This window comes from Oncorhynchus mykiss, chromosome 4 (assembly GCF_013265735.2).
Source record: "Oncorhynchus mykiss isolate Arlee chromosome 4, USDA_OmykA_1.1, whole genome shotgun sequence".
Classification (NCBI taxonomy): domain Eukaryota; kingdom Metazoa; phylum Chordata; class Actinopteri; order Salmoniformes; family Salmonidae; genus Oncorhynchus; species Oncorhynchus mykiss.
In genome coordinates, this window is record NC_048568.1 from 13,564,507 (window position 1) to 13,708,685 (window position 144,179).

The window sequence follows — 144,179 nt, forward strand, 5'->3', positions numbered from 1 at the left end:
ATTGTGAGATATTAGTCATTGCAATCAGACAGTTTTTTTTTTTTACATGGACCATACATAGGAGATAATGTAAGACAAGTATTGGAAACAATAGAACGCTATGACATCTGGGAAGCCACGCCTGGTACTCATAGCTGACTTTAAAAGTACGACTGGAATTTATATATAAATGCCTGGACTATTTTTGATTTTGGAGAATCTCTTATAAAATGGGTTAAAGTTATGTATACTCACCCCAGGTGTAAATAGGGAATAATGGCTACTTCTCAGAAGGTATTATATTGTCAAGAGGAGTAAAAGAGGTTTGTCCGCTATTGGCATATCTATTTATTATGGCCATCGAAATGTTAGCTATTAAAATCAGATCCAACAATAATATCAAGGGGCTAGACATCCAGGGCTTAAAAACTGGTGTCATTATACACTGATGATTCATATTTTCTTTTAAATCCGCAATTTAAAATGTTTTACTTTTACATTACCTCGTAGTTTACTAATAAAAATGTTGACAGTGATGTGGACATACACTGTATTTAAATTCTGAAAAAAAATATTTCACTGCAATACATTTTAATAGAAAGTTAGCCAAATTAAATAAGATCTTGGTACCATGGAAAGGACAACACCGTCTATTTGTGGAAAAATGTTTTAGTCGTATCTCAATTTACCTATTTACTTATGGGCCTGGCTACACCTAACGACTTGTTTTTAAAAAAATTATATGAGCAAAAAAATATTCCACTTTACCTGAAATGGCAGGCCAGACACAATTAAACGGGTGTAAAATAACTATACTTAAATCCGAACTGGTTTTCTAGCAGACTAGTAACAATGGCTCACACCGTGTTCAAGAATGACCTTTTTCCCTTTATTCAGGATACAACCTCTCACTTTCGGTTATTATAAAAATCTCCAAAATATTGCTATTTTTAAAACAAGAAAGCTATATATTTTGGTTGCAATTTATGCTTAATCCACCAGAATAGACAGAACAAATATTACCAAAAATATTATGCTTAAACACAAATATACTAATTGATAATAAATAAAAAAATGTATATTTAAAAAAAAGTTTAAAAAAGGTATAATCTTTTAAAATCATATCATAAATAGGACTGGTGGAGTTATGTCACACATGCAGCAAAACAAATGACATGGATATGTCTGCTCTATCCAAAATGACAACCAACTGATTGCAGCATTACAACCAAAATGGAGGAGGTAAGTGGAAGGGGAGGAGGTAAGAAACCTGTCTGTTGGCCCTGCATTAAAGACCAATCTTGGCTAAGGAAAATTGTGATGAATACAAAAGTATACCCGTTTCATTTAAAACTTGACAGCTGTGCCATACAGGTTGCAAAATAGCACAGTAGAAACATTCATGGCAGCTATAAATCAACTGGATGGTCTTCAGAGATAGATGAGGGGGGTTGAGGGAAGCTGAAGGCAAAAAAAAAGAAGAAAAAAGATAACTAATGTAAAATATACTGTGTCCGTAAGCTATAATTAGAAGCATACGTGTTGTTGTCCATTATTTTACTCAAATTAGGTGAGGGGCGGTAGGGTTGGTAGAAAATAATGAAGAAGCAAAATATATTTTAAAAATATATATTAAAAATAATATATACATATTTACCAAAATATATATATATTGGGATTGGAAATGATGCAGACAACTACGTTGATAGAAGACACAATCTATCAGCAATATTGAATCTGATCTACTCCCTAATTTTTTATTTATTTATAAATAAATACATTTATATTTTGGCTGCATTAAAACCCCCACAAACAAATACATTTGCATGCTCAATGTCATCATTATTTAGTATTAACACACTCATCAACGTCGTCACCTTGGGATCAGACATTATAAATAGTCCTGTGCCCAGTCAATTACATTCCCAGATTTCCTTTGATGTAGTGTCCCCCAGCAACATGTACCTTTTCTTTGTTTGGGGATTTTATTAATGTGTGCAAATGACATATCTGGCCTTGTCTTTTTCATTCTGACAAGTCCACGAGCTCCAGTATACATATTTCAACCAGAAGTGGGTTATATGAGGCATTAAGCAGCAAGGAAGGCACGTTTTCTAGTTAGGCACCTAGTTAGGCACCTACTACACACCTGACTAACATCGTATACTACATAGAAGAAAACATAAGAATATTGGATGGTGAGCACTTCCGTTATAGACTTTATTGTATCAGAATGGAGTGTCGTTTTAGACTTTGCTGTACCCGTATGGAGTGTAGTTTTAGACTTGATCGTACTAGGATGGAGTGAAGTTTGTTTCTTGAGTGTACAAGGATGGCATTGTATGCATGCATTCAGTCTGGAATATCAGAGCAAGGAGGGCTGCAGTAAATGAATGATGAGCAGGTGGATGAGTATTTGCATTGTGTCCGAGAGCCCAGGATGACCCTACCCTGTCCTCTCTGTCCATTCTACAGTTGATGGGAACAGGAGGTTGGTGACCCACACTGCAGGTGCCAGCCCACACAGGCCTGTGGCCCAGCCAGATGAGACTGAGGAACACTCCATGGCCAACCTAAGAAGACCGTGGAGGAGGCCAGACTACCTCCACCACACGTTTCTCAAGGTCTTCAAGGTCTGCAAGCCCCAACAGCTCCTTAAACTCCACAAGCTCCACAGAGCCCACAGTCTCGTGACAGGAGCAAGGCAGTGCCCCCAGTCCTGCCACAGCCAAGTCACAGTGAACAGGAGAGCCCTGTCAGTCATTGTGTAAATATTACTTAGCTATGTACATCCTAGCTTTGACTCTGGGCTCACGAGTGGGGCAGCGGTCTAAGGCACTGCATCTCAGTGCAAGAGGCATCACTGTTTCGAATCCAGGCTGCATCACATACGGCTGTGATTGGGAGCCCATAGGGCGGCGCACAATTGGTCAAGTGTCGTCCGAGGTAGGCCATCATTGTAAATAAGAATTTGCTCTTAACTGACTTACCTAGTAAAAAAAAAAAGTACCTTTATTTAACTAGGCAAGTCAGTTAAGAGCAAATTATTATTTACAATGATGGCCTAGGAACAGTGGGTTTGCTGCCTTGTCCAGGGCCAGAACAACAGATTTTTACCTTGTCAGCTCAGGGATTCAATCCACCAACTTTTCAGTTACTGGCCAGTTTCAGTTACTGTCACCAGGTAGCCTAAATAAAGGTTAAATACATATGTAGATATTTTAAACCCAGTAGGCAATTTAATGCACATGAATCAAAACACCATATGAACAGCTTTGGACAAAAACCTAAAAGTTCAACTCCCTGTTCACCCATGACTGCGCGGCCATGCACGCCTCCAACTCAATCATCAAGTTTGCGGACGACACAACAGTACTAGGCTTGATTACCAACAACGACGAGACAGCCTACAGGGAGGAGGTGAGAGCCCTCGGAGTGTGGTGTCAATTAAATAACTTCTCACTCAACGTCAGAAAAACAAAAGAGATGATCGTGGACTTCAGGAAACAGCAAAGGGAGCTCCACTCTATCCACTTTGATGGGACAGCAGTGGAGAAGGCGTAAAGTTTTTTTAAGTTCCTCGGCGTACACATCTCGGACAAACTGAAATGGTCCACCCACACAGATAGCATGGTGGATAAGGTGCAATAGCGCCTCTTCAACCTCAGGAGGCTGAAGAAATGTAGCTTGTCACCTTAAACCCTCACAAACCTTTACTGATGCACAATTGAGAGCATCCTGTTGGACTGTATCACAGCCTGGTACGGCAACTGCACCGCCCACATCCACAAGCCTCTCCAGAGGGTGGTGCAGTCTGCACAACGCATCCCCGGGGGCAAACTACCTGCCCTCCAGGACACCTACAGCACCCAATGTCACAGGAAGGCCAAAAAGATCATCAAGGACAACAACCATCCGAGCCACTGCCTGTTCACACCGCTACCATCCAGAAGGCGAGGCCAGTACAGGTGCATCAAAGCAAAAACAGCTTCTATCTCAAGGCCATCAGACTGTTAAACAGCCATCACTAACACAGAGAGGCTGCTGCCTACATACAGACTCAAATCATTGGCCACTTTAATAAATGGATCACTAGTCACTTTAAACAATGCCACTTTAATAATGTTTACATATCTGACATGACTCATCTCATATGTATATACTGTATATTAAACCATCTATTGCATCTTGCCTATGCCACTCTGTCATTGCTCATCCATATATTTATGTGTATATATTCTTATTCCAGTCCTTTACTTAGATTTGTGTGTATTAGATAGTTGTTGTGGAATTGTTAGATTACATGTTAGATATTGCTGCACTAGATATTGAAGCACCAGCATTTCGCTACACTCGGAATAACATCTGCTAACCATGTGTACGTGACCAATAAAATTAGATTTGATTTGATTATAGATTAAAGGTTTTGGTCAGCTGTGAAGACATTTCATCCATTTGGTATGACTGCATATTATTCTGGTTGCCAGGATTTTGTCTGTGCTAGCAGAGAGCAGAAAGCCTTTGTGTGTTAGCTAGTAAACGCAGAGAGAGACAGATTGAGCCACAGAGGAGTCTGATTATCTCATCAACGGCATGTACCTGTAGCAGCCCAGCAGGCACATGCACAGATCGGGCTGTACCTGTGCAGAGCCCAGTTATCTAAAAGGGTCATGATCTTTTAACCTGTGGCGGCATACTAGTATTTATCTAAGCCAAGTATATTCAAATATATTTTAAACATTCATCTCAAAATCAATGTTGACCTCAGTATTTGATGTGAATTGTATGAATAGTAGGAAACTAGTGCTTCAGATTATTAAAGAAATAAAGACATTTCTCCCCGTTAATCCTCTACTGGCAGTCTTTTAGTTTTTCTCCCTCCCTGCCTGACGGTTGAGTTTAGTGCGGTGTATCTGGGAGACATAAGCTTTTCCTATTCAGACATGGAGAGAAGGCTTTTATAAAGAAGATCACTATTGTAACACCTGAAAACTGACTGGAAATAAAAACCTCCCCTTTTCCAGCGAGCTTGCACTTTGCAGAGCTCCTTTTCTTTACTTGTTCTGTTGGAGTGTGCATGTTTTCAGCATGAATGCTATGTCCAATCAGCCTGCAACCACTCAGTGTCCCCATAGTTGTGAGAGAAAGAAAAACAACCTCTAGCAAAAATACCTTTAACATAAATCTGACAAACTAGGAGCCATGAGGCTGGAAGAACACTCTGTGTTCCTATTAAATCAGTCCAACTTTACTGTGTATATCAAAATACCTAAACATTTTCCCATCCCTGTTAGATGGCAGGGTGATAAGCAGGCTGCAGTGTACTGTAGGGATTAGTGGTGACAGAGGAGTAACCATGGATCCTCTCTTCCTCTCCCAAAAATGCATGGATGGGGGCCAAACTCCCCTGGAAACATACATTATGGATCTGTCTTAAATGGCACCCTATTTGCTATATAGCGCACTACTTTGACCAGAGACCTATGGGCACTGGTGAAAAGTAGTGCACTATGAAGGGAATAAGGTGCCATTTGGAACAGATATATGTTTTATGATTGAATTCCATCAGCCTCTGGGACGAGATGTTAAGATTCCACCAACTTAATAAAATAAATATTACAATAATGGGAGATATAATCTTTATAAATCCTTTAAGGTTCCTTTGTTTAGCCTAAGTCCCTCAGGATGGAGCTTAATTAGATTTTTTGTGCAAGGTTGGAGGGCTGGTAATGTCTTTTTAATGACACCATCCCTTGCTGTCTTTCTTCATATATACTTTACCCACCCATGTCATTCACACACATACACACATCACGCAAACACACACGCACAACATCACGCAAACACACACACACAATCACACACACACACACACCATCATGCAAACACGAAAAGGTCATGCATTCCATTTGTTTACATTCAATCAAAACAAGTTTGACCATATTCTTACTTTAACATTCAAAGAACACTGATTCATGATTTACAAAATGGTGCATGCTGATGGATATATGAAACGAGATCCTATGTAAAGACATGACACTAATGACGATGGAAAAGAGTCCAATGAGAGAGGATTTCTATAGAGATTGTATTATATTTCCAAAAATATATGTACAGTCTATTACAAAGGTTACGAAGCAACAAAAAAAAAGAAACGTCTATTTAACAAGAAATCGTCTAAGTAATGATTTTACACTTCTGCTGTTTGGGGAAAATACTCTTGACCAATGAATACTCTCAATACTCTCATCACAGAAAAATAAATAATAAATTGACAATTCGCATTACTGTACATTAAACTAAAAGGCAAAAATAAAAACAAAATGCAATTCTAAATGGGAAACCTATCAGCTGTCTTTGGTCCTAAATGAGAAGGTATGTACAACTGTGAAATCTTCTGGGTGACAGTAATCATCTGCAAGTGAGATAGAAAAATATAGTGCATTTTCAATGTATTCAGAGCTCACTACAGAGTAATGTGTGTAAAAAAAAACAACAACAACAACAACAATATAAATAAAATGTACACGTTTTACAGTTAGAACATATACAAAGTTTCCCTCGGGATCTCTGATCTCTCTTGACACCATCAACAGTGCTGAACTCTTTGGAATTATCCACCATCTATGCAAAAGGCGCGTTCACAATTTCAGTTTGTCCAAAAGGTATGCAGAATATTAACCAGTCTACTTCAATATTTTTTGAAACGACTTCTCATTCTTGAATCCAATAAACCCGCCACACAAACTGCCTTAAAAACTTAGTTGAAACACAATAACACCCCCATATATTGAGTTAAACATCCTCAACTACAAAATGGGTTAAAAAAAAAGTAAAAGCGAACAGTAAAAGGTGACATTTCCTGTGAAGGTTACAGATTATTTGTATGGCGGATCGATTGTATCCACGTCTTAATCTCAATTTGGCTCAAATCGCTGTCTCTACGGGACCCCTGACTCAGAGGGAGAGAGGGAAGGGGGAGTGGGGGGCCTCCAGCACTGAGGTGTGAAGGCCCCCAGGGGCCCGCTGTTTGAGATCAGAGCAGGGGAGAGTAGACAGAGAGAGAACGGGAGAGGGGCAGAGAACGAGGACTGACTGCTGCCTGCCTTGTGAACTGGGGAGTTTTGTGCTGACTGAATGCCTTTGCGCTGGTATTCAATTCAAAGGGCTGGCATAGACCCAATTGCTGAGCTTTGCTGTATGGATAAAGAGTGGCTCTGTCTGTCTGTGACACGGGGCCCAGAGCAGGCTGGGCAAGGTCTGATTCCCAGGTATCCCCCTACCACAGGGGTGAGTCCCTTTGGACTGAGCACAATGGAAATGTATCTAGGAAAGAATAGACAAAATCGCTAATGGCTTTACAAATGCTAAGCTTGCAGCCAAAGTCTATGATGGTGTTTCAGGGTTGGCTTTCCGAAGACCATTTCATTCTCTACAGGCAAATTGAAGGGCATCTTAAATAATCATTGGGAAAGCTGCAGCTTTAAAAATCTGTATCTATGATGAGTCCACAGGAACAAAGACAGCATCAGCCACAGCCAAATACTCTAACATTGGGTACATATACGGTACCAGTCAAAAGTTTGGACACACCTACTCATTCCAGGGTTTTTCTTTATTTTTACTATTTTCTACACTGAAGAATAATAGTGAAGATATCAAAACTTTGAAATAACATACATGGAATCATGTAGTAACCAAAGAAGTTAAACAAATCCAAATATATTTTCTTCAAAGCAGCCATCCTTTGCCTTGATGACAGCTTTGCACATTCTTGGCATTCTCACAACCAGCTTCATGAGGTAGTCACCTGGAATGCATTTCAGTTAACAGGTGTGCCTTGTTAAAGTTCATTTGTGGAATTTCTTTCCTTTGCAATGTGTTTTAGCCAATCAGCTGTGTCGTGACAAGGTAGGGGTGGTATACAGAACATAGCCCCATTTGGTAAAAGACCCAAGTTCATATTATGGCAAGAACAGGTCAAATAAGAAAAGAGAAAAGACAGTCCATCATTACTTTAAGACATGAAGGTCAGTCAATATGGAAAAGTGCAGTTGCAAAAACGATCAATCGCTATGATGAAACTGGCTCTCACGAGGACCACCACAGGAAAGGAAGAACCAGAGAGACCCTCTGCTGCAGAGGATATGTTCATTAGAGTTACCAGCCTCAGCAATTGAGATGGTTTGGGATGAGTTGGACCGCAGAGGGAAGGAAAAGCAGCCAAGTGCTCAGCATATGTGGGAAATCCTTCAAAACTGTTAGAAAAGCATTCCAGGTGAAGCTGGTTGAGAGAATGCCTAGAGTCTGCAACGCTGTCAAAGGCAAAGGGTGGCTACTTTTAAGAATCTAAAATCTAAACTGTTGTTTAACGCTTCTTCGGTTACTACATGATTCCATATGTGTTTTTCCATAGTTTTGATGTCTTCACTATTATTCTACAATGTAGAAAATAGTAAAAATAAAGAAAAACCCTTGAATGACTAGGCGTGTCCAAACTTTTGACTGGTACTGTATGTTCAAAATACTGTGAAACCTCCCCCTATTTTTTTTTTTACACAACTGCAGTTGGAAATATCTATATTTTCCTTACTTTTAATGAGAAAGAAATGAGTGAACCAACCATTCGTCAGAGAATAATACAATGCTGAAGACATTTATGATAACATTCATTTTGTTGTAAAAGGTGAAGACTGATGGCACCATTAGGTTGGCTTTTTAGCACATCTTTGCAGAGCCCATTCCTAATCTCTGTGTCCTGATTAGCATACAAAGGGGCAGGGAAGTAAAAAAAAAGGGTGGGGTGGGGGGGCGGGGGGGGGGGGGCATGGAAACACTTTTATGCATGTTACATCACCCATACTGTTTGCCTGGCTCTCCTGAATGGCTAGGGCTGGGACGGTAAGTGATTTTCACAGTATGATCATCGTAATAAGGAGTATCAGGATTTTCTATATATCATGATATTGGGTTATTAGATGCTGTAAGTACCTCATGCCAAACTGAAGGCCTTCAAACTAAGTGCGGTGCAATGGTGGGGATGATGTCATGACTAATGCGTGTGCCTCTCTGCTGCTTGAATGTCATTTCACCCCACGGTCACAGCCATATGTTCCAAATATAGTCATACACTGTGACCTTGTTATTAAGTCATTAGCATATTCGGGGATACCATTTCGTAAGTGGCATTACTATTTCATGATTTGATAACTTAAGTATACCGGTATATTATCCCAGCACAACAGGCATTTCTGTAAAACCTAGCACCTTCAAATCTCTGAGTAGGACCATTTCTACCTGGACTAATTATTGCTTTGTTTGGTCAATCTTCTACCCTACATTGACTGTGTCAATCATCAATCGTGAAATTCAACATACGCAAGTGTGCATGATTTTCAAGTTCAGGATGAATGGAGCAGGTTGGCATTTACTTTCATGAGTCTTGCCTTGGAGGCAGCTCTGCAGGGTGGTCACTAGCTTGCACAACCACAAAGTCATAAAACCTGATTTTAAACCTAAACTCTAACCTTAACCCTAGCATTGAGGGGTTGGGTTAAATGCAGAAGACACATTCCAGTTGAAGGCATTCAGTTGTACAACTGACTAGGTATCCCCCTTTCCCTTTTCTTTCCTTTAACCACACTGCTAACCCTAATGTCTAACCCGTACCTTAATTTAAGACCAAAAAGCGAATGTTTGTTTTCATGAATTTTTACGATATAGTCAATTTGGATTTTGCAGCTGGCCCATCTAGCGGAAACTGCTCAGTTCTGCCTCCAGGGAAAGATTCGTAACAATAAACGTCAACCTGCATGAAATGTTACCACAAAGAAAATGGGGAACCTTTCCATTCAGACACAAGACCTGTCTCACTGAACTGCAAAAAAACATTGCCATTGAATAGCCTAAAAAGAATGTCAATACATTAGTCTAACACATTTTAAGGCATTATTACTTCTAGAAAGTGCGTACACAGCATTTCCTAGATTCACCCTCAACCACCGTATTCACTAAAATACGAAACAAATACCATTTGAAGGGGGGGGGGGGGGGGGGGGGGGGCATTTCAATGGCAACACCATTTGCAGTGGATCGAGTCATCTCATGAAGTTTCAATACAATCCTTCTGTAGAGCAATCTGTGGAAACGTTCAATTGATGAATTCAACAACGGAAATCAAAGTTCTGATTGAAAGCACATTGGACAATAGGATCAAATGATTCATGTGGTAAACATGAACATGTAAAGAATGTTGCCACTTTGATGCTTGATATTACATATAAAAGTTGTGATCAATCTCAAATCAACTTGAATGATTGGTGTCATACTGTTTCAAAATTTCAACATACAAATTTGAAATCTGATTTTCCATCACAAAATGGGAGCATCTGTGTTCAGGCAAATGCGTACAGCAAAGCACTCCTGTAAGCTTCAAACGACCGAGAGAACACTACTATCTCCGAAGTCACTTATCTGAGGTGCAGCATACCGTTGTTCACTTCAAAAACATCAGGAAGAAAAAAACACAACTCACTGCAAACAGTTAAAACAGCCAGTAGTGTCTCAAGACAAACTGGTCAAAGTACCTCGAAATCGTCTCCACCAAAATGTTCAGACACCATACTCATCCTTTTGGATGGGAGCGTTTACCCTGTTGTCAAGTCCAAAATAGAAAAAAAAGAAGAAAAAAATTGTAAGGGGAAAAAAAAAATGAAAGACTACTGTACGTACCACACCATATCACTGTGGCTCCTGACACTAACAAAATGAACAAACTAGTAAAGAAAATACTGAAAAAAACACCGCAAGGGGAATAAACAAATTGTTTGAAATCTTCTTTCTTTTTCCTTTTTAAAAAAAAGTGAAATCCATTTTCATGGTGCACAAATAAAATCATTCACGAGGTTAAAAGAACAAGTTAATACGTATCAAACTCGTTTTCCAAAGCTCCATCTCTATTTGATATGTTGTTGAGAGTTCCTCAGAGCGTTTGAAGTTCGGCATCATGTTCAGGTAGTATTCTGTCATTCTCTCCTTTAGTACCCGTTCTAAAGAGGGGTTCAAATCCTTCGCCAAGGATCACAGGAATTATTTCATTCCGAAACATCCGTGAAAAAAAATAGTCAGATAGGAGACGACGTCACGTCACGTCACATGATTTTCAATGATTATCCTGGGAGGTTTTGCCTTAGTGCTGCTCTAGATAGCCCGTCCACAGGGGGCACTGTAGTCTGTCATCACACCTGGATTCCTGTGCCATGGAGATGCAGCATCTGGGCTCTCATAGTCTGTATGCTGCTCATGATCTTCTTCTGATGGCCCACTAAACTGATCCCCAAGCTCATCACATCCCTGCAAGACAAGACGGCCAATGATAAATCACAGCAGTGGACAACAGAGAGGCTCAAAACATACCATGGCGTATAGCAGCACCAGGTATTTCATTAACGGAGAAATAGATCTGAAAACATGACAGGCTTGTTTATGAATCACAATGATGAAATAAAAATGCAGTACTGCCACGTCCAAGGATATTGACTGAGAAAAGAATGATATAACAACTCTCCAGAACTGGCAATTTTGGATTTGACCTCCACACGTGTTTTAAAGTTCAGGTTCCTTACTCGATTGACATCCTGGCCACAGAGTCCAGTGAGCTGTAGCCAGCGGCGGTGAAGTTGTCTCTGTATCTCTCCATCTTGATGGCCTCCAGCCACTCCCCAACCGAGCGGAAAGTAGTGAAGTCTGGTGTGCTCTGATCTAACAGGGGACTAATCGGTCTGTTGGATGAGCAAGAGGAAGCCATTAACGTCTCATGCGAAAACTGAAACATTCCCATAACAAACACAAACTGAGCCGGGAGCAAGACACAAAAGACAGCCAAAGACATCCCGTGGTAACAGTAAATTGCATGTGAAAAAGAAATTAACACATTTTGAAAATTTCAATCGATGTCAAATTCAAAAGTGCCAGTGCCATCTGATCCTCTTTTTCAAACAAATGTGTGTGCTAAGTAACTATCAAAAACCCTCAACATCATATGGATGGTAATTTTACTTCAAACCTCCACAAAATTGCCTTAAAAAATGGAAGCACTTTCTAACAGTTATTTTTTTTTGGGGGGGGGGGGGGGTTACACTGTCAATCTCACCCAGGGAGATTGTGTTCTGAATGTAAATAGAATTAATTTGACAAATGTCCCAGAGGGTTCCAGAGTTCCCACAGCACTTAAAAACCCCAGGAACTCATTACAGGGATTGATTTAAAAGCCCTGCTATTGACCATAAAGCCATGGAAGCTGCTTTGGCTTATTGATTCTCCGGGATTTATCTTTCATCTGTGAACTCCTGTGGATAAATCAACCCCTGGATGCTTTGGATTGTCCACTAATGTAGCTCCATAGTAAAGAAATATGAAGAAGCAATACATACTTCCATAGTCTTACAGCTACTTTGGTCAAATGTTCTAACTGAATATGCTAATTTATTCCATTGGAGTTGTGTAGTGCTCAGTTACAGGGTTTAATGAGACAAGCTTTCCTTACCTCGTGCAGGTTCCCACCGGGGTTTTCAAGGTATTGGGATTGCGAATCATCTTATCAAGGATGCCAACTATTTGATCAAATTTGGGACGATCGGCCCTGTCTTTCTGCCAGCAGTCCAGCATTAGCTGGTGCAGGCCTGGAGGGCAGTCCATGGGAGCAGGGAGGCGGTACCCCTCCTCTATGGCCTTTATCACCTGGGAAAACCAAAACACAGGCAAGTCTTTAAGGGCTATTACCACTACGATTACCACCACATTAACACAAGTCACCATTCACTACAGTTCATTTCCATTTCATTCTCTAATCAAGATGTTTGTAAACAGGAAGTGTCGGTACAAGTCTTGTGTGGTTCCCTATTTACAGAAGTGGTGCTTTGAGAAGGAACAGGCCTAACCAGATGTGATCACTCAGTCTCAGCTTGTTAAGATGATGGTGAGACCCAAGGACCCAGAGAAACAAGACCCAAATGAGGAGATATTGAGAGTAGCATCTAGTGGCCCTGTCTGGTACAGAGATGGGTCTCTAGAACACCTGCCCATGCCTGTCATACTATACAAATAGACCTGATTGTAATTAATTAAGCAAACAGTGGCTCTGTTTTCCCTTAGATGCATCCTTCATATTGTTTGTACTCTTTGTCTCATCAATAGACTGCATTTACACAGGTCTAATGAATAATGAAAATACACAAAGTTGCATATCTTCAAGCTACATCTATTCTCACTCTGTGTCAATAGCTAAAAACAAAGTCCATTGAAAGTCAATGGCGTGAGAACTTTAAACATTAGGGGCAATGGGCACCTTTGATTTGAGACTCAACCGTCTCTTCCTCTATTTCGGGGAATGTGAGTTTGTTTATTTTCTGCACATGTTCATCTGTTATTCCTGTCAGGGCTATTCAAACAAGACTGAGCTACGGAAGAAAACGTGTCAAAGGAGTGGTTTGCCAACATCTTGACAGAGGAACTGTAATCTCTGACATTGATGCCTGTCAAGCACGCTTCTTCCATAACCAATCATGTCTAGCATTTCTAACAGCTGATTGTTCAATCAGCAGGCTTCCCATTAGGAGGAGCTGAGCGTAATATAATCCTCTTTAGTCTTTCTGCTGAGGAGAAGACTGTTTGTCCTACTGGATTATGTCCTCTTTAACTTCGCCACGGGAGAAAACTACCACTGGAGCATCTTTCAGACAAGTACTTGCAAACAGCGGCAACTTAAACCCTTTTTTCCAACTTAAGTATCACCGTTACTGACTTTCAAATCGGCGACCAAACCCCTCTAAAGCCACTTTTACGATCAGCACGGTGAACAGATTTGCGATGTTCATCTGTTCCAATTTAGCCTGAAACAAAGCAACGGCCGCAGCTAAAACTGAAAGTTCTACATGACTAACTAGATAGCTCTGGCATTATTGAACTCTGACAAATAAGGTTCAATTATCATAACTCAGTATAAAGGTTAAAAGCAGTTTTGAAGTCCAAAAAGTATTTTGTATGCCAAGTATCCAGTCTGTTTCTTAATATTATCATATAAAAGCATTTGATGAATATCAATCTCGGATTAAAACAGAATGAATTAATACCTAGCAATCCTCCTCATTCAACTCTAAATAGTAATTGTGTCTCACGTTTAAATCAGTCCTAAGAATTCAGCTAATTCTGTTCATTCTGTAATACGATTGCCAGTCTCTGAGTAACATGCGAAACCTGACATGTAGTTGGTGAATGATTGACTTTGTGTAACAGAGCAACTCACGTCTTGATTGGACATGTCCCAGTAAGGCCGTTCCCCATAGGACATGACCTCCCACATGACAATGCCATAACTCCACACATCACTAGCGGAAGTGAATTTACGGTACTGGATGGCTTCCATTGCTGTCCATCGAACAGGTATTTTTCCACCCTGTTCAGTAAAATGCAGGTCAGTGGCTGGAGTAAAGATCAAATTCATTATATCCTGCATCTTCCCCTAAAACATCAATTAGAATAGAGTTACAACTTCGCACACAGGGTCAGCAAAACTTCCAAAAGTTCAAAGCTAAAACTTCACCAAAGAGACTGCAGGCCTTGCATATTGAATAACTAGGCCCAGACATGCATGGGCATGCATGCGTAGTTTATACTCCATTCCCATGCACTGGCTGTTGGCTTGATTTGAGTGTTCAGAGAGAGCTCAGGGAGTCTAGGCAGGGAAAGCAATACGGGGCTGGTTTAATTGACTCACCGTTGTTGTGTAGACAGCCTCGGGATCGTCATCGATCACTCTTGACAGGCCGAAGTCAGACACTTTACATACGAGATTGCTGTTGACAAGTACGTTTCGTGCAGCCAGATCTCGATGGACATACCCCATGTCGGAGAGATATCTCATCCCCGCTGCTATGCCCCGCAGCATCCCCACTAACTGGATCACTGTGAACTGACCATCGTGTTTCTGTACACAACAGAGGAAAACAGTCAGCTAAGCAAAATCTGCTCAGTTCACAAAGGCATTGCAGTGGTATTATTTATAGAATAAGGAACTCTTAATGCAAACATACTGTATTACACATAACTGGTAAGGGAGTTGGTAAGGGAGATTATTTTTTTTTTTACATTGAACCTTTTATTTAACTAGGCAGGTCAGTTAAGAACAGTGACAGGCTACTCCGGGCAAACCCGAATGACGGCCGGATGTGATACAGCCTGGATTCAAACCAGGGACAATAGTGACGCCTGTTGCACTGAGACGCAGTGCCGCTGCTCCACTCGGGAGCATTGAACACGTTGAAAGGTACTCACCCTGAGAAAAGCATCTAACGAGCAGTTTTCCATATATTCAATCACAATCATCACCGGTTTGCCTGAAAACAAGGGTGACACATCCATTATTTGACAACAACAACAACAAATGGTTTATTAACGGCTTGCTAAATTACATTTCAACCTTTAGTGTTATATTGAACCATTTCCTTCATTGGTTTGTAATTAAGTGTTAATATCTGTTCCTTATATTAGGCTGTCTAAATGAGACAATATAAACCAGGGAGCAAGCCTAACTTTATCAGAAACACTACATGTACAAAAGTTTGGGGTCACCCCTTCAAATTTGCGGATTTGGCTGTCTCATCCACACCCGTCGCCGGCAGCTGTAGAAAACTGAGCACGCAGCCATGCAATCTCCATAGACAAACATTGGCAGCAGAATGGCCTTACTGAAGAGCTCGGTGACTTTCAACGTGCCACTGTCATAGGATGCCACCTTTCCAACAAGTCGGTTCGTCTAGCAGGGCAGATTTCTGAGCTGCCCCGGTCAACTGTAAGTGTTATTATTGCGAAGTGGAAACATTTAGGAGCAACAACGGCTCAGCCGCAAAGTGGTAGGCCCACACAAGCTCACAGAACGGGACCGCCGAGTGCTGAATCGAGTAGCGTGTAAAACTTCCTTTGGAAGCAAAGACAGCACAATAACTTTTTGTTGGGAGCTTCATGAAATGGGTTTCCATGGCTAAGCACCCGCACACAAGCCTAAGTTCACCATGCGCAATGCCAAGCGTCAGCTGGAGGGGTGTAAAGGTCGCTGCTATTGGACTCTGGAGCAGTGGAAACATCTGAAGTGGTGTATCATGCTTCACCATCTGGCAGTCCAACGAACAAATCTAGGTTTGGTGGATGCCAGGAGAACACTACCTGCCTCTATGCGTAGTGCCTACTGTAAAGTTTGGTGGAGGAGGAATAATGGCCTTGGGCTGTTTTTCATGTTTTGGGCTAAGTCCCTTAGCTCCAGTGAAGGGACATTTTAATGCTACAGAATACAATGACATTCTAGACGATTCTGTGCTTGGTTTGGTGAAGGCCCTTTCCTCTTTCAGCATGACAATGCCCCCATGCACAAAGCAAGGTCCATACAGAAATGGTTTGTCGGGATTGGTGTGGAAGAACTTGACTGGCATGCACAGAGCCCTGACCTCATCAAACACCTTTAGGGTGAATTGGAATGCAGACTGTGAGCCGGGCCTAATCGGCCAAGATCAGTGCCTGACCTCACTAATGCGCTTGTGGCTGAATGGAAGCAAGTCCATTATTAATACTTTTGGTCTAGAAAAAAAAAAGTATGTGCACACCTGCTCGTTGAACATCCCATTCCAAGATCATGGGCATTAATATGGAGTAGGTCCCCCTTTGATGCTATAACAGCCTCCACTCTTCTGGGAAGGCTTTCCACTATATATTGCTGCGGAGACTTGCTTCCATTCAGCCACAAGAATTTGACAAATTTGACAAACTGACTTGTTGGAAAGGTAGCATCCTTTGATGGGTGCCATGTTGAAAGACACTGAGCTCTTCAATAAGGCCATTCTACTGCCAATGTTTGTCTATGGAGATTGCATGGCTGTGTATACATACACCTGTCAGCAATGGATGTGGCTGAACTAGCCCAATCCACTAATTTGAAAGGGAGTCCACATACTTTTGTATATATAGTGTATGTACATATTAAGAATGGTCTTTGAGTGCACTTGCTTTACTTTCTTGCTGCAGTTGTAGGTGTGTGTGTGTGTGTGTGTGTGTGTGTGTGTGTGTGTGTGTGTGTGTGTGTGTGTGTGTGTTTGAGAGAGAATGCAGTCCTTACCTCTGGTCACCACTCCCTCCAGATGGACAACATTGGGATGGTCAAACTGGCCCATAATGCTGGCCTCACACAGGAAGTCCCTCCTCTGTTTCTCTGAGTAGCCCACCTTCAGGGTTTTAATGGCCACTGACATGTCCCGTTTCCCTGGGAGCTTCATCCGTCCACTACACACCTCCCCAAACTCCCCTGTGAGACGGACAAAGAGACAAAACCACTCATGGGTCATGAACCTTCAGAAAAACTAGCAATAATGCTTTTTTACAAAGTGCTTAGTGTATGTTCAGAGAAGACAGCTGTGCTGCAGGAGATAATAAATTGGAGTAGAACATATTGTTCTGCTCAAGCTGTGGATATATAGATACTCTCATTGACTGCATCTCTAAAACTGATGTGGCAGCAATTCATCAGCCGTGAAGCATCTTTGCTATTGTCGTACCTTTTAAAAAGATGCAGGCCCACACATTAACTGCAATGAACTTTTCCCCCCCTTTTTGCAATTGCCCTATCAATATACAGCGAGGATAAACCGTGTCCCCATTCAAAGTGTAAATATGTGGCTGTCATTGTGATGTATGAGTGTACGGTATGACTAAACAGAGAGAGCTGGGAGACACCAGCCAGACTCACCTGCTCCAATAACTCGCTCAATCTTAATGCAGGACGCGTCCAGCTCCTTGGCAAATTGATGGACAGCCCTGTTCGGGTCCTCGTAGGTTTCAGGGTCAATGTATGTTTTGGTGCCTGGAAATTTAACTGTAGAAAGGTAAGGGGATTACTGTTACGATTAAATATGCATACAGCATGCCGGGCCGACCGGGCGCTTGTCAGACACACCATAACCAACGGCAACCATTCAGAAGGAATTGCTAAACTGCCAGCTGATGGAAAGCACCTGTGTCAAAAGCTCTTTCTGCAAACACCCTTATACCACACATTTATTATTTTTTCCCTTTTTTTTAATTTTTCCTCCGATAGAAATGAAAGCGTCATTATATTTTCTTCTCAACCTCCTCACAAAAGGACCAACAAAGATTTGAGCAGCCCAGAATGAGAGTTGCCCGCCAAGGTTGTCTGCTATACGGAACGGGGTTTGGAGCAAGCTCAGTCTATCAAGCTCTGCCAGCGAATGAAGAGCCAGTTAGACACGATACACAGTAAGTTATTTTCCTACGGTTGTTTCTGTTGCTTGATTAACCTCCTGAATCGTACGGCCTGGGTAATGGGGACTGCAGTTATATCACAGTTAGATCAGTACAACGAATACATGTTCCAAATCATGTATCGCCGTAAAATATGAAGTAACACAATGATACTGGAATGACTCCTACCTATTCGCGCACACGTAGGGCAAATGGGTAGTACAAAGAAACATAAGCATTTAGCTGACCGTGGTCTGAGAAAGAAATGTATATAACGCCACACTCATAAATTACACTGTTATGGTACATGAGTGTGTTCCCGCTGACCTAATTTGCTCATATCAAATCCACCCCTAATTACAACATAACCTGCCAACTACCATACCACAAGCTATTTAATGAGATGCATATAGCTGAAGACAATAACATGCAAGGAGAGAACAGACACACCAAAACACCATAATTAAATTACTAATCAGCTCCGGGCTCAATAACGACAAGCAGATGCAAAAAAATTCTGCAATATCCTCTGTTAGCGTCCCGGAAAGCCATATTGGCCCATCCACTAACAAACACTATGCATTGTTTTCCAGCTAGGAGCTCCAGCGATGGCAGCTGATATTTTCCTCCACTCGCTCCTATAATTGCTTCGTCCATCCAAGCTGTCACTGGATCTGATAGGGAGACGTCTTATCACGACTGCTCGCGCTACACCGCGGACAAATTAAGCCTACATGTTGAATTCACGCACTATCTGGCTTCTGTCGCCCTGGCAGCGTTTCCTCATTTAATATTGTAGAGCAAGTCCCTCTATTAGGCCCAACAACAGCGGAGCGCTCTTGTTTGTGTTTTCATCACCCAGTGTTTTTAGCAAGAGGGCCTGTGCCTTCCTGCAGCTTGATCTGTCAGATACTTAGCAGCCGAGGACCGTGGAACGCCAACACAGCCCTCTTTCTACCGCTGTGGCCATGCCGACACCCTGAACCTTTGTTTCCAAATCGTCAGTTTGCCTCCAGCAACAGATCATTACGGCTTCGCTTGGGCAGATGTCTGCGGCTGCATCTCCAGGGGCATCGTTAGGACAGGGTGGTGTGGTGTGTGTGTGTGTGTCGGTTAAAGGAGCGTGGAAGGAGAACCTTAGGATAGAGTGAATGTATCTCTATCTCTACTCCGAGGAACACCGGGAGACGAACAGTATACGCCGAGCATACGAAAGAGCCTGAAAAGTTTGGTGGTTTTTCATTTTTAATGAAGACTTATCACTTTGAGCTCAGCCCTGGCTCACGGCTCTCTCGCAAATCTCATACGCATGTATTTGCAGTTTGGAACTAGGCCTAATGTCCTCATCTCAACAGATTTGTCCATTAAATCCCAAACAGATGCTCGTGCGAGGGTTCCTGTCTTTCATTCGAATAAAAACCTATCAAATGAAAGGGATCCAACATTACGGCGCGGGGGGCCTTGTTGTTGGACCCATTTCCTGTGTCGCGGCGAGGCCGTGCTGTAGTTGAGGTGTTTCAATGTGTGCGTGTGAGCTGACGGGGAAAGAAGGGACTCACATTGGAAATACAGCTCCTCGTCTCCTTCCTGGTCCGCCTTGCTGTAGCCACAGTGTCTGACAGGGAGAGAGGTAGAGGGACACACAATCAACTGATTGGGCAGAGGCAGAAGGCAGAATGGTCTGTTTTGCTCGAATCTTAATGCAGCGAAGCCATGACGCTGTCTATACAGATACAGTACCAGCGGAGAGGTATGGGAACAATGTGTGGCTGCTGAAGTTGAACTAAAGTACCCTCGTGTGGTACTACTACATGCTGTTCTCTGCAAAAGACTGATCAGCATTCCTCGTAATATTAATTTGCAACACTGATGTATTGAATGCACCCTCAAGCAGGTAATTAATTGCACTATACAATAGTGTTTGCTGGCAAACTGAAAAATGGATGGATGGGAAACATCCAAGTAACACATGGTTGACATGCAGGTTAATATGTCAAATGTATATAGAGATTCCTTGTGTACAAGGCTCTACCCCCATGTAAGGCATGCTGTGATGAAATGCTATCCATAACAGTAATGAAGCATCATTGGAGGAGCGCACCAGGAAATGGCGGTAATGGGGACTGACACACAGGAGGGTTGCTCTGGTAGGAGATGGCAAGAAGCACTGACAGACAGTACTTCATCCTACCTGAGTGATTTACTGTATAACACCACAGATGTAACACATGCACACACATTCATACACAAACACATGGGTTAACGGACACACACGCACACGCACTCACCATCACCCTCTCACTCGCACGCACACAGAAATATGAGCAAAAACCTTTCATTTTAGAGTACACTTGTCTCTATAATGGATCCATTACAACAACAACAAAAAGACATGCAAAAAAAAATATACGGTCCGTTTTTCTTCACAGTGTGAGGACTGGGAAAATGATGCATCACAAACCATTAGCACAGCATGCCACAGATGATGGGTGCGTGTGGTGTGTGGTGGCCTGACTCCACGGCTATGGAGGCCAGTGAGTGACAGTAAGGCTAATTGACAAGCAGAGACTCACAGCAGCGGAGAGTCAATGGGGCCCGCGAGAGCGTACCTTCTCCCAATGATGAAGCCGAACACCATGAAGACCAGGATGATGGTCCCCGCCACGGCCACCACCGCAATGATGATGACGGGATTCTGCTCGCTGGAGACAATGGTGGCTGCTTGGAGAGGGACACACACACACACACACACACACACACACAAAGGGCACACAGTGTGAACTTTCAGCACATCAGACGTTGGAATCTACAGGGCATAATAGAACCAATGAGGAGTGAGCGGGGAGACTGATAACCCCCTTCTCGCCCTTTACCACAGAGACAAGGGTGTCTAGTTCTATTTCTAGCCTCCGCATGCACGGCTCCACTGTTTCAGAAAGTGGGCTTAATAGTCCCAGATGGTAATGCTGGTGCCCTTCTCCTGAAACAACGACACATTCAGGTTGGATTGTCTCCCATTCAGAGACACATTACACTGCTAGACTATTTGCATTGACAAACCACCAATTGCTCAAAAGAATGGGTGCAGTGGCACTTTCTGCTGTCAGTGCAAGCGGTGCATTACTGGGAGAATTCTTGCATTTTAAATCAAGTGAGTTCAGTTGCTATATAAACACCAGCGAGAGAGGACAGCAATGATTTCTGAGCCCTGCCACTTTAGTTGAGACCTACTGCTCCTTGTGGACGATCCTCAAGCATATTTCTAAAAGGGAAAATTGGAGCTATGAGATCAGTAACTCGGCGAAGGTCTGAACACACTAATCATCTCTATAGAGTGTGTGTGTGTGTGTGTGCTCATGCGTGTGTCCGTGCGTGCCTTTCGTGTGTGCACGCCCATGCATGTGTTCTGCTGGTACCTGAGGCCTCCTCCTTGGTGGTGACCTCCAGCCGGGGTCCATAGGTGCCGTAGCCGGCCGTTGTGAAGGCTCGGATCTGGAACACGTAGGCAGTGCTGGGCTTCAGGTTGTTCACTGTGGCTGACGTGGACCTGGACTTCACTGTGGAGTAGATGCGATCCTTCTGGTCCTTTAGAGAGGAACAGACATTGGCTTTGTGTTATGTTAAATTAGTCCTGTCAATCAAAGACACCAAGATACAGACATTTTTGTAACATACTTTTTTTTTGTTTTTGTTTTTTTGAATTTTACCCCTTTTTCTCCCCAATTTCGTGGTATCCAATTGTTTTAGTAGTTACTATCTTGTTTCATCGCTCGGGAGAGACGAAGGTTAAAAGTCATGCGTCCTCCAATACACAACCCAACCAGCCGCACTGCTTCTTAACACAGCGCGCATCCAACCCGGAAGCCAGCCGCACCAATGTGTCGGAGGAAACACTGTGCACCTGGCAACCTTGGTTAGCGCGCACTGCGCCCGACCCGCCACAGGAGTCGCTGGTGCGGGATGAGACAAGGATATCCCTACCGGCCAACCCCTCCCTAACCCGGAAGACGCTAGGCCAATTGTGCATCGCCCCACGGACCTACCGGTCGCGGCCGGTTACGACAGAGCCTGGGAGCGAACCCAGAGTACAGCGCCCTTAACCACTGCGCCACCCGGGAAGCCTTAACATAAATGTTTTGACAATGACAATTGAATCGCGACACAACATTTATTGTGTGTGTGTGTGTGTGTTTGTGTTTGAGGCCTATCAGTGGGAAAGCTGGAATGTTTCTTCAGTTTGATACGTTTATTGAAACTGGGGTGATGGTTGACAGGTCAACTCGGAGGACATGCTGGCTGTCCAGTCTGTTTCTGCTTTTAGTTTTCAGCATGGCCCTAGCAGAGAAGCCACTTTCACACAGATGGGTAGTGCTGAACGGCAGCATGATTCTAATTGCATGACAGGCGAGAGCAGGATACTCGTTTCCCGGGAGACGCATGCTCAGTCCGCAAACAATCGACAGCTCCACCAGCTGATCCTCTTCGTTGCGCGGCAACGTGACGCTTCCCATCTCCACTCGAAAGGGCTCCCGTATCCAGTCGTCTTGTCTCCTGTTCTCCTCCGGGAAGCAGTTGCAAAACTTTCCCTGCAACTTGACAAGACACTGTTCAATGTTTGTTTTTCTTCAGTGTGTCGCCGTGCGCTTTGTTGACCAGATTCGGAATCTCTACACCGGCATTGGGAAACACGTCGATCCTTCCGTTAGAAACGTGACTTGCCCAAACGGTGAGCTTCACCTTGAAGGCATCTACTTTGTCCCTCTGTTCACATCGATTGTGCCCCCTCCCCAGCATTGACACACTGAGCGAATTCAGATGATCAAAAATATCTGGCAGGTAGGCTACCTGCACTAGCCATTCCTCACAATCAAAATGTTCAGCCAGAGGTGACTTGTTTTCCCGAAAGAAACTCAGTAATCTCCGACTCGAAGCTCATAAAAACGACCCGAAAATGACCCAACACTTTAGCCCTGGAAAGCCAGCGGACCTCTGCATGATAAAGCACCTGCTGCTGCTTTCCCGTAATGGCAGCTGCCCCATCAGTGGTCACACCGACACACCAATCTCACGGAGCCCAGGAGCATATCCATTGTGTTAAAGATATCCTCTGCAGTGGTGGTGGTGGTGGGCAAATCAGCACTAAAAAGAAACTGCTCCTCGAAGTTATTACCCAAGACGTGTCTGACATAGCCCATTAGAATTGCATGGTTGGCCACATCTGTGGATTCATCAAGCTGCAGTGCGTAATGGCCATTTGCACTGATGCGCTGTGATGTCTGGTGCATTGCGTCGTCAGACATGTCCTGGATTCTCCTCCTCGTGGTGTCATTGGATAGGGGTGTTGTTTTAAGTTTGTTGGCGGCTGACTCTCCCACGATTTCAGTGCACATATCAACCACAGCAGGGAGTATGAGATCCTCTGTGCTGGTGTGGGCTTTTCTGCACTTAGCAATGTGCTGGGCCACAAGGCGTGCCCAGAGTGAAGTGCTTTTTCTTGTACCTTGCATACGTTCTTCAATGAATCTTGTGAGGCCTCCAGATATTGACATTTTCCTTTTTAAAAAGTCAGATGTCTTATCTTTGTAGCTTGGATGCTTGGTGTCCAGATGCTTTTTCATTTTGGAGGGTTTCATGCTATCACATTAGCTAACCTTTTTGGGATAGGGGGCAGCATTTTCACTTTTGGATGAATAGCGTGCCCAGAGTGAACTGCCTCCTACCCTGTCCCAGGTGCTAATATATGCATATTATTATTAGTATTGGATAGAAAACACTCTGAAGTTTCTAAAACGGTTTGAATGATGTCTGTGAGTATAACAGGACTCATATTGCAGGCGAAAACCTGAGAAAAATCCAACCAGGAAGTGGGAAATCTGAGGTTTGTAGTTTTTCAAAGCTTGGCCTACCGAATACACAGTGTCTATGGAGTCAAATTGTACTTCCTACGGCTTCCACTAGATGTCAACCGTCTTTAGAAACTTGTTTCAGGCTTCTACTATAAAGGAAGAGCTCGTGAGACCTGTTTGAGTCAGTGGTCTGGCAGAGTGTCTCAGGCTCATGACGCGCGCTCCCAACAGAGTTAGCTCTCGCTCCAGTGCTTTTCGTCAGACATAGGAATTCTCAGGTTGGAACATCATTGATGTTTTATGTTAAAAACATCCTAAAGATTGATTCCATACATTGTTGACTTGTTTCTACGACCTGTAACTGAACTTACAGGCCTCATGAAGATGGATTACTGGGCTGAACACGCTAACAACAAGTGGCTATTTGCACATAAATGATGGACTTTATGGAACTTTATGGAACAAATCAGTCATTTATAGTCGAACTGGGATTCCTGGGAGTGCCTTCTGACGAAGATAATCAAAGGTAAGTGAATATTTAGTGTTATTTCTCATTTCGGTTGACTCCAACATGGCGGATATTTCTCTGGCTGGATTGGGCTCTGAGCGCCGTTCTCAGATTATGCTTTTTCGTTAAAAAAAATTGAAATCTGACACAGCAGTTGCATTAAGGAGAAGTCTATCTTTAATTCTGTGAATAACACTTGTATCTTTTATCAATGTTTATTATGAGTATTAATGCAAAATCACCGGATGTTTTGGAATCAAAACATTACTGCACGTAATGCGCCAATGTAAACTGAGATTTTTGGATATAAATATGCACATTATCGAACAAAACATACATGTATTGTCCTATGAGTGTCATCTGATGAAGATCATCAAAGGATAGGGATTAATTTGATCTATATTTCTGCTTTTTGTGACTCCTATCTTTGGCTGGAAAAATGGCTGTGTGTTTTTTTTGACTTGGCTATGACCTAACATAATCATATGTTGTGCTTTCGCTGTAAAGCATTTTTGAAATCGGACATGATGGGTAGATTAACAAGATGTTTATCTTTCATTTGCTGTATTGGACTTGTTAATGTGTGAAAGTTGAATTTCGGTTGCCTTTTCAACGGAATGTTGTCGAGGGGTTCCGCTAGCGGAACACCTGCGCTAGAAAGGCTAACAGCTCATTGCATAGGACGCACTGCGGTCTACACTCACCCTGCCTGTCTTCTATATACAGTACCAGTCAAAAGCTGTCATCAAGGCAAAGTGTGGCTACTTTGAAGAATCTCAAATATAAAATATATTTTGATTTGTTTAACACTTTTTTGGTTACTACATGATTCCATATTATTCTACAAAATATTATTCTAGAAAATAGTAAAACTAAAGAAAACCATGGAATGAGTAGGTTGTTGGAAGCAGCAGAAGATGAAGTGGGAGCTGCATGTTTTAAAAAGTTGTCCATGATTTTACTCTGACAGCTAGCCTACATGAGTTAAGTGACAGCTAACTATCAACATGTGCAATGCCTGCAGTACACATCTGCATAGTTAGCTGTCAATCAAGCTAGCTGTCTGAAGAAAATCTGTATTATCTGATTGGACGTGTCACATTTAAAACAAAACAATGTGGCAGAATGACATTTTTATTGGATCAGTGTGTGTGTGTGGGGCGAGGACATTATTGTATTGGTCAGTGAGTGTGTGCAGCGCGAAACCCTGCGAGTCAGAGTGTAGCTAGCCTTTTCACCACTGCGGACGCGCTGCACGTGTACAGTCTGCACCAATAAGCGGTGCGGCGGTATCCTTTCAAAATAAATGTTTTGGTGCAGCGTTTACCTAGCAAAGTAATGTTTTTTTGTGTTTTATTATTCTATCTTTTATGTAGATATATATATATTCTTGCACAAGTCCCGCAACCCCTTAAAATAATCCTGTGACCAGCAGTTGAGAGTCACTGCTGTAAACGCTTTCTATCAAAGCCAATAGGCAGAAAAGAAGCTCTGCGATGTCAGGCTCGGAATCCGTCTGGAATCTACAGACTGCGTGTACTGTGTATTTTGTTGTTGATCTGTAAATTATTTTGTCGGCAAAAACACCAAATGGAATGCCAAAGACTATAAGGAGAGAAGTCATGCTTGTTTCCAATTTTACAGCTGGGCAGACTACAGCCACAGTACGTGACACAGGAGACTGATTCCTGGCAGCCTGAGAGGTCGTGCTCAACAGGGTCTGGAACCTCAGGAGCCATGGAATCTAGCCCTTTGATTTGTTGTGTTAAACCCACTCTCCTCAACCTCATCAACCTCCTCACTCATCTGTTCGGAGTTAAAGTACACGGGAGCTCTATTATATATGAGGGGGCGAGGGAAGATACAGTAAGAGATTGTTAATGCTGGCAAGGTAGTGCAATGAAGTGTGTGCTGCCTGGCATGCGTGTGTGGGTGGCTGTGAAGGACCAGGGACTGATTAAAATCTTATGAGCATCTCATTCAATTTTGAGACAAAGGACGCACTCGCAGAATCCTGCTGATTCCACTCGCAGCGTCTTGCAGATATAATGCAAAATGAAGAGTAGGCTAAATGAAACTAAGAAGAACAGGAGAGAGATAGGGGGAGAGGGTTGAGGAGAGCCAGAGTTGTCTGTGTTCAAAGCTGCCACACACAATCACAGACAGACAGACAGACAGACTCTCTCTCTCTCTCAAACATTAATGGATTCAGCGGGGCATCACACACTCACTTTTTCGTAGTACTTGATCTCATATTCGGTGATGACCCCATTGGGCTGCTCAGGCTCCTGCCAGGAGAGCTGGATGCTGCGCTGCTGCACTCTCTCCTTGATGACTTCACTGACTTGGGAGGGAGCTGTTGGAAAAAGACGTGTGTCAATACGTGATGGGCAAACATACTCACAACTCACATCGTGGCACCTGTGTGCTGGAGTCTTTCTCAACTAAGTATACTTCTTTTACTTTCTCAAACTCACATTGTCTCACACACACACACACACACACACACACACACACACACACACACACACACACACACACACACACACACCACACTCACGCACACACACACACGTCTTGCAAACTAACCTTGTAGGGACACACAATTCAGTCCCATTCAAAATCCTATATTCCCTAACCCCTAAACCTAAATCTAAACTTTACCCAAACCCTAAACCTAGAAATAGCACTCGACCTTGTGGGGACTAACAAAATGTCCTCATTTGGTCAAATTTTTGTTTGTTTACTATTCTTGTGGGGACTTCTGGTCCCCATAAGTATAGTTAAACATGTCCACACACACACACACACACACACACACACACACACACACACACTCCTCCACTAGCTGCTAAACAACAGTCTTTCTGTGGCCCTCGTGGCTTTGCCACCACTCTGATGAATATTCACATGGCCACTCTTAAATGTTTACACCTCATAATGGAAAATTCAATTACTGTCGAAACAGCGGAAGATAGCGTTATCTCAACCAGTGTAAAACTGCAACGTGGGTTATGAATGACAATTAAGTTCAATTAATTCTGTTGATACTCCGGATGGAACAGGCAGCACTTATTCTCCCACATGGCAGAGGCATTCAAAAAGCATTTCAGAGAAATGTACCTGTTACCTTGTGACACCTAGTTTATAGCTGAGTAATTATCTGTTGCACTGGGCATGAACTCTGAAAGTTGGTCTATTTTTATCTACGTCTACTGCACAGACAGTGTATTGTTGCTGCACCTGGTGTGACGAGCTATGAAGTTACGATTGTCATTGTACATTGTAGCAGCTCTGAATATTGAAATTCTCACACATTTAAAAAAAAAAAAAAAAAAAAAGTCCACAGTTAAGCAAGAGGAAGTAAACACATAGACACGTTTCTTTAAGCAAAGATAATAAACCCAAGACATTGAATTCCAATATTTGTGCAGATGGGGCATGCGTTGCTCATTGGTGGTGTGAGCTTGAAGACGGACAGATTGGCGGCTGATACCCTACTCCCATCTACAGTATCAACCACACAGTCGTGCCTCAAGGCCAGCTGGCTTCTGAATGAAATGTCGCTTTTATTTTCACAGAACCACAAATGATGACCGATGCAGTTCAACTCCGAAACCTCGACAGAAAATGGAAAATAGTCCTCGTTGAACGTTAAGTTATTGATATTGTAAGAATATGTCGGGAAATACACAACTCAGAGATGGAGGAAAAGAGGTCAAGAAGATGACAAGTCAATAGAGTTAACAATCAATGGAAATAGTGTTTTTTTCTGTAATGGGGAATTATTTATCAATGGGTCCGAGTCATGGGAGGAATTTGTCTATACAGTGAGCCTGAAATAGGGTACTTGTTATTTGGCCATTGGCCCAGTTGTACTGCAAGGACTTCTAATTGGTCAACCACAGGCTAGTGCTGGGTAATAAAACAAGATCCTGTCCCTTTGTTCTGGGGAGATAATCACAGGAGAGAATCACTGGAGAGAACCACTGGAGAGAATCACTGAGAGCATCACTAAGGACAGGAGAGCATGACCATCTACGTCCAAGCTTAAATTGCTAACAATATTGAGCTGCCATGCTCAACTGGCGGACCGCAGTTCGGATTCGGACCCAAAACGGGTTCAATATGGACCGAGAGTCCCGACAAAACACAAAAAATGACATTTTTAGGAACTCAATTGGACTTTTCACTTTCTGGTTCAAATTCTGGTTCAAATTCTAAATTAATTTGCTAGTGAACGGGCAGTTATCCTCTTGTTATGTTATTCACTGACATAACAAAAAGCTATTTTTAACCTGTCAGAAATGTCCAGATGATTAACTACTGGCCATGTTAGCGAGATCGGTAAGTTAGGCTAACCAGCTACAGTTGAAGTCGGAAGTTTACATACACCTTAGCCAAATACATTTAAACTCAGTTTTCACAATTCCTGACATTTAATCCTAGTAAAAAATCCCTGTCTTCGGTCACTTTATTTTAAGAATGTGAAATGGCAGAATAATAGGAGAGAATTTTTTATTTCAGCTTTTATTTCTTTCATCAACATTCCCAGTGGATCAAAAGTCTACATACACTCAATTAGTATTTGGTAGCATTGCCTTTAAATTGTTTAACTTGGGTCAAACGTTTTGTGTAGCCTTCCACAAGCTTCCCACAATAAGTTGGGTGAATTTTGGCCCATTCCTCCTGACAGAGCTGGTGTAACTGAGTCAGGTTTGTAGGCCTCCTTGCTCGCACACGCTTTTTCAGTTCTGTACATACATTTTCTATGGGATTGAGGTCAGGGCTTTGTGATGGCCACTCCAATACCTTGACTTTGTTGTACTTAAGCCATTTTGCCACAACTTTGGAAGTATGTTTGGGGTCACTGTCCATTTGGAAGACCCATTTGCAACCAAGCTGTAACTTCCTGACTGATGTCTTGAGATGTTGCTTCAATATATCCACCAAATGTTCCTGCCTCATGATGCCATCTATTTTGTGAAGTGCAGCAAAGCTTTTTGCAGCAAAGCACCCCCACAACATGATGCCTCCACTCCCGTGCTTCACGGTTTGGATGGTGTTCTTCGGCTTGCAAGCCCCCCGCTTTTTCCTTCAAACATAACAATGGTAATTATGGCCAAACAGTTCTTTTTTTGTTTCATCAGACCAGAGAACATTTCTCCAAAAAGTGAGATCTTTGTCCCCAGGTGCAGTTGCAAACTGTAGTCTGGCTTTTTAATGGCGGTTTTGGAGCAGTGGATTCTTCCTTGCTGGGCGCCCTTTCAGGTAATGTTGATATAGGACTTGTTTAACTGTGGATACAGATACTTTTGTACCCGTTTCCTCCAGAATTTTCACAAGGACCTTTGCTGTTGTTCTGGGATTGGTTTGCACTTTTTGCACCAAAGTACGTTCATCTCTAGAAGACAGAACGCGTCTCCTTCCTAAGCGGTATGACGGCTGCGTGGTCCCATGGTGTTTATACATGTATACTATTGTTTGTAAAGATGAACGTGGTATCTTCAGGCATTTGGAAACTGCTCCCAAGGATGAACCAGACTTGTGGGAGTCTACAATTTTTTCTCTGAGTTTTTGGCTGATTTCTTTTGATTTTCCCATGATGTCAAGCAACGAGCCACTGAGTTTGAAGGTAGGCCTTGAAATACATCCACAGGTACACCTTCAATTGACTCAAATTATGTCAATTAGCCTATCAGAAGCTTCTAAAGCCATGACATCATTTTGGGGAATTTTTCAAGCTGTTTAAAGGCACAGTCAACTTAGTGTAAGTAAACTTCTGACCCACTGGAATAGTGATACAGTGAATTATAAGTGAAATAATCTGTATGTAAACAATTGTTGGTAAAATTACTTGTGTCATGCACGAAGTAGAAATCCTAACCGACTTGCCAAATCTATAGTTAGGTTAACAAGAAATTAGTGGAGTGGTTGAAAAACTAGTTTTAATGACTCCAACCTAAGTGTATGTAAACTTCCGACTTCAACTGTATCTAAATATTGTAGTTTTCACAGCCAGATTATGTATCCAGTGACCTCGACCCCCAGGGGTCCCCATTGATTTCGTGGTATCAAAACACACAAGACATGGCAAAATGTGTAGAACTGACGTAAATTTGCTTTAAAACTGCAAAATGTTCTATCTGCCCCATGGCATGGTGTTGAATTGCCGGGAATGAGTTTAAAAATGGCAAATCTTCTCCAAGCCAACAAGAGGGGTGGGAACAGTTTGGGGTCACATGGGTCACGAGGTTGGGGTTTGTTACTACGCCGATAAACAACAATATTAATCCGAACCTTTGACATCTAAGAAAAATGTGTGAACGGACCTTCTAAAATAGTAGTTGAGTACCCCGGATATAAAGTATATCCTATATCCTATAAAATGAGATGGCAAAGGAATTCCCCATAGGAAGGAGGGGAGGAAAGAACCCTGATTGTGTGGGAAGGAAGGTTGGTGTTGGAGATAAAAGTGGATAAAGTGCTGATGTTTCTGTGTCATGCTGCTCAGTGACCCGGTGGGAGAGGAGCTCTCGGCGCTCTCTTGCCCTAACACGGCCTGACCCCAGATTTGTTTTAAGATGCCCTCCCCGCTAATGACTGCTGCTGGATTAAAACCTTGTTCGGGCTCATCTGCATTCCTGACAATAATGCACACGGTGGACAGTGGACACCAAAGACCCTGTCACAACCCCCTGTTTTGACATGTCACATATAATCCCATCAATCCAACCAAAACACGTGAACAATATATCCTTCTCACGATGGCCGGGCAGTTACAGGGACAATTAAGTTTTCCTTTCCGGAGTCACAACAAGCGGTTAGGGCAGCTTAACTTGGACCAGCTTTGATGCTTGTTCTCTGCACCCTGTCATGTGACTAGCCCTTTAATAAGTGCAGACAGCCTCCCTTCTCCTGATTGATGTAAGTCCTGGTTTGAGTTTAGAACTGCCTCAAGACACCTCTAGTGTGTGTTCCTCTCTGAGGTTCTGCTCTGGCATTTTGTTTTCATATAAACGTGTCAATTACCCTGGGAGGATTTCAGCAGCCATTGATGTGGGTAGATAGATAGATAGATGCAATCTAAAGTGACATTTGTACAGCTGAAAGCACTTGTAGCTCAGTAATTGGATCTTTTTACACTTTACTGTCGGTTACTTGCCTCCATCGACTATTAGTTTGGAGGTTGAACGAAGACGCTGGCTATTGTGTGTCATCTCTCTCTCGCTCTCTCCCTCTTTTCAGCTAAACTAGGACAGCAGCAGCAGCTTGCGTGAGCCACCGTTCCTCAAAGAAAACATGACAAAGCCAATCAAATAGATTGAGACGTTCAGTCTCTTGTCTGAGATCTGTAATTATACTGAGGTGTTTCTATGATGAGTTGTAACACTGTGACACACACAAGCAGACCTCATCATCAGCTTCACCTCATTTAGCCCCCTCTGGCCTTAGGCATTCTGCTGCTATGATTCAGTCAGTCACCCAGCAGCCCAAAAAATGTAACTCCTCCATCTCACCCCTCCCTCCCTCCCTCCCTCCCTCCCTCCCTCCCTCCCTCCCTCCCTCAGCCATGGGTGACATAGAGACAAACAATTTGCAGATCAGTTCCACAGGAGAGAAAACCCTAATTCCAGGATAGTAATTCCAAAAAGTAAAGGGTAGCATTGGCCTTTAAGAACCTGCTTCTCCCCTGTGGATTACTACTCAGGCAGCACCCTGTGACAGCCATTAACGACATACTTCAAATTATGGAGGCCAGAACCCAGTCAGCCACTCTGAGACTTTTAACATACCTGAGGGGCTTAGTGTACCAGAAAATGGTATAAGTGTTATGCCTGTCTCTAAGTGACTGTTTGGGGGAAAGCATTTGTGCAATCGCTCACTCTGCAATATTATAGATCTTATTAGTGACCCCCCCCCCAACACCTCCCCCTGTAAAGTTAACTGATCCAGAAACACACTCTCTCTCTCTCTCTCTCTCTCTCTCTCTCTCACGTGCCGCACTTGAAAACCTTCATGAATACATTATGCAGGGACATTTTAATATCCGCTTCTTTCACTCAGCCGGTTGGTTCTGAGTAAGTCTACAGTGGCAAAAGCCGTGTCAGAGGCAGAAAAAAAAATGTCAGCTCGTTAACGAAGCTTCTTTCTTTCTGCTCCTCTGCTCGGCTTGTGAACCAAATCTAGGCTATAAACTACTCGTCTTTTAATTACCAAACTACTGAAGTTACGCTTGAGTATCTTACGCCCACACTGTTGATTGATTATACTAGATGACTTACCGTATACCATCTTAAAAGCCACAGCTACTTGACAGCATTTAAATCCAATACAAGGGGTAGATTGCTGCATCTATCCTTCAACAGGCTCTGCGCAACAGACAGGACATCTTCTGACAACAGGGACATTTGAAATCAAAGGTTTTGGTCACGTGTGCCCGAATACAACAGGTGTAGACTTTGCAGTGAAATGCTTACTTACGAGCCCATTCCCAGCAGTGCAGAGTTAAAAAAGTAAGCCACATATATGATGAATTAAAAAAAGCAAAGAGCAACACAATAAACACAACAAATACAATAAATAACGAGGTCATATACAAGGAGTGTCAGTACCGAGTCAATGTGCAGGGGTATGAGGTCGTTGAGGTAACTGAGGTGATAAAATATGTACACGTTGGCAGGGGTAAAAGTGGCTAGGCAATCAGGACATAATAAACTGAGTAGCAGCAGCTTATGTAGAGTGTGTCTATGTGTGAGTGTGGCGTCAATATGCAGGTGTTTGTGTGTTTTGTGTGTGTGAGTGTATGTTGTGTGTGTGTGTGTGTGTGTGTGTGTGTGTGTGGTATGCGTGAGTGTGTGGGTTGAGTCTAGTGAGAGTGCATAGAGCCAGCGCAAGAGGGTCAGTGCAAAACAATTCAGATAAATAAGTAATATAGTGGTCAATGTAAATAGTCTGAGTAGCCATTTGATTAACTGTTCAGCAGTCTTATGGCTCGGGGGGCAGAAGTTGTTCAGGTGCCTTTTGGTCACAGACTTGGCACTCCGGTACTGCTTGCCGTGCGGTAGCAGAGACAACAGTCTATGCCTTGGGTGGCTGGAGTTTTTGACCACTTCCTTTGACACTGCCTTGTATAAAGGTCCTGGATGGCAAGGAGTTCGGCACCAGTGACGTACTGGCCGTACACACTACCCTCCGTAGCCCCTTGCAGTCGGATGCCGAGCAGCTGCCATACCAAGTCAAGTTGCTATCAATGGTGCAGCTGTAGAACTTTTTGAGGATCTGAGAGCCCATGCTAAACTTTTCAGCCTCCTGAAGGGGAAAAGGCATTGTTGTGCTCTGTTCACGACTGTGTTGCTGTGTTCGGACCGTGATAGGTTGTTGATGTGGACACCGAGGAACTTGAAGGTCTCGACCCACAATACCACAGCACCGTTGATGTGAACGGGGGTATATTTTGCCCTCTTTTTCTTGTAGTCCATGATCAACTCCTCTGTCTTGCCCACATTGAGGGAGAGGTTGTTGTGCTGGCACCACACTGCCAGGTCTCTGACCACCTCCCTATAGGCCAGTTCTGTGACCTCCTCCCTATAAACCAGGTTTTTGACCTGTCTCCTCGTCATCGAGTCTTCGGCAAACTTAACGATGGTGTTGGAGTCGTGCGCGGCCATGCAGTCGTGGGTGAACAGGGAGTACAGGAGGGGACTGAGCACAAAACCCTTGAGGGTCAGTATGGCGGTTGTGTTGATGCCTACCCTCACCACCAGCAGGCGGCCCATCAGGAAGTCCAGGATCCAGTTGCAGATGGAGGTGTTCAGACCCAGGGTCCTTAGCTTAGTGATGAGCTTGGAGGGCACTATGGTGTTGAACGCTGAGCTGTTGTCAGTGAGCAGCATTCTTACGTAGGTGTTCCTTTTGTCCAGGAGGGAAAGGGCAGTGTGGAGTGCAATAGAGATTGCATAATCTATGGATCTGTTGGGGCGATATGCTAATTGGAGTAGGTCCAGGGTTTCTGGGATGATGGTGTAGATGTGAGCCATGACCAGCCTTTCAAAGCATTTCATGGTTACAGAAGTGAGTGCTACGGTGTGTTAGTCATTTAGACAGGTTACCATGGTGTTCTTAGGTACAGGGACTATGGTGATTTGCTTGAAATCTGGCCTCCACAATCACCCGACCTCAACCCAATTGAGATGGTTTGGGATGAGTTGAACTGCAGAGTGAAGGAAAAGCAGCCAACAAGTGCTCAGCATATGTGGGAACTCCTTCAAGACTGTTGGAAAAGCATTCCAGGTGAAGCTGGTTGACAGAATGCCAAGAGTGTGCAAAGCTGTCATCAAGGCAAAGGGTGGCTACTTTGAAGAATCTCAAATATATTTTGATTTGTTTAACACTTTTTTGGTACCTACATGATTCCATGTGTTATTTCATTATTTTGATGTCTTCAGTATTATTCTACAATGTAGAATTTAAAAAATAAAGAAAAACCCTTGAATGAGTAGGTGTGTCCAAACTTTTGCCTGGTACTGTACGTACGGTCACTGTGGGGACAACGTCTTCGATGCACTTATTAATGAAGTCGGTGACTGATGTGGTAAACTCCTCAATGTCATCGGATGAATCCCTGTTTCGTTAGTTTAGCCTCCGCTTCATTGGACCACTTCCATATTGAGTGCGTCACTGGTTCTTCCTGTTTGAGTTTTTGCTTGTAAGCAGGAATCAGGAGGATAGAGTTATGGTCCGATTTGTCAAATGGAGAGCTTTGTATGTGTCTCTGTGTGTGGAGTAAAGGTGATCTATAGTTTTTATCCCTTTAGTTGCACAGGTGGTAGAAATGTGGTAAAACAGATTTCAGTTTTCCTGCATTAAAGTCACCGGCCACTAGGGGTGCCACCTCTGGATGAGCATTTTCTTGTTTGCTTACGGCCTTATACAGCTCATGGAGTGCGGTCTTACTGCCAGCATCGGTTTGTGGTGGTAAATAGACAGCTACGAAACATACAGATGAAAACTCTCTTGGTAAACAGTGTGGTCTGCAGCTTATCATGAGGTATTCATACTCAGGTGAGCACAACCTTGAGACTTTCCTAATATTAGAGATCTGTTGTTAATAAAGAGACAAACACCACCACCCTTGGTCTTTCCAGACTCTGCGGTTCTGTCCAGCCGATGCATGAAACCAAATTGATTTACATTATCCGTGTCCTTGTTCAGCCATGTCGCCGAGAAGCATAGCATATTACAGCTCTTAATGTCCCGCTGATAGGATAGACTCGAATGGAGCTCGTCCAGTTTATTCTCCAGCGATTGCACATTCACCAATAGAACATTTGGATAGAGGCGATGTATTCATTCCCTGCTGTAGTCTCACAGCGCCGGCCTCTATAGGGCCTTGTCCGTGGTTGATCAATATGTAATTCGCCTCACCCTCCTCCTAATCGAGGTTAGCTATTTTCGGTCATAGGAAAACAATGGCGGAAACCGGTGGAGGCTGCTGAGGGGAGGACGGCTCATAATAATGGCTGGAATGGAGCGAATTGAATGGCGTCAAACCATGTGTTTGATATATTTGATACCATTCCACCTATTCCGCTCCAGCCGCTACCACGAGCCCATCCTCCCCAATTAAGGTGCCACCAACCTCCTGTGGTGGAATCATTATGCACCAAAAAAGTTAAGCTCAGCACCAAAAAATACACAAAGTAGCAATTGGTCAGGAGCCCGTAAAACGGCCGCCATTACCTCCGGCGCCATTCTTTTCCCAACACCATAAACACTTACAAACAACATAGACCTACATTGACTACGGAAACGGGTGTGATATCACACAGACAGCAACCACCTCAGACCTGTATTACACAAGTAAGTTGTTTTTTGTCTGTCCAGCATCCTCTGGATTTCATCCTTGTAGAGACCATAATTTTGATATTTATGACCCACTTTGTTAAGGCACTCAACTTTAATAGACTGGGAGCTTTTTTTAGACATCTTTTCCAGAAGTCTATGAAAACATCAAGATCGGCGACAGAATGGTCCCAGGGTTGACGCTAACGAGCTATGACATAATTCTGATGACTTCCCATTTGACATTGTGACTCCCATAAGAGAGAAAAACTCCCTGGTATTAAATGTTGGCGGCGCCCAGGAGAGAGAGGGACGCTGAAGCAGTGGGCCAGGGGAAGTAGAACTGGTGTGTGTGTGTGTGTGTGTGTGTGTGTGTGTGTGTGTGTGTGTAGGTAGTGGTTGAACTCCCTCATTGTTACACCTAGGTTCCCGAAGCTATATAGCTTGATTGGCTGTGAGGCAGTGTAGTGCTGCCTGGGCTGAAACCAGCCGGGGCCTAGTAGCCTAGTAGTGAAAGGTATTCAAATCACTCAGTAGGCTGCACACTGGGAGCAGACATGAAAAAGAAGAGGGAGGGAAAATTCCCTTTTTGTGTTCAGCGCAGTCAGTAGAGGCTCAGTGAGTCTGGAAATAAAAACCTCAGACAATGATAGGCTCGGCCTTTGATGAATGTGAGTGGAACTATCGGAATTGGCGTGACAAGGTTCTGGCTAGTGGGCCTCCACCCGTGAGTGTCCTCCGCCCGCCCTCTCTCCTGCCTGCCCGCCAAGACGAGCCACACACGGAAATGTGCTTCCCCATCTGCCGCTCACAGCTTTGTCGCCTCCATTTAGAGCCGGGGAGGGAGACAGAGAGAGAGCGACCACTGCCGATGTAAATCGTTCAGCCAGTTAAGTAACGCTTTCGTTTTTTTTTTGAGGGCTTCAGCTTTCACGTGGATGACATCGCTGAGTGGAGTTCTTTGTAACTGAGAAATGCCCAAGCTCTGCTCGGCACCTTCAGCTAAACGAGGCCTGTCTCCTATCACTGCCATCACTTGGCAATCTCATACTCTTTTCAAACCAGACATTACGAACAGACAATAAGGATCTATAAATTGTAGCTAAAGCTATAATGTCATTTTATTCATCGGTAGGTTACAATTAATTGATTATCTCTATAGTTTATCTGATTCTAATTCAGTGTGAGTGCTATGTATAAATGAGGATGTGTGAAAATACCCAATTTATAAGTACCCTTGATGGGGTGTGATTCGAAATAGAGTTAGAAACGGCTCGAGGACAGACCACTGCCTGTATAATGACAATGCTGGAATATATAGGACACCTTTGCAAGGGAGGTCACGGGGGAATCTGTTTCAAAGCAATTAGCAAATACTGATTTGGGGAGGCTGGCTCTTTCATGTTCCATCGGAGAACTGACAGCTCCACAACTGAGGTGCCAATGATGAATACATATCTAACACTTCAGTACTGACAGCTAGACGGGAGCCTTCAAAATGACATTTTCACATCATTATTTTCCCGCTCAAAGACCTTTTTAGGAAACCCAGCCTCCCTATCGTATATTAATTTGTATTCTCCTGGATCAGTGAGGTATCGAATCCAATTTTCTTGGCTTCAGAACTTTTCTGAAAGTGTCACCGTCTATCATGTACTGTATTTTATACATATCTTTTATACATGTCTATTTTTTACATATCACGTGACAATGATTTACTATATCTTTTTTTTTTTTTTTATCGAAGAAAAGCTTTCGGACCGGAATTTGAATCACCAATGAATAATTTCACGATCGCCCAATTTTATGTCTGCAAAGAAATTAGCGTTTCAGTAGGTCTCCTGTGTGTCACCCTCCATAACAACATGAGTAGAGCTTTGTGCCGGGCTGTGAAGCTGTGTGTGTGACTCATAGCAGAGGGTCAGCGGGGGAAAAAATGCTCCAGACCCCTTTAAATGTTCATGCTACACTGACGTGCTGACATCATGCGCATCATTCCCTCTCCATCGCGTGCTGACAGGGAGTCCGTTCGTTCGTTCGTTCGACCCTGCCCCTCGATGGCCGGCCCATGCTGTGTGAACACTGTCCTAATCTCTAAATAGCATTCAGTTGTGTAACAGATGCATAAATCACTGGTCAACTTTGTTACATAATTGTTTAGCCAGCAGGGACCCCACTTATTTAAAATCCACTCCGCTGCTCTGTGTCAGTGGCCAAATTAGGGAACAGGGCTAACCGGGCTGGCAGCCTATCATCAGCCTCTCTGAGACACACCCCAATTCCTCCAAGAGAATAGGAGAGTTGAGGTTTTGTTTTCAAGGCCAGGGGCCATAAGAATTCTGTCTTCATTAGGACAATTCCCTGCTTATAATAGTCAACTGGGCTAATGTACTATAATGATGGCACAGACAATAATACATGTCTGAACGCAGAAAAAGAAAGACACTGTAACATACGGAGTAAACAAAGGTTTGTGTACTACAGTACAAACCACAACACTACACCGAGACCATGCATTCACCCCTGAAGTCAAATTTGGCCTCTTTACATGCGATAACTTCCTCATAAAATGTGCACTTCAGCTACACATTTCTGTCAAATCCTCTGTTGCTCACATTGGGGAGTATACGAGAGCTCAATTTAACGCAATACATTTTACTAGCTGCCAAATGAGGGCTTTCGTTGACTTCCGTTGGCAATCAAAATTTCACTGACTATAAACAGAAGGCCTGGATGTGAGAGGAGAGGAATGTCAACGGCGCTAAACGCAAGCGTGTTTCACGGCGGTCGTCAGAAGTCAATGACAAGGTCAGAAACGGAGTGAGAGCTCTGCGGCTTTGTAAATAAATCCTGGTTTTGTTGGGAGTCCATCTGAACTCACTTAATTAGATTAAATCCCAGTTGGAGAACAGAACAGAACAGCCTTCCTGGAAGATGTACAGTGCCACATCCCGGATCCCGGCTCCTAATTGCAGCATTTCCCCGAGATCAACGGAATTCACCGCCCAATAATGAAGTCATAAAAATATGTCATGCCCATGCTCCTCCAAATCCCTTTTTTTCCTTGGGAGTCGTATTCTAATGATGATATCTAAGTCCTGCTCAGCACACTGAATGTCACAGGGAATCGTCTGTGAAACAACAGATGCGGCCCAGATGAGAAATGAAAGTAGCGGGACAGGCGGTAATGTACTAACGCAAGACGCTTGGTTCTGCTTATCGCCCGCCTCAATGACCTTTCTACTGCAGGCAGCTGCCGGGCATGTCTTTTCAGATACACTAACAGGCCTAAGCAGAGATATGCGTTTGCATACACAGTGGCTTCGTCATTTATCTTAATAAAACAAAGGCTCTGGCGTGAACAGGCACAGAGGCAGATTACAGCAGTGGCTCACGCGGACAAACGTTCCTAAGAGTAGGTCTGACCGCGACTGTGGATATTTACAGGATCCGCTGCTAACCAGCCACAAGGCCCTCCACCTCCTCCCCGCTTCTATTAAAGGTCAAAGCACAGCCCCAGGCCCCCGGCGCATGCATCTCCATCCTTGATTGGATATCCAAGCCATACAGGGATTGAAACGCAAGATAATTCATAAAATGCAGTGTGCTGGTGACTGATGGGGCCCTGCTTGGGTCAGAATCCAGGCATGGCTATTATATAGGGGTTTGGAGCATTATGGCTACTTATCTATGCCTTCCCACAGAGGCAGCTCTGCCTGCCTTAAACTGCCTTAACCCCGCATACTCATTCCCTTATCAGCTGCGAATAAATCTTGTGTTTTTGGCAACGCCGCGGCAAATATTAACATTTCAAATTAGACCTCCACACAACCGTTTCGCAGGAACAGGGGGAAAATGTGATCGCCGAGGGTTATCATCATAAACATCCATTCTAGAAATACCTCTGTCATCACCAAGATGATCATATTAATCAGAGTTCTTATGCCCTTAATCACAGTCTTGGACAGCATCCATCGCAGGGAAATCATATCCAGAGCCCCTCCAGCCAAGTCTGTAATTTTGCACTGAGCACTGGTTGGACACATTGTGCTGATTGCCAACAGATCCAGGCCAAGCCGACAGGCCTCTCCCTGTCTGCCTCTACCTTTTTGGAAACACTGAGTCAGGCCCATACCTGTGGATTCCGGGCCAAAGGCAGACTATCGTTTCCCCCAGTGTGGGAAATAACCCTGCCTACTTGAAACAATTTGAACAGATGCAGGGTATGTTGGGAAAGAAAGACATCCTCATCACCCCTGGTACTGCTGTGGCCAGCGTACCAGAGTCTGTCAAAAAAGATAAAGCAGGAGCAGCACAATCATCAAGGCTGTGTTTTCAAACACCACGTATTTGCGGTAAAAGTGTTTTTTTGTTCTGTTTGGCAAGCAGACAGGAAATGATCAGTGGAAAGAGGGACACATCTGTGCGAGTGGGGACATGGTACCAAAATTGGCATCACGGAATCACAACAGTGAGATGAGAGGCGAGCTGTGTTCTATTCAACAAACACTTGAATGTCGACTAAACAAAAAAAACTGAAAAACAGCTCAGATTATTAGACCCCCCCCCCCCCCAAAAAAAAAAAACAACTACAAATATTTTAGCCAACCCCAGTAGTTTTCACCACAGCTCTGACACCCTCCGATTACTGCCAGCTCTTGATTCAGGTGATCTGGGTTTCCAAAGCCACAGGTCACGCTCTCGGGAGGGGAGGTATGCTGCTTCACAGCTCTCTCATGTTGGGCCCATAAATTCCCCCCGACCCCCCCCCCCCCCGCAAATCCAATAAATGCCTCAGCCACAACCCCACCTAGCAACCCCGCCTAGCAACACCTCATTCTACCTCCTATTTCACCACGCCATCAATGAAACCTCTGCCGCTACCGCTGCAAACCACAACCCGGCTTGCGCTGAGGTGATAATGACCGTACATGGAAGTCGGAGGAATAGACCGAGTGGGCGTAGGACGGAGCATAACTCATTCCGCCCATGACAGGCGAGCGTGCCTGTCCATGTAAAAAAAACAACATCAGCTTCAGCTGTGCCCCATCCGGGAAACGAAGAGAGAAGAGAAGTGCATTACTGGAGTTAGTGTGCCTAGCGATGAGGGACAGAGCTGGCACGCCCACCCAACTCCAAGCAGCCAGTAATGACGGGGAAGGCCCCACATACTAGCAGCAGTCCCACACTGGGGGAAGATGACTAAACCCTGCCTCAGACACCCAGACAAACCTAGCCCTCAGCCCGCCCCTCCGCTGAGCCATATAGACAGCTAAGACACAGATTGCGCAAAACAGTCTGCTTAGTCACGGCATAGTTTTGGAGGTCGGCTTTTTCAGTCTGTCATCGACGGTGAGCTGCACTATCATTCATCTGTCTGATGTGAAGCAAGCTTGATGTCTTCTTTATGTTCAGACAAAAACAAAATGACAGGGCATGACGAAAAACAGACACAGGCACACACACATACATTGACAGGGTGTGGCCCCTTTAGCTCACTTTACACTTCAACGTCATGCTTCAAACCGTAGTTCTCTCAGAGAATACTATAGAAATACACAGTATTGACGGTTCATCCATCTACAGTATATAGATGTGTTGATGACTTGAAATGTGACGGTCCAACCAGCCACATCTAGCTATTACTTCTGTCTTATTAGCTAAACGGAAACACAAACTGATTGTGATTCATGTCTGCTTAGAATACACAGAGAAACCCAATGTGTGTCTATGGGGCTTTCCCATATACAGTAACAGCGCGAAACATTACAACTCCTGCCTTTTTTTTGAGAGTCCGTTTGCCACATCTCCCCAACTTGTAACCATCTGTTTTAATCACAACTGTAACCATGATGAATAATACAATGTCAGGTAAAAGCGGTCTTTTGACATGCTAAAACGTACGTTGTTTCCACCCCTAATCGGTTGAACAGCGTCAGGAAGGGCAGCCTTCCCTCCCCCCTGGGATTTCAAATGGCTGTGATGTGCTACCTGCTAAAAACAATAACCTCACTCAGGTTGCTTAGCCGAACCCAGAGCTGACTAGTCTCTCTCTCTCTCTCTCTCGCTCTCTCTCTCTGCTCTCTCTGCTCTCTCTCTGCTCTCTCTGCTCTACAAAGACCAGTGTCCTTTTGTCCCTCCTCCGCCCTACCCAGCCAGTTTCCAGGACATGTGATTGGGCACAAATCGGCTTCAGTTTGCCGTGAGAGGCGCAACACCACTGTAATACCCAGCAGATAACCAGGTTAGCTCCGTTTCCCTAGAAAGCAGCCCCCTAAATCCTCTTCAACACTGTGCTGTGTGGGATCAGAATCACAATCAAAAACGAGAGTGTTTGAAGGTAGCCGTCCCACCTCTCAGCTGGTGGGATATTGGCTAAGCTGTACTGTCCACAACAGTACGACCCTTAACCCAGGAAATAGAGCCACAGGAGGTTCTGTCTGCTGATGTAGAAGGATGTGGTCTGTTTGCTGTTGTTTTGTATTCAGTACCTGAACTGCCTGTGGTTAAACTAATTCCCCCAGACCGCAGCTCTCAGGAAAATATCAGATCTCTCAACACAATAGCTGAAATGATTCTACTGCTACACATGTCAGGGAAATAATTCATGGGGGAATTATAAATGTAGTATTTTTTGGTATTCTGGCAATACTAGTAAGTGCATGTGTGACTGTGTGAATATGAATCTGTTCTCACATTTTGACATAGTGCCAGGGCCCAGGGTCCCTATCATTATGAGTTACATTGGCATCATTATTTCATGGTAATTATCCCTCAGAACGTTATTCAGTCACCTGATGAGAGGATATATTTGGTTACTAAATCTTGGACTTTGTAATGACTCTTTCCTCGCCCCTCAATCTCTGACATAAAGCAATATATCGACACTATCAGTGTGGTAGCCTATGGCACTGTAACGGAATTCTTCGTCCTCCTCTGACGAGGAGTGTGAAATGTCGGACCAATGCGCAGCGTGGTATGTGTTCATGATGATTTATTTTACTGAACACTGAAAATACAAAAGAACAACGTGAAAATAAACGAAAACCGAAACAGTCTTGTAAGGTGCGTAAAACACTAAAAACAGAAAATAATCACCCACAAAACACAGGTGGGAAAAGTATGATTCTCAATCAAAGACAACAAACGACACCTGCCTGATTGAGAACCATACCAGGCCAAACACATAAACACAACATAGAAAAAAGAACATAGACTACCCACCCCATCTCACGCCCTGACCATACTAACACAAAGACATAACAAAGGACCTAAGTTCAGAACATGACAGGCACTTTGAATAGAATTACAAGGAAGTCTCTAGTATTGAATGACAAACGTTATAAAAGCTACAAATCAACATTTTACTCAAGGTTGAGAAACGTTTTTTGTCGAGGACAGACCAGCTATATTTATGGAGTCGGATTTTAGTACCCGCAGAAAAGCAGGACAACTTTTTGTAATTGTTCCATTAGCTGCGTAATGTTTTCTGATTTGGGGACCAAAGCGAGACATTTGAATGTCTTCATGATTAAGTTATTGATAGTTGCTTAAAATGACACACCCAAGGAATGGTCCAATGAAACTCGGGCAGATTAATCCGTTTCTCTGGTTGTATGAAAGGAGGAACACGGCCAGCGGAAAGTATTGAAATGTAATAGGGGAATAGAAAGGCTGGCAAAGGTCTTTGAAGTCTGATTAGAGTTTGGAGCTTGGCTAGATACAAAAAAAAAACAATCTTACTCCAAATTTTCTCTCGGGAATTGTATTTTATTTCTCTCAAAGAGAAGGCAGGTGCAGTATGAACACAAGTTTCTTTCACGGGGGGGGGGGAGAGACACGACACATTCCCTAATCTAGTACAAATGAAATCGCACTCTGGTCAAATAAAATTCTCAGTCCTCCAACTGGAACTAATCAGTAGTCAATGCCTTGAATCACAATCTCATTGTGTTGCTTCTTAGGGCGTTTTCACACGTGATTCTGAGCTATAGTTCAAATCAGAGTTTGATTATTTGCTACATTGTATTGTTGGTTGGTTTCACATTGCCACAGTTTAAACAAACTAAACTGCCTAGACATAACTTTGTGTCCATGCAAGTCCATTTTGTTTATTGCAGGTAAATGCTCACGTTAAATCCATCTATGGATCATCATGTAGCATCACTTACGTGTCCTAATCGTCATATTACTTTCGCTTTGGTCTTCCAACAACACGCAGGAGGAAAACAACGCAATAGACGCTCTAACTGCGTCACGCAGTCAACACGATATATTCAGTTACCTTTAACCCCTGTATAGCCCTGGTTTCCTCTAAATCTGTTTCAGAGATATCAAGTTATGATAATGTATGCATTTAATCAAACGCTCGCAGTCAAACAACAAATAATACTGTTCGAATCGAGTTATTTTCCGTGTGTTTGGTCCGCACCAAGGTTAGGAGCGAACCCCAGTGGGTTGTTTGACGTGCTCCTGATTCTGGACAGAGTGTTCACACCAGTCCAAACTAACCGAACTAAGGGGGCAAACACATTCATATCCATATCCCACGCACTCTCCATTGTGCCTCAATGTGGATTTAGGACAGGCGATGAGGGGTAAGGGGGTTAAGGGAGCGTTTGTAATGCAGATCGATATTCTACACCGAGTAGGACCACCAGCAATGCGGATAGCACAAACACACCACTTTTACACAGATAGTAGATTTTTTTTCCCCCTAACAATGGGCCCAAGGGATAACAAAATTATCTGAAATTGGACTAAGGCGGCTAAATGCTGTGCATATAGGGGGAGTTAGTGACCGAGGATCCCTCAATTGAGAGATCAAGTAAACCTTGTTGATGAAGATGAGCCAGGTGTCACTTCTATCAGCCGTTGTGTATTAGAGGGAAGGATTTGCCATTACAGTAATTGGTCATTTCTGTGCGTTGTGAGACAATAAGGAATAGGCTTAGGCCTAAGTGGGAGGGCTGGACAATCGTTTGCTTTCAGGCCGTTGAGCTTGTCCCGAGCCCCGTTCCCAATTACCCCCACAGCACAGTGACGGGCCGAGGCTTTCGCCTCTCTTTGTGTCACGCCGTATGTGTTTCTTTAGCAAATCCAAATCCACTTTGTCGCCAGTTAATTGGCGGACGTTGTCGTATTATTATGTAAATATCAGGAATGTTCACACAATTTAACACGAGCTACCTTTCAGTTATCTGGAGGTGACAAACGGACAGAACTGCCAGTCTGGGGGATCAGCCTCCTCTCACCTGCAAGCAGCAAGCTTAGTAAAGCCATCGTGGAGCAGTATACCTTTACAGTATCCCCCCATGTGCCAGTTACCTGTAATGTTGTGTCCACAGTGAAACAAGAAGGTCTTGCCAAAGTGTATTAGTCTAGCCACTATGTGAAAGCATTTATTTTTTGGCCACGGCTACTCAGTGGTGCGACAGCGAGGCAATTTGAGAGGAATTCAACACATTTCATTATGTCGGTCTCTGAGGACATCAGCTCCTCCAAGTTTCATTTAAATTGAATTTTTCCTCCGAGAATACTTTTCAGAAAACAATCCCAAAAAACACAATCCTGGCTCTCTTCAAAGAAAAAGATATTGATAACTCCAGTAAGAAATATGGTCGTTTTATATGCATGAGGAACTGTGTGACCTAGAAAGCACTTTTTTTTGCCTAAGCTTTAGGCACATCCACACAATCACAACAAACAACAAACACAAAGAATATCAAAAAGACTGAATCTGGTCATGCAAGAATAATGCATCCCCAACACAGACTATTGTCTAATGTACTACCTGAAGAAATATCCTGAGACACCACAGAGGGTAATTAAGCCATTTATCAAGCAGTGTTAAGTTGTGAAACCATGTTTTTGGCACCTGAGTATAAAATTATTACATTTCACTGATGCTCAAGGTTAATTAGGCAATTAAATTCCCTACTACATGACTCCTTAGCTAATATAGGACACTGAACGGACCCTTCAAAAAAAAGGCTTTCTCTAGATCGTCTTACAGAACTGTCGAAGGACTTCGTTTAAGACAACCAAAGATGACCACAGAGATGACTCCACTCTCTCCTCTGGGCATGGATACTGAAGAAAGGAGGCGGGGAGGAATGTTGGTTTCAAAGCCCACAGAAGGTCACTTCTCGACAGTTAGTCCCAGCTTCTCTCCAGCCCAGATGTGTCCCATCTGCTCCACAACCAGTAACCAACTCTGCGAACTCTGCGGACGCTATAATCTTTTTACTGTTGTTTTTATATCAAATCATTCAAAGCAGCCTAGCAGATGGCTGTCATATATTCCCCGTGCTTTGATAAAAGACAATGTGTTGTTGTTACGGAGCTGCTGGTGTAGCTACGTTGGGGAGGTGAGGGGCTCAGTGAGGAGACTAGCAGCTAGTGAGATGAAACCGAGCCATAGTCGCTGTAAGGCTTTTGAGGCGACAGCTTTGGGGTCAAGAGGTCGACCATAATTACCAGCGGGCCTTTTCAGAGGTGGCAACTGCTGTTTGAAGGTTTCCTGGATTTTTGTTCTTTTTAATTTTTCCTCCCGTTCTGAGCCGAAGTGTTCTTCTGACTCAAACTCATTATTATTTCCAAGTGTGATGATCTGAATAAAGGGGGAAGGGTGAAGCATGGGGTTGAAGACATAATTAGTTCCTCTCACTGCAGGAGACAGTATGCTGATGAGACAATGAAAGAGTGAAACAACAGACCTGTCAATCTGCCCGTATTCTTTTCGTGAGTGATGCTCACAGACACAGAGAAAAATCTCTCTCTCTCTCACTGCTATCAAAATACATTGTTGTGTTATGCAAACATACAAGTTCTGCCAAATCCCTTCCCATAAGACAATCTGTGGTTCTCCCGAAGCTGAACAGAAAATAAGAAGAAAAGTAAGCAGGTAGTTGTTTGCTTGTTGCAGACATGTTGCAGCTCCTGTTCTGCCCCACAGAGTTGTTTGAATAGAACGGTTCTCTCTGTATAAAAGCCTTGGTGACAAGTTGAAATAGACTGCAAACGGATATCAAATGTCCTTTAACCTCAGGCTGACCGAGCTGTTTCCCAGTGTGTGGCAGTCTAAGCAGACAGAGTTAAACCTGTCACCCTGAGTGAAACTGTCTGGGTCGTATGAAAGGTATCCCCCGAGTCCACACCCACAGCAGAGCTGGGAAAATACCCTCTGTAAAAGGAACAAACCAACAAGGTCTTGAGATTGGGGAATGGCTTCGTGGGAGTGTGTGTTTTTTTTCTTCTCTCAAGTCTATGGGGATTTGGCAACTATCAGGCACCTATGACATGCATCACTATTTAGGTTTTATTACCAAACTCCTTTAAGTTCTTCAGGCAGGAAATGAAACACTTGAATGGCTATTCTGCAAAGTGCTGGAGCCCTTTCCAGCCAGGGTATCTAGCATGGACGAGCATGTGTTCCATATAAACACAGTGCCTGGGAGTCACAGGTGCATGCTGAGTTTGTGTGTGTGTGTGCGTGTGTGTACATATCAGAGAAATAGAGAGAGTGTATGAGTGTTTACTGGGGCCTCTCAGTCCCCCCCACCCCCCATGGGCAGTAAAGGGAGTAGAGCCTCTGCATAGCATCACAGGCCAGCCTCGGATTGCTCCACTCACTGGTGAACTGGACTCATCCAAAGGAGCTCCCTGGTCCATCGTAAACACAATTTCTGTTTCAAGCACTTTACCTTAATAAAGTTGTTACAACGTCACTTCCTTCAGCCAAACCTCTATCCTTTGATCCATTTGTCGCCGTGGACGTGTACTGTATGTATACGTGTGTATTGTATACGTACTGTATGTATACTTGTATGTATACTTTTGGATTTGTATTTATTAGGGATCCCCATTAGCTCTTGCCAAGGGAGCAGCTACTCTTCCTGGGGTCCAAACACATCAAGACAGTTACATTGCACATAAAGCAAAACGTAAAACAGTACATCATATAACATCGCTAAACCAACACAAACTGCACAATAAACACCGCAAAATAAAACCACAATGTACGTGTGTGTAGAGCGTGTGTGTGCGTATGCCTGTGTTGGTACCTGTGTGTGTGTGTGTGTGTCTCTTCACAGTCCCCCCGCTGTTCCATAAGGTGTATTTTTGTCTGTTTAATAAAGAATCTGATTCTACTGCTTGCATCAGTTACCTGATGTGGAATAGAGTTCCATGTAGTCATGGCTCTATGTAGTACTGTTAGCCTCCCATCTTATGTTGTGAAGAGACCTCTGGTGGCATGTCTTGTGGGGTATGCATGGGTGTCCGAGATGTGTGCTAGTAGTTCAAACAGACAGCTCGGTGCATTCAGCTTGTCAACACCTCTTACATCTTGAAGGCGCCGGAGGTAATTACGCACAAGAGTTTCATACTACTGCCGAGTACATTCTCAACAACTCAGAGGTATACAAAAAGTGTGACGTCATTGAAAACAAAGGGTTGTGCATTGCGAAATCCATTCCTCTGCATAGGAATGAAGGCATTGTCTTTGCGTTTCATTGTTCGCAGGTCATGCTATTGTTTATCCCGCTATTTCCACCCAGCCGTGGACTGCTTCATTTTAGGAGCTGTCAGTCAAAGAAACTCGTTAATAATAAGAGTTCAATCAAATTTGAAATGAACTATATTAGAGTTCCAGATATTTCTCAAGTAGACATTTACTTTGTAAGGACATTCATTTTCACTGAGCTCATAATCTATACTACATGGAATGTTCCTATATGCCAGTGCTCTTAAACGAATGAGTCATAGAGGAAAAATGTAGATTTCTTGTCCTAGACATAAAAAGTTAACATTTTATGTTGGAACAGTTGAAAACTAGCTAGCTGGCTTAATCTGGCATATTTACAGAAATGTTGATTTGATGTGCATTGTCCCATGTGCATGTAAAAAAAAGTATACGAATATGAAGGGTGTAAATGTTCTGGGACAGTGAAGAGTTCAGTTGCTGTTGCTAAGGTAAACAATAGTTAGCCTGGGAAAAAATTTGTGGCCTCAAACTAGTTTGCAGTTTCTCAATAATGAAACTGGTTTCAATCCTGAATTCTGTGGGAAACACCGGCTAGAAGATAAAACTGAATAAGAATCAGCGCTGTAGCCTTTTAACTTTGACAAGATTCCCAGCTGGGCAAAACAACATCATAATCACAAAAGAATTGCAGTTCCCGGCAGTGTTTTCAATCCAGATATCAAATAACATTATTTTCGAAAAATGTTCACGCATCACTGCAAACGCAACACGCTTAGACACACACACATAAACACAAAGGAAGTATAGAATTAGAGATTGACAGATACTGCTTTCGTCAACATTATCCCAGCTATGAACAAAAATAAAAAATTTCAAATGCTATTTAGTGGACGGTAACAAATGTGTTTTTCACAGCTCCTCAACACACTCTGACCGTGTCTGTAAATGTGTCCTTTCCGAGGCAGAGAGAGAGAGAGAGAAATGGGTCTGTAATTCTGACAGAGTGCATGGAGCGCTTAAACTCTGTGTGTTCTCAGAGAAAGGGCCCCTCTGCCACTGGGCTGTCCACTGGTGGTGATAGGCACCAAGTCAAGGGGAAAGAGGGAACACTGTGGGGCTACTGTGAGAGAGAGCTCAGTCATGCACGCCAGATTCAGGGGGATTTAGGTGGCTCGTCTGCCAGCAATAAAAGACTGAAACAGGATACTTGGGGAGATTAATTACCTAGATAGGCCACGATAATGCCATTTAAATAGGAAAGTAATTAAAGTGCACCTTCCATCAAAATTATTCATTGCTGACGGATTGGGTGACAGGCAAATCAGGAGGCATTTACAGAAAGCTACAGGTTAAGTGCCGGAGCGCTTGTGCTTCGGGGAGACCACCACTGTTTTATTGCAGCTGTTGAATCGGACTGCTTTGCCCAGCTCTCATCAAATTACTGGGGGGGGGGGCTCCCAGGTAACATAAAACCACTGACAAATGCAACAAAGGAGGATCCGCTTAACTTTAAAGTGACACCGGCCGCGATGGTGGTGGTCAGTGGGGAATCCTCCGAATCAAATCCACTCTGTCTTAAGGCCACCACGACAGTGTAGGACATTAAAAAGAATCAACCAATGGGCCTTTGTTTCCATAAGTGTTGCTCTCACCAACACATTGAGAAATATCCATTTTGCAGTGATAAAGTGGAGATAAAGTGACCATATATATATTACCGTTCGAGAACCACAGAGTATCAGCTTGAATGGTTGCCCGTTTAAACACGTCTCACTCCCAACATTTATTTAACTAATTTCACTGTGTTAAAGGGGCAATCAGCAGTTGCTACATCCCTTTTTGGACCTCAATTTAATGACATGTACCCATTGATTCTTGAAGAATATGACTCGCGATCAACTGTCGTACCCCCATCAGAACCCCAGATAAAAGCTTGTTTTACTCCAATGTTTGTAACAAAGAAAATGTAAACAAACACTATACAGCCTCAAAACACAGTTGACACTCTAAGTTCGATATCATGGATGGTCAAAACCTCGCGTCTATAGCTCGGCCAATGAATTCTTGAGAGTGATGACATTTCTCCAGCCCCTTCCCTCAGCTTTGTTAATGTTTCTACTGCTGATTGCCGCTTTAAGGGAGATGAATTATCCCATCACAGCACTAATACTTGTTGCTGTAGACCGTCATACAAATGACTGACGTAGTCCTGACAATACTAGCAGCCCAACAACTTGTGTTGAAAGGGGGATATTTGCTTCTCACGCAAGGCTAGAGCATAGAGGCTTCTCAGATCAAAGTGAAAATGCTTAGCTGACACTCATGCGTGCCACAATGCATTTTTCTCACCAAGTAAAATGGTGGCAAAGGGAATAGCCCGTTGTTCCCTTTGAATGTTTAAATAGGTTTGCACTTGAGGACACTCTGATCTCATTCGAAGTAAATATGAAGTTACACCACAACAGTCCTGAAGGAGATGATCTAAAAATAAACCAGGAAAGCAAGATTGTTTTTCTGAATCCATTAATCTGCAACAATTGATCAAAACATTTTTTTAAAGGCTATCAACGGTGCGATCTATTACAGTTCCAACCATGAAGGAGGATGAAAGGAAGAATAAAAGACAACCCCCGATTTTCATCGCGGTGTAAATAAAACATATCGCTAAGTTATATCCCAATCCCACGCTGACTCATACTAGAGGGCTCTGAACACAAACAGCAACAGTAGACGTTTCTATCGGTATGTAACCCGTTCCCTGCTCCTGGCTAATATGAGCAGTCAGCATTAAAATCAATTTCCACAGCTTCCCCCTTTCCCCCTTCAAAGGTGCAATGTGTAGAAATTGCTTCGCCATTTCCTGGTTGTTCATATGACAAAACAAGCAATGTAGTCTATAGTGTAGATCAGTGTTTCTCAAACTCGGTCCTGGGGACCCCAGGGGGTGCAAGTTTTGTTTTTTGGCCTAGCACTACACACCTGATTCAAATAATGAACTCCTCGTTAAGCTTTGATTATTTGAATCAGGTGTGTAGTGCTATGGAGAAAAAAAAAAAAACTGCACCCCACTGGATCCCCAGGACTGAGTTTGAGATACTCTGGTGTAGAGAATACCATATAAACCGCTGTGAAATATATTTTCAATAATAAAAAATATAGCACTTTCAGCTGTTTGAAGCTGCTATACAAAACCGAAAGTTAAATACGCATAAACTAAACTTGACAATGGGAAGCATAGAAATAGCGCACATAGAACAGATCTACCGCTTCTTAGACTTCAATGAGATGAACCTACAACTCACATTTCTATGTGAATTTGGTCGGTCGACACATTGCAGCTGTAATACATTGTTTACGCCACTTTATGCTCACACCTTAGCAGCATCATCCACTGTTCTGGGGCTGAGTGTCCCGTCACACATAGTGCTCCTATAGCCATTCCCCTTAACCAATTCCAATCATATTTCTACCGTGGTTCTCCACAGGGAATTTTCGGGTTGAGATGTGATGTGTTGAGATGTGATGAGATGACACACTCTCTTGAATAAATATGAATGGTTATTCCATCAGCAGTTCTCACTCACAGGCTTCTGAGAGAACAAAAGTCCTTCTCTACAAGTGTAGCGGCATGAAAGCATCCGGAGTATGGAGGATCTTCGAGGGCAGCTCTCTAGAGTTGTCAAGCGACAATAGTGCCCTGATTGAAATGCACTCTCCGTCTAGCTAGCCTAACTTTTTTTTCCGGAAAAACTCCACCTCGTCAAGATGTGATGACAAATTCATATGAATTCACCTGTGTATGAGGACGTGGTGAGGATGCGAGGGGGAGAGTCGAAGACAAAACAAGATGATGAACTTGCAATGCAACAGTAGTTATTTAAACACACTTGTAGACAGAGCTGGGAGGTAATTTGGTTTCCCTGGGAACAATAAGCACTCAGCACCTTGTGCAGATCCTCGACTCATCCACGGCTGCAGACTGCCTCACAGCCTTACTCCTCACACGTCCTTTGGTATAATTAGGGGAGGTGTGAATTCCTAATCAGATAAATCACCATCTGCATTTTCGCAGTCACCCTGCTCCTCTACTTCTCTCCTCCTCTCCCTCTGTTCTGCTCCTCCTCTCCTCTTCACGGGTTGATTATCCTTCAACAGGAGAGAGAGGCACTACCTGCTCGATGGCCTCTCCTCTCCTCTCTTCAAGACTTTCTCAGGACCACGGCTCACTCTCTCGCTACCTCCATCCCGAGGAACGGTTCATCAATTCTGGATGGTGAGGCGTAAAAGGGTTTATTATTGCAGTCATACATTAGCAATGTGGCCCGACTTGTACATGCTTGCTCGGGAAGGGAGCCATTGTTTTAGGAAGCGCAGACGTTCAAATTAAAAAGCGCTGGAGCGTTCCCTAATGGCCCGGGCACAGGATCCGGACACGATGAAGGCCCAGTGGCCAGTGCTGAAAAGCACCGCAGGACAGGGTTAACGTCTGGGCTGCAACCCGCGCAGCAACACTGATTCTGCTCGCTCTCTCACATGAGGATCTCACTAACAATTTGTGTTGGCACATCATCAAACTGAAGCCAAGCAGTCTGCTACATCCCCAATTGTTCAAATGTGTCATAGTGTATCTAGGCTATAGGGTAACAAAACATCTATAAACACATCTAATTACACTAAATAGCAGTGAGCATCTCAAACTATGTAATTCTTGCTTCAAATAGTAGCCTAATGCTAGCTTTAAGACATAAACCTAATTTCTTCCTCATCAAATCCTTCCCTCTATTTCCCACTATTTCTGATGGCTAAATATACCGCAGGGTTAACAGAGCAATTGTCTGTTGTCAACATGCCACGTGTAATTATAAGAGGCTCTGAGGGAGCCATGTGTTAATTGTTTTCCCCATCTTTCCCTGCAGTTCTCCCTCCTTGCAGTGTCCTTGTGTCCTTGGCAAGGCAACCCCTAGAACCATCCAGCGTGTGTCTCTGTCATGAACCGTGTCACGGAACATACATCATTCCCTACAGTTTAACCCACATTCATGCTGCTGCCTGGCCACAATTATCCATTCTCTTTCTCTCTCTCTCTCTCTGTCTCTCTCCTCTCTCTCCTTTTGACAGTCTTAGAATGGGGGGGAGGGGGGGGGGGGGGGGTTGTTGCGAAATTTGTTATTCCATTTTGTCTATTTGATATATATTTGTTATTACACGCAAACAAACAACACAGTAGAGTATTCTAAACGAGTGCACTCAAAAAATGTCTGAAATAAAACAGATACCGTATGCAGATACATCTTACTAGGAGAGCATCACAGGACATGGCTGCATGTTCAGGATTGACCCAATTCTTTCAAGGAAAAAAACTCTAAAGAGTTGCAGCTCTTCTGCAGTCATGTATAGGGCTGGGTTGGGGTGAAGTCAAGTCTAAAAAAGACAACATCAACAAGTCTATTTTCAGGTCATCTGAAAGGTGGTTCAAAGTCAAACCTCAACATCTACCACAAGAGCCTCAGTGTGCGCCACACAAGTCCCCGAATTCTCGTAGCTACTGGTTAGCAACATGGTTATGATGATGATATTCCCCAAACACTCTTTACAAGCTACAATGGCTGTGCAACCCTCTTTTAATGACCCTAGTTAGTATTCCCTTTCGACTCCAACTGCGCTTCATGGACGCTTGAGCATGAAAGATAAATCTTGTTTGGTGGATCCATAGAAATAATGAATTTAAGAAAAGGTGGAGTGCTGCCTTCAGTTGGAGTGCGTCACCAAGAAAATACAGCATTTTAATTATGCTAGGTTCCCAGGGGAGCTAGCGACACGCACTGTTTCCGATGGTACAACTCGCAGCAAGCCTTGCTATGCTACTAATGTTTTCCACCGTAGCTCTGACACACATATTAAATGAATCTGGGTGATATGCCAAATGTAAATGCTGTGTATCAACCTATGGTCATTAATGCCAATGAGGTATGATTAAGGTACTTAGCGTGTTTTCAGTTGAACGGCAGACCGCAGCGCAAAATAGCCATTGGTTTGTTGGTGAAATACGCGAAAGTTTCTATAGTGCATAGGCTAAGTGCAAACGTTTGACATTATTCTGTATCCTAAAAGGGCCAGATCTGTCTCGCTTATCCTGAACATCTAGGAGACCATGAAGTACTGCAAATGAAAACGTGTGTTTCTTTGTAACTTAATCGTGAAGGCAATTCTAGACCACACCAGCGGAATATGAAAGTGCAAGGAATTTAGCAATCGTTATTAATTAAAGTGTACAGGGAAGGGTGGATGTTAGGACGTAGGACCGTGTTCTGGAATCTAGCCAAACCCCCAGAATTTGATCTCTCTTGAGCCAATCGGACTCCTTACTTGCTTGACTGGTGGCGATGCTGACTGCGGCGAACAGCCTCTGGGTGCGGCTGAGGTCAGATACCCCGTTGACTGCCTCAACCTCGAAGGTGTAGTTGGCGTGGGCCAGCAGGTCCACCACGCTCACGTAGGTGTCCACTAATCCCGCCTGCTGGGGGGAGTATCCCACGTTCCCCCCGCACGCTACGCACTCCTCGGGCTCCCAGCTGCAGCGCCGGCACATAATCCTGTAGGTCACGTCGTTGCGACCGCCCGTGTCGGCCGGCGGGCTCCACTCCAGGCTGACCGTGGTCTGGTTGATGTTGTAGACCAGGTTCTGTGGCGCCGAGGGAGGTCCTGTCAGGGCGGGAGGCAGACAAAGAGGGAGAGGAGGGAAGGAAGGAAGGAGGAAGAGGAGGGAGAGTTAAATAATGGAGGGCCAGGGAGGGAAAGTGACAGCCGACTGGGTGTGCGTACTGACTGGATATGCGGTTCACTGTTCTGCTCTGTTCTCTCAGACTGACTGGCACGGGACATGCCAGCTCTGACCCTTTGGGCCACACTGACACGCAATTATAATAGAGCTCAAATCTAAAAAGAAAAACTAGTGCAGGTAGGTAGAGAGGAAGTCAAACACCAGCAAAGCCAAGGTCAATGAGGAGTAGGCTGCGAAACTGAGACAACGCATGGGGACAATTACAAGGCATAACGACTGCATTCCTACCACTCTGATTTGATGCGGGTACATGCTAAGTATGAATGCGAACGTGTTGCGTATCGCTCATTTGTCATGTCAACTGTGGAATGGTATTGCCTTTCGAGTGTGCTTAGCACTGTTAAAGAACAGGTACCTGTTTAAAGGAGTGAATGGTTCATGTGAGGTGAAGGTAGGTCCTTTTTGGATACCCATTCTGTTCATTCGATAACCATGCATTCACAAGTCACCAATTGTCGTTAACGTTCAAACGTGGAATATATCAGAAATGTAACATTGGCAGGAATATCCAGTTGAAATGATTGAGATGTCATTCCATTGTAGAACTATTTATCCTGAACAGGGGATCAGAGGGAGGCAGATACGAGGCATTATTAGCTCTCCCTCAGTCCTCCCCAATATACAATTATCCCAGTGTGAGACAAAGGGTTTCCTTTCCAATGAATCGCAGAGACAAGACACTTAAAGTTGATGTTTTTGAAAAATAGCCCCGGAATTTACAAGTGAGATTAAATCTTGAGTTATCGCCCCACAATAGCCTCTATATAGAATATCACTGGAAGCACACTAACCACGTGTTCAATAAATTATCCATCCTTCACTAGAACATAAACCATTGTCCTCTGAACAATAGAAAAGAATTACCCTCTTCTCATAAAAACAATGATTTACAAATTGCTGCTTTATTCACTCAAATTCAAGCCCTTGTTTTTTATGACCCAGATGTTTATATACTGTAGGCCTCCAATTAAGTGATCGTTTTATGTCCCTTTTAATGCACTATAGATTATGACTTGTATTCCTTGTTCATGGGCGTTTTTAAAAGCATCTTTCATTTTCTCTGTGAAATACTAAACGACTCCATTTTCATCCAAATCCAAAGAGCTTCTCACCACATTTATTTAGACAAAAGTCTTTACAAATTGGTAATACTTATGCATAGAGCGAAAACTATAATTGTCTGAGTCATTATTTATATTATTTATTTAACCTTTATTTAACAAGGCAAGTCAGTTAAGAACAAATTCTTATTTTACAATGTCGGTCTACCCCGGCCAAACCCTCCGCTAACCCGGATGATGCTGGGCCAATTGTGCACCACCCTATGGGACTCCGGATCACGCCAGTTGTGGTAGAGCCCAGGATCGAACAAGGGTCTGTAGTGACGCCTCTAGCACTGAGATGCAGTGCCTTTGTGCCACTCAGGAGCCCAATATTGCACATTAGGTTATTTTCCTAATTCCTCCCATTAAGAAGAATGAGGCAGGCAGAACAGAGCAATCCATATTCACGGCTACAGAGGGAAATGATGAGATGGAGCCAGTGATACTCTGGGCTCTGGAGATGAAAGAGACACATGTGGCAGCTGAAGAGGAGAGGCGGCACGACTCTCTAGCTAGAGCCAAGGCACGACTTCAGCACTGTCACCTACACTGGACCCGGGCTCATAAAGGACTAGTTCACTATTTTACAACTTGACGTTTCTCACCCTGGAAGTCGTCTATGGGCCAGGAGTAATGTAATCCAGGGTTGCATTCTTCTTTAAACAGCCACTACAAATTTCCGCTAGCCTTAGCCACCACAAGCTAACAATCAATGGAAGCGATGGGGGCATGTGTTACTTAAAGGTGATCTGGCAACAAGAACTAAAATGTACATGCTCACATGCAACCATCACTCCCATTCCTTATTAGCTTGTGGTGGCTAAAGTTAGTAGTGGCTGTTTAAAGAGAACTGAACCATGGATTACAGTTTCTCCTGGCCCATAGACGACTTCCAGGGTGAGGAACCAGCTAACATCAAGTTGTAAAATAGTGAACTAGTCCTTTAATCCTCTTCAGGGACAAAGAGCGAGAGTCACACACATACACGCACACGCACATGCACGCACAAACACACGCGCAGGCACACACTCATCTCTCAGGCGTTTGTTTGTACTGCATTACCATGGTCACGGTTACCAACAGACAATAGCTTGTTTTATTTACTCAGCCACTCTCATTGAGTCTCAGGTGACAAAGATCAGGGCAGTGATTTCAGAGATAACAGCTGGAGGAGGATATTGAATTAGAATGAATTCGAGTGGTCTGTGTTTTGGTCTTGTTTTGTGGACATGGAATACAGTGAGTGCTTCCCTTCGCTATCCTAGACTAGACATAGTGCTTCCTGTTCCCTGGGTTGGCTTTGTTCCCCCGCCACCACACAGTTCTCTCCCTGCCTCTGTAAGGTGAGGTGACACTGTCCTCCCCGTCTTACCTGCAGCTAGGAGAGGCGACATCCTGAGCCTCTGCCGTCTGTCTGCTGATCCTCGTAGCTCAAGGGCTTGCCGCCCTCGCTCTCTCGCTCTCTTTTTCCGTCTCTCACTCCTCTCCTTTCGGTGTCTTATCTCTTTACGTTTTCTCCTCTCACCCCTCCTCCCGGTGAAGTTTCATTTCACGGATTAGCCTTCCATAGCCCTCACAGTCTGAGACGTCTCAATCACAAGCTTCTTCCTTCCAACGCCGCAGTGTGTGTGTGTGTGTGTGTGTGTGTGCGTGTGTGCGTGTGTGTGCGCGTGTGTGTGTGTGTGTGTGTGTGTGTGTGTGTGTGTGTGTGTGTGTGTGTGTGTGTGTGTGTGTGTGCGTGTGTGGGTGGGTGGGTGAATGTGTCCTGTCACCTCCTTCTTATAGCGTAATACAGCTGATTCTCCAGACACTGGGTGAACCTGTGATATTGCTGATGAATAACCGCCTCTGACAGCACATTCACTCGTTAACCAAATCGAATGGACCTTTTTAACTGAATGATATGGCATAAACCAAGAAGGCTGACTCTTTTTGGATAATAGCAATAGTTACTAGATAATTAGGTCATCTTGCTGAGCCTGTCTCTCTGTGTAGAGCTGAGAGACCTGAGTTAGTCAGAGGGCTTAGGAGAAAAGACTAATGTCCTGATTTGCTGTGAGAGAGAGCAGAGCTAAAAGAGAGAGGTGCTCTTGGCCGTCTCAGCCCTCCACTGCCCTATTAGGGGGCTACACACTAATTGGAGGGATGGAGGGAAAGAGGGGAGGCTGGGGGTGAACGGTATTCAAATCAGCCAAGCACTCATCCTTCATCTGCAAACATGTGTCGTGACCTTTGACCTGGGTGGTTTAAAACCTGGCTGAGTGAAGCCATGTGGAAGAGAGGGAGGCCGTGATAGGAGGAAGAAAGGAGGAAAGGGACTCCTACGTTCCACTGGCCCTCATCCGTCCCCTAGCAACTACAGGCTCCAATCAGGATGGAATCTTTCTTTCTCTTTCTCTCTCTCTCTCTCTCTCTCTCTCTCTCTCTCTCTCTCTCTCTCTTTCCATTTCTCATTATTTCCTTCTCCCTTTCTCTCTCCCTCTCTCTCTCCCTCCCTCCCTCTCTCTCTCCCTCTCTCTCTCCCTCTCTCTCTCACTTTCTCCCTCTCCCTCTCCCTCTCTGTGAGATGTCAACTTGTTGAGGTTGCAAATATGAGTGGGACGACGGGGGCGAGATGGGGAGAGGGGTGGAAGGGGGAGATGGCTGCTCACAACTGCCCTTTTCAGACCCTGCTAGCGCCAACACTGCTCACAGCTGTCACATGATTGATGCCCACTCCCCAACCTGTCAGCAGCTTCAAGGCTTTGCTCCGCTTCTGGAAAAATGCTCCCAGCCTTCCTGCAGTGCCATCCCCATACATTTCTCATTATCTCCTGGCTTTGCATAAGAATGGAGTGAGCAAATATTGGAAAAACAATATCATACAATGTGTTTTTCCTTCTCTCTCAACACGCAATATTTGCAACAATGATAATGGAAAATATATTGTCCGACGGCCTTTCAAAACTAGTGTCTTAATTTCCATTTTTGCCTGTTGCAGTGAATTACCTCTCCCAATATATCCATGTTTCATCTTTATCTTCCTCCTCGTCCAATCTTAGTCTCATAAAGACATTCCTAATCCATGTGCTGCAGAGATCTGTCTCTCTGTTTGTACAGAGCCTAAGATAAGGGAGGTTTACAAGCGCCCATTTAAAAATCTGTCAATCAAGCTGTTTGCTCAAGCAATGTAAATTCACTTTCAATTACTATTGAATTCTACCCCAGACCAGACCAGACCAGACCAGACCAGACCAAACCCCACAAAGGCTGGCCCACATTGGGAAAAATGTAGGGAGAATGGCGCAGCACATTCTCTACAAAAAGAGTCGCACTCAAACTAGGGATTTTGTGGCTAATTGAGGTAAAACAGTAATTCTGTTCATAGATTATGCATGTATGAACTACACATTGAAACATCCAGCCCAAAGCGGGAGTTTTTTTTAAAAAATGTAGTAGTCGCCAAAGTTCCAGAGCACGTCTTTATGTAGATAAACAGTGGAATCTATTAAAAAGACAACTTGGCCATTGCCATTTCACATGTCTGTTTCCACCAAAGTGATTCTTCACAGCAGAACAGACAGAGGGCAACGGGAAATAACAAAATAATATAAAACTTCTTCGTGGTCAATTGCGTAGCAGTAAAAGTTATTGTTTTCATCTTCCGACAGTAAACCCACAGGACAGGCTTGGTGGGGAAAGAAATGGATCAGTCTTTCATAAAATCATCTGAGTGGTTACCGTGGAAATGTGGGCTTTTTGTTTACTACCGGGTTCTGATTGGAGTAGCTAGGGGTTAGGAAGGGGGAAGGGGGAAGTAAGTAGAGTCGGTCCTGTCTTTGTTTCAAGTCAAGGACTGAATTAAGACTGGCCAGAACAAATATGGACAGAGAGAGAGAGAGAGAGAGACGCTGGGATAAATTAGACTTACAGAGGAAGTCCACTGTTCCACCTCTCCTTATTAGCCCAGTCCTTGTACCACCCTGACCGCTCTACTGTTCCTTTAAATTGTGTGTCCTCCCTCCCTCCATCTCTGTGGAGTCAGTCATTGGTTTGAGGTGGTGGTGTAGCCCTGTAAAAGCCCCCCATGAATCTACCTGTTTGGGAGCAACAGATGTGGATTTTGGAGCAAATGAGCCCCACCCTCTAAAATGAATCCCCTGGCCTGTGTAAACAGGTCATCAATGCCTGTCACATAATTGCAACACTGACCAGAACAAATGGAGACACAGGGTGCTGCTGTTGACTGTAATTGCAATCTTTTAGACGGGAAATGGCAAATTGCTCCTCTGATCATTAACTACCAGCCGGGGGGGGGGGGGGGGGGGGGTAAGAGGGGGAAAAACACACTCAGACCCATGAACATAATTATAAAGACATATTGGGAAGCAGAGGCAGGGGACTGGTATGGTCTCTGGAGTAGATTAGATGGTGAACAGATCTGGGCTTTTCACAATCCTCCAGATTGAACATTCTCAGTGTGGCCAGTGGGGGTCTGGAAGGGAGACTTGCATGTGCACGTGCAAGCATGTGTTCATGAGAGCATAAATGCAGAATCTAAGACAGGTCCTTCCTGTATTTACCTAGCAACGCTCCCGTACTTACTTGTGCAGGCCACAGAGGGTGGGTCTGAGTGTGCCCGGTAGTAGCCGTCCTCACAGTCGCAGCGCCACGAGCCCTCCCGATCATTGTAGCTGTGTGCTGGGCAGCGCGAACACTGCAGGTCCTGGGACGAGGACTTGTAGAACCCACGGCCACATGCTATAATCAGAGGAAGAAGGAAAGGGGGGGGGGGGGGGGGGGGGGGTTAGTTCACACTTGAATTCCCAGAAAAGAGAAAGGGCATGATAGAACAGAGAATTACACTTTTGTTCACATCACAGAACAGCTGGTGTTCGGATCAACCTGCCCCTCTGGCTTCATCAACCAGCTTGACAGAACCCCACTTAAAAAAAACGCATCACAAATATCACCATGTCAAAGCCTGCACTGAATGAGGGAGAAAAAAACGACTGCTTATTAACCTGAGAGGTGAAAATAGGGCTATTTATGTTCTGTTTTTTTTTTATCCCCTGGTCAGTAAATAAATACGTGTTTAGTTTATCAAAGCCCAGTCTGAGCGGGAGTGCTGTCCTAGTCAGGCATGCAGTGCTAAGTGAGGTGTGAATAGAGAAAACAGACAAGGTTGTAGAAACCCTTAATGGATTATTGGAGCGTTTCGGCTTCGTGAATATGCTCGTATGCCGGGGATAAGAGACAGTGTATGAATTCTTCCCTACTGGTCACATGGCTGTTTGTGTGATGGGTAGAGCCCTGTTTTTTTGGGTTGGTCATGTCACATGACCTGGATTTGAAACTTTTAAGCCTTTTCCAGAAATGAGAATTACGCCAAACAAAAAATGAAAGCGTTTGTCTGAGGATGGCGCTGGACCATCTGACATGAAAAAAACAGAGAAGAAGAAGCTTGATGAAAGTAAAGTTTAAATTCCAGGTCACGCGACACGATCGACCAAACAACGGGCCCTTAGCGATGAGTTAACTCAGCCACTTGTGAGTTATTAGGGATCATTGTTTTATGCCACAAACCAAACACTAAATCTGGAGGGGGGGAAAAAACAGAGACAGTAACTGACAAGATCCAGCAATAATGCAACAACAACAAAAAAACAGAACAATTCCTGTATAACAAATGAAACGATTCATACAGAGGGCTTTGTGAATCGCATGCATGTTCCAAATTCACTTTTAAGCATGAGTGAATAGGGAAATGTCTATTTTGGGTTTGGCTTTTTCAGTCTCAACACTTCAAGACAAGCAAGCCACAGTGACCCGCTGTTTGTGGAAAATCCAACGCTAAGCCTTGTGGGGAAAAAAAAAATAAAAATATCAATCTAGGCCACATGATTTCTGTTCCAATCTGCAAAGGATTGTACATGCCTGTAAATAGCTCTGCATACAAACTATCAAATTATACAAAACATTTATTTTACATGAGCCGCTGGGAAAATGGGCAACGTTTTTTTTATATACCGAGGTCCCCCCGTTTCACATCTCTGTTACACCCTTTTTTTTTCGGAGATTCAGGATATTTGGCCGTACTTCTGTGACAGATCTAAAATAGAAAGGATAAAGGAACCTGGTTTCCCCTCATTCTAACACCTCCACAGCGCAAGGAGGAGACTGAAGGACGGGATATCCCCATTTCAGCAACATGAAAGCCCTGTCACTCTCTATTTATCTCACCGCACCAGCCTCGTGAAACAAGACCTTTTTCGGAAGAGGGGAAGAATAGACGATTTTATCTCGAATACTTCCTCACCTGAGAACGGCAGTAATTGAAAACAGGGTTTTAAAGCTGCGAGAGAAGTGCCTTGTGATGGGAGCTGTGTGCTGCCTACCGAAACATATTAATCACACAAATTCTCATGTACCAATCCACCATTACGTTAGACATTAAGTGCAAACAATGTACCCACACCTAACGCACCACACAATCCTCTGATAAGACTACGTAAATATTCACATAGGTTAGCTTGTGTCTGTGATAACACAGAGCAATCCATTTTGCAGAACGCTCAAGAATGGTCAGCGGTGCTGTTTGAAAGGCTGCTCTCTCCTCTCCCACCACGCATGGCTGTTTAAACACTCTGTTTGCCTTTGGGTTTGGGTAGTGGTGCTCCGCTGGGTGGCCAGCAGTGTTGAGGGGAGGCCCAGCTCGCTCCCATTGCGACTGCCATCTCTGCCTGCCTGGCTCTCAGGCATCCAGGCTCCAGATTAGTGCTATCTCAGCCACTAGGAACAACAGGGCTTTCAAAAGTAAACAGTACTCCAAGTTAAAGTTCCCATGCAAAAATATGGTTTATTTCCCGTTTCTTTTCTGTTTTTTCTTCCATGATGGCCCCTGTGTTTATCAATGTGTCTGACCGGCTGTTTACAGAAGCAACGAGGCGGCAAAGTAGGGCATCAAATCAAACAGCTGTGTGACATGGGTAACCATTTTTCTGGGCTCGCCTTGGCTCTCCCTCTCCCGTGCTCTCTCACAGTGCACTGAGTGACAAGGGCAAACACAGCCATCCCAGAGCCTGCATTCCTGTCCAAGCAGCGCAGACGCTCTTGGCCAGTTCCTGGTCCTGGAATCATCAGCTGAAAACACACTCTGTAACAGAGACGTTGAAGCAGTAGATGAAAGCGGGTGATAGTGAGTGATTTTCCCCTCCTCTTTCCTTTGCAGCCACATATTTCTTCAGAGGGGGAGAAGGAAAAAAAACTCTGCTGTATAATTACCCTGGGTTCACTCTCTAGTGCTTGTCTGTAATATCAGGGCAAACCTGGGGCGCCTCTCGTACAGTACTTGAGAACTTCGCTAACAAAGTGTTACACTGACAGTGAAACACTTTAGAAGACTGTACGCGTCTCCCGACTCACGATAATCCCTAGCACACCCTAGATTGATCACATCCAACAGACAAACGTATAATTACGCGCATGTGAGGGGGCGGGGGGCTAATAGGCTGTGCTTGTTGACACAGGCGAAGGGGGAGGAAAAACACCGAAAACAACCAGCCTCATTTACACTACACTGCGAATATAGCCGGTCCTTAGAGAACAGGGCTGAGGTTGGAGCAGAGAGAGCGAGGGAGGGAGGAAGAAAACACAAAATCTGACATTCCACCCCGCTCCTTAGCGAGGAGTAACAGAGCCAGCATCTGTAATTTTCCTTCCAGTGGTCAAACGCTCTCATTCAGCGACGGGGGGAAAAACAGTGTGCAGTCAGCGTTTTTATGCACCGCACTGATAGAACAGAAAAGGCCTCAGTTAGGAATGACTTTGCCCCGACTCACTCTATCTCTTCTGAGGACGTTTAAATCACTCTCCGCATTGTGTGAGACAACGAGAGGATAAAACAAGAAGCCGTTATCTGGAACAGACACACACTAAAGAGACGAAATTCTCAATATTTATTTTCCCTCCGAGTCTGGCTTCTTAACATTTTTGAATTGCATCCAGACAGCGGCTCTCACTGTTTGGCGATTAAATGACAATCTGGATAAAGGACACGGAGGCGGAAAGAAGGGAAGAGGACGGATGAGATTCCTGCGTTGACATTTTGTGACAGGCTGACATATCGCTTCCTGTGGCCTTACCAGACGATAATTATTCCTAATGTCCCGGCGCAATGGCACTTGAACTATATTTCCTGCGTTTAATCTTCCACTTAGATTGACAGTTTGCATTTCATTTCGACTTCTAGCTAGTGTTACCATTACGGAAAAGCAAAGGTTTTTACCTTTGTTTTAGAGAGTCGGTGAAATATGTAAACAACCCCTCTTCCACTTCCCAATTAACCCTCAGAACTAATCAGGTTCTCTTTATCAACTATTGAGGACAGAGGGGACATCAGGGTCTTAACAAGCTAGAAGTAATATAGAGTTTCACCACATCGTTCTCATTGTACAATGGTAGGCCTTCAGAAGGACAGGCGTAGCCCCGAGAAGTAGTACCAGTAATCCTGCCTCGGTCGAGAGTGGGGGGAATGGTGGTGGTGGTGAGTGTTGAGCTCAGTGCTCTGCTCCAGCTCTCCTGGCCAACAGTGCGATGAGATGGACTAGTGTGTGCCAGTCTGTCTCCATGGCATGCCGTGATGATCCCTGTCAGAGCCGGGCCTCCCCCTGGCCACCCTCCCATCTAGCTTGATTATGTGTTAAATCCGCCTGCGTGTCTTTCAGGATGGATGTGGAAAGAATGCAAGATTCGGCCGGCCGGCAAGAGAGGAGAGGAGCGAAGGCTACAGAGACCCGGCGAGAGAGAGAGAGAGCAGCGTGGAGAGGATAGCACCCCATTAGAGTGATAAAGGAGGCCGAGGGAGAGAACTGCAGCCGACAGGACCAACAGGCAGGCCAGGCTCTGCTCGCTGATGAATGCCAGGTGGAGCGGGTCAAACGCGATAAAGGAAACAGTTTATTTTCTTATTTCAAAAACGCCATTGCCTTTCCTTAAACAGTCTCCGTCGCCACCGCCACTGCTACGATAGGGAAACGTCCTTATAAATATCAACTATAAACACAGGCCCCACGAAGGATGGGATTCTAGTCTGCGCTGCTTTTTATTAATCCATTTCCTCCGGGTATCTTTCTCTCCTTCCTTGTTTTGCTTTGTTCTGACCTTGGTGCTCAGTTGTCTGGCTAGACATCATAAACACATCTACCTCCTATTCTCTCTGCTAGACATTGTTTCATCAACTCCATTATACTGCTAACTCAATGTTAATATTACCAGGGACATTATTTGCCAGTAAATTAAATTAAATTAAAAAACACCCTGCTTCTAAATGTTCACAGAGCCATGACATGCTATTTCAGAATCATTGCTTTAGATCCATGTTTGGGTTTTATTTCTAAAGCATAATTAAGCAATAAGGCACGTTGGGGTGTTGAATATGGCCAATATACCATGGCTCTGGGCTGTTCTTAGGCGGCGATACAACCCCGAGGTTGTTGCTATTATAAACTGGTTACCAACCTAATTAGAGCAGTAAAGATAAATGTTTTGTCACCCGTAGTATGCGGTCTGCCATACCACGGCTGTCAGTCAATCAGCATTCAGGACTCGAACCGCCCAGTTTATAATATACAATTATGACCGTGACACTGTGTCGTAGCTGGAGAGGGATGCCAATAGCTCTGGAGAAGCTGATTTCTTATGCATTACTTAACATTGGCTACAGGGTGTATACTGTGTGGCTTAGATGTAACTTGTGTGCTTGCCTGAGTAAATAGTATGTGTTGGGACATCCATCAAGCTCTGTTTACTGACATGTTATGTACACTACACTCTCTTTTATATGCTAATGAAATGTTGTTTTACTGCGTCCGCCTAGCAACAGGTGTTTTTACACTTTTCCACCTCTGTGGAAGAGGAAAACAATATTCAGGTAGCCTTCTGCACTTTCTATTAAATCTCCCTTTATTTATATATATATATAAAGAAAGAAAAGAAAGAGAAAGTACGCTGAACAACTGGGCTTTTTTCCCTGAGACATGTTCATCTTTCACCTTTAAAAGGCGAGGCGCCTAACCAGCTCCTGGAAACAGTGGCACAACACACACAGAAGTGGAGGGAGACATAACTGAGACCCTGCAGGAACCCTCTTCGCAGGGGACGCAAATTTTAGTTTGAATGTCTAAACCCTTCCAAACAAGCTACTTTCAAACACCTACACCTCCTGTGGGCTTTAGATGGGGGGTGGGGGGGGAACAAGGCTACAGGGAGTGAAAAACTACAAAATGATCAGATTAGGAGTCTTAGCTAGAAAGAACCAGATTAAATGGTTAAAACTCCTAAAAACTATCATATTGTCGATAATTCTTCCCACATAGGCCCACCACGCACAGCTGGATTGGCTGGCTTGGCACATCCAGACAACTGCTCCATTCATCGGTGCTAACTGTGCTTAGGGGGAGATAAGTAGCTTTACCATGAGAAACAAAGAGAAGATTAGCATTCCCTTACACTGTGTTAGAGGGCGCACTCCCTGAGGAAGTGTCTGGTTAGATGTACCGAGCTAAGATCAAAACTAGCCTACCGATTTTTTTTTATTTTTTAAATCTACTCTGTTCTGGCTAACCAACAATTCCATATAATTTAAGTCTTAAAGTATTTGGGTTGTAGAATTAGAAATATACGCATCATTGGGAATGAAATCTAACAGGGAAATATGGTTTCAATTTCACAGCAAAATAGAACTGATTTAAATGATTTAGGCTGCTGATTTAGGCCCAGAGCAACAACAAAACAATATCATGGGTTTTATATACTGTATATTTCCACACTATGGAACAATACTGTGAAATTGTGATTTTTCTTATGTAAGATTAATGTAAAAGCTGTTTGAAAAGACCGCCTGAAATTTCCACCTGTTTTGGTGGGAGGGAGTTTTGGCATTCCATGGTGACATCACCACACAGTACATTAGTTAATAGACCAATAAGTAAGAGAGTTCTACCTCTCTGCCAATAACAGCTAATTTTCTGTTTTCCCCTCCCCACTCAGACCACTCCCCGACAGTCCTAGCAAAATTCTTGCTCGAGAAATTACTAAGAAGCTATTTTTGTTTCTTTTTGATGCTTTTAATTGAAAACAATCACTGCAAGGTGCTTAATTGTTACCCAGAAATGATTTGATATTGAGATAAAAACCACTGCATTGGACCTTTAAGTAAAATAGCAGGGCAATCTAATTACTACTGAATACATTATATTTCTGACAGTCCCATTTGTGTTGGCTCCACTTTGTCGTCCGCACTACCAAAGGAAGTATCTTTAGCCTCACTTGTAATTGTTCAAGTGTTAAACCTAAAGCCAAGACATCTATGTTAAGAATTAAGTCTTAGAAGAGAACATATTGTATCGGGTGTGGTGATTATCATGCCAGTACATCTGATTCAATAATCAATATGTACCGTAGTTTTGGTAAATGTCGCAACAGTTACAAAAGTCACATGATAGGAGTGAAGAAAACACAACATAATTTACTTATAACCAGTTCATAACTAGTTTCCAAACTTTTCAAAAGACATCTGCTCCTAATGCATTACAGCCTGTGCTGCTGCATGTTGTCAGAAATACAAATAAGCAACAATAAACTCCAGCACCTGTTTCCTCCCTCAGCTTTCATATTGATTTACTGCATGGATCTGCAGATGGAAAATGAAGGATGTTATCACATTAAATCAATTATATTACAGAATTTATAGCTCTGGTCCCGCCTGAGCAGAAACTGAACATAGCGTCCGTACAAAACTATAGCCTCTTCCAGAGAAAGAGAGAGGTCTTCACTTCTTTAATTCATCATGCAGGGTAAAGGCTTTCCAAATGAATTTCCAGTGACATGGAAAATGTCCCCGCCTAATCGTCTTTTATTTAGTTCATTTAACTCGCATGGCGACGGGAGAGAAAAGTCTTAAGGGCAGCTAGGCCGGGCAGCTACATTTTAATGGAGGATGTGGTCAGCTCTGAGAGGACCTCTGCTGAAAGACTTCTAAGGAAAGGAGAAGAGACTGTGCTGCTCTGGAGATAAAAGCAGTGGGCCAAAGGTTTACCCAGACCCAAAGCCCCCTGCAGCCACAACGAATCAGCACTCAAAATGTCCCCAGTCAGCAACTAAGCATTATATCCAGATTGTGCCAATGCCCCCCCACTCTCCCCACTCCCTTCAACCCCACTCCAATCCCCATGGTCCCACTACTGTGACAGAAAGGACTGAAACACAGGGACAATGTCAAACCAGCCGCTAGTTTCCCCACCGTGGTCCAGCCCCCTTGGCCTCCAGTGACACAAAGGTGTCCATTTGCCCTCAGATGGCCATGCTGCCGTGCACGCTGCTCCAGAGACAGCCAGAGCCCCTCAGGAGGCCAAGAGAACCATCGATCAAGATTTGACAACCAACCACACCAAAATTAAACCCAGTTCCTGTCCTGACAACCAACCACACCAAATATATACCCAGTTCCTGTCCTGACAACCAACCACACCAAATGTATACCCAGTTCCTGTCCTGACAACCAACCACACCAAAATTAAACCCAGTTCCTGTCCTGACAACCAACCACACCAAATATATACCCAGTTCCTGTCCTGACAACCAACCACACCAAATCTAAAACCAGTTCCTGTCCTGACAACCAACCACACCAAATATATACCCAGTTCCTGTCCTGACAACCAACCACACCAAATATATACCCAGTTCCTGTCCTGACAACCAACCACACCAAATATATACCCAGTTCCTGTCCTGACAACCAACCACACCAAATATATACCCAGTTCCTGTCCTGACAACCAATCACACCAAATATATACCCAGTTCCTGTCCTGACAACTAACCACACCAAATATATACCCAGTTCCTGTCCTGACAACCAACCACACCAAATATATATCCAGTTCCTGTCCTGACAACCAACCACACCAAATATATACCCAGTTCCTGTCCTGACAACCAACCACACCAAATATATACCCAGTTCCTGTCATGACAACCAGCCACACCAAATATATACCTAGTTCCTGTCCTGACAACCAACCACACCAAATATATACCCAGTTCCTGTCCTGACAACCAATCACAACAAATATATACCCAGTTCCTGTCCGTGGCTGCTCCAGTTAAAACAAGCGCTAATGGATTATGGATTATTATTATCATGATAATTAGAACAAACTTGCTTTTTTTGCATCTGAACAAGCAGTATCACTGAGATGCTTTGCTTACGTGAGCAGATACAATTATTTGGAGTGAGGAAAAACAGACAGCTTGAGTCAAAAGAACATGATCTGTTTTATAATTTTTTATAACTTGCTTAAATGTTTTATTTGGTAATAACCAAGCACAGAAACACACTCATTGTCTGCCTCACAAAGTAGCTTGTATTCCTCTGTGCAGTGCTTTTGCTCTTTGTAACCCCTAGTTATGAGAAAAGGGCAGTTTCTTCTGCTTCTCATTAATATAACGTAGCATAGTTCCTTCCTCAGAGAAATGTAAAGAGCACAAAATGGTTTAAATTGTGAATTTGGGGAGCTTTTGAATTGTAAATGTGGACAGTTAACAAGGCATTCATTTGAATGTTGGATCCAATGTCTCTCCCTTTTAAATATATACTACCACTTCCGAATGAGAAACGAAATAATACAAAATCAAACTTAGTCTCCTAGCTGCACAATGCTGCCAGGCCTGACATTCTGCAGGAACGTCCACATGTCAAATGAAATGCAAATGCCTCGTTCTCCTAACAAAAAGGTTTTACCGGGCTCACTCTTTTCCATTCATTTTGGTTTGGTAAATATTTCTATCAAAGTCATATGCAAAACTAGAATAGCCGATATGCATCGATTCACATGATTATAGGCCTTAATCTAACATTAATCTATATTGGGCAATATCAAACGAAAAGAAAACTGTATTATCTTTCATGTTTGCTCCTACTGTTTGTCATTCTTGCAGATATGATATGTATAGATAAAAGTGGATATAATGAGGGTATAAAATCCACACCTAAAAGTATCCGGCATAAGTCTCCCCGCAGACAACACGTTGTTGCTCGCTTGCTGCCTGGTCATTGGTAAAAAGGTTTTTATTTCACCTCGCTTGATAAGCTGCTGGAACTAACTCATGTACATATGAATATAAATCAGATAGTAAAACATAAACCACTTCAAACGTGTCGGGACACACCAACGTGTCCAGAAGACACTAACAGATTACATTTATTTAACCAACTTCGCTGAATAACTGTTGATCAAATGGGGCAAAATCAAATAAATTATCCCTCTGGTAAGCACTCTGTGAGTCATGCTAGTTCAAAATGGAGAGTAACTAACTGACACACATTAATCATCTATAGATGTGTCACTAAATAAGAGCTGTCAGGCCAAATTAGAGACCCAAGTTGAATTTCATGAATAGACAGAATCCTGGTAAACATTCTCTGTTTTAAAGCAAACAAAGACAACGAGGAGAGATATGTGGGTAGACATTGTTGACCCTAAAATGGAGACCTGTCAGATTGTGTCATTTCCAATGTGACACTGGGGTCTCTCATTGGCTATGCATAAGGTCAGGGAATATTAACTTCCTTTACACATGGCTACAAACAAGGACGGGCTGGACAATGGAGGCCTGCCTCTTGCGCTTAGTAACGTGAGCGCCCTGGATGACAGGACACTGCCAAGATGGAAGATGGATGATCGCAGCAGATGACCCTTGGTCATCAAAAGAGTCACCTCTCCGGCTCCCTCTCTCGCCGCACAACAATAGCCCCTTCCGCGTGCCTCAGCAGTCCTCATCTCCACTTGCACTAACAGGTTCAGACACCTCCATCGATCCCCAGTTCCATACCTCTTGAGATTGCGGGCTTTACTTCTCTTTGGCTATCTAAACTGTGGCACAGATGTCTTTTTTTGTAATTGCTCAGCCGCTGACTCTTGGGAGGCATGCTATCGGACAGGCGAACACGATGTCAGAAGACAACGTCTTGCCATTTAGTGGTACTGTCCCTGTGGGTGAAAGTGATATGTGACTGGGCCCGGGGTCTTAGCACCTAGCTGTGTGTCAGGGAGGGCCTTGTCTGTTGTCAGCGAGGCTCTCTCCTCTGGGAGCTCTGCAGACTGGTGGCTCTGCACTTCAATCTTCCTTTAAGAGGAAAATCAATAACTTATTACATAAGCTCACACTTTTTCCCACTTACACCCAGAGCAGGCAGAGGGGGGACTTAGAAATGTGCTTGGAAGTGCTCTGTAGCATGAAAGCCTAGTGTTTTTTTTCCCAGTGACTTGTTCTCCTTGTACAAAACAGGCACATGCTCTATTACACAGTAACTATACATTTGGGGTGTGTAAATAGTTGAGGGTGTTTACTATCTACGTGTCTTTCCAGCTACTAACAAAACAAGCACTACAATTTCCAGCAAAATGAACAATAATATCCCAAACTTGGTAAACATGTATAAGCCAACATACTATTTAGATGAATCCGCCCAAAATACAAAACAAATTGATTTTCAGATTCGATGTAAGCTGTCGACCTGTCGTTTGTGTTTGTGTTCAAAGGCAATAGATACAATGGCACATCTGTGCCTATATCACTCTGCTACCTGCCAGGTCAAACAAAAACAACAGGAACAACCCTGAAGCTGTGGAAGAATGCAGCTATTTACAGGAAGTTAGCCAACACTGGCGGTGACAAGACTAGCCACCATCTATCCCCAAATTACTTCAATCTTGAGTGATTTGAATCCAGTTGCGTCTCCTGGTGATTCCGTGTGTACCGTTATTTGCATAATTAAGCTTGGTAGCGGTTACAAAGGACCGCCATTTGGAGCATTAAATTCACACCTTATCAATCAGGAGGAGCGTCAAGATGCATGGGGTCCCCTGACTCCTGGCTTCCTTTGAAATGCTAAGTAGTTGCCTGGGCCTGGAGCTGGGTTGGGGCCTCTCTCCCCTTCACACAGACACACCTTGGCTTCTGTGGTCAACCTAGGTCCTTCCCTCAGGGGCCTCGGCCCATCAATCAGCCCCAGACTAACTCCTGTCCGACTTCCTGACACCCCAAGATGGATGGTATCAGTGTATGCAGGATGCTATATCCTTTCATTAATTCTCTTGTTAGCATGTAGTGATAGCTCTGGGATAAGGTTTTGTTTTTATCTGTTTACTGGAGGTACCAAGCCTTTCACACTGGAGAAATAGTTGAGCAGGTCAATAGTTAATCAGTTTTCAGGATAGGCTACTAAAAAGGGCAACTCCGACACATTTAACATTTGGGTTGCTATAATGAAGTATTTAGCAATCTCCTACACAGTTTCAGTGTATATCATAATTTCACGTATATTGATTCTTTAGTGATGAGGAGGATCCCTGAGATGACAAATAAAATCTGTAGTTTTTTGATCATAGTGGAACTCCCTGCTATATGTTGCTCTGGTTGTCCAATAACATCTGGAAATATTTCAAACAGACGCTCAGAAACCTAATGACATTTACAGCCAGCTTACTCCAATATACTTCTGTTGTTCAAGGCTCAAAGTCCCATAATTCCATTCTGCAAAACCACTCCCACCATCACCGATGTAGTTGCGTGGACATATATTTTTATGGTTACTGCTCTCCGGGATCCTTGAGACGTCACTACCCTGAACCCTAACCCGTATCCTTACCCTAACCTTAACCCTTAACTTAACCATTTGAAATGTCAACTTCGATGGGGTAGGCACGTCCCAAGGATCACTAATTGCAAGGAACATATTTTCGTAGCGAATTACTTGTTATCTTTTTTTTATTAGTTCCAATAGGTCTTCAGTGTTGTTGGATGGATGCTTGGACAGTTCTTAAGGTTGTATTTGGCTTCTTTTTTTAAAACACTTTATTTCAGATGCAGCTGGGTTAGCTATGTAGCTAGCTAGCATGGCTAATATTAGCACCAATGATACAGGCTTCAAGCATCAGACTAGGATTCCGTAGTGATGTGCCAGTACATTTCATAACACGCCTGCATGTTTTTTGACTGTTGTTTAAGACAGCCACTAAGATTAAACTTGGCTGTAATTGTTGCAAACACTATTATTTCTGATATAGCAGTCGGGCTAGCTAACTATCAGATACAGTAACTTAGGGTTAGCAATCATTAGAATATAAATTATAATTATTTTTGAGTGTAATGCAATTGATTGGTGACAATGACATGAACATACATTCAGCATGATATTCATGTAAACATTAAAATATATTTACAACCCAAAAGTAAAGTGAAATGGACTCATAACTTATGACATAAGCTTCACCTGAGCTTGCTAGCCAACTAAACAAACTGAAGATTGGGCAGAGCATTGCATCTTGGGAGGTGAAATGCACTCTGGGAATTGTAGTATACTGTATGTGAGGGCAATGCCGATGATAAAAAAAATACAAAAATAAGGAATTGTGCAATATGACTAACAAAAATGTATATAAAATCTTACAGTTGTGCATTTATACTAACATCATAATAACTGGTTCTAAAGTGGTGGAATTGTCCTTTAACAACATAATTATGTGTTAAAATTGGACAACATACAGGTCAATAGTTATTCAGCTCTCAGGAGTTGGTTGCTTAGGAACAATTATGTGATGTGTTAAAATTGGAAAACATACATTCCTGGGGTTCGAGAACAACTCAGGAAAAAAACACAAGGGCCCTCTCTTTCTCAAAATGATTTTCTCCATTTCAGTGAGTGGGCCACTGCTGAACAGAACCTGAACATGAATGCCCACTATTTTAACACCACACACTTGTATGCAAATAAACCCTGCGCACGCTGCAGGACACTTCAAATGGGCCTTTTTCAAAACCCACAACATTGAATCTCCTAACACTGGGAGAGAGAGAGAGAAAGACAGGCATTTATAGTGCTGCAGATTGCCACACACAAAGAGTTAAACAGAGACAGAGACAGGGAGGGAGAGGACTGAAAGACATGCAGCCCTTCTCCGGTGACGGTGATGAATGAGCGGATCACAACGCGTTCTGGAGGAGGCTGCTGCATCCACCGAGGGGGGGGGGGCTGCTAGTCCTCGAATGACATGACTGACAGCTCAACTCACTCGCTCCTCCTTCAACCTTCTCCTCGATATATCACAGACGGCCATTTTATAGTTGGGGGATACCGTAGATATTGAAAATGGGACAGTGGGGGAACGTATGAGGGAATGTGTATCTCTGATCTATATAGCGAGGCGCAGTATCCCGTTGAGGAGGCTAAAAGGGAGGCCTGGGTAAAGACTGTATGAAATCCAACGCAAGTACTTTAGCTGTACTGTTGTAGGGCAATGACCTGCAGGATACGCTAGTCGTGGTTACAAAGGACAAAAAACATCTTCCATCCTAGGCCCCATTGCAGTGGTGTTCAACCGATGGAAAACTTGAGTATTTTCCCCTTTGATTTGCTCCAAGAGGAAACCCCTGAATGGGCAGTTTAATATCACCACATATCTAAGAAGCTGCTGATGCTGCAGTATGATGTTCATTTTATTTAGATTAACTACCCCCATAATACAATAGCCAACCATGCCCCAATCGAAATAAATCTCTTATAAAGTTAAGGGCAAGTTTTGTTCTACGTTGGATCAGTTCATTGCCTGGGATGGGCAACAGTTCAGTTCAAGCAGGCCATGTGCACAATGCTTTACAAGCAGAAGAGCAGGAATAAAGCAGGCATTTTTTTAGACAAAGCTTTTAGACTATATGCTACATTGTTTGCTCCTTTGGAAGTGAATCAGAAAATGGTCCAAATTGCTTTTTAATGTAGCTTTTGTCCCTGGGGCAGAATTGCACACCTACTTACCAAAATAACATCAACAACACCAGAAAAAAAGACTCCTGGGTGTTGAACGAGCTCTACCACATTTGAGGGAACATAACTCAAGAGGCAATTTTTTATTTCTGATAATATCACCTAAGTACACTTCACAGGGTAGAGGGTATATGCCGAACACGCTGGCGAAGGACCATGTTTGGCAGTAGTGGCCTAAAAGTGGCTAGCCTACTTATTATTACTTGTCAGTACCCCTCGTAAGCTGCTTTAATGGACATTGTGAAGGGGAAAAAATGTTTGGCTGACAAGACAGGGCACTTAAGCTATGTGACCTAAGTAGTTCTCCTTTAATCCAACGTGATTTTTATCTTACAAGTCAGGTGGCCACTGAAAATAATCTTTTGTGCAATTATAGTGACATAAAGCATTTTAATGCTAATTGCCGAGGCTTGGTGCTAGGACCAAACAACACAGCCAAGCTTGACTGTAATTGCGTTTCCTGTTAGGTCCCTTCATAAATATCCCGAGGCCTACATGCCACAGTATGGCGGCTATTTGTTTCCCTTTCTGTCAGGGTCGTTTGGATTGGGCAGAGGGATACTGAAATATTGGATGGACTTCCTTCAGACCTGTGTATTCTGCAAGTGATTGCCTTGGCCAGTAGCCATCCATAGAGGTAAGTGCTCTTGCAGAGGAGTATTGAGCTAAACTGAAGTGCAAGTTATCATTTAATCCCAGTGTCAACAGAACCACGGATATAAATTAAGAGCCCGCTAATCAAACAATTAACATGGATTCCAATTATAACACTGAGGATTTCTGGGCCTCCATACTTTATCCATCATTATTATTGCCTTCAAATCAGCTGCTTTAATTTTATTTGCCACCACAACTATTCAATGTGGCCTAACTTGTAATTTGCATGCTTTGCATAATTAAAAACTAAAATGCTCAACAGATTTTTTTTCTGGTGTTTAGGCATGGCATGGGTGATTCTGTGCGATAATGATTCAAAGGGGAAAAAAACTATTCTAAACATGTACATTTGAATGAGGCACATTTTCTGCTTACCAATAAGTTTAATATTTCCCTAATTAAAACAATGTTTGGAGTTCAGTAATATTTCTCAATATTGCAAACTGACGTTTTTTCAGAGGATGGAAAAATCTATGCCACTGATGAAAACTGAGTATGGATAGAATATATACAGCGAGGTTACTATACTGTAACTGTACTCACGTTCACATGCATCGCCCTTCTGATGAAATCCCGCTTTGCATATACATTTCCCTATAGGCACCAGCCATTCCCCCTCTGCGCTGCAGTGCATCTTGGGAGAGTTGTCGGCCTCCTCCTCGGCGTCACTGACACATGTGCCCTCGACCTCGACCAGAGAGGAGAACTCTGACCCCGTCACTGTGTCTGGGAAAGTGGCCAGGTTCTCAATGATGGACCAGCACTTCTTGTAATAAACTTTGACAGAGACCAGAGCGATGCATGCCCCTACATCCTGGAAGGCCAGGTAAAACCCTCGTCTGGACAGCGGCCCAATGATGCGTACTTCTGTATTCAGCTTCATCTTCCTCTCTCCCAGGTCCCCCTGGGTGAAGCTCTCGTCTGCTGCGATTGTGTCAATTTTCACGTACTGGTTCTCTCGTATATTCCTGCCGACTTCCGAATCGGTTTCCTGATAATACAAGTTGAATGTCTCCTTGCACGTGCCCACCACACCGGGTAGACTGTTACAATCCCTCAAGGTGAACTTCAGTTCCACAAAAATCCTCTGGGCATCGCCCTTCTCTATCCAGCTAGTCCGAAGCCAGTTGTTCTGATTCGGCTCCATGACCTGACAAACCTGGTATGTGCGAATGGGGGTGTAGTTTTCATCCAACCCGCTGATCTCTTCCCACTAAAAAAAAGAAAAGAAGAACAGAGCACAAGTTTGGTACATTTATATTGATTGGCTCTCATCAGCGATGTATTTTTTGCAACGAAATCAAAACCCGACGATGTAAATGACGGACGTTTTTTATGTCCTACTGTGGTATTGCTTCAACGCAGTGTCTTTGTATGTAATAGATGGTAATGAAGTAGTGTGAAAGCTGCACAAATGAATAATAAAGGTGCATAAAGGTGGTGCAGCAAAATGTTATTCCAAGTACATAGGGAAAGAAAATACCTGTTATTGGAGCACTTTCTGAAAAATGTGTCATCCATCATGCTTTTAATCTATTTGTCAACTATTATACATAACCCATAAACGTATCACTGTTATTCTGAAATCAGGCCCAAAGAAATATTAGGAAATACTAACAGAAACTAACAGAGTAAATACAGTGCCTTCAGAAAGTATTCATACCCTCTCGACTTTTTCCACATTTTGTTGTGTTACAAAATAAATCTACACACAATTCCCATAATGACAAAGTCATTTTTTTTTTAGAAAGGTTTACAAATGTATTGAAAATGAAATACAGAAAAAACTAATTTACATAAGTATTCACAGTCACATACATGTTAGAATCACCTTTGGCAGTGATTACAGCTGTAGGTCTTTCTGGGTAAGTCTCTAAGAGCTTTCCACACCTGGATTGTACAATACATATCTTTTTTTTTAATTCAAGCTCTGTCAAGTTAGTTGTTGATCACTGCTAGACAGCCATTTTAATGTCTTGCCATATATTTTCAAGCTGATTAAAGTCAATGTCACCTTGGTAAGCAATTCCAGTGTATATTTGGCCTTGGGTTTTAGGATATTGTCCCACTGAAAGGTAAATTTGTCTCCCAGTGTCTCTAGGATTTTGCCTGTGCTTAGTTCTATTCCATTTATTTTTATCCTAAAAAAACTTGGTAGTCCTTGCCGATGACAAGCATACCCATAACATGATGAAGCCCCCACATGCTTGAAAATATGAATAGTGGTACTCAGTGATGTGTTGCGTTGGATTTGCCCCAAACATAAAGATTTGTATTCAGGACAAACATTTAATTTCTTTGCCACATTATTTGTAGTTTTACTTTAGTGCCTTATTGCAAAAAAATATGCATGTTTCCTTCCTCTCCGGCAACTGAGTTAGGAAGGGCACCTGTATCTTTGTAGTGACTGGGTGTATTGATACACCATCCAAAGCGTAATTAATAACTTCACCAAGCTCAAAGGGATATTCAATATGCTCGACTGAGGGACCTTACAGATAATTGTAAGTCTTGGGTACAGAGATGATGTAGTCATTCAAAAATCACATTAAACACTTTTATTGAGTGAGTCCAAGCAACTTATAATGTGACTTATTAAGCAATATTTTTTTACTCCTGATCTTATTTAGGCTTGCCATAACAAAGGGGTTGAATACTTATTGACTGAAGACATTTCAGCTTTCCATTTGTAATTCATTTGTAAAAATGTCTAAAAACATCACTTTAACATTATGAGATATTGTGTGTAGGCCAGTGACATAAAATCTCAATTTAATCTATTTCAAATTCAGGCTATAAGACAACATCATGTGGAAAAAGTCAAGAGGTGTGAATACTTTCTGAAGGCACTGTAAGTATACCTGATAAGCATAAAAACAAATGATGGCTCAATTGAGATTACTTCCATACCCGACTTTCCAATCACATTACTTACATTTGTGTTTATTTTTTAAATGTTTTTATTTATGAAAATGTAAAAAAATATTTAGGGACAAGCTATTATGGAAAGTTGACTTGAGGCCTAGGCTACATCAAAAACAAAATGAATATCTCTTCACTTAAATGCCACCCATCCAATAGATTTTCAGGACTGCTACTACTGACATCAATTAACATAAACAAACATCCCACCCAAATGGTCTTTGTCGAACTCAGTCCGACACTGTGGAAATTTGAAAAAGCTTGCCTCTGGATAGGGTGGCTGTCAATTACCGAGAGGCACATATGCATGGTAATGAGTCAGCCAGATATAATTATACTGGACCATGTTGAAATTTCCCATTCCAATTAGCCCTAGATTTTCCTCGTTAGTAGGTCTACAAAGCCCATTCCCGACACCAATAAAGAAAATCTGACTACGAGTTATGAGATAGTATGTCATAACTATTAGATAGTAAGTCATTATTATGAGATATATAAATCATAATTCTGAGATATATAAGTCATAATTCTGAGATATGTAAGTCATAATAATGAGATAGTAGGTCTGGATTTTAAAGGGGCAATCTGGGATTCAAACCTAAACAAAAACAAAACTTATTCCCTACCACTTGTTTGGTAAACAGCTGAGGAATGGTGCAGGAGAAATGTAACCACTCTCATACATAGACAGAAGGACTCTCACATATGGAAGCAAGGACTGACCATCCATGATAGTTTAACCATGTTTTGAAGCTGTACCGTTTTGTTTACAATTACATTGTTTACGAAAAATGGAGTAAAATAAGCATATATTTGGGGTTCTGGTGGGGTAAGAACGTTGCTCATGCATTTCTAAGTTACATTCCTCAATAATAGATGGCTATACAGTATATTAATAATTTAAAAGTAAAAAAAAATTGATGTACCAATCCCAGATTGCCTCTTTAATTGAGGCACCAACTCACATAAAAAAAAACATTTTAATACATTAATATGGAACAATATCACCACAAACTCTCTCTCTCTCTCGCTCTCTCTCACACACACACACACACACACACACACACACACACACACACACAACGTGTGATTGACTTTAGGACATACATATGGTTGTCCTTGAATGTTGCGGAGGGCCTGATGCAAAGTACACATTGGATTAATGTAATACAGATCGCCTAAATGCATATCATTATAATGATTTACATATCTCATAATGACGTGCTATCTCATAATTATGACTTACTATCTCATAATAATAACATACTATCTCATAATAATGACTTACTTTCTCATGACTCGTAGTCAGATGTATTTATTACTTGTGGTGGGAAAGGACTTCCACATGGAGCATGATAACGGTGAAAAAAATAGGGTTGATTTAAGTATTTTATGTGAATGTTCTCAGAAGTGTGTAGGCTAGTTAGTGTCCGTCCCACTTACCCCACTAGGAGGATAGGATATCCACTCCAGCTCTGTCTGCTGCGCCTTGGAATCCAACAGAATCACTAGCGACAGGAAATAAAATGGTAGAGCAAGCGATTAAATCTCTGAATGTCTGTTCGCTGAATATGACTAATAATCTATAAAAGTCTACTTTGCTGCTAGATGAGTAGACAGACGTATGACCCACTTTCTGCAGCCAGCTATTAAAATGAACATTTACAGGCAGAGCAGACGGGCATTGATGGCAATACCTTTCACCTAAATGACACTGCATGAGAATACTGCTATATATTCAAGACATTGCAGCACCAAACACTGGATAAACACATGTTCCTTCCTATAAAGACTTTGGACAACTTGTAACGTTATCTTCATTTATCTAAAAAAGTAAGTGTTGTGTGTGACAACTTTGTGTTCCATGTAGCCTGCAAACCACATAACATGAGGTAAAATAGCAAAAAAGTCACAATCGATATGTGTGTCTTTTAAGTATGCATGCATGCTGGTGCAATAAGGTCAGACGAGAACACCTGCCTCTCTCTATACGTAAATCTAGCACATTAAAAATCAACGCATGAGTCCTTGCTGTGCCCGGGCGACAGGCGTACGAACAACAGGAAAATTATCCCAAAACAGTTCAGATGTAGTCAACCAACGGCGACATGAATTTGGTGTAAAGTGTCACTTGTAAAATATATCGGGTATAGGCATTCAATAGATTATTAGCGGGTAGTCACGGCCGAACCATTCGCCGAATACAGCCTGAGAGCGCACTGCCGATTTGTCTCCATAGAACGCAGGGCCGTGAGAGAGTATGTTTGTTAACGGCGTTATTATATGCTTAATATCTTAATATCTGTTAAATATATTGATCAGACATACGAGCATATATATAGCCCTATATGCTTTTAAAAAATAATTTACACAGACAGTTTCAAACTTCAGACGGACACTTCAGTAGACTATGTCAGAATCAATACAATGTGTTTACGAACACAATAATCCCCGTATAAGTGAAGGTCAACACCTTGGTGCCATTTTAATCTTATTTCTCTCCTTCCAATTATATTTATTTATTAATACGCGTATTTCTTTAGCAAGATGAACATAACTGCCTTTGGTTTATTTCAAGTGCATAGTGATCTTTCTATCGCTCTGTGTATGTGATATAGACTTTCCTTGCGCGCTCTGAGCATGCCAGTTTGTAGAAAAACTGATTTATTTAAGGTATTTCAAACATGAACTCCTGTAATGACAATGAGGTTTACTGTGTACTATATTTATGGTGTCTAATGCGATAGTAATTCGCTTATCCAACGATCATAGAAGTTAATTCCTAGTCATAATGTATGTATGATATGACACTGAGTGGCATGACAGTCTTCCTAAATGTAGACTTGTAGCCTTGAAAACTAAAATGTAACCATCGTCCGTACGGAGCCTTATTTTTGATTGGGTGCCATGCGTAAAAGCCTGCTAAGATAGCCTACAACGGACCGTTTGTCACACAAACGCTGTGTGAATGAGCACATAGACTGCGATCTACTGAGTAACAACACTCTAAGTCACTGAACTAATGTCATGACATATTGCATTTGACAGATTTCACAAATACAGGAATGATCGTTCGTGCGCAAGAAACAGAATGTCAGGGTGTGCGCTGTCTTTGGATATCACTTCGCGCCATTGCCGATCAGTTTTCGGGATGTAGCCTGGATGATGAGAGGGTATCAAACTTTATTACATACCTTCTTTCGCATTCTGTGCTTTTCCAGTGTCCATAAAACAACATAAATGAATGCAAAATGTAATCCACAAACACGAAATCGACGTGGAACCCATGTTGTAAATGGAAGTTAGCTAGACAGTATTCGCTTTTCCACCGTGGCGTGTGCTTCCCATTTACGACGCTAAACCCCCTGCTACTTTAGGTTAATGTACAAGAAACTGCCGTCTCTCACTCAAATAGCATCAGCAGCTGCTGGGCGGGGACTGTAACACAACAGATGTCACTAAACTAGACTGATAGAGGGATTATCCACTCACGGCTCGTAGAAAAAGATCATGTGCAAGCTTTGTGACCAATACATTCTTTGCAGATTCTGTTCTTAGACATAAGGCATAAAATATGATTTTAGGAAATGTTACAGTCTAGTCCTCTTTGGCCAAGTTGAACATCTTTTGGGTAATATGATGGTAAAAAAAAGCTTTTATTTCTGTACAAGACAACACATATTTTTTATCAGCATACATTTCCTTAGCCCAGAACAAAAATATCAATGGGCCTATTTGACACCGTCTCTCTCGCTCGCTCTCTCTCTCTCTCTCTCTCTCTCTCTCCCTCAATTAAATTTTAATTTAAGGGCTTTATTGGCATGGGAAACATATGTTAACATTGCCAAAGCAAGTGAAGTAGATAATAAACAAAAGTGAAATAAACAATAAAAAAGTAACAGTAAACATAACACTCACATAAGTTCAAAAATAATAAAGACATTTCAAATATAATATTATGTCTTGTAACGATTTGCAAATAGTTAAAGTTCAAAGGGGGAAATAAATAAACATAAATATGGGTTGTATTTCTTGTGGCAACAGGTCACAAATCGTGCTGCTGTGATGGCACACGGTGGTATTTCACCCAGTAGATATGGGAGTTTATCAAAATTGGCTTTGTTATCGAATTCTTTGTGGATCTGTGTAATCTGAGGGAACTATTTCTCTCTCTTTGTCTCTCATCTCTCAAAGAAAGGGTTTGAGGATGAGGGTTGGAAAAGGTAATATACTCAATGGTGGGAAAAGTACACAATTATCATACCTTAATAGAAAATGACTCAAGTCAAAGTGAAAGTCACCCAGTAAAGTACTACTTGAGTAAAAGTCTACAATTATTTGGTTTTAAATATACTTAAGTATAAGAAAGTAAATGTAATTGCTCAAATATACTTAAGTATCGAAAGTAAAAGTATAAATCATTTCAAATTCCTTACATTAAGCAAACCAGACAGCGCCATTAAAAAAAAAATGTACGGATAGCCAGGGGCACCCTCCAACACTCAGACATCTTTTACAAACGAAGCATGTGTTTAGAGAGTCCGCCAGATCAGAGGCAGTCGATGACCAGCGATGTTCTCTTCATAAGTGAGTGAATTAGACCATTTTCCTGCCATGCTAACCATTTAAAGTGTAACAAGTACTTTTGGGTGCCAGGGAAAATGTATGGAGTAAAAAGTACATCATTTTCTTTAGGAATGTAGTGAAGTAAAAGTAGTCAGAAATATAAATAGTCAAGTAAATTACAGATACCCCAAAAAACGACTTAAGTATCACTTTCAAGTATTTGTACTTAAATACTTTACACCACTGGATATACTCTATATCAAAGCATGTGGTGCATTAACCTGAAATATCAACATATATACACTAAACTTAAGGGGCATCTGGGTAAATAATGTTGTCTTCATAACTTGTTACCATTGTTTACCATGTCACCGCTTGATTCTGTGCTGTGATGTATTGAATTGAAATCAATTTATTTGGGGTAACAAACATATACAATATAATGTACAATGTGCACCCAGAGGATATCACTTGAAATGATGAATTAAAACGCTTGTTTCCAAAGTGGTCCTCGATTGTAAAAACAAAAGCACATATAATGCAGCCCAGAGTAACATGCAAGTCAGGAGCCTCCATTTTAAACTCCACAGTGCCATGTCTTTTTTTTGTATTTGCTGAGAAGAGTGAGTAGAGACAGTGGGACACGGTTGCGTGCATCATCTTCAGAAAGTCACCTTTAAGATAGGAGGAGTCCCACTGAGTCTGGTCATTGGGAGGAGGAGAGTTTGACTCATTATGCTGTGTTGTGTTTCTGCATGAAAGACTGCTGCCATACAGATTGAACAAACTGCATCCTGGGGTTCTAAGTAGCGCTCTAGAATCAAGATAAACACAAAACACAATTAAAAAGTGTAAAGTTCATTTCCAGTCGCTCAGATGACTTGGCAAATCACTGATAAATTGCAGCATAAAAGAGAAACTCATTAGCCCTTTACATATACAGCATGTGTTTCAGGTCACTAATTAATCTCCATTTACCTCATACCAAGTAAAAAAACTGCTATAATTACGACTCACAAATATTGATTAATAAACGATGTACATCATGAATGGATGGTAGGAGACAAGGACTAACTTCAAGGTTTATTTACATCAATCTTTTGTTTGGCCTGTTTATTATGCAAATTACTGTTAATCCTCTTTACCCTTGATACATGTTCCACCATGGCATTATTCTGTATGCCGCATAATTAGAGAATTAAAAGGTATTAAAGTTAACTTCATTATACAGCATTTGGTATTATTGATAGCTCAACGTAACAATATAAATGGTGCCTTTTTTGATTCGAAGAAGAAGAAGAAAAATTAAGGAAATAGTAGGAGAAAATATTATGTCCAGGGGGGCCTCGTTTCAGACCTGTTGCGTGTGTTGTTTTACTGTACCACTGACTGTCAAAGGTAGATAGTACTCTGCCACTTGGATTTGTGTCAAAGGCGTTTGAATATTCATGGTTATTGGTAATCCACTCTCCATCTTTTGCTTGATTCCCACGTGACAAACTAAGGCATTTCAAGGCTTCCTCTTCCATTTCTCTAGAATAGACTGAATCCCTGGATAATAGATTCACGAGGATATATACAAAGAGTAAGCAATCCATATATGTTTGTACATTTACATTGTACAATAGTTATGTGTAAGGCACGGCGCAGTCTTTTTGTGATATTATTAACACTTGGGCATTGCTACATCATAGAAGATCTATATTCTGTATCATGCCACGGAATTGTCAAGCTAGGTCAGATTTCAGGTCATTACAAGCTTCTGAGATGAATTAGCTATGTTTTATTTTATTATCTGTTGCTTACTGTTACCATGGCCCTCACTAATTGGGTCCTTGTTATTACACCATGCTGTGGTCAGGTGGAAGTGACACTCTGGACAAGGGAATACGACTGTATTAGTCGTGTGTTCAGTGTTTTCCAGTAAAGCTATCAGCAGCAGCTAGTCTATCCTTTGGTCTGGGGTGTGGATTGGTTATTACACAGGAACCCATATAACCCATACAACATGTGACAGATGAAATCTTAGTTTTTCAAAGGTTTAATATTTAAATTATTGTGGGTGAGAGTTGCACTTGAAGCTAATTCAGATTGAAACGGCTGTCCAACTGCCCATCATATGGGGAAACAATGATGAGGGACTGTCCGGAGGGAGAGATGCAGCTGTTGCTGCAAAACCAAGTGTTATTGCAAGCTGTGAACTGACAGACACTTACCGCTCCCATTCAGTCTGTTTGAAGACCCCCCTAGTTGTCGAGATATCAGTGGAAATTCATGTGAAATCATTAGGCAAGTGAACGTGTAGCTAGACCCACTCCCCAAAACCAAAATAAATCATAGAGCCTGAGAAAAAATGACCACCTGTGACCAATAATTCACAAGAGTAACTACAGGTTTAATGACACAGACACAATAGTTTATTATATAGTATTAAACATTCATTACTTTTCTGGTTCCCTCCCAGTGAAAGCCAAACCTCCACCAACCAGACTGTCCTCATCAGCAGGAAGTGACACGCCACTTCTTTTAAAGCTTCTTTCCCTGCAGGACTGAATGATGTGGTTCTCACCCAGAGCAACCTGAAGACTGCTGCGATGTAAAGAGGGTGAAGGACTACTTCTGTATACAGCTCTGTCTTGTTCCCATGTACCTCTGGCTGTGTTAGTAAGTAGTGGGAAACACCTTCACAGCAGCATGCTACAGGCTGATCCTGGCATCCTGCATGGCTGGGCGGGGGCAGTCTGAACGTCTGTGAGGCCCTGGAGGAACACACCACCCAGAGGTTTAATAGCGACAATGAGGAAAAAGCCACGAGGCCCTGTCAAATGGTGGTTGGATTGGTCTAGCAGGTAATTCAGTTCTTTTTATAGTTCCTTAATATGGAATTGTGGTCCCATAGGAAATCTCAAGTGTTGAAAATTCACTGGGGCTGTGGGGCAGCTCACACCCATTTGCACCTGACACTGGTTTGTTGATATAATCACATTCCTGTCGGAGTCTGTCTCTGTTAAAAAAAAAATGCAAAGCACTGAAGAAACAGTAATCATGCCACCCAATTTCCCCAGTGCTAAAACAGATAGAAGCCTCATATTCATGCCTTGGGTCACAATTAAGTTCATATGAAAAAGTTATTTTTTTTAAAATAGGGAAGTATGCTGGAAATCCTAAATATGCAGTGATCCAATTAAACTGTTCAAATAGAGCGATATGCAAACGTATCTTTATTAAGCATGTTCCTATCTGGCATGTATGTCTATTCCGAGATAACAGGAAGGATGTGGCAGGAAGGTTCCATTCGAGGCATATGTATAAAAGAGAGAGCATAGACTGTGTTCTAGGCTACTTGTATAGGCCATTGGAACCACCAGTCCGATGATCTGTCAGTGTATAAAGGCAGGCTGGTTAGTGTGACTAACTGTCATAGCCACATACAAAAAAAACACTTCACTTTTTTTTATCTTTAATTTAATTACACGAAGAGCATAAGTCAGAATGGAAAATTACAGACACAACCGAAGACTAATGGAGCGTCAAATGACACAAGTGTCACCAGAGGAGGGGGAAAAACATGCACTGACCGATGTGCTCATATTAAAGTGAAGCAGCAACAACACTTGTGCTTTCAATTTTGAGCATGTTATTTCATAGAGAGTGGAGATGAATTCAAGCTCGCAAACACTATCTGCACTGTGTACGCAAAAGCACTGCCTTGATACAACGATTTCAAATGAATCTGACATTTTACCAACTCCAAATGGGGATAGAGCCAGTTGCTCTGCTTTACGTCAACATTTCTAATTCAAGTTCCAGTAGTTTGAAGGGGAGCCCTTGAGATCTGCTTGTGTCCTGTGAGTTCTGCCTCTGCGTGTCGGTTCCTTAGAGGTCTTCCTTACTAATGACTGGGTCAGTGCCTGCGCCATGGGTCTTTGGGCTAGCCCAGACATGGAGGGATTCTTCTAGTGACAGCTGAAGACATCCAGACATCAATATGTATGGAAATCATGTGGTTGGTACGTTCCTCCTTCATGTTTCAGGAGAAGCAATTTGATTGGCTCAGCCAGGATCATTAATGTCTCCCTGTGTATTTTGGCATTGTGAAAAAGACCCGCCTACACAGCCTCAGATGTTTACTTTAAACGGCTGCCAATTTGCAGCTGGAAAAAGTAGGAACAATAAGGTAGCTTTGAGCCAAGAATAAATTCTCAAATCAACCGTTTGCATAAACTGTAGAAGGAAGGGTGGAGCATTGTTGTGATCAATGATTGAGTCGTTTTTAAGTGTGAGAACATTGTGTTGTAGCAATGATATACATTACAATTTTTCTCCCTATACCTGACAATAAATGGGATCTTCACATCCTCTGAAACACAGATGAATTGATAAGGTTAGAACCGGATCATAATATAAGGCCGCTATATCTTCTTGTGATATAATGAACCCTGAGGAGTTTAAAAGTTAAAACTGAAAGGATGTGAAAGGATGAGGATTCACAATGACACTAAGAACCTATAAGCCTCCAATTACTGTCCATGTTGCATGCAGATCACTGTTCCACGAACTGTACACGTGGTGTACACTGTTCTTCTCTAATAATTCATGCAAACACAGTGTCTATATATGTATTGTATAATATAAAGTGTTACCATGCATGTATTAATAACCTGCTGAAGTACTTAAGCACGGGGTGTGTGCTGCAAGGTTTATGTGGTGGAGACAAAGTCACAACTGAACTTATAATTTAGTTATCATTATTCAGCTGTTCATGCAATGATAAATCTAATTTTACCGACAAAAATAGGTACGGATTGCTGGGCTCAAATAAAGGGTTACACATCCCAAATGGCACCCTATTTCCTAGATAGTGCACCCTATTCCCTACACAGTGCACTACTTTTGACTAGGGCCCAAAGTCTCTCTCTTTCAGGTATTGCAGCTCTGTCAGACTGTTACTGCACGTGTCACTGAGATCCAAACGTGGTAACAGTATAGCATTACTCAACTGTCTCTTATAAATCAACTACCTCAGAGAGACAAAAACAGCCAGGGAGTTGGTAAGGCTTTCCATAGCGTGAAATAGTAGTCGGTGGCCCCTGTGAATCTGAAGGATGCCCAGCAGAAAGGTGTTTTATTTCACTGTTTCTCCAGCTGCCTGCTCCAAAATGCTGACGGCATCCACTTTGGTGATGGTTGGCTTGCGTCTCCCTGGCCTGTTCAGTCAGTCAGCCAGGCCAAAGGGGGCCCACAGCCCAGACAGAAGCCAAGCTCGGCTAGCTGCTGTCTGGCAGCCATGGCTCCTGAGAAATATTACATGTCCTGTCCTCCAATTATGGTCTAATCAGTTCCCTGCACAACATATTGACCAATTCTAATTCCTTTAGGCCTTTTTGTTTTGGATATTGCAACAGTATCCTCTTGTGCCATTGTCTCACTCTGTGGGGAATGTTATTAGATGGCAAGGCTATTTTTGGATAATTTGCTTAGGGGCTTAGTCTGTAACAAACTTGCGCAAACTTGTCAGAAATAAGAGATTGTGGAACTTGCTCAGTGCAAAAATAGTGTATTGACAGGAAAATCATAGGGGTTCAGCATAAACAACAAAATAATGATGCAATAATCATCAACAAATGAATTGAAAACTTTATCAGGTCCAAATAACTATCTGTAATCCAATGGAAAACCCCTAAAAAATAGAACAACAAAAAAATCCCCCAAAAATCCCGGATATTATAGTTTCGCCGGTCGGCACAACTATAGTATGGCATTGGTTGAAGCTCAATGTTAAATTCAAATATCCCTACCATTAAATTTAAGCCAATATGACTTGTCGATGAACATTTGCACATCAACTTGATTGTAGGTACACAAAACTCTCTTCGCCTTTCATCATGATCAAATAACCAGTTTACCTGATTTTTGACAGTGTCATTAGCATTAGGGTCGCCAGACAATTTTTTGCCCAAACCTAGCTCAAATTCTAGACGTTGGATTAAAACGAGGCTGCAGCGTCCATAAATTGACCAATAGACTTAGATACATTTGGACTAAATACGTTTGTAGGTGCAACACATTTCTGTCCAATAAAAAAACAACGATATGCTACCTTTTTGTAGCATGTATGACAATGCTAACATAATTTCTGCCGAATCTCAGTGTTCTAAAACCGGGTTTTTACCCCCTTTTTCATGGTATCCAATTGTTAGTAGCTACTATCTTGTCTCATCGCTACAACTCCCGTACAGGCTCAGGAGAGACAAAGGTTGAGGGCCATGCGTCCTCCGAAACACAACCAAGCCGCACTGCTTCTTAACACAGCGCGCGTCCAACCCGGAAGCCAGCCGCACCAATGTGTCGGAGGAAACACCGTACACCTAGCGACCTGGTCAGCGTGCACTGTGCCCAGCCTGCCACAGGAGTCGCTAGTGCACGATGAGACAAGGATATCCCTACCGGCCAAGCCCTCCCTAAACCAGACGATGCTAGGCCAATTGTGCATCGCCCCATGGACCTCCCGGTCGCGGCCAGCTGTGACAGAGCCTGGGCTCGAACCCAGAGCCTTAGACCACTGTGCCACCTGGGAGGCCCCAGAGGAGATATTTTAACCATTCTCCTTTGTGTATAGTTTTTGACACCCACTTCCTTTCGCGACACACACACATCGGCACCCACACATATGCACGGTGTTTGCTTATTTTCATTTATTAGGTGCCTCTTAAAAGAGCCATTGGGTTTGTTAGGCATCATTGAGGTGGCAAGGGACAGGGAGTGTGACATGTACTAGTAGTAGTGCTAGTAATAGTAATAGTGCATGCGTCTTGCTGCTACGTAGGAGAGAACGGTGGAGAGACCAACTCTCAAAACTATCAAGGAAGACTTCATTGCCCTCATCCGTCAGATGCACGCCATCCCTACAGTACATCCTCGAGACCGTTGATTACCCCCCCTCTACCGACATGCAGGGAAAGCCCCAGTCTGCTTAATCACCAGGATAGATGCCATTTATAAAAGTGTAAACGTGTACTCTATGACTGGAGTTGGACAGCTGTGTACAGCATTACTAAGAACATTTGTTGCTAAATTATTTAGAGCACCTATGCCATGTCATATTTGTATCTATGCTTTCTTAAGTGTTTTGTACTTGTTAATAAATGAGTTTGTATTTTACAGGTGTTTTTTAGCAGTTTGACATTTGTCACAGTGTTTGAATCAGGAGTTACCAAAATTGCTATGGACGAGCCACAGGGTTATGCATGTTTTTTTGTTCAAGCCCAGTGCTACCACACCTGATTCTACTACTCAGCTGTTCACCAAGACCTCAGTTGTTCACCGAGACCTTGAATAGTAGAATCAGGTGTGACAGAAATGGGCTTGAACAATAAAGCCTGCATAACCCTATATATCTTTAAGTGCAATTGTGGCCATTCCTGAATTGTATAACTATATCTGATGAATATACGTTTGATTACACATTTTATATTTTGTAATAACTCACTATTGTTTACAGGTAATGAAGTACTATGCTTTTTTATGGAATAAACTAAACATACAGTCAATAATACAGTAGAAAAAAAGAAAACAAAAATGTCTATATACAGTGAGTGCAAATGAGATAAGATAAGGGAGTTAAGGCAATAAATAGGCCATGGAGGCGAAGTAATTACAATATAGCAATTAAACACTGGAATGGTAGATGTGCAGAAGATGAATGTGCAAGTAGAGATACTGGGGTGCAAAGGAGAAAGATAAATAAATACAGTATGGGGATGAGGTAGATAGATGGGCTGTTTACAGATGGGCTATATACAGGTGCAGTGATCTGTGAGCTGCTCTGACAGCTGGTGCTTAAAGCTAGTGAGGTAGATATGAGTCTCCAGCTTCAGTGATTTTTGCAGTTCGTTCCAGTCATTGGCAGCAGAGAACTGGAAGGAAAGGCGACCAAAGGAGGAATTGGCTTTGGGGGTGACCAGTGAGATATACCTGCTGGAGCGCGTGCTACGAGTGGGTGTTGCTATGGTGACCAGTGAGCTGAGATAAGGCGGGGCTTTACCTAGCAGAGATTTCTAGATAACCTGTCGCCAGTGGATTTGGCGACGAGTATGAAGCAAGGGCCAGCCAACGAGAGCGTACAGGTCGCAGTGGTAGGTAGTGTATGGGGCTTTGGTGACAAAACGGATGGCACTGTGATAGACTGCATCCAGTTTGTTGAGTAGAGTGTTGGAGGCGATTTTATAGATGACATTGCGAAGTCGAGGACCGGTATGGTGGTCAGTTTTACAAGGGTGTGTTTGGCAGCATGAGTGAAGGATGCTTTGTTGTGATATAGGAAGCCAATTCTAGATTTAATTTTGGATTGGAGCTTAATATGAGTCTGGAATGAGAGTTTACAGTCTAACCAGACACCTAGGTATTTGTAGATGTCCACGTATTCTAAGTTAGAGCCGTCCAGAGTAGTGATGTTGGACGGGCGGGCAGGTGCGGGCAGTGATCGATTGAATAGCATGCATTTAGTTTTACTTGCATTTAAGAGCAGTTGGAGGCCACGGAATGAGAGTTGTATGACATTAAAGCTTGTGTTGTATTATTATAATGTTGTATAATAATGTTGTATAATCACCTAAAAAACACGAAAAAATAAATAAATAAACAAAGTTTTAAGTGAGAAATAGGTATTGGTCTAAAGCCGAAAAATAAAGGAAATTCCCATGATCACCACAGTGTGTATTTCACCCATGCTCTACCAAGATTTTCCAGCACAAAGCCTTGACCTACTACAGTAGCAATGTTAGTCTATTGTACTTCCAACAACGTGTAGGCAGATTGCTTAGGATACTAACCTTCTCAAAAAGCCCAATTCATACTCTTCAGAGTGATAATGGCTTTTACAGTGTCCTGCTATTCAAATAAAGTATATACATATCTACAGTATATACTATACAGTTGAAGTTGGAAGTTTACATGCACTTAGGTTGGAGTCATTAAAACTTGTTTTTCAACCACTCCACAAATTTCTTGTTAACAAACTATAGTTTTGGCAAGTCAGTTAGGACATCTACTTTGTGCATGACACAAGTAATTTGACCAACAATTGTTTACAGACAGTTTATTCACTTATAATTCACTGTATCACAATTCCAGTGGGTCAGAGGTTTACATACACTAAGTTGACTGTGCCTTTAAAAAGCTTGGAAAATTCCAGAAAATTATGTCATGGCTTTATAAGCTTCTGATAGGCTAATTGACATCATTTGAGTCAATTGGAGGTGTACCTGTGGATGTATTTCAAGGCCTACCTTCAAACTCAGTGCCTCTTTGCTTGACATCATGGGAAAATAAAAAGAATCAGCCAAGACCTCAGAAAAAAATTGTAGACCTCCACAAATCTGGTTCATCATCGGGAGCAATTTCCAAACGCCTGAAGGTACCACGTTCATCTGTACAAACAATTGTACGCAAGTATAAACAACATGGGACCACACAGCCGTCATACTGCTCAGGAAGGAGACGCATTCTGTCTCCTAGAGATGAATGTACTTTGGTGCGAAAAGTGCAAATCAGTCCCAGAACAACAGCAAAGGAACTTGTGAAGATACTGGAGGAAGCAGCTACAAAAGTATCTATATCCACAGTAAAACGAATCGTATATTGACATAACCTGAAAGGCCGCTCAGCAAGGAAGAAGCCACTGCTCCAAAACTGTCATAAAAATGGTTTGCAACTGCACCTGGGGATAAAGATCGTACTTTTTTGAGAAATGTCTTGTGGTCTGATGAAATAAAATAGAATTGTTTGGCCATAATGACAATCGTTAGGTTTGGAGAAAAAAGGGGGAGGCTTGCAAGTCGAAGAACACCATCCCAGTGTTGGCACAGTGTTGGCAGTATCATGTTGTGGGGGTGCTTTGCTGCAAGAGGGACTGGTGCACTTCACAAAATGGATGGCATCATGAGGTTGGAAAATGATGTGGATATATTGAAGCAACATCTCAAGACATCAGTCAGTTAAATCTTGGTCGCAAATGGGTCTTCTAAATGGACAATGACCCCAAGTATACTTCCAAAGTTGTGGCAAAATGGCTTAAGGACCACAAAGTCAAGGTATTGGAGTGGCCATCACAAAGCCCTGACCTCAATCCAATAGAAAGTTTGTGGGCAGAACTGAAAAAGTGTGTGCGAGCAAGGAGTCCTACAAACCTGACTCAGTTACACCAGCTCTGTCAGGAGGAATGGGCCAAAATTCACCCAACGTATTGTGGGAAGCTTGTGGAAGGCTACACAAAATGTTTGACCCAAGTTAAACAATTTGAAGGCAATGCTACCAAATACTAATTGAGACAAATGTAAACTTCTGACCCACTGGGAATGTGATGAAAGAAATAAAAGCTGAAATAAATAATTCTCTCTCTATTATTCTGACATTTAACGTTCTTCAAATAAAGTGGTGACAGGGATTTTTACTAAGATTAACTGTCAGGAATTGTGAAAAACTGAGTTTAAATATATTTGGCTAAGCTGTATGTAAACTTCTGACTTCAACTGTATATGTACTATAACAGTACCAGTTAAATGTTTGGACACTCCTACTCATTCCAGGGTTTTTATTTATTTTCACTATTTCCTACATTGTGGAATAATAGTGAAGACATCAAAACTATTAAATAAAACATATGGACTCAAGTAGTAACCAAAAAAGTGTTAAACAATAATATATTTCATATTTGAGATTCTTCAAAGTAGCCATTCTTTGCATTGATGACAGCTTTGCACACTCTTGGTATTCTCTCAACCAGCTTCATGAGGTCAAAAGTTATTTCCTTCTTAATGTGTTTGAGACAATCAGTTGTATTGTGACAAGGTAGGGGTGGTGTACAGAAGATTTGGTAAAAGACCAAGTCCATATTATGGCAAGAACAGTTCAAATAAGCAAAGAGAAACGACAGTCCATCATTACTTTAAGACATGAAGGTCAGTCAATACGGAACATTTCAGGAACTTTGAAAGTTTATTCAAGTGCAGTTGCAAAAACCATCAAGCTCTATGATGAAACTGGCTCTCATGAGGACCGCCACAGGAAAGGAAGAACCAGAGTTACCTCTGCTGCAGAGGATAAGTTCATTAGAGTTAACTGTATCTCAGAAATTAAAGCCCAAATAAATGCTTCACAGAGTTCAAGTAACAGACACATCTCAACATCAACTGTTCAGAAGAGACTATGTGAATCAGGCCTTTATGGTTGAATTACTGCAAAGAGACCACTACCAAAGGACACCAGTAAGAAGAAGAGATTTGCTTCGGCCAAGAAACATTCGACAAGTGGAAATCTGTTCTTTGGTCTAACGAGTCCAAATTTGAGATGTTTGGTTCCAACCACCATGTCCTTGTGAGACGCGGTGTGGGTGAACAGATGATCTCCGCATGTGTAGTTCCCACCGTGAAGCATGGAGGAGGAGGTGTTATGGTGTGGGGGTGCTTTGCTGGTGACACAGTCTGTGATTTATTTAGAATTCAAGGCACACTTAACCAGCATAGCTACCAAAGCATTGTGTAGCGATATGCCATCCCATCTGGTTTGGGCTTAGTGGGACTATCATTTGTTTTTCAACAGGACAATGACACCTCCCAGCTGTGTAAGGGCTATTTGACCAAGAAGGAGAATGATGGAGTGCTGCATCAGATGACCTGGCCTCTACAATCCCCTGACCTCAACCCAATTGAGATGGTTTGGGATGAGTTGGACCGCAGAGGGAAGGAAAAGCAGCCAACAAGTGCTCAGCATATGTGGGATCTCCTTCAAGACTGTAGGAAAACATTCCAGGTGAAGCTGGTTGAGAGAATGAAAAGATAGAATGGCTGAGAGAATGTGCAAAGCTGTCATCAAGGCAAAGGGTGGCTATTTGAGAATCTGAAATATAAAACATATTTTGATTTGTTTAACACTTTTTCGGTTACTACATGATTCCATACGTAATTTTTCAAAGTTTTGATGTCTTCACTGTTATTCTAATAGCAAAAATAAAGAAAAAGCCTTGAATGAGTCTGTTCTGTTTCGTATAATAAAAAAAGCTTGAAAAGGTAGTGGAATGGGGGTAATGTCATAGTGTGGGAAGCATGCAATACGTTACCTTGTATGCGGTACAAATTGCATTATTCTGGGAGCACCTCCTCTAAGAGTATGAATTAGGCTTTTTGAGAAGGTTTGAATCCTAAGCAACCTGCCTTCATATTGTTGGAAGTACAATAGACCAACATAGCTATTTTAGTAGCTCAAAGAGTTGTGCTGGAAACCTTGGTAGAGCATGGGTGAAGTACGCATTGCTCATGTGAAGTTTTTGGCTTCAGACCAATAATAAAGTAAACAATACAAAAGAAATGGAAGGTGGTGAGTATTCAATGTATACCAACACAATGGAATATAGGAGGAAAGAGGCCAATGGGCCTTAATTTTCATTGTATGCTTTCATTTACAACTCTACTATACTTCATTGCAATTTACCCCAAAAGTAACATTCACCAATTCGACAGATGGACACACACTGTCATTTTTCACTGCATTAAGCTGTGAGATGGTAAGTGTAATTTCAGAAATTTTATCCTAAAAGGCCAATTAGTACTTACAGTACTCCCTATCCATCTCTATTATTAATTTAGTATGTCTTTACCCATGGAGAAAAATGGCCAAGGTCCTTAATCTGGTGAGTCAAAGTAAAATAATTCTATCCTCTCTAGATTTTGCAGAAGCCCTGAGCTTTCATATAATGAACGAGTGGCCTTGGGAAGAACCTGATATCATGAAAAAATAAATTGTCAGTCTGCCTTTCTTTCAGACCTTTCTTTTTACTCAGAAAACTCATTTTCTAACCTGTATGCCTTAGCTCAGAAGGGAGACAAAATAAGGAACCAGGAAGACATCCTTTAACACTGCCTCTAACCTGTGAGACACGTTAATGAGATACCACTGGCTCGCTACAAAGTTTCTGCTCATCTCTGTCATTAAGGCACCCGAGTTGACTTTTGACTTCAGATTTAGTTCATTTTTCCTGCAGGGAAACAAAAGGGATCATGTAAGCTTTAAAGAGATTGGCCCGTGTCTAGCCCTGCTCCTCTGCTCCGTTTCATCTCCTGATTGGGTCAATTTTTGGTTGGGGTAAAAGGAGGAGAGAGAAGTGCTGAGTGATAGAGAGAATGACTTTGAAGCAGAGCCAGACATGCCATGCTGCAACCATACATACACTGTTTTACCAGAGCCCTCTCTCTGCTCAGAGTACACAGGCTGAGGAGCCACTCTCCTACTCTTCTCTCTCTCTCCTCTCTGTCCGCCTCTTGTTTCTTTCTACACATCACCATGTGTCCACTGTCTCTACCTATGTTTCCTCATCTCTCTCTCTCTCTCTGGCTCTTTGGCTCTCTCAATTCAATTCAATTTAAGGACTTTGTTGGCATGGGAAACATTTGTTTACATTGCCAAAGCGAGTGAAGTAGATCATAAACAAAAGTGAAATAAACAATAAAACTCTCTTTGCGTGCGTGTAATTTGCGACAGCTCTCACTCTCTTTGCACGGCCCCCACTCCCCCTCTATCTATATGTACAGCATTATGTGAAACTTCCTCCTTTCCTCTACTACTCCCTCTGTGAAGCCACACTCCTTCATTTCTTCCTGTGTACATCAGTTAGAGAGAGAGAGAGAGAGAGAGAGAGAGAGCGAGAGAGAGTCTGACTGTGCTTGAGCTGACAGCCATGCAAACCCCAAAGTCACATGCGCAAGTTAACAAGTGGCATATTTTCATATGCTAATTCAGGCGCCCTGGGTAGTGTGGGTATGCAACGGTGATCTCTCTCCGAGTCAATGTACGCCAATAGCATATTAATACCAACATGAACATACTCCAGGGGTAAATTACACTAGTAGGGCAATACCTACATTTTAATCAATATGATGTATTATTTCACATTTAGGGTGTTTAAAATGTCCACTTACTGTAACATGAAAGGGCAAGAAAATAAATGCAAGATAAATTACGCCAAGCAAGCCCCTAAGGGTAGTACTGTATTTGCATTTTTGTCCCCACCCCAGAAAATACAACAATCATCACAAAGTGACCTCAAGAACCACCAGACTCCCACACTCACCTACAATCTGAGAGAAAAAAATGCTTCTAATCGAGAACCTAAAAGGGTTCTTCGGCTGTCCTCATATTAGAACCCTTTAAAGTAAAACCGGTTTGGGTTCCATGTAAAACTCTTTCCAGGGTTCTCCCATGGGGACAGCCTAAGTACCCTTTTTTTTCTAAGTGTAGACAAGGCATCCTGAGAGAGTGTGTAAGGTGGTAAATGTAATAAGGTAAAAAAAAAAAAAACGAAACGCATGCTAGACCTACCAAGCCAACATTGTCACAAGATTGGATAGATAACAGCTACAAGACAGATGAGGCACCTAGGTCATGAGGCCTAGGTCATGAGGCCTGCTTTCCCCCGACACACATTTTTACCTTTGTCTCAAATGACAAACACGGTGGCACAATACACATTACAATATTTTTTATCAATGAGATAAAAAAAAGCAGATAAAGCATCAAAAGATTTGATTTGAAGATAGACAAAAACACACCATTAACTTTATGACCCCGAGAACTGTTGGGAAAAGGGGAACAAAGTGTTTGGGCTCTTGTGAGGATTGACAAGACAGATCCAGATACCTGGGATTTAATTGGAAAAGTATACGTCTTTACAATGTTATCAGATAATTAAATCATGGAACAATTGTGTTTCACATGTCCTTAAATGTCTGATTCAACATGTGAAATCTAAACCGGCACTCAGAGACACAAAGCGCAAAGAGAACAGACACTTTTAATTCCCAGCGATAGCTCAACATCAGAGGATTAGAAAGCTCAACGTTGTGAAGAATTACATTACCAATCATTCCCCGTTCCGAGAGCTTTCACTTAATAATGGCCAGTGCATAACAAAGAGAGCACTAAAGTGCACTTTATGGGTTTAAATGGATATAGTTATATTTGCTGTTAAAAAACTAAATTCCTGTTCCCTTGACATAACAGATATGGCATTGAAAATAATAATAAGTCATTTTAACAGCTCATCAACATTGCCCCGCTAGCTTGGGCTCTGCTCAATGGACATTTATGTCTCTTCGGCTTGAGGGGATAATGTACTTCCTGTCAAGTTGGTGGTAGAGTGATATTCCAAGACAGCTATTAGACATTCCCTCCTAAGCCTGTCTTTTATTAATGTCCTCAGAGTATGAAGATGCAGGGTGAGACAGACATTGTTTAGTGAAATGATCCTTGCTCCATGCTGCTTTCGCAAAATAAATGTTTTCTACTCCCCTGGGCAAGTCATCAGTGTTAGCGTCGTATCACCACATGACACTCATATTAGTTCCCTCAGTTACATAGCGGTGCACTACTAGACTTTATAAAACTGTTAACATTTCTCTCTAGGCCCATGCATCTGCAGCATATGATTGTCAGGTTCGAAATTATTGGCACTTGATAAAGATGAGCAAAAAAAAAAGACTATTAAAACATTTTTTCAAATACTGAGCTGTATTGTATGCTATAAATATGGTACATTATATTATTTTATAGTCATACAATTGCTCAGAAAAATATATCTTATTATTATGTTTTATATCCTATTTAAAATTTCTCACAAAGAGCCTTTTTCTGAAATGTTTTCTGAAATTGGAGAACACGTTGGTAGGGATCTTAGACCATTCCTCCATACAGAATCTTTCCAGATCCTTGATATCCTTCATCTGCACTTATGGACTGCCCATTTAAACCACAGGTTTTCAATGGGGTTCAAGTCCGAAGAATGGCCATTGCAAAATGTTGATTCTGTGGCCAATTGACCCTATAAAAAAAAATGTGCTTTTCATTTATCTGTATGTTATATTTAGCCTCACATTTAAGTGTTTTTACCATTTTCTTTTCAGGACAACAAGTAGAACACAAAACTATGACATAAATAGTTGCATTCATGAGTTTTATTGACAAATGTCCTCCAAAACAAAAATCTGATAAAAAATGAATTTATATGAATGCTGTTTGTACGGAAACTGAATGTCCAACTGCATATGAATGTCAGTGACAACTGTGTGGAGGTTGGAGTTTGTGACAGCAACTATGTGAGTGTCATGCACTGACCTTAGATATCTTTGTTTTCTATATATTTTGGTTAGGCCAGAGTGTGACTAGGGTGGGTACTCTAGTGTTGTATATCTAGGGTTTTGTATGTCGAGGGTTGTTGTAGGTCTAGGGGTTTTTGTATTTCTATATTGGCCTGATATGGTTTTCAATCAGCGACAGTTGTTTATCGTTGTCTCTGATTTGGGATCATATTTAGGCAGCCCTGTTTCCCACTTTCAGGGGTAGGATCTTGTCTACAGTAAGTTGTCTTTGTGCACTCCAGTAGCTTCACGGTTCGTTTGTTATTTATTGTTTATGTTCGGTGTTCATTTAATAAATAGAGAATGTACGCATACCACGCTGAACCTTGGCCTCCTTCATATGACGCACGTGACAGTGAGCTTATTACAGTATGTAGACACTTACTGTATGTCCTGGGCTTTCCTATGACCTTCTATGACTCTTTCCTATGACCTTCTATGACCTTCAAACGACTCTTGCGTAGCTTGATGTTATGGGGCTATTTTGATTCCACTGGTCTTGGAGCCCTTGTTTAGGTCAACAACATCATGAACCTTACCCAGTATCACAACATTTTAGCCAAAAACCTGGTTGACTCTGCCAGGAGGCTGAAATTTGGCCGCAAGTGGATCTTCCAGCAAGGCAATATTCCCAAGCACATATCAAAATCCACACAGAACATGTTAATTGACCACAAAATCTACATTTTGCCGCCTCCGGACTTGAACCCCATTGAAAACCTGCTGTTTGAATTGAAGAGGCCAGTCCATGAAGGATATCAAGGATCTGGAAAGATACTTTATGAAGGAACGGTCTAATATCCCTCCCAATATGTTTTCCAATCTCATAAAACATAGAAAAGGGCCCGGTGCCATTATCCTCGCAAGGTGAGGTATTGAAAAGTATAATTTTGAACCCCATCTTTTTTTAGAAAAGTATTATTGTTAAACATGACTGCTTGGTATGGCAACATCACCACCCTCGATGGCATGACGCTACAGAGGGTGGTGCGGACAGCCCAGTACATCACTGGGGCCGAGCTCCCTGCCATCCAGGACCTCTATATCAGGCAGTGTGAAAGGAGGGCCCGGAAAATTGTTAATGACTCCAGCCACCCAAGACACATAGAGCACGTGCCCTCATTGATTTTGTTAGTTACTCTCACTCAGAAATCATTAACATGGCTTGAGACATGGCAAGATGTGCTTTAAAACTGCAAACATTTCCCTCCACCCCATGGCAAAATGTGTAGAATTACTGGAAACTTGCTTTAAAACTGCAAAAATGTATCTCTTCCCCATGGCAAAGTAAGTAGAATTGCATGAAATGTGTTATACAATTTGCAAAATGTTCTCTCTAACTTCCAAAAATGTTGCCTACTTGGTGGGGGTTCCTCCCAACCAAATCTCACTAAGGGCCTCCGAAAAGCCAGAGCTGGCCCAGTGCGACATGAGGAGCTCTCCTAAATTCAAGGTGTTTTTGTCTTCAATATTAAATGACTCTAGGCAAAACGGTGAAGTTGAACACGCAGAAGTTTAGTCCTGCACAGGCATGTCGTCGATCACAGCGTTGTGCTTTTCCCCATGCCTCTGTGTTGAAATACGGTTTATGTACAAAGGTCACATCCATTCACATCTCTCTCACTGATCAGACAGAGCTGACCATTGTGGCTCACTACACACATAATGACATTTACCCTCTGGCCTTCACAAACATAGTCATCAGCTGGTAATTGCTTAATGGTGCCGGGGTGCTTGGTCAAAATGAATGTGTTGCTGTTAATAGCTGAGCCTCATGCTGTCTGTATGCACCAATGTAATCTACATGATTACCTTGACTCTGTAATAATACAGTGCATTCAGAAAGTATTCATACCCCTTGACTTTTTCCATATTTTGTTGTGTTACAGCCTAAATTCAAAATATATTAAAAAATGAAAAAAACTAGCCCATCTACACACAATACCCCACAATGACAATGTGAAAACATGATTTTAGAATATTTTGCCTATCTATTGAAAATGAAATACATAAATATCTCATTTACATAAGTATTCACACCACTGACTCAATACTTTGTAGAAACACCTTTGGCAGCAATTACAGCTGTGAGTCTTTCTGGGTAAGTCTCTAAGAGCTTCCAACAACCTGGATTGTGCAACATTTGCCTATTCTTTTTTTCAAAATTCTTCAAGATCTTTCAAATTGGTTTGTTTATCATTGCTTGACAACCATTTTTAGGTCTAGCCATAGATTTTCACGTAGATTTACGGCAAAGCTGTAAGTCGGCCACTCAAGAACATTCACTGTCTTCTTGGTAAGGAGCTCCCGTGTATATTTGGCCTTGTGTTTTAGGTTATTGTCCTGCTGAAAGGTGAATTTGTCTCCCAGTGTCTGGTGGAAAGCAGACTGAACCAGCTTTTCCTCTAGGATTTTGCCTTTGCTTAGCTCCATTCCGTTTATTGTATATCATGAAAAACTCCCCAGTCCTTAATGATTACATGCATCCCCAGAACATGACGCAGTCACCACAATGCTTGGAAATATGGAGAGTGGTACTCAGTAATGTGTGGTATTGGTTTTGCCCCAAACATAACACTTTGATTTCAGGACAAAAAGTGAATTACTTTGTCACATTTTTGCAGTATTACTTGAGTGCCTTGTTGCAAAACAGAATGCATGATTTGGAATAATTGATTCTGTACAAGCTTCCTTCTTTTCACTCTGTCAATTAGGTTAGTATTGTGGAGAAACGACAACGTTGTTGATCCAGCCTCAGTTCTCACCAATCAAATCAAATGTAATTTGTCACATGTGCCGAATACAACAGGTGTAGGCCTTACAGTGAAATGTTTACTTATAAGCCCTTAACCAACAATGCAGTTTTAAGAAAAATACCAAAAATAAATAAGGAAATAAAGTAATTAAAGAGCCGCAGTAAAATAACAATAGTGAGGCTATGTACAGGGGGTACCGGTACAGAGTGAATGTGAGGGGGAACCGGTTAGACGAGGTAATATGTACAGTTGAATTCAGAAGTCTACTTACACTTAGGTTGGAGTCATTAAAACTTGTTTTTTTTAACCACTCCACACATTTCTTGTTAACAAACTATAGTTTTGCAAGTCAGTTAAGACATCTACTTTATGCATGACACAAGTAATTCTTCCAACAATTGTTTACAGACAGATTATTTAACTTATAATTCTCTGTATCACAATTCCAGTGGATCAGAAGTTTACATACACTAAATTGACTTTTCCTTTAAACAGCTTGGAAAATTCCAGAAAATGATGTCATGGCTTTAGAAGCTTCTGATGGGCTAATTGACATCATTTGAGTCAATTGGAGGTGTACCTGTTGATGTATTTCAAGGCCACCTTTCAGACTCAGTGCCTCTTTGCTTGACATCATGGGAAACTCAAAATAAATCAATCAAGACCTCAGAAAAAAAATAGTAGACCTCCACAAGTCTGGTTCATCCTTGGGAGCAATTTCCAAATGCCTGAAGGTACCACGTTCATCTGTACAAACAATAGTACGCAAGTATAAACAACATGGGACCACGTAGCCGTCATACCGCTCAGGAAGGAGACGCGTTCTGTCTCCTAGAGATGAACGTACTTTGCTGTGAAAAGTGCAAATCAATCCCAGAACAACAGCAAAGGACCTTGTGAAGATGCTGGAGGAAACAGGTACAAAGTATCTATATCCACAGTAAAACGAGTCCTATATTGACATAACCTGAAAGGCTGCTCAGCAAGGAAGAAGCCACTGCTCCAAAACCGCTATAAAAAAGCCAGACTACGGTTTGCAACTGCACATGGAGACAATGATCGTACTTTTTGGAGAAATGTCCTCTGATCTGATGAAAAAAAAATAGAACTGTTTGGCCATAATGTTTGTAGGAAAAAGGGGGAGGCTTGCAAGCCGAAGAACACCATCCCAACTGTGAAGCATGGGGGTTGCAGCATCATGTTGTGGGGGTGCTTTTCTGCAGGAGGGGCTGGTGCACTTCACAAAATGGATGGCATCATGAGGTAGGAAAACTATGTGGATATATTGAAGCAAAATCTCAAGACATTAGTCAGGAAGTTAAAGCTTGGTCGCAAATGGGTCTTCCAAATGGACAATGACCCCAAGCATACTTCCAAAGTTGTGGCAAAATGGCTTAAGGACAACACAGTCAAGGTATTGGAGAGGCCATCACAAAGCCCTGACCTCAATCCCATAGAAAATTTGTGGGCAGAACTGAAAAAGTGTGTGCGAGCAAGGAGACCTACAAACCTGACTCAGTTACAACAGCTCTGTCAGGAAGAATGGGCCAAAATTCACCTAACTTATTGTGGGAAGCTTGTGGAAAGCTACCCAGAATGTTTGACCCATGTTAAACAATTTGAAGGCAATGCTACCAAATACTAATTGAGTGTATGTAAACTTCTGACCCACTGGGAATGTGATACCAGGCAGTGATGCTACCCGTCAGGATGCTCTCGATGGTGCTGCTGTAGAACCTTTTGAGGATCTGAGGACCCATGACAAATCTTTTCAGTCTCCTGAGGGGGAATAGGTTTTGTGGTGCCCTCTTCACGGCTGTCTTGGTGCGCTTGGAGCATGTTAGTTTGTTGGTGATGTGGACACCAAGGAACATGAAGCTCTCAACCTGCTCCACTACAGCCCCTCCAATGAGAATGGAGGGTGTGCTCGGTCCTCCTTTTCCTGTATTCCACAATCATCTCCTTTGTCTTGATCACGTTGAGGGAGAGGTTGTTGTCCTGGCACCACACGGTCTGGTCTTTGACCTCCTCCCTATAGGCTGTCTCGTCGTTGTCGGTGATCAGGCCTACCACTGTTGTGTCATCGGCAAACTCAATGATGGTGTTAGTCGTGCCTGGCCTTGCAGTCATGAGTGAACAGGGAGTACAGGGGGGACTGAGCATGCACCACTGAGGAGCCCCCGTGTTGAGGATCAGTGTGGCGGATGTGTTGTTACCTACCTTTTGTACCAGCGGCCGGCCCGTCAGGAAGTCAAGGATCCAGTTGCAGAGGGAGGTGTTTAGTCCCAGGGTCCTTAGCTTAGTAATGAGCTTTGAGGGCATTATGGTGTTAAACACTGAGCTGTAGTCAATGAATAGCATTCTCACATAGGTGTTCCTTTTGTCCAGGTGTGAATGGGCAGTGTGGACTGCAATAGATTGTATCATCTTTGGATCTGTTGGGAAGGCATGCAAATTGAAGTGGGTCGAGGGTTTCTGGGATAATAGTGTTGATGTGAGCCATGACCAGCCTTTCAAAGCACTACATGGCTACAGATGTGAGTGCTATGGGTCGGTAATCATTTAGGCAGGTAACCTTAGTGTTCGTGGGCACAGGGACTATGATGGTCTGCTTGAAACATGTTGGTATTACAGACTCAGACAGGGAGAGGTTGAATATGTCAGTGAAGACACTTGTCAGTTGGTCAGCGCACGCTTGCGGTACACGTCCTGGTAATCCGTCTCATCTTGCGGCCTTGTAAATGTTGACCTGTTTAAAGGTCTTACATCGGCTGTGGAGAGCATGATCACACAGTCCTCCAGAACAGCTGATGCTCTCATGCATGTTTCAGTGTTACTTGCCTCCAAGTGAGCATAGAAGTAATTTAGCTCGTCTGGTAGGCTCGTGTCACTGGGCAGCTCTCGGCTGTGCTTCCCTTTGTTGTCTGTAATAGTTTGCAAGCCCTGCCACATCCGACGAGCGTCGGAGCCAGTGTAGTACGACTCGATCTGAGTCCTGTATTGACACTTTGCCTCTTCGATGGTTTGTCAGAGGACATAGCGGGATTTCTTATAAGCTTCCGGGTTAGAGTCCCGCTCCTTGAAAGTGGCAGCTCTACCCTTTAGCTCAGTGAGTATGTTGCCTGTAATCCATATCTTATGGTTGGGGTATGTAGGAACAGTCACTGTGGTGATGACGTCATCGATGCACTTATTGATGAAGCCAGTGACTGATGTGGTGTACTCCTCAATGCCATCGGAAGAATCCTCGAACATATTCCAGTGTGTGCTAGCAAAACAGTCCTGTAGCTTAGCATCTGCTTCATCTGACCACTTTTTTAATTGACAGAGTCACTGGTGCTTCCTGCTTAATTTTTTTGCTTGTAAGCAGGAATCAGGAGGATAGAGTTATGGTCAGATTTGCCAAATGGAGGGCGAGGGTAAGCTTTGTACACGCCTCTGTGTGTGGAGTTAAGGTGGTCAAGAGTTTTATCCCTCTGGTTGCACTTCACAGCCATCTCTCTCTAGCAACTGGATTAGGAAGGACCCCTGTATCTTTGTATTGACTGGGTGTATTGATACACCATCCAGTGTATAATTAATACATTTTTATTTTTATCCATCTGCCAATAGGTGCCCTTCTTTGCGAGGCATTGGAAAATCTCCCTGGTCTTTGTGGTTGAATCTGTGTTTGAAATTCCCTGCTCGACTGAGGGACCTTACAAATAATTGTATGTGTGAGGTACAGAGATGAGGTAGTCATTAAAAAATAATGTTAAACATTATTATTGCACACAGAGTGAGTCCGTGCAACCTCTTATGTGACTTGTTAAGCACATTTTTACTACTGAAGTTATTTAGGCTTGTCATAGCAAAGGGGTTGAATACATTTCAGCTTTTCATGTTTAGTCAATTTGTAAACATTTTGAGAAACATAATTCCACTTTGACCTTATGGGGTATTGCGTGTAGGCCAGTGACAAGACATATCAATTGAATCCACTTGAAATGCAGGCTGTAACACGACAAAAGTTGGGAAAAGAAAAAGGGTGTGTGAATACTTTCTGAAGGCACTCTAGGTCTCATTAATGCTGGACTGGAAGCTTTAGTTTCATGAGTTCATTGGTGTTACCTTTAACCTTGAAGCTTTTCCTCTGCTTGTGATTTGTTATCTTTTCTCATCTTTCAGATCCTCCTGGTATCTCTCCCTTTCAACGCTCTGCCCTTTCTTTACCTGTCAGATGAAGAAGTGCAAGCTGTCAAAGGGATGCATCCAGTCTTTGTCTTTCTTACCCAGGACACACTGCAATCACACACTCAGATAGGTTTTCCATTCCCCGCTTTTCTTTCACTTCGTCTGGAAATAGCAACTGTAGACTTCAGGTCAGGACACCGGCCTATCCCATTTTGACAACAGACACGCACAATAATTTATCTTCTTAATGTCTCGAGAAAACAAAACAATTTAGACATTCCATTAGAACCCTGCCCATATCATTTCCCAATGTAGTTTTCTTCCGTAGAACCAGGACAGAAGAACTAAGCTAGGAAAAGCCTGAGCGCAGACGTCAAGTTATTTGACACTGACGACAGCCCAGATGACTAGATCTCCCATGAGAATGCTACTGTACAGTATGCATAGGTGGAAAACTATATAACATGCTTTGATGCAGTGTCCTCTGCATTTTGCAACTCAGCAACATTTTTATACAGGCTAGTCTAAAGGGATACTTCGGGACTTTGGCAATGAAGCCCTTTATGTACTTCCCCAGAGTCAGATTAACTCACGGATAGCATTGTTATGTCTATGCATACATTATGAACAAAGTTAGAGGTATTTATGCGAGCCAATGCAAACTAGCGTTAGCGCAATGACTGGAAGTCTATGATAACAGCTAGCATGCTAACTGATTGCGCAAACACTAGTAGCAGTTGAGCTAACGCTAGTTAGCAACTTCCTTCAAACTGCACGCAGAGACATAAAAATGGTATTCATGAGTCCATCTGACAGTGGGGAAGTAGATAAAGGGCTTCTTTGCCAAAATCCCAAAGTATCTAATTAAAAACATATATCCAGCAAGTTCAAATATTTTATTATTACAAAACATTTACAAACAATTATATCTTATTACAAAAATCTAGCTTTTAAACACAAGCAATAACAAATCTGTACATAACCATAGTTTCAATTTAACCTAAATATTACATTTTGTTCATGTCACATTCATTTCTGACACAGAAACCTATTTCAGGCGATTACAAGAGGGCGTACAGCATTGTCAAATTCAGACCTGAGACATGACATGAGCACCATCTGTGGTCATGTGATATCATTATGAAATGTTACAAATGGTTTTGGTGAGGAAATGTATATGGTTATTGCACCTGGTAATATGGGGCTAAACCACAAAGATTTTTATGGACTATCAGTGGCTTCAAACATAATTGAATGACCTTTATAATCAAGATATATCTCCAACAGAGTAGATTGTTGTAGGCTACGACATTGCAAACATTTGTTCGCAATTCTGTTGTTGCCATTGGCAAAGACAATGACCAGTCAATGCAGTTTGTATTGAAATGCATTGGTCCTCATAGTTTTTACTGTCATTCAAATACATACAGCCTTCCACTTATAAGCCTAAACCCCCACCTCCCATCCCCATCCCAACAGCTAACCATGATCTGCCTGAACATTGATACACACAATACTGCACAAAGCTAATTAAAAGTCACATGAGATCATTGCATTCCCTATCATTTTATTTGAGTCATCTGGCACAAATAATAATTTGACTCACGTTTGGGATGATTCCACAGATGTGCCCCAAATGAATACAGTAAATGGGTATATTTTGGGAATCAAAGTCATTTAATTGTGATTTCCTGTATTCACTCACTCGTGAAAACACTACTCATTGTCTAGCCCCTTTTAGATTGAAATCAGATGAGTCTAACATGAAAATATGAAATACAGTACTGCGTCATGAGCAACGGTGAGGGAATTTACGTTGTCTTTAAAGAGTGCCCTCTATCTTTGGAGCGTGACCACCGGCTTTGGAATAAGGTGGTCACCCCCCCCCCCCCCCCCCCCCACATGCTGCTGGGAGGCTTTTAGGAAGTCCTGCAATAAGCAAAGCCTTATGTCTCTGTGTGTAACGATCCCAGCACTTCCCCTTTTTGTTTTGGGCATGACACACCCACCAATGAAAGTTCGTAGCCTGAAGGGAAAGGGCTTCCATCGGCTGTCTGTTTTGTGCAGGTCTGCAAAGTTTATATCAGAGGGCGGAGGAAAAACAGAGCAGATTCACAGGATCACTTCTGTTAACAGATTTCCCAGCAGGTCACAGGCCCAGATTGCTTATCTCCCCACCTGGGTGTTCTTTTCTTCCCATTCCCAGTGGCTCCTGAGCAATGACACCATGTGGACGTTTTGTTCACGTTCTTGGGTTTGTGTGTTGTTTTAATGCACTGTACATGCTGCCAGTGCTTCATACAACCTGTCATTCGCACTGGCCTAACAGATTTGATGTCCTGCTTTTGGAAGAAAGCATGACAGACATAAGTGGTGTTCTTTCTCTCAGGGCTTGAGAATAATGTGTGTTTACTTATTCCCCGTAGTGCACCTGCATTGCAGTCCTGTTTCCTATGCCAGGGATACATTTCTGTGTTGTATTGTGTTTTGGACGATGTTAATATAATACAAGCCATTTCTCGTTTATCTTCTCTAATTCAGATCCGTCTGTCGGTGGCAAGTAGTGCGGGGGTCTTGCAGCACTCCCAGTGATCATTTCAGACACAGACCTGGCTTTGACTCACATCTGTCACTTGTATCTTCAGAGCTCCTTCACAGACGATTACCATAGCAGTACATGCAGACTAAGAAATGAAATGGGAACAGTGAATGTATGTTAATCAACCACACAATATTTGTCCCACTTTACGGTGCCTGTTCTCACTGAGTCAGTATTTTGTATTCTGTTCTCACTCCACACCATGCCTTTGTGATCAGGGAATCAACGTGACAGAGCATACAGTTTAGTAGCTGCATTTTTGTCCCAAAAAAAATCACTACTTATGAGGTCCAAATAAGTCTGATTGAATAAATTGTGGAGGTGCTGTGCAGTAGTCTGGATTTGACATTCTACTAAATGGCTCTGTCTGGGCCCTTGCATTTGCAGCGAAGCATTTAAGGCACTGTGCACTGCTAATAGATCCGCAGCTAGGGCTGGGAGACCAGAGCACGACGACGACAATGTCTGTGGGTCTGGGATCAGACGTTACGCTGAAGTCTTAACTCCCTCTGGTCACATGGCACTTATCTCAAAGAGGATTATCATTAACCTCTGCATACTGGACAACTTCTCTGCCCACTTCTCTCATTGTCTCCACCTAATTATCCCCAAGTTTAATTGGCTAAATAAATCACAGCCAGGCCTTAACAACTTCAGTGTCGGGGACTAGTCTGGAACCCAATGGGCAGTGTGAATCAAATCACCCAGGTGATTTAAACATAATTTGGAAACATAGGTCACATCAGGGCTTTTGTCTTCGTGTACTATGGTGTTGATTGTGGTAGAATGCTAATTTGAACAGATATTGTATAGATGTTTCTTTGATTTAATAGATAGCCAGCATTCATGTTCGTATAAGAGAGTTGTAATGGAGTATCAAGTATGGTTCCCAAAAGGGTGCCATGTACTCCCTTTATACAAACCATGCAAACTCAAAGGGTTACCTGCAAGCGGTTTGATTAAACCATGGCTTGGTTCAGAACAAGGTACAAAAGGTTTTTTGAATTGCAGGTGTAATGGTAGTCAGCTATTGAAGTCCCCCTATCAGGTGGTAAACATGTTGTCAAGCAGAACCTGAAATATCTGTGGTGGATTGAAGGCATAGCACCCTTCCCATTTCATGCTGCAACGGTTTAAAGAATTCTAAGCAGTCAATTCATGGCTCAGGTTAGACACGATCTGAGGTGCACCTCGGAAATAACTGGTGAAATCGGTCACAGATGAAAACCATGTTTAATAAAGCCACTATGTTGTCAGCTCATAACCAGAAATCTTTTTTTCACACCATATGCCATTTGATCATGGGGGATTTTCGTGCTCTCACTTTTTGTTGTTGTTGTTGCAACTGCTTAACCCTGTGAGACCCAACATTGCAAAAAAAAAACGCATCCTAAATTGCATCCTGTACAGGGCCTAAACCAAAAGGTCATGTCAAAAACACTACGTAGTGGATCTCAGACCCAGAGTCTGTGTTGTGTGTGTTCTGTGTTGTGTGTGTGCTGTGTGTCAGTGTGAATATGGTGGCCTCTGAAACATTTGAAACTGTCCTCTCATCTGACACCACACTTGTGCCCTGCACAAGCATATGTTGTAGGCCATCCATGTAAGTGCATGATTTCAACGACAAATAAATATAACTCCCTGTCTTCTCTAAGATGTAGTGATGGTGTAGAAAATGAAAAGAAATTGAGAAACAAACATTCTGAGCCAGAGCTAGATGTAGTTTGTAAGTGTTGCAAAAATGCATCATCGGGCTTAAGGACTGTTTGAAAAGACGGCCTGAAATTTCAGCCTGTTTTGGTGAGGGGGAGTGTTGGCCTCCCATGGTGACAACACCATGGGGTTTATTAGACCAATAAGACAAAGAGTTCCAAACCTCTGTGTCAATAACTGCACATTTTCAGTTTTCCCCTCCCCACTCAAACCCCTCCATACTGAGAAATGTTTATTTTGCTAAAAAGCCATTTTTCTTCTTATTTTTTTATCATTTTAATTGAAAACAATCACAGATAGGTTCTTAAGTGTTACGCAGAAATGATTTGATATTGTGATAAAAACCGCTGCATTGGTCCCTGTAAGCGTTCTCTCTCTTGGTGAGGTAGAAAGTCCAATGCAATGGGTCAGCATGGGTCTCTTGTTCTGTGGGCAGGGAATGTATGACACTAGATTGACTCTGACACATTCTTTACCAACTATCTCTTTGTGATAGAAACCAATGAATAAAAAATCATAAGCTATTTGTTGTCCAGTAGAGAACACTGAGGTACGGAGGAGGCATTTTTTAATCCATGTAATAGGTTATTGACTTTGACCCCTTGGGAGCTCAGTTTGAGGACATTGGTGTTCCTATTTTACTTACATTACAGTTCTGCAATGAGACAGTCAGAAAACACCTATTTACTTTCATCTGTTTAAGAATTTGAAATGCATTTGAAGCATTTATTTTCCAAGGGTGAAACAAATTGCTTTCAGAGCCTATATATGTGTGTTTACTGCTTTGATTTACCCACTAGTTTTCTCTGCGTCTCAGGCAGAACATACACTTCTACAATTATTGTTCAAACACAAATACCATTTACATTTGTCACGACAGCTTTACACTTTTCTCAATTTCATCTGTGAATTTGACTACAAAATGGCATTTTGTAAATTACAGTGAAGTCAAACGTCAAGAGATCTCTAATTGATCTACCTCAATATTCTAAAATAACATTTTCAGCAGCCTACATGTTCTATGGAAAACTGCCATGTTAACTATGTAGTACACACATTTTGGATGGACAAACTACAACACGAGGCAAAACGATGCTATAGGTTTGCTACATCTTTTAATTAGTTGGGGAATGCGCATATGGAATATCACCTGTGGAAAGCCATTACCTAGTAGCGTAGAAAGGCATTTGTGATTATGTTGATTGCCACTGTCAAAATCTCATGTCAAAGTTTGTTTTAATTATACTAAACAGGTGTTGCTAAGCAAGAGACAGATAACGGAATCATGAACCACATTTGCAAAACAATGAACATAATGCAACAGATTTGGCTGTCATTTTAAAGACTTTGCATAATTACGCTCCCATTGAATAACTCTCCATAATTGCCCATGCACTAATGCTCACCAAGAATAACACACTATTCAGTAAACCAGAAACCAGAAGTGTGTTTGTCTTTAATTGCTGTCCATTCTTTTTAACCTCATCTTCAAAGGTCAAGTGTATTTAAATCTATTATATTGTGTTTTCATATATTTTACACGTGACATTGTCTAATAAAATGCATGAAATAATATTTAATGAAGATAATAGTAAAGAACGAATTCAAGGTGGACAAAGGTGTCAAATCAGCTATTCTCCCATAAGCTGTTCATTAATATTTTCAAAGGTGATTAATGTGTCCTTTCTCCCCATCCCTTCTCAGTAACACTGAATGTGCGTGTGTGTGCGCGCCTGTGTGTGCGTGTGTGTGTGCGTGTGCGTGTGTGTGTGTGTGCGTGTGTGTGTGTGTGTGCGTGCATGCGTGTGTGTGTGTGTTGAGTTGGCCTGAGGAATATGCTAAAATCCAGGGTCCATACAGCCCATCTCCAGTCAGACTCTGGCAGCCCCACTGGGCCCTAAAGCTTCAGACAAGGTGATTTCAAACCCACTATTGTCCATTTCACATTTCTGCCTTGAAAAGGTAGAAGAAAGCAGACGTGAGTGTTTTAAAAAAATGTATTCTTGGAAGGGCGGAAACCTGAAGGTAAACAACCTACAGGACGGCACGGGGGTCAGCGGCCTCTCCCCATAGACTGAGGCTGTCAGAGGCCTGGCTCGGCCCTGTTTGGCTGAGCCACCTGGGCTGACTGTCTGACACGCCGTCAAGCTCCGGGGCAGGGATTGTCATGGAGCAGAGCTGCCTCGTGAATCCCCCGCCCCTTTTAGCATGCAGGGTTCGTACGGCATGGCTCATGTTCTGGGAGCTCCCTCTTGTCAAAGGCCGGGGGTGGCTTTGGAGGGCTAAATGGCTGGCCAAATGAACCCATAATCCCTTGCAACCGTTCAGAATGTATGGGCAGAGAGAGAAGACAGGGGGCTCAAAGGGGGGTGGCCAGGTCTATCAGAGTTGGGGACTTCTGGAACAGCACATCAGCAATCTCATCTGTCGCCCTGCAGGTAGCCTCCCACCCAGCCTCAGCACTGGAGACATGCAGAGCTGAAATAGCATAGAATGTGTTCCTTCTCTGTGCCCCTGAGGAAACAAAGTACAATGTCACCAAGTTAGTTTCAGGATCCGAGTTGCGGAGATCTGTTCAAAGAGTGAACTGAGGGAATTATGTGTAGGGGTTGTTAAGTAGTCATATCAACAATATCAAGGTTCACATAGGGAGATGTTTAATTAATAGAACATATTGTATAACTTTTCTCTTTTGCTAGTCACTATGAACTACTTGAAATGAGATTTTTCAAACTTCATTCAGTCTTTCACATATTGTATAACGAAGAGGACTAAGTAAGTAAGTGCAATGCCATCCTCACACTGGCTGACCTGTTTGAGCTGGAGGTTATTCAATATGGTCAGATCTTTAAACAGGCTCCCTTTTTAAAGTCACAGTGAATCACGACTGGTTTGAGTGTCTTTCACGTCAGTCGTCTATGTGTCTGTAGCATTAGATTCAGTTAATTGATCCAGAGCGTTCTCAAGTATTATGTTGACGGAATCGTCATTTGAATTTGCCCTTGAGACATAGAGGCTATGAATCGGGTTTTGAACGAGTCGGCAACATTGTAATATTTTCTATCCAGTCCAGATATGCTAAGAAGAATTAGAATCTTCCTGATGGATTTCTTCTCTTTGTGAACAAAGAGACCAAAACCATTTACGTAACTCACTTTGGATGGCATCGTCTGATCACATTGAGACCCTGACTGTTGTGAAGTTCCCACCTCTATCCACTGAATCAAAACCCAGACAGTTTAGCTTGTTTAAATATCTTTGTTGGGAGAAAATGAAGCAGTGAAACTTTCTCAGGCCCAGCTGACTGGGAGCCCCCCGTTTTCAGGGAGATTAGTTTGCTTGTGTATCAGCTTAAAACAGGGGACAAGACAAGCACCCTGATCTGACCTTTTCACATCTGTAGTGGGCCTGAATGTCCTGCAAATCACTGACATGGGCGGAAGCATGTATGTCCAAGAGCTTAGAGCTCAGTAAGACCTGCAGGGCCTAGGCACTTGACGACTTATTAAAAGCAGAAGGCATAGAAGAGGGAGAATGTCTGCCTCATCACCCCCCCCCCCCCGCCCCCCCCCCCCCCCCCCCCCGCCCTGGAACCCTTTGGAAATACCTGGATTTTTGCATAAATTGATCATAAAATTTGATCTGATCTTCACCTAGGTCACAACAACAGCCTGGTTAAACTATTAACACACAAACAATAATATGTTTTCATGTCTTTGTTGAACACACCGTGTAAACATTCACAGCGCAGGGTGGATAAAGTATGTGAACCCTTGGATGTAAAAACTGGTTGACCCTCCTTTGGCAGCAATAACCTCAACCAAACGTTTTCTGTAGTTGGGGATCAGACCTGCACAATAGTCATGAGGAATTTCGGATCATTCCTCTTTACAAAACTGTTTCAGTTCAGCAATATTCTTGGGAAGTCTGGTGTGAACCGCTCTCTTGAGGTCATGCCACAGCATTTCAATCGGGTTGTGGTCAGGACTCTGACTGGGCCACTCCAGAAGGCGTATTTTCTTCTGTTGAAGCCATTCTGCTGTTGATTTACTTCTGTTTTTTTCTTTTTTTCTTCCAATTTTACCCCCTTCTCCCCAATTTTGTGGTATCCAATTGTTGGTAGTTACTATCTTGTCTCATCGCTACAACTCCCGTACGGGCTCGGGAGAGAAAAAGGTCGAAAGCCATGAGTCCCCCGAAACACAACCCAACCAAGCCGCACTGCTTCTTAACACAGCGCGCATCCAACCCGGAAGCCAGCCGCACCAATGTGTCGGAGGAAATACTGTGCACCTGGCGACCTGGTTAGCGTACACTGCGCCCGGCCCTCCACAGGACTCGCTAGTGCGCGATGAGACAAGGATATCCCTACCGGCCTAACCCGGACGACGCTAGGCCAATTGTGCGTCGCCCCATGGACCTCCCGGTCGCGGCCGGCTGCGACAGAGCCTGGGCTCGAACCCAGGGTCTCTGATGGCACAGCTAGCACTGCGATGCAGTGCCCTAGACCACTACTTCTGTGTTTTGGGTCGTTGTCCTGTTGCATCACCCAACTTCTGTTGAGCTTCAATTGGTGGACAGATAGACTAACATTCTACTGCAAAATGTCTTGATAAATTAATTTAGCCATCGATGATAGCAAGCTGTCCAGGCCCTGAAGCAGCAAAGCAGACCCAAACCATGACGCTACCTCCACCATACTTTACATTTTCTTCTCCACGCATAATGTTGTGTGTTCCTTCCAAACAACTCAACTGAGTTTCATCTGTCCACAGAATATTTTGCCAGTTGCACTGTGGAATGTCCAGGTGCACTTTTGCAAACTTCAGATGTGCACCAATGTTTTTTTTGGACTGCAGTGACTTCTTCAGTGGCGTCCTCCCATGAACACCATTCTTGTTTAGGGTTCAACGTATCGTAGACTCGTCAACAGAGATGTTAGCATGTTCCAGAGATTTCTGTAAGTCTTTAGCTGACACTCTAGGATTCTTCTTAACCTCATTGAGCATTCTGCGCTGTGCTCTTGCAGTCATCTTTGCGGGATGGCCACTCCTATGGAGAGTAGCAACCGTGCTGAACTTTCTCCATTTACAGACAATTTGTCTTATTGTGGACTGATGAACATCATGGCTTTTAGATATACTTTTGTAACCCTTTCCAGCTTTACGCAGGTCAACAATTGGTCATCTTATGTCTTCTGAGATCTCTTTTGTTCGAGGCTTGGTTCACATCAGACAATGCGTCTTGTGAATAGCAAACTCAAATTTTGTGAATGTTTTTTATCGGGCAAGGCAGCTCTCACCAACAACTCCAATCTCGTCTCGTTGATTTGACTCCAGGTTTGCTGACTCCGGGTTAGCTTTTGGGGTTCACATACTTAATCCAACCTACACTGTGAATGTTTAAATGATGTATTCAATATAGACAAAAAAAAAAAAAAAAATGGTGTGTTATTCATTTAAGCACACTTTGGTTGTCTATTATTGTGACTTAGATGAAGATCAGATTACATTTGATGACCGATTGGTGCAGAATTCCAGGTATTTCCAAAGGGTTCACATTTTTTCTTGCCACTGTATAAGATAATGACGCATACAACGTGATCATACATAGACAGACGTATGCCAGGAAGACAAAAAAAAAAAACAGATAGATATTTAATGGACCAAGCACTCAACCTTGACTAGTATCAGATCAAAGCCTGTGTGGCTCTTCAGGTCATCCGTCATGCTTTTTCCTGTATACATTGTCTAATGAGAGAGCCCTCAACACACCATTTACAAGTCAGCCCACAGTTTTATAGAGCTAAACTGCCATACTGCATGTCACATTTCAAGTACCTGGAATGGTGTGTTAGGCAGCAGAGCTGCACTCATCAGTGAGGAGAGGAAGACCCTCTGCTACTGTAGGTGGTGGACCCCTTGGCAGTGGATGAAAAGTACTTTTTTTGTATATTTCCCTTGCAGTCGGAGAGTAATTCAAATGCATGCCTGTTTCTCTTCATCACTTATCCAAAATCTCCAGATACGAAATAATAATCCTACTTTAAAGGGATGCAACTTTGAAATATTCATGGTAGATTAATTAAATGCCTGTTTGTGTCGTCTTTTAAAGCCCATGGCACTGTTATGCACTTTGGCCGAACCCAAAGATACCAGCAGTTTTACTTTGGGTCTGTATCAGCGAGATCAGTTGGTGTGTTTATTATGTGTGTGGGGCTGGGTGTGTTGGTGTGTTGTGCTTGTTTGAAGTAAAGTTCAACCCCACAATTAAAGTAACAAACAACCTCAGCATAGTGGGGGTGATGTTGATGAAATTAGATCTATGACTAGAGCCAGGCTCTTTGGTGACTAACATCATTGCTTGTTATTTCAACTTACTCTGATCACTCCTTAAAGCTAAAAGTTCACCACAAAAAAATTGTCCCTAAAAGATCCAAGAAAAAAAAGAAAAAAGGCTTGTATTTCTTTTTCTAGGTTATAGAAGGTGCACACTACATAAATAGCTCATCTTTAATGTTGAAAATATGTTAAATAAGCTTGTAACACATGCCTGTTTGTTAAAAGAAATACATGCCGTAGCCACAATGTCTCCTTTCCTTTCTGTATGCGAACACAAACTAGACATAAACTAGACACATGAACATATCAAACCTCCAGACCTGGCAAGCGAAAGAAGAAAATGGCGCAAGTGACAAACACATCTGAAGTGCTTTGCAAATCCCCTGCGAGGATTAGTGAGGGGATTGAGTCTCCCCTGCACCAGCTGCAGGTTGCTGGGCTTCCTGTTCTTGTTTCTGAGGCTCGATGCACTGCAGGAGACTGTGTCCCCACTGTGCTGTTTGTTACTGTAAGGCAAATGTTCTGTGTGTCAGAAATTTGTCCCTGGCACAGGCCCCTTCCCCACAGCCACAACGCAACACAGCTATGTGCCATGGCAGCAAGTCACCTCTGCAGGCCCTCCTCTGAACAACAAGTCGAGAGAAGGGGGGAAAGGGGAAGGAGAGAGGGGGGAAGAGAGAAAATGAGGAGGGAGGAGTGACAGAGAAAATAAGAGCACGCTAGAGAGTTCTATTGATCAGGTGCTGATCGAAATTTGCCAATTTGATTTATTGACCGTGAACATCATCAGTGTGGATATTTATGGGCTGAACTATCATTTTAAGAGGCTGTGTTGTCACAATAACAGCCATAAACTCTGATGCTGTATTTAAAATGTGTTTCTGTCCAGTGATCCTAGATTCATAGGACAGATAGCGGCGGGTTGTCTTCTACTTGGGAATCAGGAATGTATGTCCACCCAGCCCAGCAGACTAGGGCTGGATACGCCATTGCATGGCCCTTCCCCGCCCAGCTCTCTTCACTGGAGGACTGAATGAACTTGCAGCGTTATTCACGCTCCACAGATTTCCCCTCTGCTTTCTCGCTTTTCAGCTGTGATTGAGCGTGGCTGGGACAGGGGGAAAGTGTGTGCAAGTCCGGGCCACAGGAAACATGAAAATCTCAGTTTACACTCCGAGACACGTTTCAGTTTCACACCAGATACTCTTGATCTCCCGTGCAGCCATTTTAGTCTTCCCTCTCACTGTCAAGGGTCCCCCCCCAAGACTCTAAGATCCACTCTCCAGCCTCTAGCCTTACTGGCTCTACACGTCTAGTTCAGATTCACAAAGCCTATGTTCACATCTTCAACGGACTAAAAATTCCTCCATCTTTAAAGGAAGGACTATGAATCATGGATTTTTCTCTCACTTTATATGGCCTTCTTTACACCATAAAGGCAGTGGTTGTAGAAAAGATACCTCATTAACTTTTAAAACAAAGATCTCCTGCAGTTAACATTGGTAATCAATGGAAATTGTTTCCTCAAAGACATTTCGAGTTAGTTAACTAAACAATAAGTGGCCATGGTTAGACAGGTATACTCTTGGGAAACATAGATGTCACCTAGATGCATGCATATATGTAGCCTATGTAAGGGATTTACCAAAACAACAACACAAAAGCCATCCACACCTATTATAAAGGTACAGTATGTGCTTAGAAAGCAGTTTCTGCAAAAGCACATTATAGCTGCTCTGAGAAGTGTCATGTATAATTTCTGTAGCAGTTTACACAGTTCTTCCAATTAGCAGTCCGGTGTACACGGGTCTGGGGTCAACCTGGAAGCCTTGAGAGTGAAATTGGAGCTGACTGCTTCACATCAGCTCTCCGTGTGAGCTAGATTGATTTACTCACAAGCAAGCCTCCATGTTTTGTCCTATACGTTTTCTCACTGGTATTTCTGCTGCACAGCACTTTTGGAATCGATAACAATCCGCTTTGTCCTGGCATCGGTGAGCGTAGGGTGAGGATACAACATACTGCTTTTGTGTATTCCATGACTTAGATGAAGGTTGTGGTTAGCAGCTTAAAGAAAATCAGTGCACAGATGGCGAGATGTTAGATGTCCCCTCGACGGTGTCTTTTGACACAACAAACGTGAAGGATCTGATAGATTGACGGACAGATTCAACCTTCTGGAGTTCGCTTGTCATCTTTGTTTTTATCAAAAACAATGTATGTGCCGACGTCTCGGTTCTGTCAACCTGAGAATCTTCCCTTCATCCATCCATCCATCCATCTCCTCACCTTACCTCAGATCCTCTGTTACTTCATGTCGTTCATAGGTCTGATGTGGAGGGTAGTTTAGACACAAACTCTTGTCATCCTGTCAACATCAATTATGTGCAAAGCAGATGCGCTTCAGGGTCAGTCACAGCACTGACAATCAACACGATTAATGACATTGCGAAGAGCAAGGCCCCGAGATGTGATGTGAGCGTCTGCCGTCTGGTCTTCTATAGGTTATTGAAATGTGGGCAAACAAAAAAAGCCATTCTATATAGTCAAAGATCGTCAGATCAACAACAGCATCAGAATGTCAAGGATATCCTGAAAGGCACAGAACGTTTCATGATTTAAATGTTATTGTTTGTGTGTGTATATGTCTGCCTGTGTGCTTGCATGTGCTTGAGCATGTGTGTGTGTGCATGCATTTTCCAAGTCACCCTGAAAAATGTAATATACACAGAACAAAAATATAAACGCAACATGTGGTGTTGGTCCCATGATTCATGAGCTGAAACAAAGAGCCTATTTCTCTGAAATGTTGTGCACAAATTTGTTTACATCCCTGTTAGTGAGCATTTCTCCTTTGCCAAGATTATCCATCCACCTGACAGGTGTGGCATATCAAGAAGTTGATTAAACAGCATCAGTACAAAGGTGCACCTTGTGCTGGGGAAAATAAAAGCCACTCTAAAATGTGTCACATAACAAAATGCCACAGATGTCTCAAGTTTAATGTTAATTTCTCTACCATAATCGTTTTAGAGAATTTGACAGTATGTCCAATGAGCCTCACAACTACAGACCACGTGTAACCACGCCAGGCCAGGACCTCCACCTCCGTCTTCTTCACCTGTGGGATCATCTGAGACCAGCCACCCGGACAGCTAACGAAACTGTGGGTGTGCACAACCAAAGAATCTCAGGGAAGCTCATCTGCGTGCTCGTCGTCCTCACCAGGGTCTTGACCTGCAGTTCGGCATTGTAACTGACTTCTTTGGGCAAATGCTCACCTTCGACGGTCACTGGCACGCTGGAGAAGTGTTCTCTTCACTGAAGATTCCTGGTTCCAACTACCGGGCAGATGGCATACCAGACAGCCTGTATGGCATCGTGTGGGCGAGCGGTTTGCTGATGTCAACGTTGTCAACAGAGTGCCCCATGGTGAAGGTGGGGTCATTGTATGGGGAGGCATAAGCTACGGACAATGAACACAATTGTATTTTATCAATTGCAATTTGAATGCACGGAGATACCGTGATGAGATCCTAAGGCCCATTGTCGTGCCATTCTTCCACTGCTATCCACACATTTTTCAGCATGATAATGCATGGCGCAAGGATCTGTACACAATTCCTGGAAGCTGAAAATAAATGTCTCAGTTCTTCCATGGCCTGCATACTCACCAGACATTTCACCCATTGAGCATGTTTGGGATGCTCTGGATCGACATATACGACAGCATGTTCCAGTTCCAGCCATTGAACAGGAGTGTGTTGCCTGAGGCAAATGGTGGTCACACCAGATACTGACTGGTTTTCTAATCCACACCCCTACCTTTTTTAAAGGTATCTGTGACCAACAGATGCATATCTGAATTCCCAGTCATGTGAAATCCATAGATTAGGGCCTAATTTATTTATTTCAATTGACTGATTTGCTTTTTATGAACTGAAATTGTTACCTGTTACGTTTCTATTTTTGTTCAGTGTAAATTATCACAACCCAAAAAAATCGGAGAAACATTCCTCCACAGTAATTTTCAGTCTTGTGAGATTGATCAGTCACATAGTTTATCCCAGAGGTATCGCTGTCTCCTTGACCCCTCAGCAGTCCCCAGTTGGAAGCAAAAACCAACTCTTCAAAAGAAGAATTTCAGAGGACATTCCTAGACCACAAAAAAAGTTGAATAGAGAAGAATACACGGTCAATTCCATCTAAATATACTTTGGTATCTATTGATATCCTTTACATAATCCTTTTTTTAAATTTTTTTTAATCCATTTTGGTGTCATGAAATGCATGCCAAGAAACTCTTTCTCCCACATAACAATGTCTGTTTTGGAGAATGTCAGTGCATTTCATTGCAGGCTCATATTGTGCCTCAGGGACAGCGCCTCCTCATTACTTTAACCCACACACCACTCGCCCGGCGCTGTTACAATGATTCCAGGAAAACAATGGGCTGCCAAAACTTTCTGTTGTCACCAAAGGGAGTGACTGCAGTGTTTGATTTCAGTCTGATAGGAGATCTTCCCGGGAGCAGACAATTAATATTTAACTCGATAGGCTAGGAGAGACAGGCTTGAGCAAAGTCAAGACGCACGACAATAGAAGCAATTTAAACGTGCAAAACGAAACCATTCACAAGCTTTCGGATCATAAGTCATCTCCTGGCAATTGAAGGAGGGCCCGGGTTTGCTGGACTCAACATTCAATTAAAAAATGGCTTCTTTTTACCTGCTACTGTAACGGTTTGGCCTTTGTGAACCTGTCACACTCATCCGTTACTCAAAAGCAGAGGGAAGTAGGCTAATGTGCTGTTTCCATACTCCCTCACAAGGGTATGCCCAAGCTGCCATATTCAATTTAAAAAGTTACATTGTTTGGTAAATACGTGAAACACTTGTAATTCCCATTTAATTGATTATTCATCCTGTGTGTGACCTCTGCCCTGTTCTCTCCTTTCGACTCACTCCTAAGTAAAATCCAACCATCTCCCCAAATTATTCTATGAAGCCCCCCTTGGAGAGCCTGACATTTTGACCTTTCCATAGCCAGAGAGCAGCATTCCAATGTTCACGTTACACCACAACACTCCCAATAGCAAACACACTATACACAAGCACTGTGATTGCCAGCACATCCACAAATACAGTATATTCACTGGAGATGGGAAACAAAGAATATTTTTTGCATCATTAAACTAAAATAGTACACATCTCAAATAGAATACAAAGTTACTGCTTGAACATGAGAGTTGTTATCCCCCCCCCCCTCAAATCTATCTCAAAGGGGTTTGCCAGAAAGAGTAGATTAGGGACTGTCGTTCTATCCAAGAATTTAGCAACTCATTTGCAATTGGGGCGCTAGGTCAATATTTGAATCTGCTGATGTATCCCTTTCTCTCCTCTCTCCCTCTTTGTGAAACTGTCAGACGTTGATGGCTTTGTTAGTGATTCCATTTTTGGAGTCTGGCCTGAGTGTCTGTAGGTTTAGAAGAAGAGGTCTGGTGTGTAATTGCAACACAAGGAAGCTAACGTTGTTAGCCACTGACTGACAGCTAATTGATATACAGTCCCTTCCTCAGATATATATTCATCTTGTCATGTATTTTCATATTTTACTGGTAGATATTCCTTTTGAAGGACATCATATGGATTTACATGCAACGTCCATTTCACTTGCTTGCTTATTAATTAGTCATTTCCTCTCAGTCCCAAGAGAGCTATATACGCTCACAACATGTAAAATATCTATGTGGCTAATTGAAACACCAGAATGATGCCTTTGTGAGCGATTATTTATTTATTTTAACTTTCGATGTGTCCACATCTTGTAGACTGCTCTAAATTGCACCGGGAGGCCGTAAATATTTTTGAAGCCATTCTGCACATTTTAACTGTCAGCCTGCCAACCATTCCCACTCACATATAGCTATATTCCTGTACAGCTCTAAAAATACAACGGCCATCGAATTCTCAGCCCTTTGAAGACCTGACTGTGGGGCGTGGAGAGGCTGGGAAACACACCATTAGATAGATTTGAGGAAGACAGATGACCAGCGTCGAGCTGCAGGTTGGAGGCAAGGCCCCAGCACTGTGTATTTGGTCACAGATATATCCGACTATCAAGGAGCCATTTGGAAGAGGCTGTCACCGGGAGAGAGTGCAATTCCACGACAGATAGGCAGAGGGGAAGACATTAGTGTGAGAGTGAGAGCAGGAGAGCAGAGGAGGAGAGGGAGTGGGCTATGTTTCGAAAGGGTTGGGAGTGAGGCTCCTCTCAAATGGAACACTAGGGACGATTAGCACATGACCACCGGCAGGGGGGTGAGAGCTCATGGGAGGGTGGCTGAGTGGCCTGGGGCAATAAGGGGGAGTTAATGACGCTCACCAGGATTACAGGGAGGTCCCAAACTGGTGCGAGGCCACTTTACTACACGGAGACACTACTCAAAACCGGAATCAGCCTCGGATAGGATAGATGAGTGATTTGTCCATTTGTTTGCTTCATTATCAGCACCTCTGTCAATTGTGTGGACCGGTCTGGACTGAAAATAGCAGGGTGAATGTTTAGAATCCTCAGTCCACACAGACGTTCCCTAATAGGCTAGATAACCCCTCCCCTTACTTATAGGCACAGGCTCCCATTTACTCGCCTTGGGACAGCTTAGAATGCAAATGTGTTGGCTTTCTTGTGTAAATAACTTGTTTCTCCTCATTCAGCTTTTCATTCTGTAAGTTGTTCACCTCCGCTGCCTTAATGGGTTTGCTAATTAGTCTCACACTCCGTTTTTACAGGATCCAGCCTTGTTTGTGTTCATCTGATAACTCTTGTTTAGATAGAGGATGGAGTGTGATTCGAGCAGCCTGGTCGTCTTTTCTGCACACCAGCTGGAGTTTTGATGAGAGGCAGCGAGCATCGTTCCCCCTCTCTCTCTCTCCTCATCTATTCTCAACAGAGTTTTGCAGAACGAACGTCGTAACGATTGGGCCACATATCTGGGATGGATCTCTCTCTGGCGATGTGGAAAGCAGTCATTACTAGGACAAGTGATTTCTCTTTCAGCTCGGGTTCATGGGTCAATTGCTCTTTCCCATTCTATTAGATGGCAGAGTTGGTGGGATTGGAGCCTCGTTGCTAACCTGAGCTCTCCATTCCCACGCATTCTTCGGGGCTATTGAGACCTCCGGTGGCTCACAGTTGGCTCTTCAGCTTTCGTAGCGCATTGTGTTTTACTTTATTGATTCTAACAAGGCAGCGGTTGGTTTGTGTGTCATCTGAACAGGACCCTGTGTTTGTCCAGATTTATGTGCCCTGCTCTAAGTGAAAATCCCTGCCCAGTAAAATCATTAAAACCCCATGTTGTCCTCTTATTGAATAACTGTCAGCTGTCTTTAGATGACAGACTTTAGGTTTTTATTCCTCTACATGGCTATAAAGGTTTCATCAGCCACAACCCCAGTAAAGGCAAATAAATAATGGACAATAAAAAGAGTGAGGCTCATCATCGGAGTTAAAGGGCTGAGGCTGTCTGGGCATAGATCTTCGAACATTTTCCATAATGAATTATGACAGGGCGATTCCATTCCAGAAGTGTTACAATACTGCATATTTTAGCGACTCGTTTTTTAATATTTTAATTATAGCAGTATTTTAAGAAAGGAAACAGTGAGTGCATATTTGAGCAACTTTCTAGAAAATCTTTAGGCCTTCAGTATCTAGCCTTTCTGAGAAGGAAACTGGTAATGCGTGAGTTCAAGTGGAAAACAAGGGACGGGCATTGTCCAACCATGATTTGGATAGTAAACAAAAGAATCGGTACAGCACTGGGGTTTCCGGGTTCACCTCTACATAAAGTGTTCATCCTGACAGAACAATGACAAAGGTGCTCTCCAGACTCCACAAACAACACGGAGCTGGTTTGACAAGACGCTGAGAATACCAACAAACAGGGGCTTTTTTTTGTCTTCCATGTGTTGTCCAGTGGTGTGCACAGGAACATTTTGATCTGTCACACCTCCTATGGAGTGACGCTGAGTAAAGCTTCTGTCCTGTGTAAACATATGTGGAATGTGTTTACGGACAGTTAAAGTCAGAGTTCAGCTGAGTCACACTGATTACGTCCCACACCCTAGTCAAAGCCCTGGTCAAATGTAGTGCACTATAAATGGAATAGGGTGCTATTTGGGACGTAGCCACTCTGTGATTGGGGTGGCAGGTAGCCTAGTGGTTAGAGTGATGGGCCAGTAACCGAAAGGTTGGAGGATTGAATCCCCGAGCTGACAAGGTAAAAAAAATCTCTCGCTCTGCCCGTGAACAAGGCAGTTTACCCATTTACCCGTCAGTGTAAATAAGAATTTGTTCTTAACTGACTTGCCTAGTTAAATAAAAAAATGAGGGGGCCCTGTGCATTTCTTCTTCTCTCCTCCCGGGAACAACATGCCTGTGCCTCCTGTTGTAGTACGGGTTAGAGGTCAGCCTCCAGCCTCATTACATCATCGTGTCCCTGTCGTAGCACCCCCACTCTCTTACCCTCTTCTAAAGACAGCATTAGTGTAAACACAGCAGCGTTGTTGACATTAAACGGCCGTGGCGCTTTGAACCCCTCTGAAATATCAGCGGTCCTGCAATCCCCCAGCCAGAGTACACATGTACCCTTCAAAACAAAAGCAAGGCATGTGTAACTGAATCTCCTTAAAGCTCAGGTGCAACAATTCACACTGTTGTTTAGCATCAACAAACAAGAACAAACATTGGCTGCTGTTGAAGAGTGAGGCAGTTAACACACTGGTTTGTTTTAGTACCACAGAGCTGACGACAGACTGCAAGCCCTGCAAACCAGCATCCACAAGGATGTGGACGTTTGGCTAATTATTTATATACGCAATGAATACCTACAGTGCCTTCAGATAATATTCATACCTCTTGACTTACTCCACATTGTATTGTGTTACAGACTGAATTCAAAATGGATTAAATACTGCAGATTATTTTCTCTCGCCTAATGTTTGGCAAATGATTTATGTACGTAACATACAGTATACCTTCACTACAGTTCAAAAGTTTGGGGTCACGTAGAAATGTCCTTGTTTTTTGAAAGAAAAACACGTTTTTTTGTCCATTAAAAATAACACGCCTCACAAGTCCTCAATTGGCAGCTTCATTAAATAGTACCAGCAAAACACCAGTCTCAAAGTTAACAGTGAAGAGGCGACTCCGGGATGCTGGCCTTCTAGGCAGAGTTCCTCTAGTGTCTGTGTTATTTTGCCCATCTTAATCTTTTCTTTTTACTGGCCAGTCTGCCCCGTAGTCGCCTCTTCACCTTTGACATTGAGACTGTTTTTTTGCGGGTACTATTTAAGGAAGCTGCCAGTTCAGAACTTGAGGCTAGACACTCTAATGTACTCAGTTGTGCACCGGGGCCCCCCACTCCTCTTTCTAGTCTGGTTAGAGCCAGTTTGCGCTGTTCTGTGAAGGGAGTAGTACAAAGCGTTGTACAAGATCTTTCGTTTCTTGGCAATTTTTCGCATGGAATAGCAATTCTCAGAACAAGAATACACTGATGAGTTTCAGAAGAAAGGTCTTTGGTTCTGGCCATTTTGAGCCTGTAATCGAGCCCACAAATGCTGATGCTCCAGACTAGTCTAAAGAAGGCCAGTTTTATTGCTTCTTTAATCAGAACAACAGTTTTAAGCTGTGCTAACATAATTGCAAATGGGTTTTCTAATGATCAATTAGCCTTTTCAAATTATAAACTTGGATTAGCTAACACAACGTGCCATTGGAACACAGGAGTGATGGTTGCTGATAATGGGCCGCTGTACGCCTATGTAGATATTCCATAAAAAAATCAGCCGTTTCCAGCTACAATAGTCATTTACAACATTAACAATGTCTACACTGTGTTTCTGATCAATTTGATGTTATTTTAATGGACAAAAAAATATGCTTTTCTTTCAAAAACAAGGACATTTTCTAAGTGACCCCAAACCTTTGAATGGTAGTGTATGTTGAAGTTACACATTTTCCATTTCATTACAAAAAAATAACATCTCTGTAAGCATATTAGAAATACCTCCAAAAAACTGCATGTGAGGAGGGGTGGGGAGCTTCGGCCTTGTAATAGAATACCTGAAATATTCATGGCTTGTGGTCCTAGCTGCAGTGTAAACCCTCCACAGGCATCCAGTCTCATTGTACGTTATATTGATTAATAACATCCCAGGAAACCAAAGGCATTAAGCGAATTATGAGCCAGTGGGCTCAAAAGGAGCATGTGTAACTTTACACAGAAAACCGGATCCCACCTCTCAGCGTCTCCCGTCCGTCCAGAAACAGGAAGATCTGCAGTTGGGTTAGAAAACAGCCCCTAATTTTTGACGGTAACATTCTGTATTCTCATATTTGGCTTGGCCGCTGCCCAGGTGATTAATGTGGGGAAACTGACAGGGAGAGAGTCTGTGTTGCGTTGATGGTCTGCTTCACTCCGTAATCTGGTGTGTGTGTGTGTGTGTGTGGGGGGGGGGGGGGGGGGGGGGGGGCTACGTGATTGATTCTCTCTCTTTTTTGATTTTTATAAATTCCTACGTTTTTTCTCTTTTTTTAGTGAAGTCTCTTTTTCTCGCTACTGTTTTATATTACCCGGCATGTTAGGAAATGCCTCCCAGTTGTTGTTCCTATGAAGCAAATTGTCATCCCACTGTCGACTACCTCTCCATCTGGAAGATTTTATTCGGTCTCTTTCTTTCCAGACGTTTTAAATACGTACATTAGGCAGAAATGATACATGTCTTTTTTAGTACAGCAGCGATGAATCCACTCCTGCGGTTGCCTTGTAAATTATGTCTGCTCTCCAGCGTGGAGGAAGCTCTATGGGTGATAAAGAATTGCCATCATGGGTCCATTACGGTTTGGATTGAGAGCTTTCTCTGTGCCCTCCATGCCCGCTTGTCAGGGGAAATAACAGGCTGCATTAGCTATATACATCAGCAGACCACCCGAGGAACCTTTACCATCCACGAACAGAGTCTCAAATGAACCTCTGGCACTTTATCTCATAGTTTAACGCCGGTAGTACAGGATAGTCTGAGTACTTTATGTAGAATCTTGTACAGATAACACTATTGCCACATAGTGGAAAATACACAAGGATTGATAATGGCTTTCTCTCTCACCATTGAGTTGAATGGCAACATTGAATTGGTTAAATGTGATATGAACGCCAGCTGTTCCACTTCAGTGCTCCTGCTAAGTGGAGCGGCCCAGTGTTTCTGATGAATCCTCGCTGATAATGAGTGCTAACCAGGCTCAGAATTAGCCCACATTTCAATCATTAAGCTCTGTAGTGGGAGGATAGGAGAGGAAGTTAAAGAGAGGGAGAGAGAGAGAGAGGTTCCTCAGCTTGTGAGTAGGAGTGGGTGAAAGACTGAGGTGGAGAGTGATAGTACACCCCCCCCCTCCCCTCCCCCCACCAGACCACATACAGTAGGTGTTTCTTTCACAGTCACAGTTGCAGAAAACAATGCTAGGGGTAGACAGTTCACAGTCCAACAGGTATCACCTTCCATAGCAGGCAAATATTTGCCACAGTATCAAATGTGATCTGAGAGTCAGCAACGTTTCCACTTGAATGAAATATTTAACGAGTTTGATGTATGGTGGGCACACAGGTCCATGTGCATTCTGCCCAACATAAATAAAGCTGTGGGACAGGGGTCTCCAGTGAGGGAACTGGAGCCTTGCCTCTGGGATCATCTGAGGGCCTCCTGGGCCTGTAGCATGGGATTTGGTTGGATACAGGAAGAGGCCTGACGAGGAGACCGTAATGACCAAACACGCCGCTGATTGGACATCTTGTATGCATTAAACTCGGTTCGATGATGCTTTGTGTCCTTCAGTCTGCGGATATCCGATAACAAAGGCAAGCTTTATGCGTAAGGTGATCCTATCGGCAGCCGAGGCTCTGTCTAAAGGCCTGGTGCCTGGGCTCCCAAGAAACACCTCTCAGTTTGAGAGCACTGAAAGGGGAGACTCGGGATGCACAAACTGAACAAGCCGTGAACCCTAGGAGTCGCAGGCGGATGCACATGGAATTCAAAGGACATATGGCATGAAGTTTGTGGGTTTTTATACAATGACGTTATCATATTTAAGCTGATTCCGTGTCACTATAGCAGTTATTTTATTGACATGTAACTGAAGAGTTGATTATGTAAAACTCAATGGGAAATAAAAAAAACAATATTGGATGGTAGGAGCTATCCAAAGAGAAGTGTGATGTTATATTCCAAGGTCCCATAAGGCCCACACTCTGACAGAAACGTTATACGGGAGACATTCTTCTAGGGGCCTCACAGCCAACCAGCCTATCAAATGTAGTTTAGATGAGGAATGACAATGCAGTTGAAGTATTTTCACATGAAAATCGTATATCTATCTGTTACATATTCATTTCCGAGAGCGGCTTGATTGCGTGTGGGCTACGCGCATGTCTGTCTGTCTCTGTTTGTGTATGTGAAGGCCTGTTCAGTCTCAGTGAATGAGTCAAGCGTAAATGTAGCCTATCTCTTGGAGCTCCAAGTTTTGGCAGATCTAAGGGCTTTAATTACATTTATTTCCAAGTCTATTTTTTTTAGAGTGGCGGCTCACAGTAAGTTGCATGGATGGATGATGATTTAAATCACTGATTGAAAACATAAAAAATCCTCCTAGTTTTCTACAAATGTCATTAACATGGCAGTTTTCTGGGAACCTCACGTCATTTGGTGTTTTCCGCTGCTATTTAATCGAATTATCACAATATCTCACACCCTAAATTAGGAGAACAGAGCCCAAACCGGGACTGGCTCGTGTAGACATGCGTGGGAAAGACAAATCGCATGGGTACAGTTTCCTTCCAGCCACAGAGGGAAGAGAGACAGAAACATATGTCTGGCTATTAATTATCTGGAGCAGGCCAGCAGATTTAGCGTGAGGGAAACAAAAGGTGTCTTTTCATGAGATTTGTCTCTTGGCTCTGTACTGACTTCTTTGTGAGGATCTATTGTTTTGTTTAGAGGCAATAGGAGGTCCACAAAGAATTACAGCCGCCCCCTCCCCTCAATGGACTGAATGAGAAGTACAAGTAGGTTCTCAGAAGCAATGCCTGACCTCTACCACTAGCTGATTCTCCACAAAACAGAGGGACTACTGGAGATGATCTTTTCTAACGAATGTTGAACAACCAAAATGTTCTTCACAGATCAACATTTTTGCGATTGAGCTCAGAAAGCAATGCATCTCGTGGCTTGTCGCTCTTTGTCAGACTGCTGAAATAAGTTGTTTTTTCCTTGGGTGAGAACATGGAGACGAATGATTTTGGCTTTGCGTATTGTGGCGAGGTAGTGGGGTTCTCAAACTGTGTGTGGTGCCAGTGTGCTGTCGCTCATCATCCCTCGCCCCTCCCTGTCTTAGGGATCTCCCAAATCCCTACCCCCCCACCACCACCACCCTCTTCTCTTCATCCTGGACACATACAGGCTCTGTGGCATTTCCCTCCTTCTCCAGCCAGTTGTTCTTGTCTGAATGAAAGCCGTGGAGAAAATAAAGAGATCTAAATGTCAGCGGGGAGCTGAGTGCATTCCTCTCGCCGTGTCCCAAGACCGGTCACCCAGAACAACTTGTGATCCAGGGACAAAGCTGACGACAGCAGGTGGCCATATGAAGACATTTTCCTCCCAGAATTAGATACTATCCCGGGGAAGCGCCATTGAGTCAAGGATAATACCCCCCAACCTGCTGGGTGGAGAAGGATTTTCATTTCAATTTCTTTACACAACGATGCTTTCCTTCTTATCGGGGGTGCAATGACAGTGCTCTGCTATGAAATAAATGGGAACCAGTTGAAAGGCAGAATTATTCCTTGAACTTGCAACATTGCCTGACACGCCGCATTGTTTCTGTGTGTGTACTGTACATTTACATGAAAGTGCATGCATGCAAAAACATACAAAATAAAACATTTACACACACACACACACACACACACACACACACACACACAAACACACACGTAATGAAGATACATTGGGAATATACCCAGTGACAAAGATATAATCCAAGCAGGATTGGGATTTCTATATTTATTTTTCATTTTTCTGAAAGGTGTTTCTGGGGGGATATAAATGATGCATGAGGCAAAAAGGTCACCCTGAAAATGAAATAATAAAAGCTCTTTCGTCACACTGAAAATTGTCATTTTATTTTCATTTTATTTATTCATTTGAGGTTCCTGGCAAAGAGAAATACAAAAGCTACAAAAGGCCAAATTCGGCCATGAGTCACTGTCATTCCATAGCTGGTTCTGTTTCTTACAGATCAGTATGGCAATGTATAAACATATTGCTCTTCCAGTCCTCAAGCAAGCACTTTCCAATGCTAAAGTCTGTCCCAAAAAGCGTCACTGTCATGTTTACCATGGACATGAAAGACCACAACATATTTCCAAGGAAGGCACTATTTACATCCAGTATCATACAGGTGTGCTTTAAATGTACACTTCCTGTCACTGCGTGTTATCCAGATCCAAGAACATGCTCTTAACCTCAGTTGAAGCCTCATGGAATATATTATCCTGTTTCACTGAAAACGAGGTTTACCTCAAATGCAACACCAGCCAACATTAGATCAGCATGCATATGTATGATATTATGTGGGCTCAACCCAGATTTGACTTAAAATACATCTAACCACAATGAGAAAAAATTCCAGCCTGCTACTGTATGTGTTTTGAATTACTGTGCATCAGCGTTGTCCAACTTGGACTCAGGGGTAGACGTAACATAATACACGTAAATCCGGGAAGCTCCAATTAGCATGATATGTTAAATTTCGTATGGTACGTATTAATTTGTGGATGTCTATCATCCATTTTGTATTGTGTGATACGAATTAGAAATCGCATGATATGTTACGAAATGCAATTGGTATGATATGCTATGAATTTGCAAGCGTATATGATATGTTACGAATTCCAATTGGTTGTGGCTAATGTTAGCTAGGTGGCTAGGTGGCTAACCCTAAGGTTAGCTTGGTGGCTAACGTTAGCTAAGCATTAGGGTTTAGGGGTTAAGGTTAGGGGTTACGTTAAAGGGTTAAGGTTAGGAATAGCTAACATGCTAAGTAGTTGCAAAGTTGCTAATTAGCGAAAATGCTAAAGTTGTTCATGATGAGATTCAAACATGCAACAATTTGGTTGCTAGATGTTACGTTACATGCCTACCAATCCACTCTGACCAATCACCCTACTTTTGTTTTGCCTTAAGTAACTTTCTGTCTTATGTAACCATACCAAACATAACATATCATACTAATTTGAGCGTCCCCGATGTACATTTACTATGTTACATCTAGTCTGTGAGACCAGGCTGTGTCCGTTCGTGGCTTCCTCAAACATTGTCTGCTGTCCTCTCTACAGTCCCGTGGTATGAATTAAGCCAGTCAGGAGAAATAACATCAAAATCCAAACAAAGAACAATGTATGCTTAGAAAATGTGCTTAAGAATACGCATAGGGCTCCTGAAAATATTTGTTCACCAAGAGTAAACTTGCAATATGTGCTTTTGTTGCTTAGCCTGTGTTCCATTGACAAATATAAGCAAGCTTTTTTATGAGTATGTGTATGTGTAAAGGCAGAGAGTTGTATTTAAACAGCAGTGTGGATCATGCACCGCTACCCTCCCCTGCCTCTCCATCTGTAAACAGCGGTAGTGACACACAAGGCTGGAGCCAGCAGCCAATCTGCTATCCCAGCCTCACCTTTCCCGGATCATTTGCTGGCTAACACCTGATACTTTCATGTTGCTAACTCAGAGGCTGCCCACAATTGCCTTGCCAAATGGCCTGAGACCACCTATTCTGCAGGTCTCTATTGTGGATCAATTGAACCCTGTCCAGGAGCAAACTCAGCCTAATTAACCCCATATGTGCTCTCTCGAAGTTCAGATCCACCCGCCGGCTATATCTATGGTTCACTACCAAAATCCGTTTAATGTGGACTTCATGTATATATACTGTAGGCTCACTGATCAAAGGAACAAAGCCTGTATTGATCAGAAGGCGCAGCGTGAAAAAAAGATGAAGAGAAGCATTGTTTTCACCACTACAAAGTCATTTTGGACCTATTTTATGCATTAAAAAAAACGGGGAAAACACGATACGAAGCATGGAATTAAAGGACTCATTGCAAAAGATGAAAATACCTTTGTGACTTTAATTAATGACAATTTAATATGAGCGTATTAATTAGCAAAGATGGCAGGGAAGTGAGTCCCGATCGGGGTCAGTGTGCGTGAGACAGAGCTTCAAAAAAGAGCCACCAGAGTACACAAATAGCTTGGCCTGAGTGACCGGCCAGTCTCCCACAGTGCCCGGCCTGGCCTGGCTGGCCTGTCTGCCGGAGGAGGAGAGGTTATTAAATAGCAGCTCCCAACTGGTCCTCCGACAAACATTCAGAGACAATCTGGAACAAATTCTGATCTGGCAGCAAAAATGGCTTTGTGGAATTTGCAAATACTGCCCATAAAAATATAAGTGATTCAAGAGGGAACTCTAGAGCAGAGCATGGCAGCACACATGAGTTTAAGCCTTGCTTTATTTGAGCCACACAGGAGCATTATGGAGCAGATTTGCTTGATTTTATAAGTAACCTGCCGCGGTGTAAGAAAGAAAAGTTTCTCAAGAAATCAATGTCATAGCTACAGTCTAGCTGCATCTTTTTTTCATTTGCATAAAATTATTAAAATCTTAATATCGTATTTAATTTGTTGTGCCCATTACAATGCATCAGAAAATCTAGACATATTTAGTCTCCTAGTTTTCCACTGAATATTAATTTGCCTTATTATTTACAGAATTATCAATGCTCAATCATTCATAATTCAATAAATGGAAAATAATGACTTCCATCTGGTACAGTGAGTAGGAGGAATTACTGAGGTTGTTTTTTTTTATCATCGTCGAGATTCGTTCGGGGCTGCATCTGTCAATAACTGTAATGTCATTCAGGGGCCCAGAGTAAGAGCCCAAGGAACATAATGTTGATGTATAATTGCATGTCTGAAACCTCTGAAGCAATCTCCCTGAAATACCTCTCAAAGGATTTGCAAGATGAACCCTTATGCCATTCATTCCTGGCCTGCACACAAAATGCACAGTGCAGCTAAAGCTTTTAGCTACTACCACTACTTCACATTATCCACACGGCTGAAGAAAACAATGTTGAATTCATTCTATAGCCATTGAGGAAGCTTAAATCTTTCGGTCTATTGTTCTCCAAGTCTCTAATTAAATTAAAAGAGACTGTCCCAAGTCATTGTTTGGGGACAAAGCCCAGGAAAAACTCTGACAAAGTGAGGTCCTGTGGCTGTTGGCTTAGCCGTAGAGAATGACTCCTCAATGGGAGGGTCACATGCTTGACAAGGCACAGGTGCCACAGTAACACGTCCTGTTCTGGCCCATCAACCCTGAGGCGTCCTCAATGAGCCTAAGACCACTTCATCAATGCCTGTCAATGGAACAAGGCTACTCACAGTTAAAGTGCACTGGACTGGGAGAAGACTAGTGTATTTGGTATTTGGTATTTTATTAGGATCCCCATTAGCTTTCGCAAAAGCAGCAGCTATGCGTAGCCTACATATCAATACCAAAACATACACACTAGGTCAAATAGGGGAGAGGCGTTGTGCCGTGAGGTGTTGCTTCATCTGTTTTTCTGCTGTTCATTTGAGCAATAATATGCGATGGAATGGAGCTCCATGCAATAATGGCTCTATATAATACTGTACGCTTTCTTGAATTTGTTCTGGATTTGGGGACTGTGAAAAGACCAATGGTGGCATGTCTGGTGGGGTAAGTGTGTGTGTCAGAGCTTTGTGTAAGTTGACTAGACAGAAGTCCTTCAATCACATTCAAGTTACTAGCCCAGATCAAGAGCAATTACGGGGAAACACAAACGGCAGTTAAGGTTAGCATGCATGTCAACTCTCTTCCTGATAAAATGGAAAGAAATAACCTTTGAAAACCATACCAAGGTGTAATTGCATATTGTAATATGCATATTGTCATTTTCCCCCTAAGTAATATTAGCTATCTAGTTTTGTCAGAGAAAATGAGGTCAACAGCATTGCTGTGTGATGGCCAGCGAGAATTTAGAAAGCAATGGAAAAGGCTCATAGACAAATTGGCCTAACCGTTGCTGTATGGAAGAATTCCAGAAACACAAGGGCTTTTCCAAACCTCCTTGATTGAAAACGGAAGTGTTAATGGCGGCTGTTTTTATTTGATTTAACGAGTCCTTGATTTACTGTTCCGTGAGTGACAAAAAAACATTGTAATGCGTCAACTCCATTTCCTCCGTGGACCGAGCCCTGTTTTATTATTTTAATGACTATTGAGACAACCGAGTAAACAAACACTTCATCCATTTAGTTGAAGACAATGGCAGTGGCGGTGCTGTTCGCAATCCAAATTCTGTGAAATGTTTCATCGCTTTCCATGGTCCTGGCCCCCTTGCTTTTGTCCTCAGCGGGACTCCCACTGAGTTTCGTGACTTCATTTGAATAAGTGGAAGAGTGCTGGCACCTCGGCTGGAGAGTGAGCTGTTCTCTGTTTGGGTCAGACTACAGGGGGAGGAGAGAGAGCTATACAGTTCTGTATACAGCCCCTCCATGCCTGCTGTCAGACCCTGTTATTGATGCCCATGCCACCACCAGCTAGCTGAGTGATTGCTGGACGGCCAACCCCTTTGATTGATGTGACAGATAACTGGCTTGCTGTTTGACCCCCCCCCCCCCTGAAAAAAAACAAAGTGTAACTGTAGGGACTGGGTTTCTCTGTACTGGCCATCTGGGCTGACACACCCGGGTTGATTAACATGATGGGTCCATGGAAGGGGGCTACACGCCACGGAGGACGCTTTGTTTACGGTTCAAACAACAATAGACGCAACTGTCTTATCTGAGAGCCCAGAGAGGTAGGCCATACTACATGTAGCTAGATGTCCCCAGGCTTTTCTGATATTAGCTAGCTTCAGTTAGCAACACATTCCAGCGCAGGCTTCATTCCGTCCTACGAAGGTGGACATTGTGTCCACCTGCCGCTAGATCTAGCTGGCTTGTAACTGCACAAGCATGTCGCACGTGGCTAGTCAAATGGCAAACTTTTCATTGAGACTGCTGAATCATCTGCCCACGGGCGAGTCAGTGCCACTTTTTCATTTTTGACAAATTAACATGAAAGAAATGTTATTGCAAATTCAGCAGGCTTGGAGTTAATGTCTTCTTTGATGTGCTTTAGTGTGCTTATCAATGTGCACAGCACCTTTTCCCCCACTTTTATCAATATTTTTTAAACTATTAAGTCGTAAAAAAAAGTGTGCATTGCGTGAAGTTTAAAATGCATTTTGTCATCACGTGTAATATTTTAACATTAGCATTTTTTTTACACCAAAAAACATTTAATTAATAAAATATTGAATCAGTCGTCTTCTTCAAATGAAGGGGATGATGATGCAATCTTTGCAAGAGGGAGGGAATCGGATTTCATTGGTCCTCAACTCACGACTCATTTCATTCATGGGTAAGTGGAGTTGGCCTGCCTCGGAGCAGGTTAGTTCTGAAGGATTGGTTGCCATAGAAATGTACCTGGCTAAAATGTTAGTTACTTTTCTGGTACTGGTTATCCCGAGTTGAACTCAGAGTTTACCAAAGTTACCTCGATAACTCCTTAAATGTGCTTCGTAGGATACCCCTCAGGTTAGTTCTGAAGAATTCGTTGCCATTGAAATTTACCTGGCTGAAAGGGGAGCCACTTTCATGGTACCGGTAGTATATCCCCCTGGAGATTAAATCATTGCGCCACTTCTTTTTGTAGATGTTATCAAAAATGTCCAGAACTTTGCCAGATATAATAATATCCACGGCATTTAAACCACACAGTCCGTCAGCCATTTCCGACGCCCTCAACTTCCGAACTTGTCTCCATGCTGTTGTGCTGTTTGTTGCTACTTGGCTATCTGCCAAACTCTTCGGTTTTTACTTTAAATACATTTAGCAACGTCTTCGTTTTTTTTTTTTTTTCATTCAACTTTTTAACCCTGGGTGCTTTATCTGGACATGGTTCTACAGGACCTCCACCAGGCAACAAAGCTACGTAGTAACATTAACAGTATGCCATCTAATTGCAGTCGCTGTACTGTAATATACAGGAGAACTATCGCCTTATGGTGAGGATAGCCTTGTCGCAAGCACAGCTTCAGACGCAATCGTTAGGCAAGGGCAATTTAAGTGTAGGAAAGGATGAAACAGCGTCTGCATCACCGGTAAGTACAGATAGTAGTGTAAATCCACCCCCCCCCCTCACAGTCCCCGCAGCCGGACAATTTTCTCAAGGCTTTTTGAAAGAAATGCTTTCGGCATGCTCATCCGGTGTAGCTCATTCAGCCGACAGAAACTTTCAACTGGTTCTCCCTATTAAGCAACTAGTCGGAGTCAGAGGCCGAGCCTTCTCAGGTCTCTCCTCCACCCGTAACGGGGTCTGAGCCGCCAAAGCCTCCCACCATTAGCTCTGACAAATTGAAAACCCTAGTCATTGCCGACTCCATTATCTGCAATATTAGACCTAAAAAGAATCATCAAGCAATCATACACTGTTTACCAGGGGGCAGGGCCACCGACGTAAAGGCTAATCTGAAGATGGTGCTGGCTAAGGCTAAAACTGGCGAGTGTAGAGAGTATAGGGATATTGTTATCCACGTCGGCACCAACGATGTTAGGATGAAACAGTCAGAGGTAACCAAGCACAACATGGCTTCAGCGTGTAAATCAGCTAGAAAGATGTGTCGGCAGTAATTGTCTCTGGCCCTCTCCCAGTTAGGGGGAGTGATGAGCTCTACAGCAGTCTCTCACGACTCAATCACTGGTTGAAAACTGCTTTCTGCCCCTCCCAAAAGATAGCATTTGTAGATAATTGGTCCTCTTTCTGGGACTCACCCTCAAACAGGACCAAGCCCGGCCTGCTGAGGAGTGATGGACTCCATCCTGGCTGGAGGGTTTCTCTAATCTTATCTATGAACATAGAAAGGGCTCCAACACCTCTAGCTCCACAATGAGATAGCCTGCTGCCTAGCCTGCACCCTGTTAGCCAGCCTGCCAGCTTAGTGGAGTCTGCCACTAGCACAGTCAGTGTAGTCAGCTTAGCTATCCCCATTGAGACCGTGTCTGTGCCTCGATCTAGGTTGAGCAAAACAAAACATGGCGGTGTTCGCCTTCAGCAATCTCACTGGAATAAAGACCCCCATTCCTGTCATTATTGAAAGAGAATGTAATATCTCACATCTCAAAATAGGCTTACTTAATCTTAGATCCCTCACTTCCAAGGCAGTCATAGTCAATGAACTAATCACTGATCATAATCTTGATATGATTGGCCTGACTGAAACATGGCTCAAGCCTGATGCATTTACTGTGTTAAATGGGGCCTCTCCTCCTGGTTACACTAGGTGTTAATAACATTTATGACAGCAAATAAAAAAAAATAAAAAATAAAATTAAAATGACTGCGTTTTTGTCTTGAGCTTCTAGTCAGGAAATCTATGCTGCCTACTCAATCCCTTTATATAGCTACTGTTTACAGGTCTCCTGGGTCATATGCAGCATTCCTCACTGAGTTCCCTTAATTCCTATCGGACCTTGCAGTCATGGCAGATAATATTAAACTTTTTGGTGACTTTCACATTCACATGGAAAAGTCCACAGACCCACTCTAAAAGGCTTTCGGAGCCATCATCGACTCATTGGGTTTTCTCCAACATGTCTCCAGACTTGCTCGTTGCTACAGTCATACCCTGGATCTAAATGTGTTTCCTCATAATCCTGGACTATCGGTCCAGCATTTTATTACATTTGCAATCGCAACAAATAATCTTCTCAGACCCCAACCAAGGATCTTCAAAAGCTGTGATATAAGTTCTCGGACAACCCAAAGATTCCTAGTTGCCCTTCCAGACTCCCTCTTAACTGAGGATGTTAATTTAACCTTGCATAATACCCTAGATGCAGTCACACCCCTAAATAAACAAACATTTGTCACAAGATATTTGCTCCCTGGTATACAGGAAATACCCGAGCCCTGAAGCAAGCTTCCAGAAAGTTGGAACAGAAATGGCGCTCCACCAAACTGGAAGTCTTCCAACTAGCTTGGAAAGACAGTGCCGTGCAATATCGAAGAGCCCTCACTGCTGCTTGATCATCCTATTTTTCCAACCTAATTGAGGAGAAAAAGAACAACCCAAAATGTATTTTTGATACTGTCGCAAAGTTAACTAAAAAGCAGCATTCAACAAGAGAGGATGTTTTTCACTTCAGCAGTGATAAATTCATGAACTTCTTTGATGGAAAGATCATTAGAAAGCAAATTACGGACTCCTCTTTGAATCTGCATATTTATCCAAAGCTCAGCTGCATAGAACTGCCAGGATTTATGATCAATGGAGACACAGAAGTTTTTTAATCCTGTATCACTTGACACATTAATGAAAATAGTCATGGCCTCGAAACCGTCAAGCTGCATACTGGACCCTATTCCAACTTAACTACAGAAAGAGCTACTTCCTGTCCTTGGCCCTCCTATGTTGAACATAATAAATGGCCCCCTATCCACCGGATGTGTACCAATCTCACTAAAAATGGCAGTAATTAAGCTTCTCTTGAAAAAGCCAAACCTTAACCCCCAAAAATGTAAAAAAATAAAAAAATAAATCAGCTTCTAATGCATCTCCCATTCCTCTCAATTTAAAAAAATTAACTCATTGCCTTCCTGAAGAAAAGTATTGTTTACAAAACGCTTCAGTCTGGTTTTAGACCCCATCATAGCACTGAGACTGCACTCGTGAAGGTGATAAATTACCTTTTAATGTGTCAGACCAAAACTCTGCATCTGTCCATGTGCTCCTAGGCCTTGGTGCACCATCGATGACCACATTATTTTGGAGAGATTAGAAACCCTCATTGGTCTACATGGACAAGTTCTTACCTGGTTTAGATCTTATCTGTTGGAAAGATATCAGTTTGTCTCTGTGGATGGTTTGTCCTCTGACAAATCAACTGTACGTTTTGGTGTTCCTCAAGGTTCCGTTTTAGGACCACTATTATTTTTACTATATATTCTACCTCTTGGTGATGTCATTCGGAAAAGACCATGTCAACTTTCACTGCTATGCGGATGACACACAGCTGTACTTTTCGATGCAACATGATAAAGCACTAAATAAAGATTTTAAGGTTTTACTACTAACATACAAAGCATTACATGGGCTTGCTCCTACCTCTCTCCCCGATTTGCTCCTGCCGTACATACCTACAGGTAGGCTACGGCCACAAAACGCAGGCCCCCTTATTGACCCTAGAATTTATATTTCTCCTATAGAACTCAATTTTTTATGGAATGGTCTGCCTATCCATATGAGAGACGTAGACTCTGTCTCAACCTTTAAGCCTCTACTGAAGACCCATCTCTTCAGTAGGTCCTATGATTGAGTGTAGTCTGGCCCAGGGGTGTGAAGGCGAACGGCAGGAAACTGGAGCGACGAACTGTCCTTGCTGTCTCTGCCTGGCCGGCTCCCCTCTTTCCACTGGAATTCTCTGCCTTTGACCCCATAACAGGGGCTGAGTCACTGGCTTACAAGTGCTCTTCCATGCTGTCCCTAGTAGGTGTGCGTCACTTGAGTGGGTTGAGTCACAGACGGGATCTTCCTGTAGGGTTTAGCTCCCCCTTGGGCTCATGCGGTGGAGGAGATCTTTGTTGGCTATACTCAGACTTGTCTCAGGATAGTTAGTTGGTGACCTGTTGATATCCCTCTAGTGGTGTGGGGGCTTGTGCTTTGGCAAAGTGGGTATGGTTACAGTATATCCTACCTGGTTGGCCCTGTCCGGGGGTATCGGCGGACTAACCCCTGTCTCAGTCTACAGTATCTATGCTGCAATAGTCTATGTGCTGGGGGGCTAGGTACAGTCTGTTATATCTGGTGTAATTCTCCTGTCTTATCTGGTGTCCTGTGTGAATTGAAGTATGCTCCCTCTAACTCTCTCTCTCCCTCCCCTCCAGGAGGACCTGAGCCCTAGGATCATGCCTCAGGACTACCGGGCCTGATGACTCCTGGCTGTCCCCAGTCCACCTGGTCGTGCTGCTGCTCCAGTTTCAACTGTTCTGCCTGCACCTAGGGAAACCTGACCTGTTCACCGGACGTGCTACCTTGTCCCCGACCTGCTGCTTTCGATTATCTCTCTCTACCGCACCTGCTGTCTCAAACTGAATGCTTGGCTATGAAAGGCCAACTGACATTTACTCCTGTGATTATCATTGTTGTGATTATCATTGACCCTGCTGGTCATCCATGAACTTTTGAACATCTTGAAGAACAACCTGGCCTTAAAATGGCCATGTACTCTTGTAATCTCCACCCGGCACAGCCAGAAGAGGACATACCACCCCTCAGAGCCTGGTTCCTCTCTAGTTTTTTTCCTAGCTTCCTTCCTTTTCTAGGGAGTTTATCCTAGCCACCTTGCTTCTACATCTGCATTGCTTGCTGTTTGGGGTCTTAAGCTGGGTTTCTGTATATCTGCTGATGTTAACAGGGCTTTATAAATACATTTGATTGATTGATAGATAAGTGCCGTGTGGAAGATGTTGGTGAGAGTGGCATCTCTAAAACTCCCCTGTAAAGCCATGGCTGATTGTCAGTACCATTGTGGGCACATTCATGTCAAGTTCTTTCATTCCCTGTGTCAAAGCCCTGAGTGATCCACCACTACATGCCTTATCAGTTGGAAGTCAGTCACTGATATGACCGTTTTCACATCCCCTCCAGATAGGGAGACAGGCCTGCTGGCGCCATTAGGAACACATTAGGGTTATGTCATGTCTAGATCTCCAATCCAGAGTGCTGCTTAACTAGCCTTGGAGGGCCATAGAATCAGCATGTGTGTTACAGCTCAATTTGCTCAACATCTCCTTTTGAGTCCTCTCAGTTCAATTAAGGAAGTAACTCAGTTCAATATAGTATCAATGTCACGAGTTTCATATACCATGACAAATCAACCACAAAGAAGGGAAATCTATATGTTACCGCAGTGGACAGGCATATGTCCTTTTGTATCGGAGCTGTGCCATCGCCAGATACAGGCCATACTGATTGGCATTGAAGCCCATGGCCATTCAATAAAAAAGACCACAGGATGAATGGAGCTCAAGATGTTGACATACACTGTTCCATCTGGGCCCTGTGTAAAGTCATGTTGGCAGAGCTGGCTAAATGCACAAGATAAGAAAGAACTCCACAGAGCAAAAGCAGGATACTTGCCCTCTCTCACCAGCTGGTTTTAGGGTAATTAGACCATGCCTACATCCCAAATGGCACTCTATTCCCTACATAGTGCTCTACTTTTGACCAGAGCCGTATCAAAAGAAGGGCGCCACATAGGGAATAGGGTGACATTTGGGACGCAAGCCCATGTGTTGAACTCCGTGCCCTGCTTCTTGGGCAGATGGACGCCTGCGTAGAGAGGCCTGTCCAGAGAATGAATACTGTGCCCCCAGTCTCGCTCATAGATTAATGTGGGCAACGGTTGAGTTATGACGGAGCAAATCAAAACCTTCGAAAGGCTGTTGGCATTGGCTAGTGCACAGGCCGGGCCGGGCCAGGACTTTCATGGGTTTCAATGTTATTGAACATCTTCCAATGTTTCTCTATCCCAGTTGTCTTTGCTTGGTCACTGACTTTCTTTGAAGTATGTGTCATCTGTTTTGATTTTAGGGTGAATGGTTTTAATTTCTACATTTTATTGACAGTTTGAATAAATAAACAAGTGAAGAATTCCTCTACTTTTTCTCACAGGCGCTGGTTAAAAACGAATGTATCTTTAGATTGTCTCCCACGTTGTTGCTAATACTGTATCTATGTAGTTACAACGTAGCCACATACACTGAGTGTACAAAACATCCGGAAAACCTTCCTAATATTGAGTTGCAACCCCTTTTGCCCTCAGAACAGCCTCAATTTGTCGGGGCATGGACTCGACAAGGTGTCAAAAGCATTCCACGGCGATGCTGGCTCCATTTTGACTCCAGTGCTTCCCACAGTTGTGTCAAGTTGGCTCAATTGTCTCAGGGCTTAAAAATCCTTCTTTTAACCTGACTCCTCCCCTTCATCTACACTGATTGAAGTGGATTTAACAAGTGACATTAAAAAGGGATCATAGCTTTCACCTGGGAGCAGCTGTTCCTAATGAATTGTACACTCAGTGTATGTAGCCTGTAATTTCACTTTTAACTTACGGTTGAATGTGGAATGTAGGTAGACCGAAAAATGTCAAGGATTTGCAGCAAACGTACAGTGGAGATACAGTACACTGTAATAACATTGCACCTGTCTAGGTAATACCATGTATATACAGTACACACTGTAGGTT

The 144,179-nt window shown here is 42.8% G+C and overlaps 1 protein-coding gene across 8 annotated transcripts; it reads right to left on the bottom strand.

The window, feature by feature from the left end:
- Positions 1-8,386: 8,386 nt before the first annotated feature.
- Positions 8,387-82,761, bottom strand: LOC110522125 (ephrin type-A receptor 7). Of its 8 annotated transcripts, none has more exons than XM_021600251.2 (17): positions 82,547-82,761; positions 80,796-80,860; positions 76,974-77,643; positions 61,493-61,648; positions 55,331-55,666; positions 26,865-26,989; positions 21,696-21,864; positions 20,889-20,997; positions 19,839-19,894; positions 17,768-17,893; positions 17,141-17,326; positions 15,310-15,371; positions 14,753-14,962; positions 14,282-14,497; positions 12,524-12,717; positions 11,604-11,759; positions 8,387-11,331 (listed from the first exon to the last, which is right to left on the bottom strand). In XM_021600251.2, the coding sequence occupies exons 1-17, from the start codon at positions 82,638-82,640 to the stop codon at positions 11,217-11,219; spliced, it is 3,045 nt and encodes a 1,014-aa protein (XP_021455926.2). In that variant the 5' UTR covers positions 82,641-82,761; the 3' UTR covers positions 8,387-11,216. The 8 variants fall into 8 exon arrangements, with proteins under 8 accessions (XP_021455926.2, XP_021455928.2, XP_021455925.2 ...); XM_021600253.2 differs by having other exon boundaries at positions 17,768-17,881; positions 20,889-21,000; positions 82,547-82,760; XM_021600250.2 differs by having other exon boundaries at positions 20,889-21,000; positions 82,547-82,759.
- Positions 82,762-144,179: the final 61,418 nt, after the last annotated feature.

What these genes read in the sequence shown, in the direction of transcription:
- LOC110522125 (XM_021600250.2), bottom strand. Translation starts at nt 82,640, where the DNA reads ATGGGTTCCACGTCGATTTCGTGTTTGTGGATTACATTTTGCATTCAT. An exon ending in CGAGGAGCTGTATTTCCAAT is followed by an intron (nt 17,894 to 19,838) that starts GTGAGTCCCTTC and finishes ACCTTTCTACAG; the next exon opens with TTAAATTTCCAGGCACCAAA. An exon ending in GTGGCCAGGATGTCAATCGA is followed by an intron (nt 11,332 to 11,603) that starts GTAAGGAACCTG and finishes CTTGTCTTGCAG; the next exon opens with GGATGTGATGAGCTTGGGGA.